This window comes from Zosterops lateralis, assembly GCF_965231275.1.
Source record: "Zosterops lateralis genome assembly, chromosome: 16".
NCBI lineage: Eukaryota > Metazoa > Chordata > Aves > Passeriformes > Zosteropidae > Zosterops > Zosterops lateralis.
The window spans coordinates 1,258,978-1,391,747 of record NC_139776.1 but is presented as its reverse complement, the minus strand read 5'-3'; the positions used below and the strand labels follow the sequence as shown (position 1 = coordinate 1,391,747).

The 132,770-nt window shown below is 47.4% G+C and overlaps 1 protein-coding gene across 1 annotated transcript; it reads left to right on the top strand.

Moving 5' to 3' along the window:
- Positions 1-15,309: 15,309 nt before the first annotated feature.
- NFATC2 (nuclear factor of activated T cells 2) lies at positions 15,310-91,751 on the top strand (the record flags this gene model as incomplete). The annotated part of the gene is made up of 10 exons (XM_083873100.1): positions 15,310-15,478; positions 23,627-24,653; positions 25,915-26,083; positions 37,710-37,912; positions 40,669-40,841; positions 51,087-51,227; positions 61,238-61,293; positions 61,749-61,875; positions 63,406-64,098; positions 90,760-91,751. 10 exons carry the CDS (start codon positions 15,310-15,312, stop codon positions 90,813-90,815), a joined length of 2,814 nt encoding a protein of 937 aa, XP_083729226.1. The 3' UTR covers positions 90,816-91,751.
- Between the last annotated feature and the right edge of the window lie 41,019 nt (positions 91,752-132,770).

The following is a 132,770-nucleotide window of genomic DNA, read 5'->3' as shown; positions in this document are numbered from 1 at the left end:
TGGGGCACACTTTGGGGACATGGGGATGTCCTGACTCAGGTACAATTTGGGGACACAGGGATGTCCTGCCTTGAGAACACTCTGGGGACACAGGGATGTCCTGCTTTAGGAGCACTTTGGGGACACAGGGATGTCCTGCCTGGGGCACACTTTGGGGACATGAGGATGTCCTGCCTTGGGAGCACTTTGGGGCACAGGGATGTCCTGACTCAGGTACACTTTGGGGGCACTTTGGGGACACAGGGATGTCCTGCCTGAGGGCACCCTTTGGGGGCACAGAGATGTCCTTCCTGGGGCACACTTTGGGGACACAGGGATTTCCTGCCTCAGGCACAATTTGGGACACAGGGATGTCCTGCCTCAGGCACATTTCGGGAACACAGGGATGTCCTGCCTGGGGCACACTCTGGGGACACAGGGATGTCCTGCCTGGGGAACACTTTGGGGACATGGGGATGTCCTGACTCAGGTACAGTTTGGGGACACAGGGATGTCCTGCCTTGGGAGCACTTTGGGGACACAGGGATGCCCTGCCTCAGGTACACTCTGGGGACACAGGGATGTGTCCCTAAAGGAGAAAACCTCTTGTGTTCCACACACGAGTGACAACCCTTCCCTGCAGCACCCAGGGCTCCTTGTCATCTCCCCCATCAGGAACACAGATTTAACAGCCCCAGCTCATCCTTCCCTCCGCTCCTGCTGCCGCTCCAGCCCTGAAGAACACAAAACCTTCAGTAAAAGCAAATCCTGCAGGAAATATCAGGTGTTAACATCCAATAAAAAGCTGAAAGGCTTGAGCCCAGCCCAGGCAGGCCTGACCTAATCAGAGGTTTGTGGAGGTGGCAGGTAAGGACTAATTACAGCCCCTGCACTCCATCACAGTCTGGCCTGTCAGCTCAGTTTAGGGCTGAGGTGCCCACGGTCACTCTGGGGGCTCCCTGCCCCTCGCCATAACTGGATGCAGTTGGCTCCCAAAGAAACGTGGCGAGTAAATCTGAGGTGCTGAAAGAAATACTGCAGCAGAAATTACACTGCGGGGAAGGTTTTATACGTGTTGGGGTGAATTAATGACCGGCTTTGGGGTTTTTTGGAAAGGGAAAAATAATAATAATAATAAAAAAAAAAACACAACAAACTTTGTGCACAAATACATAGTTTAAAATATATTCTCTTTCAAAACGCCAGCTATTTTAACAACAGTGTAAATCAGATTTTACAGACCACATATTTCAAGTATGAAGTTCATTAAATGTGTGAAATTCTAGATTAGCTGCCGGGTGTGGCCAGGGCCCCAGTAATGAATTGTAAATTCTGTTCAGGATATAATATCAGATTGCCTTGCCCTGATATGAAAGAACTAAAGCCACCTTTTCAAAACAGTCATAACCTTTCTTTATTATCTTTATTTAGTTTAGCCATCCTATGATATAATGAATGACTGCATCAGTGTTTCCATCCTGAACCTCATGCACAGATGTTTAACTTCATTCATTTGTGGGTTTATTATTATTATTATTATTATTATTATTAAACCAACTGAAATTATTGCTGTCAATCCATGCACATTTTTGCCAGCACCCTGACAGTGGGTGGTTGGCTGTCTTTAGATTCAAGAATATCACTTTAAAATACAATTCCATCTGAATCTCTGTGAAAAAAAAAAAAAAATCAATGAATTAATGATGCTGTTCTCATTCCATAAACCCTTCCAGGAGCAAGATACCAGAGGGGACAGATCCTTCCCTGTGCTGTTCAATGCAGTGACATTTGGGGACAGCTCTCAGTGGTGTCCAGCTCCCCTGGGCAGAGCAGGAGGACAGAAATCCTGGTGTTCTGTGCCCCAGGGATGGGTTCTGCAAAAAAAACCCACAACTGTGGGGTTCTGCAAAAAAAACCAACTGTGGGATTCTGCAAAAAAAACCAACTGTGGGGTGATCCAGCACTGGAGCTGCCCAGCCTGGCCTGGCTGTTCCTTCCTCTTCCTTTCCCTCCTGCACCATCCAAAGGTTCACCAGCCAGTTCTAATCCTGATATAAAATCCTGATATCTAAATCCTGATATAAGCAATAAAGGGAATTTTCCAGGTAGATGGGCCTGAAAATCCAGGGTTAAGTAGAAGAATTGGCATCTCTCACTTGTGGCTGTTGGTTGAGCAGAGTTTTCGATTGTAGATGAAAAGCAAGTTCTCATTTGGAGGAAATTGGGGCAGTTTTGGTTCCAGACCCGGAGATCTCTGTCTGGGTGGATTCTCTGCACTAAGTGCAAAATTGGACACTATGTAACTCAATCGAGTGAGTGAATATCTTATTTATAGTTTTATATATATATATATATATATATATATATATATATATATATAAAACTTATATATTATTATATATATAGTTATAGTTATATATAACTTATTATATTATTATTATAGTTATATATAACTAATATATAATATATTATACATTATATATACTATATTATATATAGTATACATATTATATAATAGATAAATATATATAAATATATATATATAATATATATAATATAGTATAGATAATATAATATATATTATAAAATATAAAATATATATTTATATATAATACATATAAAATAAATACATATTTATATATAACTGATATAACTTATATAGGGTTTTATATATAGTAATAGTTATAGATAACTTATTATTATATTATATTATATTATATTATATTATATTATACTATTATTATAGTTATATATAACTTATATATATTTATAACTATATATATATTATATATTTATATCTATATTTAGGTATATTTATATTTTTGTATATTTAATATTTTTATGTATATTTATAAGGTCAGGAGTGAGCCTGAAGAGGCCCCAGGCTGTGAGGATGCTCCAGGACTGCTCGGGAAGGGGAGGGAGGTGACAAACCCAGGACTGGGCACTGCCAGGAGGTGACAGACCCAGGACTGGGGCTCCAGGAGGTGACAAACCCAGGACTGGGGCTCCAGGATGTGACAAACCCAGGACTGGGCACTGCTGGGAGGTGACAAACCCAGGACTGGGCACTGCTGGGAGGTGACACACACAGGACTGGGGCTCCAGGAGGTGACAAACCCAGGACTGGGGCTCCAGGAGGTGACAAACCCAGGACTGGGCACTGCTGGGAGGTGACAAACCCAGGACTGGGCACTGCTGGGAGGTGACACACACAGGACTGGGGCTCCAGGAGGTGACAAACCCAGGACTGGGCACTGCTGGGAGGTGACACACACAGGACTGGGGCTCCAGGAGGTGACAAACCCAGGACTGGGGCTCCAGGATGTGACAAACACAGGACTGGGCACTGCTGGGAGGTGACAGACCCAGGACTGGGGCTCCAGGAGGTGACAAACCCAGGACTGGGGCTCCAGGATGTGACAAACACAGGACTGGGCACTGCTGGGAGGTGACAAACCCAGGACTGGGGCTCCAGGAGGTGCAGTGAGGACACATCCCGAGGGTGGGAATGGGAAGGCTCCCAGCCCCGCTCTGCAGCACCGCAGGGATGTGTGGAAGCTGCTCCCGGAGCTCACTCGAGGAGAGCACTATTTACTTTGGAAAGGCGAGCGCCTTTTGTCAAAAAATACTTATTGTTGCCGTGAGACTGAAATACCTTTGGCGAGTGGAAAACAGAGATGTCTCCATGAAGTCTCTGATGATAAAACCCAGGGAACTGCCCCCATGGCCTGAGAGCACATCCTCAGGAAGCCTTGATGCCTTATCTCCTAAAGAGCATGAGAAATAATACTAAAAAAAATAATTTTTATTGCCAAATGCCTGCATGGAGCCGGGCAGGGAGGCTCATCCTCCAGCAGGGCGAGCACAGGCCGGGATAAATTCACCTTCCAAATCCATCCCCTGAGCCAGGGAGCTGCTCGGGGTCAGGGCCAGCAGCAGCATCTCTCCCCTGTCCCCAAAGGCAGGGACATCCCAGAGGGTGCTGTGGGCACAGAGGGGCAGCTGGGCTGTTTTTTTGGGGGGTCAAGATGCAGTCCAGAAAGTGCCCCTAAAAGGCATAGGAAGTATTTTCCTAAAGAGGGAATAAATAGCTAAAAATATTAGCTATTAATAGCTCCTTACCTCCAAAAATAAAATCCCTTAGTGATACCAAAATAAGAAAGCAAAGGAAAGTCGGAGGATTTTTGGCCTTCCTTTGAAAAAAAGGAAGCTAAAAATAACTATATATATATATATAAAAAAAAAATCTCTCGTTTCTAGGGAAAGTCTCTGCCCCCGCATCCAGCCTGCACAGTTATATAAGACTTGAACTGCATCCCCTTCTCCTCCTCGGCCGCTCACAACGCGCTGGAGCCGCGGCCAGATGGAGAAAGGTTCCGTCAGGAAAGTTTAACTCAGCGGGGAAGCTGCAGCCAGCGGAGGACACGATTCTCTCGCTGAACTCTCCAAAAAAGCCTTGGAAATCTTACAGTTGTGTCATATGCTGGTTTGGGGAATGCTAGGCCAGAGGCAGCCGCCAGCCCTCTTTCACTCTTTTATTTATTTTTTTATTTTTTTTCTTCCTTTTTTTCTTGCGCTGAGTTTAATTTGGGTAGCAGGATTCAGCAGTTTTAAAGTTGGAAAAAAACTTAGTGGAAGAAGGAGATATTTTAGGAAAAGCCCGTCATGTGAACTAGCGGGAGCCGATCAAACCGAGCTATTAAAAGCAAGGCAATTGTATTTTTAAACGGTGCAGCGCAGGGCAGCCAACCTGTGTGTGCCCAGAACCGCGAGCTTTCCGTCAGGGTGGCCCATTCTCCGCTCGCTCCGGGATCCCCTTGGCACGGCCAGCTGCCCGAGGCCTCAGTTTGCCCCTTCCCAGCTCGATTTTATCTCCCAGAGCCCCGTCCTGATTGTTCTCTGTCATTCCCAGTGTGATTCCAGAGGGGGATGCTGGGGGGACTGGACAGGAGATGAGCTGGAGGGGGTGGAATTTGGGTTAATTACTTATTTCTCCCCACTAGGAATTAATTAAACTCGTTTTGCTCTCCACGCAAAGCAGCAGATTTGTGGAATCTCAGTTTCTCTTTAACTTTCTAAACAGGAATCTGGCAATTGTGCTGCTGCCAGTGGTGGGTGCGCTCAGAGGCGGCGGGGGGCTCAGGTGTGACACCTGTGCTGGGGATGTGCTCAGGTGTGACACCTGTGCTGGGGATGTGCTCAGGTGTGATACCTGTGCTGTGGATGCTGGGGGGAGCTCAGGTGTGACACCTGTGCTGGGGGGAGCTCAGGTGTGACCTCTGTGCTGGGGATGTGCTCAGGTGTGACACCTGTACTGGGGATGTGCTCAGGTGTGACACCTGTGCTGGGGGAGCTCAGGTGTGATACCTGTACTGGGGGGAGCTCAGGTGTGATACCTGTGCTGGGGATGCTGGGGGGAGCTCAGGTGTGATACCTGTGCTGGGGATGCTGGGGGGAGCTCAGGTGTGATACCTGTACTGGGGATGTGCTCAGGTGTGATACCTGTGCTGGGGGTGCTCAGGTGTGACACCTGTGCTGGGGATGCTGGGGGGGAGCTCAGGTGTGATACCTGTACTGGGGATGCTGGGGGTCTCAGGTGTCACACCTGTGCTGGGGATGTGCTCAGGTGTGATACCTGTGCTGGGGGGAGCTCAGGTGTGACACCTGTGCTGGGGTGTGAGGATGCTGGGGTCTCAGGTGTGACACTTGTTCTGGTGATATGGGGGACTCAGGTGTGACCCCTGTGCTGATGATGGGGGGGCTCAGGTGTGACATCTGTTCCTGGGGGTCTCAGTGTGACCCCTGTGCTGATGATGGGGGGGCTCAGGTGTGACCCCTGTACCTGCCGGGGGATGTGGGGCTGTGGGGTCTCAGGCGTGACCCCTGTACCTGCTGGGGATGCCAGACCCGCCTGGGTTTTGCGGGACTTCTCTCGTGCTTTCAAAGCTGCTGCGAAGGGGAAAAACCCCCAGGTACGAGCCTGAGGTTCAGGTGCAGCTTTCCAGCCCTTCCCCTCGATCCCAGGGCTCGGGCAGGATCATCCTGCAGGGACAGCGGCTCAGCCCTGCGGGGCGGGGAGGAAAAGGCTCCCGGAGAACCGAGGCTCTCCAGAGCTGCTGCTCTCCCTGGAGAGTCCTTTATATGAGTGACCTCTCCATCAGAGCTCTGTGTGAGTGCACCGAGAGCCCCAGCCTGGCCATGAGAGGAGAGAGAGGCAGATTCTCCTCTCTCACCCCAGTGAAAACCATACATTGTGAGACAGCCTGCAGTTCATGACATCCCCCGGCTTTATTTTCCTGTTTTCTTTTGCTTTATTTTCCTGTTTATACATAGGACGTGTAAACACACGCGGGTTGTCTTGGTTTCCGAGGCTTCCTTGGCTCTTTCATCCTCGCTGAAGCTCCACGTGTATCAGTGGAAATCCATGGGGTTGCTCCTCTCCTAAATCTGTCTAAAAATAGGAACAGAGAGAGGTCTGTGAAACGCCACCAAACAAAAATTCTGAATTTTTTTTTCTTTTCGTCTTTGTACGAAGAATCGAGCCGGCGGTAATTAGGAGCCAAAAGCTGTGCCAGTAACAAGATGGGTATTAATAGAGTGCTGCTGAATTTAAAAGACATAAATACAAGCCGGGGAACTTCGCTTTCCTGAATGATTTATTCAAAGGTAAAAGCAGCAGCAGCCTGAGCTCGTCTCTGCTGGGAAGAAGGAAAACTTCTGCACAGAAGCCCCCGTCGCTTTGAAAGGCTTTGCAGTTCCTGCAAGTTTTGTTTAAAAAGCACACACTGGGATTTTTAACATCATCCATATTTCTTTCTTAGCCGCTCTCTAACTTTCTGCTCAACAATTAAACGCTTGTGCTGCAGACTGAGCAAAGCCGCAGAGCTGCCTTGGCCCGGAGCTGGGAGACGTCATGGATTCCTGAGTGTGAAGTTGCAGGAAAGCCCTCAGTTTGGGAGATGGAGCCGATCCAGGGGTTTCCATGGCACTGGGATAAACAGGAGGAAACAGTGAGGGAATCCCGTTATTTTACAGCATTCAAAGACTATAAACACTCGGAGCAGGGAAGGAAGTGGCCTTTCCCTCTCTAGTAACCCTCATCTCAGAGCAGAGGACTGACTTCACTTCAGGAACACGCTCAGCCCAGTTCGGATCCCTCTTTGCACCTCCAAACACTCACTGAGGAGGCGAGCAAGAGGGGTTCCCTCTGTCCGGGCACCACTGCCTGAAGATGGTTTAAAGGAGATTTTTTTTTTTTTTAATTTTTTTTTCTACCATAGATTTTTTTTTTCTTTTTTTCCTTTTTTTTTATTTTTTTTTATTTTTTTTTTTTTTAAATTCCTGATGCAGCGAGAGACTGCCTGCAGGCTGGTACACTACCACCACATCATGAGGTCTATGGATCAAGGTAGGCTGTGCCTGCTGCCCTGTCTGGGGGCTCTGTGTGTGTCTCTGTGTGTGTCCCTTGTCGCTCCCTCCCGGGGCTGGGCAGGTCCCCCCGGGCCGGGCTCGAACCCACGGCCCCGGGGATGGGCAGGAGAGTTTTGGGGCTGGGGGCTCGATCCCACGGCCCCAGAGATGGGCAGGAGAGTTTTGGGGCCAGGGGCTCGGTCCTGCGGCCCCAGAGATGGGCAGGAGAGTTTTGGGGCCAGGGGCTCGGTCCCGCGGCCCCAGGGGATGGGCAGGAGAGTTTTGGGGCTGGGGGCTCGATCCCACGGCCCCAGGGATGGGCAGGAGAGTTTTGGGGCCAGGGGCTCGGTCCCGCGGCCCCAGGGGATGGGCAGGAGAGTTTTGGGGCTGGGGGATCGATCCCACGGCCCCAGGGATGGGCAGGAGAGTTTTGGGGCTGGGGGATCGATCCCACGGCCCCAGGGATGGGCAGGAGAGTTTTGGGGCTGGGGGATCGATCCCACGGCCCCAGGGATGGGCAGGAGAGTTTTGGGGCCGGGGGCTCGGTCCTGCGGCCCCAGAGATGGGCAGGAGAGTTTTGGGGCCAGAAGGGCTGTCAGGGATGGGATTGAGCTGCCTTTAGCTCTGCTTTGGTTTGGTTTGAAGCGATCCGGCACGGCGATACAAATGTGTCTGGAGCTCCTTTAAAGCGCAGCCAGAGGGACTGGCCCGTTCCAAGGCACCGCTGCCGGAGCCCCGCTGACCGACCCGGCTGTTCCATTAACCCCTGAGCTCCTGCCCGCCCCGGGGGCTCTGCGGGGCTGCGGCGGCTCGGGCAGGGCTGGGCCGGGGCTGGGCGGCCGCGGTGACCGGGGGATGCCCGGGGAGAGCCCGGGGGTCCCGTCGGGGTCGGTGCCCGCGGGGCGGGGGCTCGGCCGGGCCGTGCTGCCCGCGGGTTCGGGGCTGGGGGCGCCGTGCGGAGCCCCGGGAGGAGGCAAGAGTTAAAGGCGGCGAGAGGAGGAGCCAGCCCCGCTGTCAGCCCGGCCCGAGCCTCCATCCATCCATCCATCCATCCATCCATCCATCCATCCATCCATCCATCCATCCCTCCATCCATCCATCCATCCATCCATCCATCCATCCATCCATCCGTCCGTCCGTCCATCCCTCCATCCCTCCCCTCGGCAGCGCGGGTGTCCTCGCCGGGAGCAGGGACAGCCCTCGGGGGATGCTGCGCTTCCCTGGGGCATCCTCCGCTCTGCCCCGCCCGCCAAACCGGGCTGGGCAGGGCAGGGCAGGGCAGGGCAGGGCAGGGCAGGGCAGGGCAGGGCGCGGCCGTGCGGAGGCGGCGGGGCTCGGGCTCACGGAGCGGGGCTGGGGCACCTCCGCGGCCCGGGATGGGCTGGGGGCTCCGGGCACGGCTGTGCGGGGCTCTCCGGTTGCGGGAGGAGGATGCTCGGGGAGCCCTGGGCGAGGAGCAGCGAGGAGCCCGGCTGGGCTGTGACAGCGCTGCCGCTGCGGGGAGAAGGGACAGGAGGGGCAGGAGGGGCAGGAGGGGCAGGAGGGGCAGGAGGGACAGGAGGGGCAGGAGATGCAGGAGGGGCAGGAGGGGCAGGAGGGACAGAAGGTGCAGGAGGGACAGGAGGCACAAGAGGGGCAGGAGGTGCAGGAGGGACAGGAGGCACAAGAGGGGCAGGAGATGCAGGAGATGCAGGAGGGGCAGGAGGGGCAGGAGGGACAGGAGGGACAGGAGGGGCAGGAGGCACAAGAGGGGCAGGAGAGGCAGGAGGGACAGGAGGCACAAGAGGGGCAGGAGATGCAGGAGATGCAGGAGGGGCAGGAGGGGCAGGAGGGGCAGGAGGGACAGAAGGTGCAGGAGGGACAGGAGGCACAAGAGGGGCAGGAGGGGCAGGAGGAAGGGAAGGAAAGGCTTTTCCAGCAGAGCGCTCCACGCTCCGCTCCCCGCCCGCTCTGGCAGCGCCGCTCGGCCGCTGAGTCAGAGCCGGGGCCGCGGGGGCTCCGGGGGCCGGGGCTGTGCTGCAGGAACCCTCAGGAGCGGCTGGTTGTTTTCTCCTGCCCGAGAGAGCTCCCCGAGCACCTGCCAAAACACACTCGTTAACACCTACACCCAAAGGGGATCATCCGAGAGCTCCGGGGCTCGGAGAAGCCAATGGAAAGACTCTCGAGTGGTTTTATACCGCCTTAGGATCAGGCCATTGCCCTGCCTCGCGTCTCCTCGGCGTTCTCCAGACACAACTCCCCCTCTCCCGAGCGCTCCAGCTGCTCTTAGTCACTCTCACAAACAGCCCGGGGAAGTTATTTTGCCGCAGAGCAGCAAAGGCAGTGAGGAGGTTTGGTGCCCCTGTCAGTGATCTCACCTGCAGGACAGCACAGCATCGAAGCTCCGGTGGCAGCACCACAACCCCAGAGCCCTGCAGCCACAGCCCAAAATGAAAAGCACTAGTTGATTTTTTTTATTTTTAAATTCCCAGATGGAATATTTGAGACCACAGTAGCCAGTGGGGCAGTGCAATCAGTTGCATGACAGAGCCTTGAGATGCTCCAGAAAAAACATACTCCCAGAATGTATTTTTTTGCCTTATGCAAATGTTTGTTCCTGTCAGTGGTGCAGGGCTCTTCAGAGCTGTCTCTGCCCCTGACCTGCCTTTGTGTCCCAAGGCTGCTCCCAACATTTCCACAAGGAAAAAGCAGCATGAAACTACAAAGGGTTAATAATACATGGCAGTTTTGGGATCAGTCTCTGCCTTTGGGAGGATTCCTGCACCCACAACAAAGTGTTAGAGTCTTACTAATGCAGGGTGTGTAAATGATGATGTGTTAATAATTTTAAGCCTTTATCCCCTTTTATGACTGGAGCAGGCTCAGGGTGAGGAATGAAGGCTCTGCACAAACACCCTGCCAGCAAAAAGCTGCTTTGGTGGCTCTGCTCCCCTTCAGCAAGTCTCAGGCACGGCAGAGATGTCCCTCCCCAGGTGCCCCTGGGTCCCTGTGTCACCCTGGGGTGCCACAGCTGGCAATTCTCTGTCACTTCACTTTTCTCTCTGCCAGCCCGTCCTGTGGGACACCAGCCACAGTCAGCAATTGATCCCAGAGCCTTTTGTGCAGGGCAGGAATCACATTCACAGATGGGACACTGACAGAACTGGAGCACTCTCTTTTATAATATTGCAATAGATATTCTAAGTGAAATTTCATCACTCATTTTTTTTTTTTTTAAATAGCCAAGGATAATAATATCCTAGAACTTCTTTTCCACTACTGGCCCAATCTATTTTTTTAAAAAAAACTATGATATGTGCATTCCTTTGGTTTGCCCAGCAGACTTCAGAACTTAATGGGAACGTGGAGATATGAGCAATTTTTCCATTGTCCTTTCTTGCCAAACCACTTTAAGCTTAAAATTGGGGGGTAATATCTCTGACTCAACCTGACCCCAAAATTGAAAAGTAGTGTGTGTGTGCCTGTGCCTCTCAAAGAACTACCAGATATTTCTCCCTTCTCTCTCCCTCCTTTTTTTTTCTCTCTAATAACACTCCCCACACTCCAGACCAAGCAACCAGTCACTCACAGTCTGAGCTCATTTTAAAGAGCTTGGATTAAATCCATGTGCAAGTTTTAGTTGCCTGTTAAATTTCTAATGCCTGCCACATACACCATTAGAACACTTAGATTTTTTAAGACAGCATTGACTCATATTTTCTTTGGGTTTTAGCAGCTAAATAGACATGCAGCTTTCTTAATCCGCTTTTCTCTACCTCTTTTTTCTTTTAAAAAGTTTAACGTGAAGGTATGGCAGTGTTAGAGATGCAGAGTGAGTTATGCATGGTGTGGGACAAATAATAACTAGCACAGATATTTCTGAGATCAAATAGAATTTCTTCATCTCGGAGCATCCTTGCATTAGTGAAGTTACTGGTGCAGGGAATAGAGTGGGGCAGTACAAGCAGAAACTGAAAATGAGAAGTTACATTGGCAGTTGCATTTAAACACTGAGAAATATGTGAAGCACTCTCTGACTCCCAGTTTGTATTACACCAGAAGTGCTCTTTTTAGCTTTGTTTTTTGGATTCCCCGTCCCCCAGCACCTAGGTAGTCCAGTACTCACATTCTTTTAAAGTTTTATTAAAGTGCAGCCCTGCCAAAGGCCAGCACGGATCCAACTATGTGGAAAAGGACTCCTTCCATCCTGCAGTTCCCTGAAATGGCAGCACAGTGTATTTCCAGTTCTGCTCTGTGTGGAGCCTGCTGCAAGCATACGTGGCTGCAATTTTTGTTAATGCTGCCAAGGACAGGCTTTGCTTCAGTCCTTGAAACACCTTTCTGGCTCATGAAAACAGCTTGAAATTAAAAAACCCAAAGTTAATGCTGACTCCCAGACCTCAGGGTGGGTGCTGAGAGCCCAAGCAGAGCTGGGATGAGTCCCCAGGATCCTGGACACAGGAGAAATGCATGGAGGATCCTTGGAGAAAGGAGGGGTCTGATGAGAAAAAAAATTGAGATTTAGGAAACCCAAGCAGTATTTTTGGTCTTTGGTCACTGTACTCCAGCCTCTCACTCCAGCTCTAATGGAAATGAAGCTTTGGGAAGCATTTGTCACATTGTTTGGGTTTTTTCTTTGCTTTGGATGATGTTTCTGGGTGTATATACTGAGCTGAAGAGCCCACAGTCTATTCAAGTCTAGGAGCTTCCCTGCCTTTCCTTCACCACTAATTATTAACGACAGACTGTGGGCAGTATTTGTCAGTTATGTAGTTATTAACAGCTAAAACTTAAACAATTTATAATGTTTTATTTTCATTGTGGGCTCAAGAGCCTCTTTTGGGTCTAAACTCCACTGAGCCTTTGGAAGGCTCCAAAACCTACAGCTGTCATTTATCTGAGCTGGATCCTGCAGCTGCCTGCACCTTCATGCCCCTTTAATATTTAGGCCAGACCTGTATTTTGTGCATTTGTGACATTTCTGCTCAGAATAACACACAGGCAGGTTTAAACTCACATCTCTGTGCACTCAGAGAGTGTGGAAACTCCTGTTCCTGCAGGTTCTGAGCAGGGATCCTGTGGGACTGGTGTCCTCGTGTGGCCCGAGAGCTGCCGGGGGGAGCAGCAGGGACACCCTCGATTAAAGCCTGGTGGCTCTTGCTCCTTTCACATCTGCCAAGTTGTCTGCTGGGCAGAAAAACCTCGAATCCTATAAGCTGAGCTAATTCCTACGTTTCTCTAACACTTTTCTCACTGCTGTCCTGTCACCCTCGTTGCTGGCCAGAGTCAGAATTGATGATTACGTGTGCAAGCAGCAAAACCCTTTCGCATGACACGGCCCTCTTGGAAAGCAAAAGGTACATTTTCCATTGGTGGGGTATTACTAATCCTAGGAGTAGCTGAGGATAAGTCTGAAGCTTCACATGCCTAATGGATTGCAGGCGAGCTGGGAAGTAAAGGATGGGATGGAGCTTTAGCAGAAGTCGGGGTCGTCTCCCCATGCCCTGCTGCCAATCACTTGTCTCTCACTTTAAAAGGCCAATGTTTTTGTTTGTGTCATTTCGTGCTGTGGCTAATCCAACTGATGCTCTCCTGTCGTGCTCCACGCAGTGTTAGCTGTGAGGATGACAGCTCTCTTTAGTGCTAAGCCAAGATCAGCAAGTATATTTTGTTTTTCTAATGAATTTTAAATAGAAGAGCCAACGCTAAAAGGCCAGTGCTCAGCAAACAGTAAGGATCACTGGACAACAGATATCAATGATCCAATTGAATAGATGTTTAAAGAATTCAGAACAAATCAGGCCCTTGGGGACAGCCCCTGTAAATACCTCAGTGCACATTCTGTCTGCAGGCTCACCTGCCCTTTCTGACAGTCACTTTTCCCATCCCCTGGCACCTTCCAGTACCAAATTAATTCCACAAAGCCTGGTTGCAGTGTGGCTGCTGCCCTCCTGGCCTGATGCAGCCTCACAGCAGGTTTGGCTGCTCCCTGAGTGCCCTTCCAGCCCTTTGTGATGTTTCTGCTCAGCCAGAGGTGGCCCTGCTGCCACGCAGGAGCTGCAGGAGGACCAGCCACGACTGGGTTCTTCAGAAATCCAGTGAAGAACCTGACTACAAACTGTAGGGAAAGTCTGAATTCTTGTCCTCTGGACGAGCAAGGGATGGAGCAAAAGGGTGTGATGAAAAGGCAATTTGTCATTACTTGCTGGACACATTAATGAGAAAGGCAGCAGGATTTAAGCCCAACTGCAGAGATTCTGGTTCATGTGTGCTTTAAAACAGACTTTCTGTGACCTTAGACAAGTAATGTAGGGTTGGATTTGTCTTGCAGTTAATGTCGTCGTGCTGACAGGCTTAGCAAATAAAAACAAGCTGAAGTAAACACCAAAATACTTTTTTAATGATCGTGGTCCCTCTGCCTTTGCCTCCCTGCCCTGTCTACAGACTAGGAGCATTTTTCTAACTCACAGACCTGACGACAGCCATGTGCACCCTCATAAAGGGCACCACACAAGCAGGTAAGGCAGGGACCAGCCCTCTGACCACAGATGCTCTGAGCACACAAACCCAGGGTCCCCAGCTCCCCACGAGTGAAGTCACTGCTGGCTGTAGCAGCCACCCCAGGGGCAGGAGGCTGTCAGGGGGACAGTGACCAGCCCTGTGCAGGGCCAGGGGAGGGTGGCATGAATGGAGTCAATGTGGTGGAGGTGGCTGGGGGGACCTGGGGAAGCTGGCAGCAACCAGCTGTGGTCAGCAGGGAACACAGCAACTGCCCATCCTCTGAAATGCTGTTTGTGAGCCAGGCAGGAGGAGAACAGAGGCCTTGTGCACCATGGGGATGATGCTCCAGCTACGAGAGGTTGTGCTGTGCTCACAGACACCCTCCTGCTGCTGCAGCTGGTGATGGGAGCTCACAGCCTGGGATTTGTGAAGCCTGGAGCAGGCAAGGGCAGCACCGTGCTGAGGGGAGCTCGGGGTAAACCTGCAAACCTCGGCAGAGAGGGGCTGAGTGCAGGACAGCTGGTCATGCATAACGTAGGGCAAACAGCGTGGAGATGCTCAGCCAAAGGGCATCATTTCTGGAGGTTCCCCTGCTGAGACACCCCGTTATTCCCGCTGTTGGAGGTTCCCAGGCTGGGACACCCCGTTATTCCCGTTGTTGGAGGTTCCCGGGCTGGGACACTCCGTTATTCCCACTGTTGGAGGCTGCAGTGCCAGGACATCCCATTATTCCAACTGTTGGAGGTTGCAGTGCCAGGACACCCCGTTATTCCCATTGTTGGAGGTTCCCGTGCTGGGACACCTCATTATTCCCTGCTGTTGGAGGCTCCTGTGCTGGGACACCCTGTTATTCCCCACTGTCAGAGGCTCCCGGGCTGGAACACCCCATTATTCCCACTGTTGGAGGTTCCCATGCTGGGACACCCCGTTATTCCAACTGTTGGAGGTTCCCGACCCAGGACATCCTGTTATTCCCTGCTACTGGAGGCTGCAGTGCCAGGACATCCCATTATTCCAACTGTTAGAGGTTCCCGTGCCGGGACACACTGTTATTCCCGCTGTTGGAGGTTCCCATGCAGAGACATCCCGTTATTCCCGCTGTTGGAGGTTCCCGTACCGGGACACCCCGTTATTCCCGCTCTTGGAGGTTCCCATGCAGGGACACCCCGGCACCCCCGCTGTCCCCAGCCCAGGCACGGGCCCGGCTCCTCCCCGGGGGCGGCCCCGGCGCAGGTGGCTGCCAGCAGCAGGAAGCTGTCCCGCTGCCGCCCGGGCCCTGGTGCCGTGCCGTGCCGTGCCGTGCCGTGCCGCCCGGGGCTCGCATTACCCACCCAAGCCAGGGCATTTCGTGGTGTTTTCTCGCTTTATTCCCTCGGTTTTCCCCGCGCTCCGGGCGCTGGGCTGTCGCTGTCGGGGCACCGCCGCTCCCGGGCCGCCATGAGCGCCGCGGGCCCCGGGCCCGGCCCCGGCCCCGACCCCGGCCCGCAGGAGGGGGGCCCCGGGCACGGCCCCGGGCACGGCCCCGGCACGGCGCGGCCGGACAGCCCGCAGGAGGAGTTCGACTTCTCCATCCTCTTCGACTACGACTACCTGAAGGCGATGGAAGGTTGGTGAGGAGCCGCCGAGGAGCCCCCGGCAGCTCCTCGGGGCACGGCGGGCACCGCCCGGGGCTGGCCCGGCAGGCGGGGCCGGGCCGCGGCCTTTGGGGGCTGCCTGGGCGGCAGGTGCTTGCCCAGGGTCGCTGTAACCCAGCTCGGTGTCCGTGCCGGGATGGAGCGCCCGGGAGCGGCCCGGGGACATCGCTGCTGTGCCCGGGGCTGTGCAGCGGGCGGGGCTGCAGAGGGCACCGGAGGAGCTCGGCACTCTCTGCCCTCAACACTGGGGTACAGCCGGCTCTGGAGGAGTTCGGCATGGGCTCTCTCTGCCCTCAGCAGCCGCAGAGCTCTGGAGGAGCTCGGCACAGCTCGGCCCGGCAGCAATGGGGCACAGCCGGCTCTGGAGGAGCTCGGCACGGTTCAGCCCCTCAAGCAGCAATGGGGCACAGCCGGCTCTGGAAGAGCTCGACATGGCTCAGCCCGTCAGCACCGTGGCACAGCCGGCTCTGGAGGAGCTCGGCCGGGCACTCTGTGCCCTCAGCAGCAACAGAGCCGGCTCTGAAGAGCTCGGCACAGCCAGCCGGGCACTCTCTGCCCTCAGCAATGGGGCACAGCCGGCTCTGAAGAGCTCGGCACTGCTCGGCCGGGCACTCTGTGCCCTCAGCACAGCTCAGCGGCTCTGGAGGAGCTCGGCAGAGCTCAGCCCGGCACTCTGTGCCCTCAGCAATGGGGCACAGCTCTGAAGAGCTCGGCAGAGCCCAGCCCGGCACTCTGTGCTCTCAGCACAGCTCAGCGGCTCTGGAGGAGCCCAGCCCGGCACTCTGTGCTCTCAGCACAGCTCAGCGGCTCTGGAGGAGCCCAGCCCGGCACTCTGTACCCTCAGCACAGCACAGCGGCTCTGGAGGAGCCCAGCCCGGCACTCTGTGCTCTCAGCACAGCTCAGCGGCTCTGGAGGAGCCCAGCCCGGCACTCTGTGCCCTCAGCACAGCACAGCGGCTCTGGAGGAGCCCAGCCCGGCACTCTGTGCTCTCAGCACAGCTCAGCGGCTCTGGAGGAGCCCAGCCCGGCACTCTGTGCTCTCAGCACAGCTCAGCGGCTCTGGAGGCCCCAGCGCAGCCGGAGCACCGGGGCGCGCCGCCCTGGGAGCCGCTGCCGGGCCAGGGCCGGGCCTGCCGGGGGATGGCACCGGGCTGGGCACGGCTGCCTCCAGCCCGGGAACACACACCCCCGGCTTGAGTTAGAATTGAGGGGGAAAAAGAAAGATTTGCAGATTGTTCTGCTTTTCTAAGCTTGGGCTGTGACAAGTGTTCCCTGACTTTGTGAATGGTGGTTCTGTTGGTGGTACTGAACAGGGATATTTACCATAAAATATAGATTTCTGTAAACTAGACAAAGCAAAAAGAGAGGACCCAGAGGAATGATCTGTTGGGATATTGTCTCTAGGATACCTTGGTTTGGCTTCTGCACCGTGGAGAGGTGGTGTTTCCCTGGGGCACCTCAGAGATGTTGTGTTTCTCTAAAGAGGAGACCTTTGAGGCCTGAATTGTGGTGTCATTGGTGAAATGGAGAGCTAGGGCTGAGTTTTATTTTATATTTAATTTATTTGTGTCCTGTCCTTGTCTAAATGTACAGATGTGCACCAGCATTGAAGCTGAGTGAGGATGGCTCATGCCATCAGATGGACAAACCTGAATCCTCTTTCAACATTTTGTGTAGTTCAAAACATGCTACAATAAATCCACGATGGGGAGGGTTTAATGGTTCTGATGAAAATGTTGGTGAAAGCTTCAGATGCTGGTGTGTTCACATCTTTACAGTAGACAGTGCTGCTGTGAAGCCTTAAGTGGGAGGTTCTGCAGAATATAATCGTGTGTAGGTGGGTGGTAGAAAGTTTAATCTCCAAACCACATAAATGCAGAGCAGTGTGTGCTTGTTGTAGAAGTGACTTCCTTCTCGAGCCTGCTTTCTTCACTTTTGAATGACTGGAAACCATAATCAGCAATAATTTTGTTCCAAAGATGGAAATCATTAGCATTAAAAAAAAAAAAAAGAAATCCCAACCATCTATCTGAGCATTGTAATCTGGAGAACATTGTCCCTGCCTTTGAAAAGGCACCAGCTCCAGTCTGTGAGCAATCCAGGATACATCAGCAACCTTTAATGTACAAAAGATTAAAGCGTGTTTACATGAGAGCAGAAAATGCTCAAATTCTGAGCAAGGCTTTATCCACATGCTCATTGTTCATGTGCAATCCTGGCCTCATCTGAACTGCAAACGAGTCCTGTGCAGAGGAGGATTCAAAGTGGAACCAAAACCAAAGGAGTGAGCCCCAGCACTTCAGTCTGGTTCCTGCGTTTGGAGCCCTCCCAGCCTGGTCTGCTCCACCCACTGCTCATGACAAGTCCTAAAATAACAAATCTATAAGCATGCTAAAAGCGACTTTTTAAAGTAAAAAAAAACCCGGAAAAATGTGAATTTTGGGCTCCAAGATTGGGGTGAACGTTTATTCCTGATAAGCAATTTTTTTAAAAGGTTGGAATTGGGCAGTATCCATCCAAGGCTGTGTTTTAAAAGTAGGACCTATATCACAACTTGTTGTCATGGGGATGCCAGAAATATCCTTCCTGAAAGTCACTGACATTCAGTAGTGCTGGGCCAAAACATGGACTGCTATAAAAGCAACACAGAAAAGAAGGGTCAACAAAAATCCTGCAGTCAATCTTATTAATATTAGATGTTCCTCTTGAACCCAGCCATTTCCAAAAGCAGCAGTGCTGTAGAGTGTGCTTTTTTAACCTTTATTTGCCAGGCTTTAATTAGCAATCTTCTCAGGATTTGCAAACAAAAAACATCCGAACCCAGGGGCCTGTCCAGGTAAACAGGATTTGAGGAGTGTGTGCAAGGCATACGCTGCTTTCAGGTACAGGCTGTGGTTTCATTTGGCCATTGAGGATGTTTTCTGTGTCCTTTAAACACAAGAGTGTTAGATGAATTCCCTGCAGAGTTCCTCTGCCGGTGTTGGGTATGGTATCCCAAATTTTAGCTCATTTCAAACACGACAGGTGAGTTAATGAGCATTTCCAAATGAACCCCTACAAACAGGGCTCCCAGAGGAGTGAGTTCTGATACCTGCTCTGAGTTCTGATACCTGCTCCGTGTGTTCTTCCCTAACACCTGTTGTTGGCTGCTGTGAGACACAAAATACTGAAATCCATCCAGTGCTCTGCTCCAGCAGCTCCCAGCAGGTTTGTTGGGCACTCACTGTGTGATGATCTGCTGAAGAGTAAAGCTGCCACTTCATTTTTAATGTTTGAGCTCAGCCCTTCTGGGAGCTGGTCCTCTGAGGGGTGTTTTGCAAACCCAAACAAAGCCTGTGTTTAAATAAGATTCATCCTGCCCTGAGACAACACATAAGAATACAAATGGGAAAGATTATTTTCTCTAGGCTCAGGCCCTTGCTGTAGCTCATTAGACTCTTAGGCTGCATCTGGTGATAGGAATCTACAAGGTCTGTGTGTGTGTAGTGCAGGGAGCATCCATAAATATTAATATTCCTCCAAATGCTTGTTGGTATGTAGACAAGCTCCCAGGGACATTGCCACGTCTTGTAGGTGTCAAGCCCTGAATAAGTTGCCTCGTTCCTTTTTTTTTTTTTTTTTTTTCTTCTCCCAGATGCAAAGCTATTAAAAGGAAATAAAAAAAAAAATCCCTGAAAGTGCATGCAGTTGGGTCCTGGGGCTGGCTCAGGAACACAGGAGGCAGTGTTCAGCCCTGCCATAAAGAAATAAATATGCACATCTACCAGAGAATTCCAGATTTCACTCAGGAAACCGGCCCTCACTTGGAGCTTCCAAGCAGTTAGTGTAAATAACAGACAACTCAGCTTTTGAAAAATGCAAAGAAGCTCTGGGCTGGCCCCTTCAAATGACAATAAGCAAGTTAATTAAAAAAGAAAATCGACTCTTTCACTTATGCAAATAAGGGACTCCAGTTCCATCCCGGGAGCTGCAGCCAGCGGATGTGAGGTCAAACCCCAACTTGTGTCCCTGCCCTGCACAGGGCTATCTTTAGCTTTTCCTAGAGGAGGGTTTGGATAAACCCAGCGTGGAATGCAGCCGCTCGGGTGAGCCTTTATTCCCTAATTTCATGCTAATTGGCACGGTCACATTTGGCCGAGTGGCTGGCTTTGAAGTCGCTGCCTTGTTTTAAAACAGCGCAGGGTGGTCCTCACCAAGCCCTGTGTGCTCACACTGCCCTGGCCTTGGGGAACCTGGAGAGCCTTTTCCTTTTCCTTTCTGCCTTTCAGAGATGTGTGAAATAAAACAAGGGTAAACTCCTTTGAAACTGAAATCCCCTGGTCTCTTTCACCTGTGATTCAGCTCTCTCTGGGTTCTCCACTTGGAGAAGCTGCCTGCCTTCCAGAGGGTTGGTGGAGCTGCCTGCACCCTGGCCTGGCCAGGGGAGCTGCTTTGTTTATAATTTGCAGTACAGGAGCATCCAGAGCCCTCCCTCAGTCCCTGTCATCTGGGTAAAACCTGTGGACAAAAGGAGCAGTGGGAGCTGGAGGTTTGGGTGGGATCCCAGAGGGCTCAGAGTGCTCCAGGAAGAGGAGCTCAGTGACACAGGGAAGGCTCTTTGCTGACAGTAAAAGTGACTGAGAGCATGAGGAGATGCCAGTGCTGTCTGGGTGCAAAACTCTCTTTCTTTTAACCCCCTGTCAAAGCAGGAGGATCTCTTGGTACTGAATCAGAGGGTGAATCAGCAGTGAAACCTCAGGCTGGGAAATGCCTGAGTGCAGGGAGGGGGGAAGTGCTGGAGCTGAGGTCTGTGAGATTCCATCGGAAAAGCAGTGGAGAGGACAGTCCCTTGCTGGAGCACTGCAGTCTGTGTTCAGGGATGCCATATGCAGAAAGAGATGAACTCCTGAAGGTGGCACAGCCTTGGGAGCCAGGCTGTATCTCTGAGGCACCTGCACAGAGGTTTCCAAGTCGCTTCAGTCCTTGGCCAACACCTTTGCTGGGCTGATCCATCACATCCCTGCTCTCTTGTCAGGGGGTGCAGTGGGCTCTCCCTCCTCGGGGAGCCCAGCTGGAGGGTGGCAGGGCTGTCCCCTGCCATGCCCAGTGTGGCAGAGGGCCAGCAGTGTGAGCATTGCTGCCCTGAGCTCCTGCAGCCCGACCCAGACTCGCCTTGGCAGCTCAGGGAGAAGCTGGAGCGTTGCTGGGGCCATTCCTGTGTCCTGAGCTCTGTGTCCCCACTGGTCTCTCTGTAAGGGCAGAGAGATGCTGGCGAGCATCCTCTGCCCCTCACACAGGCAGGGGCTTCACTCTGTTTACAGAATCAAACTGCTGCTGGTGCTGATGCTCCTCTCCTGGGGACTGTTGGCTCTACTCTGCCCTTTCCTCGAGCAGATTCCTGACCCCTCCTGCTGAAGCAAAAAAGCAGAATTCCTGCTGATTCGCACGGAGGAGCCGTTTATTTCTGGGAGCAGCACTTGCAGCGCCCCGCATCCCTCCCCGCTGAGGTCACAGCGCTGGTTGTAGCATCCCCGGCGTTACCACGGGGACAGACCGGCGTGGGCAGGAGCGGCCGGGACAGTGATTTCATTGTGCAGCTCCGCGGGGCCGGGAGAGCTCCCCAAAGCCTCCTGACGGAGCCGAGGCGATGAGTCAGGGCTGCAGCCTCTCCCCTGGATGGCAGGCTGAGAGAGCCCTGGGCATCTCCGCTGAGAGAGTCCCGGGCAGTGCCCAGAGCAGAGCGGGGTTTGTTATTGACAAACCCTCTGTGTTACTGACGCTGTGCCATGCGGGGGAAAGTAAATATTGTTGCTGCACAGAAGCTGTGGGTGTCGGCTTGGCCCGGGGCTGTGTCCCGGTGGCAGGACAGGCTGAGGCTTGCTCTGTGTGTGTGGTGTGTGTTGTGATTCACACCTGGAGCAGGGATGCTGCGGGAGGGGTGAAAGTGCTCTGTGAAACTCAGTATTTCAGGGAGAAGCAAAGGAAGTGTAGTTGTCTGAAGCCTGGGTTTGGATGGGCTGGACTGCGGGTTTGTTATTCACCAGGCTTTTAAAATTCCACATGCACATACAAATACATTTGCTTTTCTCGTATCCCTCACCATGAACCTGCCCCCACTGACTTCACTGCTTGGCGTGTCGAGTTTTGGTTCTGTACCTGGCACAGATAATTCAGTTTAATATGTGTGCTGGGGCAGCTTTAGCTGCATGGAGAGCTGAAAGGCTCACCTGTGCCTTGAGGTGAAGCCTGGAGAGGCTTTTCTGCTCCTGCTGCTCACTGAACAGAGCCTGGCATCCAGCCTGGCATCCAGCCTGGCATCCAGCCTGGCATCCTTGGTGCTGGTTTTGCCCCCTGGCCCCAGCTGGGCTCAGGATGGTTCTCCCCAGAGCGGTGGGAGCGATGCTTTGGGCTGGGGGGGGTGTGTGTTCCTCTGCTCATTCCCCAGACGTGACGAGTTCTGTTCAAAGGGAATCTCAGCAGCAATCTCGAGGTTTGATGTGTCAGACCTGAGTGATGGGGATGACACACTGCTCCGGAGTGCCAGAGCTCTGAAATCAACGGCGCTAAAAATATGTTTTGGCTCAGAATTCCGTGACTCGTTGCTGTTTTCCTATCCCCAAAACAGCTGTGTGCTGGGATTAAAAGCCAGAGGGAACCTTGAGAAATGTGCAAACTGGACTGTGCTGTGCAGCTCCCCTCCTGTCCCAGACGTTCTGTGTGTTGGTTTGTTTGCTCGGCCCTTGGGGTTCCCCGCTAAACACAAAGGCTCAGCAGTTCCTAAAAATGAACAGAAAGCCCCTGAAAATAAGTCCAAATCTCTCTGCATGTAAAAGTTTCACTAGGAACAACTTCTGCTTTTGCAGAAAGCACCGTCAGCTCCTGCCTGGCTTTCTCTGTGATATTTTCTCATGGGAATTGCTGTCTCATGTCATGTAGGAGTTAAAGAAAGTGCTGGAACAGTAATTTAAATATTTAAATGAAACCCTCTGCTTGTGACATGCACTGATCTGTGCCCAGAGCGAGCAGATAGTGTGAATTAATCCCAAATTGTGGAGCTGTTTCAGGTATTTCCTGCTGGATACACTGAAATCCTTAAAAACATATACAAATCCTGGTAATGTTTTTTGTGTGATGACAAATATTGTTCAGCTCCCAGGCTGGGGCAGCTCCAGGGGCTGATGTCCATGGGAATACCTGCCCTGACTCTGCTCTCTGGGATGTCACTGCTATTGCACACCCTTGGGTGTGACTGGAACTGGGCTCAGCAGTGCTGCTGGGAATTCTGTGTTCCCTGCAGGCATCCCTGTGCATTTTGCAAAATGAGAATTTCTGAAAATTCAGGATTTTTGATACCAACAGAGAGAGAGGGTTCTATTGAACTTGTTATTGTGTATTTTATAATCCCTGTCTGAAAGTGTTCCTTGGGCTGCAACTGGAATGTCATTGCCCTTAACCACAGGGTTGGATTCTTTCTCCCTCCCTCTCTTTTCTAACAAATATTTGTGAATGTGTTTTCTGACTCAACATGAAACCTGTCTCCAAACCTGCTGTTGTGATACAGAGCCAAACAAATCACCACACAGAACTGACTTTCCAGTTTAAGAGTTTGAGCTCAGCTTTGGACCACGAAGCCTTTCATGGCTGGGTTTGGCTGAGTAAGGAAGGTGTTTCTCCCTTCTCCAAAAGCTGTTCCTCAACATTTGGTTTTATGCAGACCCTGTTTGGAAGTGATTTTGTGATGTGCTGGTCTCAGTCCAGCTCCCAGTTGGCAAAATGTGACCAAAGTCACCCAAGGTGTCACTAAGGGTGTCCTTGGCAGGAGGGCAGCCCTGCTGGGGACAGAGGGGCTGTCACACTGCTCACCTGTCCAGGTGATCCCTCAGGTGAGGCTCAGGCAGCAGGAGCCTGGCTGGGGGTGTTTGCAGTGCTCCTGTCCATGCTGCACCTGCCCTGAGCACTTGAGCTTCCCTGGCTCTTAATCCAGCACTTCTCACAGGCATTAACTGCAGTTAAAAAGAATTAAATAATCAGCTAATATCAGATCACAACCAGTTTATAAATATGCGTATTTTTTTTTAATCCATGATTGCTCGGCTCCTGTAACAATATTTACAGTCTTAAAGAGACCCTTCTTTTTCCAGAAGAACCGACTCCACATAAAACCAACAGCCCACCCTCTGGAGTTACATACGCTCATGATGTCTTGGACTGTGGCCTCAAGCCATGCCCCCTGCCTTTTTCTAGCCTTTCTGCAGATCCCATGGGCAGATATGGACAGCCAGATAGCATAGGGCCAACACCTACACACCCTGCCAACGCTGCAGGGGCCTCTGCTCCGAGCCCTAGGATTGAAATAACTCCATATCATGAACTGATTCATTCAGGGGGTCCCTTCCGCAGCAGAGACACAGATGTTCTTTTGGTAGAACATCAGTCAAACTCAGCCACCACTAGCCCAAGGGTTACCCTGCCTGTCCCTGGCTTTGAGGGCTACAGAGAACCACTGTGTCTGAGCCCAGCTAGTAGTGGCTCCTCTGCAAGTTTCATTTCAGAGACAAATTTATCTCCTTGCACGTCACCATGTGTTTCACCAAATAATGGTCCTAGTGATGACCCTTGTCCGCAGTTTCAAAACATCCATACTCATTATTCTCCTAGAACCTCTCCAATAATGTCACCACGAACAAGCACCACGGAGGAAGCCTGCTTGGGACGCCACTCACCATCACCCTGTCCCAACTCAAGGTCCTCGTCACCAGGTGCAAAACGGAGGTTCTCTTGCACCGAGCTCTACGGCGCTCAGCTGCCTTCCACCTCTCCCGGGCACTCACGGACCCCCTCTCCACAGCCCTCTCCTCGCCTGGCCCCGAGAGAAGACACCTCAGCAGTCACTTACACTCAGCTGGCCAGCGCTGCCCTCCCCATGGATGCCATGAGCAGCCTCCCCGCCGATCCGTCCTGCGGCGTCCCCACCAAAATCTGGAAAACCAGCCCCGACCCTCCGTCCATGTCTTCCCACAAAAACAGCATTCCGTGCCACGTCTTTCAGACTGTTGACTTCCACGGGCCTTGCGAGCAGGAGGACAGGAGAAACTCGGCCCCGGAATCCATCCTGTTGGTTCCTCCGTCCTGGACAAAGCAGTTGGTGCCTGCAATACCCATCTGCAGGTATGGAATCCTCGTGGGTGTGTTGTCTGTGTTTTTTCACAGTTTGGTGTCCTCTGTCAAGGCTGATGATCCCTAGGGAGTGTTTTCTTGCTGCACACCAGAGCTGAGTGCTCACTGGTTAATGGGAGCCTAGTCCAGTAGGATTCTGAGATGAAAAAAGTCAGGGTTTTGAAGGAACGTCACCAAAGATGTTTGTTGGTAGCACACTACACTACAAATTCAAATTTCCAAATGATTTGTCTAAATAGCAGATTGCAGACAGCCTTTGACAAAGGCTGAACACTCTGGTGCCATCCTGCTGCTCTTAAAATGGTGAGATTGCTTTTGTAAAGTCACTTAGAAATTTCCATCAAGGATGGAAACACTTTAAATAATGCCTGATTCAGAACAGAGCTCACTGCTCCAGGTCAGACTGAGCATTCAGTCCACTCCAGTGACTTAGTGTTGGTTGTTAATTTGTCAGTTGTCCCTTAGCCCAAATCTCAGCCCTGCATTGTCTGGCCGTGTGGCATCTGCCAGGACCTGGGGTGCCAAGTGTGTGGCTCTGCTCCCAGTCCCTGCTGGCGCCCTGTCAGTGCCATCCTGCTGGCACTGAGCTTGTCCCCACGCTGACGTTATCCCAGGGTGTTCCTGACCTGCTAAACACAAACTGTGAGTGAAAGAGCACAGGCTGTGACTTCCCTTGGCTTGTCAGACCGGTCCTGGCAGCAGTTTGTACTCACAGAGTAAAAGTGTGGTTTAAAATCCACTGCAGGCTTTAGTTGTGCATTGCAGTGTATTCATTTCATGTCATAAACCCTTATGTGTTTTCATAACAGGAAAACTAGTACCAGGTAAGGATATTTAGCATTTTATTGATGTGCATTTTAATATTTATGGACATCCTGATTGTTAATTTACAGAGCTGGTAGGTAATGGCAAATGGAGTTAATATTTCACAATACTTATTCTGTGATCCAAGTTGGAGACACGCAGCAGAAGCTAGATAAAAGAGGGGGATCTTTGAAAGAATGAAACTGCTACACATATTTCTGTTTAAGAAATAAGAATAAGAAACATCTTACTCTCTTCTGCAAGGAGGTGGGCACACTGAAATTGTCATCTCCTCAGCAGAGCTTGCAGTGAGCACTTCAGCACAGGAATTCACAGCAGACACCCAAATGCTTCAGTGGGGCACCGGGAGGAAGGAGGGCTCAGTGCTTTGAGAAACCACCTTTCTCAGGACCATCCCTGCTATTTTCTCTCTCTCTCTGTGTCCCAGCTTGCCCGTGCAGTCCCTGCCACCCCTGGAGTGGCCCCTGTCCAGCCAGTCTGGCTCGTACGAGCTGCGGATCGAGGTGCAGCCCAAGCCGCACCACCGCGCGCACTACGAGACCGAGGGCAGCCGTGGAGCCGTCAAGGCTCCCACCGGGGGACACCCCGTGGTCCAGGTAAGGCCTGGCCTTTTCCCCCTGTAGGAAAAGGTGGGACAAGTTCATCTCTGAAAGGCTTTCTGGGGGCTGTCCCTGAAAAAGGAGCCCCTTAAAGGGGCTGAGCTGAGGCGCAGTGAAGTGCAGGACTTGGGGGAGGGTGGTTTGGATTGGCTTCTGAAAGATCAGAGACGTGGGACAATGTGTTTGCTGCCTTTTCTGGGCTGTGTAAACCTCCTGTGATCCCCTGAGGACTGTCATGAGGTGCCTGGGAAGTCACTGCTGAACCAAGTGAGCAAAATTCAGGCTGCCCAGTGGTGGAGAGAATGAATTTGTCCCTTTGCTGACCTGAGAGGTGACTGAGCTGAACCCTTCTTCTGTTTGGAGTGTGAACAGCTTTTCCTTCACCTTTCAAAGGGTGGTATAAAATACTGGCTGAGTAGCTGCAGTGTAGCCAAGTGGGGGCACATCAGTCATTTCCCTCATTTCCCCTGTTTTCAGCCCATGTTTCCTGAAGGAAAGCCAAAGGCAGGCCGGGCTCGGGGCTGTGCTGTGTCAGTGGAGAGTGCTGGAATGATGTGTGGGAGCTGAACAGGCCAGCCACAGCTCCAGCCCTCACTAAACAAAGCTGGGCTGCATCCCACAGATGTTCCTGCCACGCTCAGGGTTTGCAGGAACCAGGAGAATGTTACATTTATGCCTAATTTCGAGCATGTGATCAATACCACTAATTTCACTGGCTTGATTTGTGCTTAACTTCAAACACATGTTCAATATTCCCCCGCAGGCTCGTCCCCTTTTAAAATCAAGCCATAAATCGGTAAATCAATGAATTTGTTTGCTTTGATGGAGCTGGACTTACATGTATGGGCTGTGTATTTGAGTGAAGGGAGCAGGGTAATATTAAACAGCAGTCACATTGGCCATACCTCAGTATAATGGAGTTTTTTTGGTTTGGGTTTGACAAGCTCAGAGCCTCCTGTGGTGTGTTTGAAGCTACCTGGATTCAGGAATGATCCCAATCAGCACTTGCTCCTTGCTCAGTTTGCTTGCAGCTGCAGTATCACTTACCTTCCCGAGGTATTCCCATCAGCAGGGTCCTTATTGCCATGAAGGAGTTTCTTGTGACATGGGGAAATGAATTTGTTTCCTTCCTGCAATCAATATCAATCAAAGAGGCATTTATATTCTCTGTTGAAGACAGGAACCAATATTGGTAGTTTTATCATAATTTGCCATCAAGCTTGAGGATCTAAAAGCATAAATTCAAATGTCCACTTGAGTTCCCCGAGCAGATGTGCCTGTGCACAGCTGTGCCTGCATCTGGGGAAAACATGGACAGTTTCTCTCTGAAGCTTTATTGTAAAGCTGGGAGTATTTGTTGGATTTGTCTTCACTTGAACATAACCAGGTTGATGTGGATGCCAAGCAATGAGATAGTTGCACCTGTATGGTTTATGACATCTCAGACTGGGGGAGTAAAATCCAAAGTTTTCCTGTCAGAAGTTATTTGGCTTCAAGGGATCTTTTTTTTTTTTCCTCTCCTCCTTTCCCCTCAGTGAAGTTTAACTTTTATATTCTTGTCAGATGCAAAGAGAGTATTTTTCTAAAACACAATCTCTTCTGAAACAAATCTGATTTTAAAAAAAGCCTTCAATTAACCCTCCACATGACTAATGACCCAGCTGTACCTGCTGGCAGAAGAGCTCTTGGCTGCTTTTCACAGCAAGCTGTTGGCATGCAATATTTATTTTTTGCCAAGTGCATTTTGCATGCAGATTTCTCCTCCTGGGTGCTCTGAAGCTACAGCCCAGCAGATCTCTCCAAGCCTTTATCTTGTGGTTTATCTTTCTTTTGCTGCTTCCTCTTCTTCACGTGTCAAGCCCCGAGAGTTTTGTGCTCAAGGCTCTGCACCAGTTGTGCACTCCAGGCATGGCAGGGGCAGAGTCTGAGCTGGAGGAGGTGGAGAGGGACATGGGCTGTGCCAGGAGCAGGGGGAGAAGCCATGGATGCCATGGAATGTTCACATTCCATCATTGCAGGGCCATAGGGAAGCACATGGAGAAACACCTCCCAGCTCAGGTGTGGGAGTCACCCTTGGGAAGAACCTACAGCTTGTGTTGACTGTGGGGACACTCAGGTTTTAGGGATGTGAGCATCCCCTGGATGTGCTGAAAACAGCCCAGGAGATCCTTTGTGGCAAGGTCAGAGCTGAAGTTTCCGTGCTCCTTCCATCCTGCAGGTCACTGAGATCACAGAGGAGGGGGAGGCGTGTTTGGTTCCCAAATCTTTTTTCCCCAAGCTGCTTATTTGTACCCAACTGCTGCAGCCAAGGCTGTGGAGGAGCCTGTCCAGCAGGAAAGGCAGTGGCTGCTCCTGTGCAGAGAATGTGTGGATGTGACTGGGACAGAGGTGGCAGTGCAAACACAAACCTGGAGTGCAGTGGCAGAGATTCAGTCTGTGACCCAGCTGTTTGCCTTGGTAAAACACCCAAATGCAGAGCAGGGCTGCAGAACCCAGTGCTCAGGTGAGGCACAGGGACCCCCAGGCCATGCACCCCTGAGTGCCAGGCTGCTCCTGGTTCTCCTCTCTAGAGCAGGAAAGCTGCACAGAGAGAGGGGCTCCTGTTCAGCACAGCCAGCCCAGCCTTCCCCCGGGTTTTAACTTTTTAAAATTGTGGTGACTTTCACTGCCTCTTTTTATTTTTCTTATTAAAAAGAAGCTGGAATGGCAGAGTTGTTAGTGGAGCTCACAGGAGCTGCTTTACAATAACAAACGTATGTTCCACTTTTCCTTTTATATTTGAATTTTGCCGTCTGTGTTTTCTTGTGGTTTCGCAGTCAAAGGAGACATTGTTTCTTAGCCTGGGCTTCCCATGGGGCTCTGAGTTTTAACTGTATGTGACTTCCAACATTCAGCTAATTCATTGGTGTGTCAGTGAAACCAGAGCCTTTGATGGAAACTCAAAACCAAATCACAGCTCGCTGGGGTGATTCTCACTCTCTCTCACACTTGGGGCCGGGCTGGAGCTGCTGCTGCTGCTGAAACCCAGGGGGGATTTGGTGCCCAGGGCACATCCCTGCAGCTGAGTTTGTCCTTTTCCCACCTTCCTGTGCAGGGAAGGGCAAGGCCAGGCTGGGCTGGACCTGCACAACATCTTTGTGCTGCTCTCATTGTGACCATCCCTTCCCTGGGCTTTGCTCTCAGCCTGTGACAAACCACCTGCAGCTTTCACACCTGATTTACCTGCAGGGCTACGGGGCTTGTTTGCACAATGGCATCGTTGTAGGGTAGGAGCCTCTTGAGCTTTGAGCTCTCAGCCGTGGATTTATTGACTGCTGTTCCCTGTGCTGCTGCAGGGGTTGATGTGCAGTGGGCAAAACAGAGATTTTGGCTGGGAAATTCTCTGCAGAACTGATGTGCCATCAAATGTCAGGGTAGGTGAGCAGCCCTCAGCTTGCAGCACGGCAATAATTCTGAGGTAGAGGTGAATAAAAAGCTGTCACTGTGAATTTTGAGCCTAATTCAGAATACCTTGCTTTTGATGGAGAGGAGTTTTGGCAGAGGAGAAGAGTTCCAGCTGGTTGGAGTGGGATGCCTGTGCTGTGCAGGTTTTGTGGCTTAGAAATACTCCAGGATGAGGCAGATACAAGATTTTAGTTATTCTTTCCTGTAGGTTCTCACTGTGCATGGAGGGGTCAGTGTGCTGAAAAGCAAAGCTGGAATTTCTGGCTGTGTGTCCCAGATGTGGGAACTTCCAGCACAGAATTCACCCCACTCAGGCTGTGCTGGAATATCTGCAGGAGGAGTTCACACAGGGTGTGCAGTGTCCTGTAAACTCACCCCAGAGCTCTCTGCTCACGGGTTTCCCTGCCCAGCTGAGCCTCCAGCTCTCCCTTCTCTCTCAGGACTGATGTCTGTGCAGTTGGAAGTGCCCCGTTCCAGGGGACGGCTCCCACCCAGGTCTCCTGTGTCATGGGGAGTGTCCTGCTCACCAGGCTCAGGGTGTTCAGGGTGTTCAGGGTGCTCAGGACTCCTCCTGCCTGCTACTGCTCAGGGAAAATTACCTGGGGTCTCTGTTTTATTCTGAGACAACTGTTGAACCCTCATGCTTCCAGCAGACCTGAGTTGTTCTCTCTAACCATGCCTCGTGCTGTGGGTTTCAGCACGACAGAAACTGGGGAGGAGAGAGGGTCCTGAGGCTTGCTATTTTTTTTTTTTTTAATTTTTTTTTTTACACAAAAGTGATTTTTGGCCAAGATATTTTCAAGATCTGTCTGACACTCAATCCATTATCCATGAGCCAAGGCCATGGTGGGTTCCGGGACCCCAAAGCCACCTTGCAGGAGGCACAATAGCACTAAGCCCTGGCAGAGGGCTCAGCTCTGGGGATTTGGAGTCAAATTGACCATTTGGGGTTGGAATTCACCTCCAGGATGCTCCTGGTGCTGCCACATCTGTCACCGTGGCTGCTGTCAAGCTTTGTGCCACCCCTGGTTTGCACAGGGGGAGCAGCTCCTGGGGGAGGATGAGCTGAGTGTGGCAGAGGAAGGTGAGGTTTTAGAACAGCCCAGCTTTGCCACCCTCAGCTCCTCTCCAGCAGGGCTGGGCTGGTTCCACAGTGCCTCTGACAGCTGGTAGGGGACCAGCTCTGCTCACTGGAGCCAGAGCCCCGTGCTGAGGAACTCCCCCAGTGTGATTTGGTCAAAATCATCACATTTTCACCCTCTGATTCCCGGTGAGTTCTGTCGTCTGGGGAGGTTTAGCTCTTTTGTTGTGAATGTGTATAAAGTGCTTTAATGACACAGTTGGTTTTCTTAGCCAGCTGTGAAAATGAGACCTGCAAATCCTCCTCCCTGTACATGTGCACTGGACAGACGCGTTTTCTTTAAAACTGTCATCTGAGATAGTCAAAGCATCCTGAAAACAGGATCAGCCTCTTCACAGGGGCAGGGAAACTGCAGCCAGAGAGGAAACAACTTGCAAGTGAGGTCACTCACTGCTGTGAGGTCACTCAGGAGCAAACTCTCCCCACTGCTTTCTCTGCTGTCTCTGTCCCAGACCTGTTTTAACCCTCTGTGAAAGCAGAAATCCCAGCAAGACACTGAGACTCTGGTTGTTATTTACTGTATTTGCAGTAAATAAAAAACAGCAGAGCAAGTGAGATTCCACCCTTGGAATTCTGACTGAACTGTCACCAAATTAAGAAACGCTTAAAACTGAGTATCATTTAAAAAAAAAAAATCATAATTTAGCGGAATCAGATGTTCAAAGGATTGTGTTCAGAGGCCTTTTCAGACAGCCTTGGTGAGGAGCAGAAGAAACAAGATTTCCTTCTGGTTTGCGTTCTTTTTGCAGTGTCCCGAGTACATTAAATTGAACAAAACCATGTGAGAGTGCGCTCGGCTTTGTTGCTCAATGTCAGCTCTAAGTGAAGCCGGCAGAGGAGCCGCCACACGATACAGTGGCTGGACGAGATCTTTGTTAAATTCCTGACAGTTATTGATATGCCACTCTCCCTGAGACAATGCAGTGACATTTTCCATCTCGGTATGAGTATTGTTGAGCAAAAAAAATCCCAACAAACCCCTTGACGCGATTGCAGTCAGCGGGTACTAATGATGGGGATTAACGATCAAATTAAAGGCTGGGGCTGCTTGTAGAAGGAAAGGGGGGACAGAAATGGGGCTGTTGGCTCAGAACATCATCCCGGGGGCAGCAGCAGAGCCGAGCAAGCCCCACTTATCTCTGGCAGAGCAGCAGGAAGGGCAGCCACAGGAGGAAGCGATTTCTCACCGCTTTGTGCTCGTTTCTCATTAAAAGCCGCTCGCTGGGCTCTGTTTTCCCGCTTGGGATGGTCGGTGTGAATTGGCCGAGCTGACCACAGGCAGCAGAGCCTCCAAGGGACAGGGCAGTGATGGACAGTCCATGTTATCCTGAGCTCAGAGACCCTGGGAGCCGAGCAGATCAAATCCTCACACCCAAAGAATCGATTCCCCACATTTATATTTCTCCTCCCGACCGCGGCTCGCGTTGTCTAGACAGGAAAGGTGCTGTAAAGATGCAGCTTTGTCCATGGCAAGGAGAAAGACCTAAATGCCCGCCAGGCAGAGCTCTGTTGGGGTGGATGGGAAATAAATTACTCCTTTTCACTCTCTAGAGCAGTCAGCCTCACCCGGGGTCTTACTGGGGCTCCTCAAAGTCACCAGTGAGGTTTGAGATCCTGCTGCTTTCGTGCTGCACGGAGGCTTTTGATGTGCAACAGCTACACCAGAAATCCCCAAGAAAATTTGGCTGTGCCACCCAGAAAAAGGCAGTGAAAAGGCAAAGCTTGCAGTGCTGCTGGGAACTGAGGTGCTGCAGCTGCTGAGTGGTGCCTGAAGTGCCAGTTTGGGGGGTTTGCAGGATGCATTCCCTGCAGCATTCCCTGCAGCATTCCCTGCAGCAGGGCACACACACCATGGGTTTCTCACTGGGCTTTGGCTCCTCATCCCCTGCAGGACCTGGGAAATCATTGCCCCTCTCTGGCCTGGCTTCTGGGTAAGAATAAAAAAGTTACCGTATTAATTCCCTATGAATCTCTCTTTTTTTCCTGCTAATAATGTAATTCTGCATAAATTATAATAGTATTTAAATTCAAGAAAGTATATCTGAGATTAAAAAGTCTAAATTTCAAAATTGCCTATGAATTAATTCCCTGTGAATCTCTTTTTCCTGCTAATAATGTAATTCTACCTAAATTATAAGAGTATTTAAATTCAAGAAAGCATATCCCAGATTGAAAGATCAAAATTTCAGTATTGCACTGAATTCCCCCTGTATAGACATGTTGTATCTCTAGGTGATCACCTACAGAATCTTTAAAGAATTTGCCTTGCTTTCTGCCTCTGCTGTCAATTTATCCCTTGATTTTAGCCCAGTTCAGCAGTGTTGCAGCTTCCCCTGTGCAGAGATTTGCTCTTTGTGCAGCAAAGGTGTTTCACAGCCCCAGCCAGGGGCACGGCCAGCCCTGGGTTTGGGTCATCCCAGCACTGGGCAGGGAATGGTTTAGAAGGGATTTAACAACTCTGGCTTGAAGTGCTGTGTTTTTAGAGCTGGAGTCTCAGTTTGTGAGGAGACCTGAGTTTGGGAACAGAGCAGGAGGAGAAGATGTTTCATGTTCCTGATGTGTTCTCCCAGTGCTGCAGTGCCAGGGCCATCCCAGGGGTTGTGTTGGGTGTGTAAATGAACAAACTCAGCACCTAAAGGCACATCTGTTTGTTTTGTGCATGCAGAATTACACTGGTGCCTCCTCAAGTGGCACTAAAATCCACTCCCTTCCCCAAATTTGGTTGGTATTGATCCATGCATGGAATGTATTGATCCATGCATGGAGTGCAGAGTGAAATTGATTTCTGCAGAGGTGAGATGATGCTTTTTAATCGTGCCACACTTTTCCATTTTGTTTAGAAACCCAATCGTGGCAGCAAAGCAAACAAGAAAAGTCTCCTTGTTTTCTGAATGATGTTATTTGTTTATCTGCCAAAGTGCTTTGCATTTCCTCAGGTCACAGACCAGCCCATGTCTGGCCGTGTTAATATTGTAAGAGTTAGGCAAAAGCAAAGTTTTAAGAAAAAATCTTTCAACTGAAAGAAATAGGATCTTAAAGTCCCAAAATAGAGTATGGAAAGGTACACATCATGTCTGGCTTCTCTTTCCCCTTGTGGCAAATGTGACTCAAAGGAGTTGGGTTTTTTCCAGCTCGATCTGTATACAGTTTGGGGGAGTTTTATTGTGAATAGGTCACCTTATAATACACAAAAATATTTCCTCCCAGAGTTCTGCATTCATAAATCTTTCTTGATCCTCTCTCCCTTGAAACTGAAATCCAGATGATTTAGTTTTCTTCATGGAAAGGAGAGTGAGAAGGAGTGAAGGCACACCTTGGTGTGGGGCTGGAAGGGCTTGGAGGGAGCAGCTCTGATGAGCAGAAGAACAACACTAAAATACAGAGATTTTAGAGCAGCTTGGTTGTTGCTAAGAGAGGAAAAAAATTAATTTCAAAGTTAAGATTTTAAAAAAGCATTTTAAATCTTCACTTCTCAAAGTTCGTTTAAGGGTCAATTTTATTCCTCCTTTTCTCCTCCAAAGAAAAAGTCAGTGATTTAAATATTAAAGCAGCTGCCTGGCGTAGTTGAGGTGAGTGTTCATTGACAGTGACAATCTTTAACAGCTCAGTTTTAAGAAGAGACATATCTCTGAGGCATGGCTTTGATATGTTCTTTCATTGTAGCTCACAATGAATTTTCTCTATAAAAAAGCAGCACAAATACTCTATCCCTGCTGAGCAGGGTGAGCATCACTGCTCCCTGGTGCAGCTAAAGAGAGAGTTTGTGTGACATGGCCAAAGCTGGGCTAAATTGCTGGTGAAGATGAGTGTAAAACTGATTTTAAAGCTCCTGGAGTGTTTCTGTGAGCTGTTCATTCGTAGCAAGTGAAAGGTAGATGGAAATACTTGTGGTAAATGATCACCTACATTGGCCCTGAAAATGTAATCAGTTAGCTCAAGGATAAACCCTTTTAAATGGGGACACTTGGCTATTTTATATGTGTTCTTTTCTCTTTCTATTAGCATTTTTTAATGCTATTCTGATTTTACAATGATGTCATCCCACAGCATTGCCATAATACCATCAATTACAAAAAACCCCCATCATTTTCTTCCACTGACCAAACAACTGATTTAAAATCTGGTTCTGTGGAGGATCAGGAGGCCTTTTACTGTGTGTTTTATGCCCCTGGGCCAGCAGATAATACAGACATTGCCATATGAACAGGGAATCAGTTCCTCTCTTCTTTAAGTCTGAATGCATTTATACAACACACACCCACAGACGTGCACGTTATTGGACAGCCAGGAACAGTTTTGTCTTGGGAACTCTCTGTACATGAGCAAACACCACTTAAAATTACTTTTAAAGGTGGCCAGTATTAAACCCTGTGTATGTGGCCAATTCTGTTACAGCTGCTACTGACTGTGCTCACTGGGGGCAGATTTTCTTTTGTAATTTATTATCTGTTCTCCTCCGTTTCAGTCTCCCACCCATAACTCTGGGATTTTGTCCTGCCAGGACAGAGGGGAGAGCAAAAGCTGCTTTTTCTGTCCCTGTAATAACCCCTCCTGTCCAAAGGATCATCTCGTTGCTGTAGCTGGATCCACAAAGAATTGCTCTGTCAGGCAGGACAATAAACACGCTCAATACTCAAAATCTGCTCTCCCCCCTCGCCCCTTGTGAAGACAGGATGGCTTTTGGTGATGCAGTGGCTTTGCACTCAAGGCCAGGAAATGCTGGATTTTGGATGTCCCGTACTTAGGGTGAGTTTCTGTGTGGCTCCCAGTGGATCTGGGCCGTGGATCAGCAGGGGCTGGTTCCTCCAGCAGTGCCTGTTCCCAGCAGATGTGTCATTCTGGCCTCTCTTGCCTTTTATCTCCCATACACTTTATCCATTTCTCAATGTGCCCATGGCTGCTGCTGAATTTATCACTTTCCTGGCCATGCTGTGTCTCCAGTACCAACCCTGGTGCTCTGAGCCCACTCCCTGCTCCTCCCCTGGCTCCCAGAGCCAGCTGAAGGTTTCCACAGAGCCTCCTGCCCCATTCCCTCCTCCCCATCTCCAGCTGAAGGTTTGTACAGATCCTCCTCTCCTGCCCCATTCCCTCCTCCCCATCTCCAGCTGAAGGTTTGTACAGATCCTCCTCTCCTGCCCCATTCCCTCCTCATCTCCAGCTGAAGGTTTGCACAGATCCTCCTGCCCCATTCCCTCCTCCCCATCTCCAGCTGAAGGTTTGTACAGATCCTCCTCTCCTGCCCCATTCCCTCCTCATCTCCAGCTGAAGGTTTGCACAGATCCTCCTGCCCCATTCCCTCCTCCCCATCTCCAGCTGAAGGTTTGCACAGATCCTCCTCTCCTGCCCCATTCCCTCCTCCCCATCTCCAGCTGAAGGTTTGCACAGATCCTCCTGCCCCATTCCCTCCTCCCCATCTCCAGCTGAAGGTTTGCACAGATCCTCCTGCCCCATTCCCTCCTCCCCATCTCCAGCTGAAGGTTTGCACAGAGCCTCCTCTCCTGCCCCATTCCCCTTCTCCCCTGGTTCCCATTTCCAGCTGAAGGCTTGCACAGATCCTCCTGCCCCATTCTCTCCTCCCCACCTCCAGAACGCTGGTGCCAATGAGGTATCAGAGGTGTCAGGGCTGTGCCTGGGCTGGGCTCTGCAGTCTGCTCTTGCACAAGCCCTGCCTAGGGCCTGGTGCCTTCAATGGAGCTATTCATGGAGCTGTTCATGCCAGGGCAGGCTGCTCGCTGGGGCCTTGGCTGGAGGGGTCTCTGGGGCACAGCCCCTGTCTTTGTGTTCCTCCAAAGTATGTGCTGGATGAGGAGTGATGGCTCTGGAGAGTGAGTGTCGCCTTACATTTGCCATGCTGCAGGAAGGCTGCCAGCCCTGCATTGATGCTGCATGTGGTCCCCTTCCAGGGGGGAATTAATCCTTCTGTGCAAGGATACCTCCTGCTGACTGGTGAAAAGAAAAAAAAAAAGGGAAAAAAAACCCTCTGGTTTGGCCATGAATACCATTAGTTTAATCTCCCTTTTCTCTGATCTTCCAGTACTATTTGCTTTGTATGGCTTCATCAAGGTTTTGTATGTGGACAGAGTAATTGAAAACAAATTTAGCATGTCTCAGACCATAAAGTTCCCTTTCAGCTCCATGCCTGGCTGTGCGGTAGATAAATGTCTGGTTCTCATTTTTGGTTATGTGAGAAATTTAGAATGGTTTGATTCGTAATTTTGGACGTTAATAAAGAAGGAGAAATTTCCTTGTCTCCTGGTCTATGGAGGCATTCTGGTTTCCCTGCAGCAAATGGTGTTTATTAAAAAAAAAAACAACAGACAGAAGAGTCTGTGTCCTTGAGGCCTAGAAACAAGATGTCTAAGGTTGACTAAGACATCCTTGTGCTTCAGTCCCAGACCCAAAGTGCCATCTTTACCTGTACAGGTGGTGTTTTAATGTAGGGTAAGAGGAATGGTTGAAGGTGAACCAGTGTTGGAATTCTGGAAACTTAGATTTTGGGATTTTGGGATATAGTAATGTGTGTGAGTCAAGGTGGAGGATTTTGGGCATTGTCTGAGTCCTTCTTCTTCTTCCTTCTCCTTCATGGGTTTGGGTGGTTTTCTGTAACTGGGTGAAAAAAGGTTCTCATTGTGGGCCTTGGGTGGTCATTATTGGGTCAGAAATATAAATAATACAGGTGTCTCCTCGTTATTGGGTAATTAGCACTTAAATAACCATGGAAAGAGTCAGAGATGCTCCATTTTACCCCATTTCTCTGCCTTGCTAGTTAGTGGTCATGGCTGGTGAATCTGTAAATAGATAAGGAATGATAAACATTCAAGTCCAATCTCAAAACCTACATTTCCTGGTATTAATCCCAATCTTGGCAAGGAAAAAAGGAAACAAAAACCTTCACAAACCAACAAGGACGAGTTTCTTAGAGCAGCGAATCAAAGCCAGATACCTCCATTTATCCCCACACATCTGCAAACCTCCTCCGCTTCCTGAAGGCATTGCAGGCCCAGAGTATGTGACAACAGATTTTTAATGCCTTTCCAGCTGCACGGGTACATGGAGAACAAACCCCTGGGGCTGCAGATCTTCATCGGCACGGCGGACGAGCGCATCCTGAAGCCCCACGCCTTCTACCAGGTCCATCGCATCACGGGCAAGACCGTCACCACCACCAGCTACGAGAAGATCATCGGCAACACCAAAGTGCTGGAGATCCCTCTGGAGCCCAAGAACAACATGAAGGCGACGTAAGTAGATTTGTTTTTGTTGGCAGAGTTGAGGCGCGTCGCTTGACGGACGCGGAAGGAGGACGGTCACGCTTTTTAGTTGGGAGATGAGAAGGAAAGAGGAAGGTTTATTTTGGGTTTAAATAGGGTTTGGACTTTGATCAGTGATTTTGACACCTCTCTGACCCCACTGGTCAAGCCAGAAGTCCATCAATTTGTCTTCCCCCCAAGAAGGAATGCGTTATTTACAAAGCATCACTCTTTGTTTATGTTACAATATGTGAGAAACTCCAGTACAGAAATGTAAAACCTCAGAAGGCTGAAAAATCAGAGTGACAGAGGCAGATTAAGTTGGTGCTGAAGTTCTTTCTCTTTGGAAAGGAGTCACTTAAAGGAATAATGATGCTCTGGAGGGACTCCCCCTTTCCAGCACGTTGGGATGATTTATGAGGGCAGAAAACACCCTTGTAAAAAGACCCTTTTTACAAAACCAGCTACGAACGCTTGGGTTAAAGCTGCTGGGAGAGTTCCCATCGCTCAGGTGACCATGCAGGCACTTCTGCTCTGTAGAGCAGTTTCTGCAGTAATTACAGGATGGTTTGGGTTAGAAGGGACCTTAAAGCTCATCCAGTGCCACCCCCTGTCACGGACAGGACCTCCACTGTCCCAGGCTGCTCCAAGCCCTGTCCAGCCTGACCTTGGACACTTCCAGGCATGGACATCCAGTGTCTCACTAATAATCCATCATCCTCACAGGCAGGATGGGTTTGCAGTGCACTCAGGAAAAGAAGACAAATTCTCAAGTCCTTGTGCTGCAGGGACACAGTGAGGAACAGGGGCAGCAGGCAGGGGAAAGTTGTGGGATGCATTTTACAACATTTAATGGAATACAAAACATCTCTTCTGAGCTCAGCCAAGTGCTCTGGCCGTGAAATCTCCTCTTGCAGTAGGTTAACAGAAGAGCAAGAACAGGCACATCTTGTCTGTATTACTCCTTCCAGTTTTATGGAGGCAGAGGGATGAAGTGGGCACCAGTCTGAAAAGTTCAGGCTTGAATGAGTGCCAGGCAGGAGAGTGATTGCTCTGCAGAGGGAAGAGCTGTATCTCCATCCTTCACAGGATCCTGACAAAATTGGCAGAGCAGTTACATTTTTAAGCCCCCCTACTTCATCACAAAATCCACATTCTTTCTTCATATTTTTTTAGAAAATATAACTCATTCCTTACAAGGAACCCTGGAATAATAAACCCCTGAACATATGCAAGGGCAAGGACCAGTGTGGGTGTAGGAAGCAGCTTGGGGCTTATACCTCCCCAAATGTGATTTTAATTCATATCAAAAGAGAAATGATGTGTTTTTAGAACAGATATCAAAATGGGCTGGCAGTGCCTGTTTAATAGCAGTGCTCACTGTCTGCTCTGAGAACTATTGCTGAGCTTGACAATAATTGTCACATTTTCCTAACACAGGCATATTTGCAAGGTTACACTGGACTCTGGAGAAGCCAACCTGTACTTACACCAAATATTAAATTACAGTGTTGATTTAAGCAATCCTAATCCTTTCATTGCTGCTCAGCCCCATCCTGCTCCCTGCACTCTCCCTTTGTGCAGGGACACAGTGAATGGGAGAATGAATTTCTGCTCTGCCAGGCTTTTCATGCCCAGGAACATGTCCCAGGGCTTTGGAGGGTGACACAGTGACCTGGGCCAGGCTGCAGAGCTCAGCTGTAGCAGTAGCAGCCACCCTGGGTGTAGCTCTGGTTCGTGCCTGAGATGTTTTAGTTTTCTGAAGTTCTTTTCCCAGGGAATTTTCTGTAAACAGGAGAAATATTTTTGTAAACTGTACCAATGTTTTCATTCCTTTCCCTAGGAGGGACTTCTTGCTGTCCCTCTGCTCTGACCAATGGGAGTGAAGAGGTTTGTCTTTGTGTCACCAATCCAATTGGTCTGTGTAAAATAGTATAAAAGGGAGACACATCTCAAAAATAAAGGAGTCATTTGTTGCCCTGATCTTTTTCAGCCTTCTGAAGTTTGCATTTTTGTAGTGGAGTTTCTCACAGATTTTCATGTAAACAAAGTGAGTTTACATTGCTCTCTGGAGGGGGGATAATTGATGGACTTTTAGTTTGACCAGTGTGGTTGGAGAGGTGGCAACCTTCATCCTCCAATCCCTGGTCATTGTCCAAAATCTATATAAATCAAGGTAGAAAAATGAACTTCCCTCTTTCTTACCCTGACTACTGACTGCATGTGTGTCCTTCATTTTGTGTCCTATAGCCACAGTCACTTTCAGCCTTCTGAAGCTCAGAGTCTGTGTCGTTCTGGTGTGAAACAGCATCATTTGTGCAAAACACAGATGGTGCCCCATTTGTGGGGGTCTTTGGGGGCCTCCACTGTCACTAGAAGGACATGAAAAGAGGGACACTCATGCAGTGTCAGAGCAAAAAAAAGAGGGACATTTATATTGGGACTTTGATTTATATAGTTTTTGGAGTTTGATCTGGGGTTGGACAATGAGGTTGACACCTCTCCAACCCCACTGGTCAAACTAGAAATCCATCAATTGTCCTTCCTCCAGAGAGGTGTGTAAACATCAATAATAGTTTTCAAAACAAGAAGGACAATTGCCGTAACATCGCTTGAAAGCCCGTGAGAAACTCCAGTACAAAAACACAAACACCAGAAGGCTGAAAAAGATCAGGGCGACACTTCACCCCTGTGCTGTGAGCAGAGGTGCTGAGGTTCTGAGGACTCTGTGTGTGTGTGTGTTGCAGCATCGACTGCGCCGGGATCCTGAAGCTGCGCAACGCCGACATCGAGCTGCGCAAGGGCGAGACCGACATCGGCCGCAAGAACACGCGCGTGCGCCTCGTCTTCCGCGTGCACATCCCCGAGCCCAGCGGCAGGATCGTGTCCCTGCAGGCCGCCTCCAACCCCATCGAGTGCTGTGAGTATCCCCCCTGGAGTGATGTGTAACAGTGTGTTGTTTTTTGGAGTGTAGCTAAAGGGTTTCTGGATCCCAGTCAGCCTCTCCAGTGTCTTGGGTTGGAATTCTGGAAGCTCAGATCTGGGGATTTTAGTATACAGCTGTCACTGTAGGACACAAAAGAAAGATTAAATACTTCAAATATTTCAGAAGGCAAAGAGCATAGAAAAAAGGCTTTATTGTCTAATTCTTACTGCCTTTTATAAGGTGTCCTGAGACTTAACACAGTTGGTGAATAGGAACGACACCTCTCTGATCCCATTGGTTAAACCGGAGAAACGGCAAAACACCACCTGCAGAAAGGTTGTTTTGGGAAAGGAGAGTTGTGTGCCAGGATTGTTTTGAGAAGAAGCTTCCTTGAAAAATTTTTCCTTGGGAAAAAGTCGGCAGCTGCCAGCAGGCTGAAATCTCTCAGCCCCAGAAATATCAGGCCCACATACAGTTATTGTTAGGATTTGGAATGACTAAAATAACAATACCTAAAAAACTCTGGTTTCTCCAGAGGGCATCGTAGCAGAGATTTATTGACAGACAGAGATTTATTGACAGACACACTCTTTTTATACAGTGTTTTGGTACAATGAGTATGGTCGATCATTTGGAACACCTCTCAACTGTTTCTTACAAGTAAACAACAAGCTAGAAAAAAATGTCTTTATTTCGAGTGAGGCACAGTCAGAACTTGTCCTCCACACACTGGCAGGTGGCTGGAGGTTTGAATTCAGAATTTGGCTTGCTCCAAGCACAGTCCTGTGTGCCAAAGGAGTAACCAGAGTCCTCTGACCTGATCTGTGGCAGGAGCACAGCTGGGATGGAGGGACAGCTTTGGTCCTGAGGCTCAGGTGTATTCTGAGAAATGTTTTTTCTGGCTGTCAGTGCCAAGGGGTGCACAGTTCAGGAGGCTGAAGCAGGGAAGGCATGGGTTGTTCTGGTTTTCCCCCGAGGGACGGAAGAAAAGTGGCAGTTTTGATTTCTGAAGCGCAAATCCCATCGGTGTGTGAGCTCAGAACCTGCACCTCCCACTCGTTGTAACTGACTGGATCCTGAGAAAGGGAGGCCTGTGATGAGGCCCCCCGTGTCACAGTCATTTCTGGAAGGGCTCTGCCCACTTTACTGGTTCCTGTGCATCCTGTGATGCTTTTTGTTGTTACATGGTGCCTCTTTGGTGGTTTGGGGATTTCACAAATATATAATGAGCAGTTTTCCTCTGTCTTTGCTGAATGAGTCACCCCTTTAGCAGAACCTACCTTGCCATAAGTCATGTGAAGAAAACCATTGAGTCTCTCATGTGTGAGTTGCATTTATGGAGATGCAGACTCAACTTAAATACAAGTGCTTGGAATGAGAGGAGCCAGTTGTGGGTGGGAAATCAAACTGGCTATTGAATTATTGATGGCAGCTTTTTAAAAAGCAGTGCAAATGAATAACCAAGGCAAGGCTGGGAGAGGGTGATGGCTGTGAATGATCTCTTGGCAGTGTTTTTGGGAAGGTACCAGCTGTCAGAGCGTTTTAGCAGCTGAGTGAAGTCTCTGGGCACTGAGATGGGGAAGGGACAGCAGTGGGAGTAGCCACCACCTCTGTCCATAGGAAATTGTCCCGTTCCTCTGTGGGAGCAGATGGCTGAAACAATAGTGGCCTCCACCCCAAACGTGTCCCTGCTGAAACAAAGGTCCATCTGCTAAAGGAAGTGCTCAGTGAGGAGCTCCTGGGTGGGGAAACTCCAGGTGTAACTCCTACACCCTGGGCAGGAAAACAGCACCAGCCCAGGCCAGGAGGAGGCTGGCCTGGATCCCACAGGGAGCCCCACAGATCATCCCCCACCTGCTCAAATTCTCCTCAGGAAAAGCAAACATGAGTAAGCCAAGCATTTCTAGAGCCCTTCCACAATGGCACCTTGTATTTGTGCCCATCACTGCATTTCAGACAGAAATCTGGGCACGGTTTGCAGAATAAATCACATTTTTTCTGAGCTCTGTGCACACACCTAATTTGCCTGTGCAGTGGCTGCTGTGGCAGAGCCTTGGTTAAGATGTTGAGGCATTTATTCTGAGATGTCTTTGCATTGATGGGTCTTAGGGGCATAAAAAAAGCCAAGAGTGGAGATACCAGTATAAGTGGCTTATTGTTAGTGGGGTTTTTAAATAATTAAAGTATTGGCTGCAGAGAAGACAGCCAAGCTCCTACAAGGAAAAAAAATGTATTCGATCCTCAAGGAAATAGAGTAAGAAAGTTTTATTTTTGGAATAGTGGATATACAGGCAGTGGATATACAAAGAGATATGTTAAGGACTGTGCTTTTCTGAACTCAAGGAAAGCAAGGGATGAAGTGGAGTAATGATCACTGCCCTTTACTCTGTGTGTGTTGCAGATTTAGCACTGGTTTTGCATTTCAGTAGCACTTCCCGATCTCAGCCCGGTTCTGGGAAGATGGTTAAAAACATCAGTGGGTTCAGGCAGCATCAGCAATGCAGCCTAAATCTCAGTGGAGTGAGATTGTCCCAGACAATGTGCACACCTTGCAGGGCTCCCAGGGAATCCCAGGTGAGCCCTCCCTGCCAAGGAGGGACACTGGGGCTGGGAGGTGTTTTCTTCTTGTCCCACCTTCTGTGCTGCTGCCATTCACTTTTTTCCCCCTCTTTGTTTTCTGCTTGGTTTGGATGTTTTTTGAGCTGTCCACTTGAGAACCCTGATCTCCTCAGCATCCCTCCTGTCTGGTAGCAGTAATGATGTTTTCCCTCTGGGAAAGCCTTGGTGAGCAGCAGCTCCAGGGTCAGGGCCCATTTCCCTTCCCCAGGGCTCCCCCTGAGCTCTGTTGCTACCAACAGAGTGCTCTCCTCCCCAGAAGCTGATCCCGAGGAAGTCCCAGCAGTGTCAGCAGATCATTAGCTGCAGTGAAGCAAGAACTGTGAAATTGCTGCTTTTCAGAGGGCTCTTTGGTTCCACCTCATCTGTGTCACATTCAGCACTCGACAGATTTTTCGGAGGGGATTTCACAGGTTCAAAGCATCATCCGGAGCGAGTTCCTCCCCAGGCAGCTGTGTGGGAGGACAGAGGGGGTGAGATGTTGTTAAATGATCACTTGTGCCTTAAAAATGCACCTCAGAGCCAGACATGCCTGCACAATTCAGCAGTTTTTTGGTGGTTTTTTTTTGTTTTTTTTTTTTTTCTGCTGTTGCCTGTTGATTCATCCTGAAGCCACTGAGGAGGCAAAGGCATTTGAAATCCCTCTGATAGTTGCAGCAGGTGTGGGAAACCACTCACTGATAGGTGTGTGCTGGAAAGGTGAGAAAAGTCCCTTCTCCTGCTGTTGGTGCACGCTGAGTCAGGGATAATTCATGATGTAAAGTGGCAGTGAGCCTCACAGGAGATGTGTGGGATGCAGAGCCCAGAGTCCTGCTTGCCCTGTCCCCTTGTCCTCCCCAGGACTCTGTGTGTCCCCATGTCCCTCAGGGCTCTGTGTGTCCCCATGTCCATCCCTGTCCCCCTGTCCCCCCCAGGGCTCTGTGTGTCCACGTGTCCATTCCTGCTGGGTCTGTCCCCCTGTCCCCCTCGGGGCTCTGTGTGTCCACATGTCCATCCCTGTCCCCTTGTCCCCCCCAGGGCTCTGTGTGTCCACGTGTCCATTCCTGCTGGGTCTGTCCCCCTGTCCCCCTCACTGCTCTGTGTGTCCACATGTCCATCCCTGTCCCCCTCAGGGCTCTGTGTGTCCCCATGTCCATCCCTGCTGGCCTGTCCACTCAGGGCTCTGTGTGTCCACATGTCCATCCCTGTCCCCTTGTCCCCCTCAGAGCTCTGTGTGTCCACATGTCCATCCCTGTCCCCCTCAGGGTCTGTGTGTCCCCATGTCCATCCCTGCTGGGTCTGTCCCCCTGTCCCCCTCACTGCTCTGTGTGTCCCCATGTCCATCCCTGTCCCCCTCACTGCTCTGTGTGTCCCCATGTCCATCCCTGTCCCCCTCAGGTTCTGTGTGTCCCCATGTCCATCCCTGTCCCCCTCACTGCTCTGTGTGTCCCCATGTCCATCCCTGTCCCCCCCAGGGCTCTGTGTGTCCCCATGTCCATCCCTGTCCCCCCCAGGGCTCTGTGTGTCCCCATGTCCATCCCTGCTGACCAGCTCAGTGCTTTGGCCATGACCCAGCTGGTGTTGGGTGAGTTCTAGTCCAGCAGGGCTGTGACAGCTGCTGGTGACATTTGCAGGTGAGAGGTGACCGAGTTCACCTGTCCCTTCAAACTCAGCCACGTGGAAAATCACCCCTGGGGAGGTTGGACACTTGCAGAGTGTTATTTTTGAGCCACAAGGATGATTTTTGTAACATCAGCTCCGTTCCTTTGCCTTTCACCAAAAGCTGGAGCTCATTCCTTGGGGAGTGGGTGGTCTCTGGTGTTACAGAGATTGTTGACTCTGGGCTGCCTCTCCAAGAGGTGGATTTGACCTCTCTGGGAGCTCAGGCTGGGTGCCCCAACATCTGCAGTTGTGTCTCCACTCCTCACCTGGAGCAGAGCAGGAGCAGGATGGAATCCAGGATAGGGGGGCAGCTTGTTCTGCTCTGTGCTGTCAGCAACCAAAAACTGCTTCATGCAAATAAATGTCTGAGTGTGAGGCTCAGGAGTGTCCTCCACTCTGCCCCAGATTTTATTCTAATAAATCCTGTTAAATCTTCCCAAAGCCTGTCACAGTTTTTGCTTTGTAGAATCCGTGTTTGCTGACCCTGAGCTGTGCTCATGAATCTCTTAAAATGCAAACTTAAATTGCACTTGGCACGAGAGAAGGAGACTAAAATCTTGTTCTTATAATAGATGTTCCAAGGTGGCAAAACAAACAAAACTTATTGCTAAAGAACCATGTGTCCATCTAGAGGAATTTAAATAGTTTCTATTATTGACCGTATTTTGTTCCATTAAATTGGGTCAAATTTCTTATTTCCCTTTAATCAATTTCCCTGGAAGTTTCCTTTATTTTTCTCTCCTTCTAGTAGATTTTCCCATAATATTAGACAATCTGAGCCTATGATTTGTGACACATTAATAACTACAGAGGAAAGAGCTAGTCATGTAGAAGAATGTTGTCTTGGCAAGGCAGCGAGTGCTTTTCCTCAGCTGGGAGTTGGAACACAGCAGCAGGCAAGAAGGAGCCCTGCTTTAATTCAGAGAGAAAAGCAGAAACAAATGGTCTCTTTGCACTTGGGAGATACCTGTTTGCAAGTTTGACCATAGCCATGATTATTATCGGAGTATCATGGTTTCCAGTTGAATTAAATGAATTTTTTTTCCCCCTTTCATTTCAACTTCAAGACGGTCACGGAGTTGGCTTCAAGAAAAAACAGAAAAACTGGTGCTTTCTCTAAAGAACATTTTCTCTCTCTTAAAGCACAGAATGTAAAAACTAAATCTGACAACATTTTGCCACTTTGAAGGTGCAACCGAAATATTTCAGCCTTTAAAATCTGAGTCAGAGCGAAGGGGTAAACTCCTGTTTACTTCTCCTTTTCTGTGCTGCTGGTGGCGAAAGCAAACCCCCAGCACAGCACAGCACAGGGAGCAGGGATTGCTGAGCAGATCCCCCTGCACCAGGGGCTGCAGGGAAATGCTGTGCATGCCCACAGAGCTGACTGACAGAGAAGTGAACCCAGGCCGTGGATTTCCTGCCATTCATCACACCCTGCCTCGGTGAGCTGGCTGCAGTTCATAGAAAGTATCACACTTGTCTGACACTGCTGCCATCGGGGCTTGTCACTCCTCCTTGGCGAGGACATCATAAATTTTCTGAGGAGGAGGAGGTGGAGAAAAGCTCTCTATTTTTGGTGCTTTTTGCTTGGATGGCTCTGCACAAATTGCTGATTAAGTCTTGCTGGCAGCAAATTAGAAACTGTTGTCAGTCACACTGCGTTCTTCTTTTCAGAGTGCTTAGACCACATTTTCAAGGTTTCCCCACGAGGGCTGGAAATTTGCTTTATTTACTTGGTTCATGAGCCTTCCACTGCCCCATACTCCTACCAGGAGGTAAATTATCCCATCCCTCCCATCAGAAATTCGTTTCTCTCTAGGTTTGCTGGTCTCTCCCTGGCTGCTGGAGATTTCCCCTGCCCTTGGTCTTCCCATCCTTTGTCTTTCCTCCCCCTGCAGAGCTCAGGATGCTTCAGGGAGGGATGGAGGGGATCAAAGTGTCCCAAATATTAATGATTTGGATAAGTGTTGAGCACAGCAGCTCTGCCCCTATCAGTCCTACCACAGGCAAATAAACCCAGTGTGACAGCAGCAATGAAATATTTTCTTTGGCTCATTGAGGTTTGCACTGAGGTGGAAGAATTAATCCTGTAACAAATTACACCTCTGCTGTTGCCTCCAGGGCTCAGGGGGGTTTTAGCAGCAGACATCCTGCTCTTCTCCAACCCAACAGGAATCAGTGGCTGCATCAAGAGCTTTTGGAGGTTTGGAAAGACGTGTCAGGGGTGGAGAGTCCCAGGTCAAAGGATTCCGGCAAGCTGGGGCTGCTCTGGGCAGGGTAAGGACAGAGTGTCCAGGGAAGGATCTGAATATTTGTCCTGCACTGAGGTGACAGTTGTGACCCCACCCCTCTTAAAAAGCCACATTTTTGGTTTGTTGGCTTGTGAGTTAATCAGAGGTAGCAGTGGCTTTGTCCTCACTGAGCTGCACCTGAGCCTCAGTCCTGCTCTTCCTGATCAGGAGGGTCTTATCACAAAGATAAAATCTCTCTGCTCATTGTCAGCAGTGGAGACAACAGAGAACCTGAGATCTGCAGTCAGTGCTGCAGGTATTGGAGTGAACGTGGGGGGGCCTCACTCCAGCAGGAGTTCAGCACAGAATTACAGAATGTCCTGGCTTGGAGGGACCTTAAAGCTCATTGTCCCCAGGACCCTCATCCATGGGCAGGGACACCTGACACTAGACCAGGTTGTTCCAGCTGAGATTGTCCCTTGTCACCTCCCAGCAGCAACACTCTAGTGACACTCTAATGGAGCTGCAACAGACTTCTCCAGGTAATCAGTTTTCTCAAAAGACCCCTTTTTTTTTGCCTAAAAACCAAATCTCTGCTGCAAGAGGAGAGGTGTGGGTGCTGTGGGCAGGTGGGGGAAGCAGGACCCACCTTTGGCTGCCTTGGCACAGTCCCTGCTGGTCAGTTGTGCATCCCCTGTGAGGTGTTCAGCCTGTTGGCCAGAGATTTTGGCCGTCATTGCCTTCTCTTTCACTATCTGCTGGCCCAGAGATTTTGGCCATCCTCACCTTCTCCTTCACTATCTGCTGGCCCAGAGATTTTGGCCATCCTCACCTTCTCCTCCACCATCTGCTGGCCCAGGGAGGGGTCTGCAGCCCTGGCAGAGGTGGTGGGTGCAGGGGAGCCTGGGTGGGCTGTGGGCAGCAGGGGCTGCTCCCTGCAGGCTGAGCTCACTGGAGGTGCTGCAGGGCTCCCAGACAGTGGCTCCCTTTCTGTCTTGTGTCACTGCACGCATTGTGTTTCTTGGCACCGCGAGCCCATGACATCTTGATTTGCAAACAGTCAAATAAAATAGAAAAATAATGTCCCCTGTTAATAGGTTGACACACTGCTTCAGGCCAAGTGTGAGTATTTCTATAGCATTTGCTTTGCTGCCTTATGTCAGTAACTGTTGCTATTGAAAGTAAACACCCCAACTGGTTAAATCAACAGTGTTTTGTTTATTCAAAGCTCATAAACTCCAGTAGCTGTAGGTCACTTTATGAAGTGCCAACCCCTGGGGGAAGAGAAGGAATAGTGTGAAATTATTGCATGCAGTGCACCCATCATGAGCCTTAGAGGAAGGGGATTTATTAGCAATTAATATTTCTTGCAGAGGAAAAAAAAATAATCCTATTGAGGCAGCTCCACACTGAACCTTGGACTTGGGGAAATGGGGAAGGGGGTGAAGCCTTCTTACACTCTTGGGTGAAAAAAAAAAAAAAAAAAAAAAAAGAGACCTTGGAAAATGAAAAGTGGCTGGGAGTTTTTATTATTAGAAAAGGATTTCAAACCACCCAAAGGGAGGAGAAGAATTCAGGTAGAAGGGGAAAAGCCTTCAGTGTGGTATCTGCATTTGGAGAGCTCAGCTGGAGCTGCTCCAAGTGGGATCATTCTGCAGCACAGGAGGTTTGACACCTCCTCTCGTCTCAGTTCTGGAGATGCCCAAAGTCATGCCAGGTGCAGCAGCTCCAAATTTAATTGAGATGAGGCAGAGTCACTTCCAGGCTAAAATTTGTCCTTCCTCGTGCCAAAAAAGCCTTGGAAACCACTGATCTGTGGGATGGCAAGTACCAAGCTCCATATTAACACAGTGAGGCTGGAAAGAGATGTAGGTTAATCTGGAATTTTGATGATTTAGGATGTTTTAGAAGTGAAATTTGGTGATTGAATAGGAATAAAGAGTGTCCAGGGCAATGCTTAAATGCTTAAATGTTTTCTTTTCACTGTTGTGGGGATGCTTTTTGATGATTGCTGTTTACTCTTAAGCCTTTGGGGTTACAGTTCTGTCTTTGTGATAAATCCAATTAGGAACTCATCAAAAATGTTAGTATTTTGGGAAAGAAATTAATCCTACAGGCACGTAAAAGAAATTATCAGCTTCTTTGAAAAGAATCTGAATCTATATTCTTAACTGGCAGTATACTAGCCCAGATGTTCTATACTTGAACAATGAGTCCTAAGGTGGTTTTAAATATATTTCAAAAATGCCTCTCAAATGGCATAAGAAAGTTACAACTCTTAAATTACTTCTGTTCTTTAATAAAAGCAAAATCTCTGTCTCGTGACTGAAGGGCTTGAGCAGAGCTAGAAAAGTTGCCATGAAAGGTTTAATGCTTTGAGTTTTTCTCACCAAAATATTCCAACATTTTCTCCAGGTGACGAGAGAATTTCGTCTTTGCGCGGATCGAGCAGAGCAGTGCCAGGTCAGGTCACAGCCTGCCTGGGTGTGAGTCAGGGCCAGCCCTGCACATCCAGGATCACATTTCCTCATCTCGGCCTCAGCAGCCAGCGCTGCTCACTGAAGACACAAGTGCTCAGGGTCTCTGTCAGGGAGAGCTCAAATCCAGCCAAGGCAGCTGGGAAAGAGATGAGCAGGATCCTCGGGAGGCCTTTGCAGTTGGGCTGGATGAGTCTGGAGGAGGTTGAGTGCAGGTCATGAACTCGCAGCTCACCAGCCCCAAGCTGCTGCCCACCTGCTCTGCTCACAGGGAAGCTCCTGATATTTTCCAGCTGTCTGTGTTGTAGGGAACAGTTCTCACATCTTCACTTTCTTCAGCTCCCGCCGCCTGATAACAAACACTTGGGATGGCTCTGCAGGGATGGTGGCCAGGGCTCTCCAAAGCCTCCCTGACCATGCAAATGGCTGTTTTAATGGCATCACAGGAAAGGAGGTGCAGAGATGGTGCTGTCCTGGTTTTCTGGCTGGGGAAGGAGAGAATAACTTGCTAAAGTCACGCTCCAAATTCATGGCCAAGAACAGTAAAGACCTTAGAAAGCCTTGATGTCCATCTGGCTCCCACCCTACCTTTCCTCCCCTTGCTTTTTACAGTCTGTGACACAGGGCCCTGCTCCTCAGATGTTCAGGCTTCTACAGAACATGTTTGGAACAGCCCTGGGCTGCAGCAGTCCTGGTGTGACCCCTCCTGATCACAGCTGGGGCTTGGTGGCTGCCCCTGCAGCCAGCCCAGGGCTCGGTGCCCACACAGGGAGATGGAGATGGAGCTGTTGTTGGCAACCCCCCTGTGCCAGGCCCTGTCCTGTGGGAGGCACTGGGATTTTGGAGAAGTGGTTCATTTTTACTTTTTTTTTCCCCTCTGAAGGAATTCAGTGTTATTCAGTGGAATCCTGTGTGCAGGTGGAATTTTTGGGCTCTGGGGCTGTGGTGTGCCTGCACTTGAAAATTTGGCCGTTGACTTGGAAACAGGCATGGGCAAGTTTCAGCTCATTCATCCAAGCTGTCCTTTCTCAAGGACAAGGAGCAGGGCCAGCACAGCTGAACCACTGCAGCCAACTCCTGAATGTTTCCAAATAAAATGCCTTGAGTAAGTTTATTTTTCCCTCTCAGGCCTAAATTTAGCGCCCTGGAGAAGCTGCTTTGGCAGTCAGCGGATGGTAACGATGACAAGATCAATCTGTGGATAGTTCTGGGAAGATTTGGAAAGTCCTGGTAAAACAGAGTTGGTTTCATTCATGTTTGCAATTTGTCCACAGCCCAAAGGTCTGCTCATGAGCTTCCAATGGTTGAGAGACAAGACATTGACAGCTGCCTGGTTTATGGAGGACAGCAGATGATCCTCACTGGACAGAATTTCACAGCAGAGTCCAAGGTGGTGTTCACAGAGAAAACATCAGGTAAGGCAGGTTTTTTCCTGACTTTCCCTAATGGGATAAGGCAAATCTGGAGTGTCAAATCTCATGATAAGATTTGTGGTCATGGTTAACTCCACTCAAGTGAGTTGTCCCAGTCAAGTTCATGCAAGTAAAACCAGGTGAGTAAAGTCAGGCTTGGGAAAATCTGTTTGTGTTGTTGTTTCACAAGAATCCAGGCACTGGGAATCAGCAGGGACGGGATTTGTTATCAAAGAAAGGAGATGAACACTACAGGTTCACTACATGTGCTTATTTAAGCTCATGTTTTGTGAATGTTACTGTAGAAATCATCACTGAAATGAGCATTTTTTATTGATGTGAACTACAGGCAAAGATTGTGTTTTCTTCCCTTTGGAAATCCGTGGAGAAAAAAACAAGCATAATGTGTCTTTTTATATAAAATTATTTTTATGCATGTAATGAGATATAATAATCCATCCCTTTTCCTTCCATGTTTTTTATTGTAAATTTTGTGTTCTCTTTGTGCTGTTAAGAAAACTTAAAAAGTTTTCTGCCAGTGAACTGAGGCAGAGGCATCTTAAGTGATATATCCAGTGACTTGCAAGGAGTTTAAGAGATTGCATTGCCCAAGTGAGCAGCATGTGCAGGATCTATGGGTAAAGCCATTGGAAAAAAAGTGAGAAGTGAGCCAAAAATGAATGTACATTCATGAACTCCTGTGCAGGATCTATGGGGTAATGCTATTGAAAAAAGTGAGAACTGAGCCAAAAATGAATGTACATTCATAAACTCCATGGGCACCAGCTGGTGACAGGGGGGAGAAAAAGCATTTTGTGTCTCCCAGCTCCTTCCCACACGCAGCAGCAGCAAGCCAGGCTGTTTCTGCAGGTAAGAAAGGCTCTGAAGACCTGTGGAGGCTCAGATGAGCCTGTGCAGTCAGAGGAATTCTTTTGGCACGCTCCGTTTCCTTTCAAGCCCATGGATTAATTCCTTCCCGCTGTGCTGCCACTGTTCCACCATGTCAGCGCCCGGGGAAGGTACATGGGAACATCTTGGCAGCCTGCAGTGCCACCTGTCCCAAGAATGTTTTGCAGCAGCTACAGGAGATGATCCATTGAGAGGAGGCAGCTCTTGATGCCATTTCGAGGAAACGTCCCAAACTCCCTGCCCCTATTTCCGTATAAAAGCAGGGAAAGCTCTGGCTGGAAGAGATGTGAGACAGTAAAAAGGGCAAAGACATTTTCCACACTAAATCTAAAGCTTTTCTTCGCTGCTGGGGAAACTGCAGGGTTTTTTTTTTTCCTCGTTTTACCTCCTGGTAGGGGAGAGACAGGACTTATCCCAGGGGCAGTGCCCAGTCTGGAGCAGGGATTTGCTTGCTAGTGTTCCATATCCTGCCTTCCCCCCCAGTCTCAGCCTGCTGGACTCTGAATAAATGATTGGCAGAAGGGGGATTTAGAGGATGGGAGGTCCAGAGTCAAATCCTTGGGCTGGATCAGAAGTCTGTGTGGTTTGCAGTGGGTTATCTGGGGGACTCTGTGGTTCTCTGTGTGTTCCATAAAGCAGCAGCACCTCTGACAGAGGAGCCCTGAAGTGCTGATCTTTAAATGCAATCTTTTAAATGAAGATTGCTTTATTTAATAGGTATGTCCTAAGGTCAGGGAGGTTAAGAAGCTGAGCTGGATATGGAGATCATGCATGGGCTGAGGGAAGCAAACTGAGAATTGCTTTGTGCCTGTCCTGTCAGAGGCTGATGAGCATCCCAGCTCTCCTGAAAATCAGCACCTTGTGCACCTGAGACTTTCAGCTTTCCTCATTCTTCACTGTAGACAAATTCTAAATATCTCTAGGATGTCTGTTTGTGTTTTCCATTGCCTGGAGCTGCAGGAGCCCGGAGCTGGTGTGGATGGAGCAGTGCCTGGCTGGGAGGAGGAGCAGCTCCTCTACCCTGCACAGCCCCTGCAGAAAGTGCTGATGAGCTGTTTGGGGCCAGGCTGAGCCACAAGCAGCACGCCGGGGGTGGATGGCAGCACAGCTCTGCCTGAGCCCAGCTGCAGCAGCAGGAGCTGAGTCTCTTCCCCAGCACCACGCTGCCCCTGTGAAACAATCACACCTCTGTCAAGGCAGGAAGATGCAGCAAGCTCGCAGGGGGAAGCTTGGTTTGCTTAGGGTTTCACTTTAACAGCTCACAAGCCTTGTCTGTGCTAGCAAGTGGTGCTGGATTTCCCACTTTTGCCACCAGTTTGAGCAGTTCTGGTAACAGCAATGCTGAGAGCAGCAGTGGAGGTAAACATCCCACAGCTTTTGGCACACGAGGCTTCTCAGAGCTCCTTGGCTTGGGTGTACAACTTTTAAGGTGAGAGTAGCAAGGCTCTTTTTTGCCCCAATAAAATCTCTGCAAGTATTTTTGTGCAGTCAGATTTTCTCCTGTTAATTATTCCACAGGCTCTGGGTGTCCCTTGGATCTGGGTGAAATAACTGCTGGGAAGAGTCAGTCACTTTACAAAGCTGAGCAAGCTGCTCTTTGGGGTCACAACTGTAAATTAGGTGCCATCCCCCAGGGGAACACTGAGAACCTCTCTCCATTTCCTCTGGATCTTGTAGACAATTCTTTACCCACCATTAGCAACGTGGAACTAACTGCTCACGTTTGTGACAAAAATACACATCTCCACCAGCAGAAATGAACAGATTTTGTCTTTTCACACAACTGCAGATACGTGTATTTTTTTTCTGTAGAAAAGAAAAAGGAGGGCAATTTTTTACCTGGAAAAGGAGGAGAATTCCCTGAGCTGTGGGGGGGATGTCACTGTGGCACTGAGTGTCCCTTGTCACGCCAACCAGCCTGGGGACAGGGCTGGGACAGTCTCAGCCTCTGCTCACGACAGGAAATGGCAGCAGGAAACGGAGTGGTGGAGCTGCAACTCACTGCTCTGAGAGGATAAAATACTTGTGTGTGTGATGCTGGTGCATAAATAGCATTAATTTTCTGAATGCTGAAGTTTATCAGCACGCAGACCTTCGAGTTCTGAGTTCTTTTTATGGTTATCTCTTGCCCAATGCAAGATCTTAAAATGTAAGAGCTGTGAGCCAGGGGAACTCATGAATTCCCTAAGCCCAGCACACAAAAGCTGAGTTTGGCTGACAGAGTTTGAATTTGGAGACGTGTAACTGAGCCCAGCTAAATTAAAGTAGGTCAGGGGAAGCAACTAGATTGGACTGTGTTGTTTTAATTTTGATCTGGAAGAGAAAGTTTGAAAAGCAGTCTTGGAGCTATCAAGGACTTGGAAGAGGGTGAAGGTCAAGGGTGTTAGTGTTTGGTTGGGGCCCAGATCTTACAGTGCAGTTAAAAAAAGAAGAGATTTGGAATTCCCCCTTTTATTTATTTTAATTGTCATGTAGTAATTTGCAAGTCAGATGTTGGTTGCATTGTGTTTACTCCCATTTGTGTACTGGTTACTGCTGCTCTGCTGTCAGTGAGAGAGGAGCTTCGTGTTTCTCGGGGAGAAAAGTGCAAATGGACTGTGATTTCCCCTGCCAAACTCTTCTGGTGGCCACATGGACACCGTGAATCATCCCCAGGACAATGTGGGTGGTGGAGGAACAACCCAAACACAACGTCCATCCTTGGAGTGTCTCCACCAGAAATCTCCAGCTTGGGCCAGGCAGGGTGAGGAGAGGAGGTGCTGCCTGTGCCCTTTGAACTGGGGCAGCTGCCAGAGCCCCCAGGTGTGGTGTCCACAGCCACAATAAATCTGTTCCAGCTCTGGAGCCCAGCAGTGGTGCTGGAACAGCCTTGGATGTGCCCTGGCTGCAGGAGAGCTCAGCCAGGGCAGGCTCAGCCTGTGCTGTTCAGTTGAACCTTTGGTCTGCACAGAGCCCAAAAATTCAAATTCATGGCCCAAAATGCCATTGGAATGTGCCAGGGGATTCCAGGAATCCTGCAGGACTCTGCACTACAGTTCACTGAGGTGGGATGGCATCAGGGCAGCTTTGGTGTGAAGAGAAGGTTGATGCTGGGTTGGTTTGGTGATAGGATCTTTGTGGGAGAGGTGGAAGGAAATTCCAGCACTCTACAGCAGTGTTTCCCCTTTTCTGCTAGACCAGTTCCTCCCTGTGCTCCAAACAGGGAGCTCAATCCCTTTTTGTAGTCTGTAGTTTCATGAATGATCCAAAAACTCCTGAGGAGTGCAGAAAATAGCAAACTAATTTACTCTGTGAACTCAATAATACAACATTAATGATGCAATTTTCTCAGGCAAATTCAAGATAAAATAGATAAAAAGCTTTAAAAAAAAAAAACAAAACTTCCAGTGTTTTTCCAGGTTCATCCAAAAGAGATGTTTGCTACTTGAACAAATGACTTTAAATATTGAATGTGAAGGTAAGAAGTGTTAACCAGGATTGGTTTTCCTGGTTCTGCTGTGCAAATTAGAAAGTTTCAGGGTAATGGGGCACCTTGTGCCTTTTCCTTGCTGCTGCAGCTGCTGAAAGGCAGCAGAGCTTTTCTCCCCAAACTGCCCCAGGTGTTATTATAATCCTGTGGGGCGATTGCCCGAGCAGGGGATTCCAGAAAAACACTGCAAAACAGGAAAAAATCTAAGGCTCACAACAGAGAAAAATGCAGGAGAGTGTGGCTGCAGAAACGGAGTTGCCATAGCTGTTAGAGACTCAGCGAGACAGGGTGGAATCCAGTGTTTTGGAAGGTTTCCCCGTATGACACAAGATTTTGGAATTTTACAGCTGGTAAATCCTTATTAGCACAGGCAGCCACTGCTGGCCTGGATTCCCTGGCTCACTGTTTACTATGGGGGCGCCTGATGGAAGTGTGCCTGCTCCTGATTATTCAGCTTAATTGTTTAGGGAGAATATTAAAAAAAAAATAATCATAATTCTTGGCATAAACAAAAGGCAGAGACAGGCTCCCATCACCTGTTGACAGAAAATTGATCATGAAGAAAGCTGGCATGGGGAGTGGAATTCCCTGTTCTCCCACTTAGTCATCGCATCCTGGTGTGACTCATTTTATTACATGGAGGTTCCCAGTGGTTTTATTTTGAGAGAAGCTTTTGTTTAATAATTTGCACACACACACACACACACAAACACACACTTATAATCTTAAAAAAAACAACAAATCTTTTCTGATGAGTTGGCAGAAGGGATCATTTGGAGGAGCTCTGGAATGAAATACTGAGAATCCTGCTTCACTGTTCAACTACTGTATTTATGTTTTATTTTAATGTGAGTTGAATTCTGCAACAATAGATGGGGAGAAATCTCCTCTAGACTTGTTCTCACAGTGCAAAATGTCAGATTTGGGGCTGGGCTGGCTGGTGGATGACTAATCCATTGCCCTTTTACCTCCCAGACCTTGCCTTGTATCTCTGTGACTCAAACTTCTGTCCTCAGTGCAGTGGAGGCACTGGCCTCTGCTCATAACAAACACAGCTCCATTTACTGCAGTGGGCACTCTTGCTGCAGAAAGAAAAAGAAATCCATGAAAATGAAGCTCAGGAATAAATTTAACAGTTTTCATTTTCATGAATTTTAAATGCATTCATGCTGTGCTTGCTGTGATGTTTGAAGATTATTTTGAAGAGCTTAGAAGGAGAGAGCTGGTCCTGAGCAACCTTGTGCTGAAATCAGAATTTGTCCCTGAATTTGTCCAGAGCAGCAGAAATTCTCAGTGAGGGTTCCCCATAAAGTTTCTGCTTCCCAGAGTGGTTTTGTCCCACTGGAAACCATTCACTGCTCTCCCTTTGTTCTCTAAAAATCCTTCTTTGTTTTCCAGACATGTCTGTCATCTACTGATAAAAGCTGACAGACATAATTGTGTTCTTCTTTTTTGGAAGATCTTCCAAGAAACAGAGCGAGTGGGGACAATTCCCTGCAGGAATTCCGGGGGGAACTGTGCAGAAATGTGCAGGCAGAGCTCTGCCCCTCTGCTCACCAGGCTCAATTTCTTTGGGGAACCAGTAACAGGTTGTTCATGAAGTAATTTGTGTAACGCTTGAGTGGAAAGCAATGTACATTTGCAGGCCTAAAAAAAATCACATGCAGGCGTGGAATCCCATCCAGAATCAGCACAATAGTATATTTAGTCTTCAGCTGCAGAGAGCTGCAAAGAACATTTCCTGAGCCTCTCAGCCCATCAGTCATGCTTGTTCAAATAAAGCAGTGAGTTTGTTTCTCTGCTAGTTACTGACCCCAAAGTCATGAGTAAGGGATCCTGAGTAATGTGTAAAGGCTGTAACTGCTTCAGAAAACCTTTAATTGGCTAATTAAAAAAAGTCCTGTGAGGGGCTGCAGAGAATCACCCCCAATGTTCCTAATGCAGAGTGACGTTTTGATTTCCCCCAGTTTGAAGCAAGACTTTTGGTATGATGGCAGTTGGAGTTAGAAAGGGTAGAATTACCTTCTTCCAACAACTCATTCATTCCCCCAAAGAGTGCTGACACAATCAGATCTCTCATCGGGGTTTAATGCTAAATCTCATAGCCCTGAAGCAGCACAAAAATCTCTATTTCCTGAACATTTCACTGACCTGTGGTGTTAAAGACTTGCCAACGAAGACAAACCATTAAATGAACAGGGAACCACAACATTAAAAATATTGCACGAGGCAGCCGTGGCTGGTGGGACCTCAGGGTCTAAATCCAAGAATATTTTATCATCTTGGGTGCAACTTGCTGCCGTTTGCAGAGGCAGGGATTGAATTCCCTGTGGTGGAGGTGAAGATTGAAGGGCACCACACACATGGACCTGGCACTGGGTTTCCTGAGTTTTCTGTCCTGTCCATTGCTGAGGCAGGTTTAATTCCATGCAATAAGCAGCTATCTGCTCTTGTAGACTTTAGATTAAATTATTAATCAAGCTGGGGTTTATTCTTCTCCGTTTCCAAGCAGGAGCTGTTTGGGCTGTTTGTTGCATGACAGAATTAATTAAGGGTTGAGCACAACCTCCTGCTCAAAGCTGGACACATTTCTGGTGCCCAAACACCACCTAAATCCAGGGAAGGACCTTTGGTGGGATGGGTTTTGTACTGGGGGCTCTGCTCCACTTAGGATTTTTAGTACATCCTTACAATAAAAAAATCTCATTTTTGTTGAGGACTTTCTCCAAACATCCGCTTTAATTTCCTCCTAAAAAAAAATAAATATTGCATTTATGCACTTTCTAAAGGTGATAAAAGTGTTGACAGCTTGGTGCAGGTTTTCTCTATTCAGAATTTCCTGAAATGATCCTGAGATTTCTCAGTTTATTCCTCCTGCTCTCCATTAGCTCCCAGGGTGTGCATAATCAAAAGTTTTCTTTTCATTACCAGCAAAAAGAATAGGTTAAAGTAGAGAGAGAGACTTCTGAATGCAGTTGTATTTTTCATTTTCCTCACAGCCTCCCTCATCCCTCTGCCAAAAGCTCCCCATAATGTGCATATCCAGAGCAGTTAAAGGAAAAGCAAATATTGATTGTCTCGAGCTAAAGCGAAGCAGTGAGACAGATGGAGCCACATCATCATATTTAAGCATAAAGGTCAGGGAGTGAACTGCAGAGTGGTTAAATTCAACAGGGCTCAAAGAGCAGGGATTGCTGCTGCTGACAGATTTGTTAAAAACCTGTTTAGCTGCCACAAATATGGAATCCATCCAAACAGAAGCATCGATCATGGTTGGAATGATAACCCCAAATACATTTATTTCTTGTTTGCCTTTTCCTATTCTTACTCTCGACCCCGCGCAGACTTTGGAGTCAGCCTGAACATCATTTGATTTTTATGCTTGGCTTCATTAGCTTTTAGTGCAATTTCAGTGGCTCAGTCAGTAAATCAAGTCCCCCGTGGTTGTGGTTTCATGTGTTCCACAGGCAGATGACTTGGAGGCCCCTTTCTACTTTAGTTTAAAACATGTTGGACCAACAAATCCTTTTGATTTCCACCTTCTTTGTGAAGTTATTGCTGTTGTATGCGCACAGACTGTTTGAATTTAGCAGCACAGAAACAAAGATGAAAACATTCTGCCTGGAGCAAAACCAGAGTGAAATGTTCCTTATTGTCAGGACATCTTCATCTGGCACTGCTGACACAGCTCTGATGTGTGTCTCTATCAGAGCTCTTACTCTATGACATATTTTCTTGTTTCCTTTTCCCTCCTCTTTTCCTTAGAGAACTCTAAAAAAAATTGTCTTTTGTTGTATTTAGGAGTGTGGGGAGGTTCCTTAACACACACTGTGATGTTTCTTTTCTCCAGTGTCACCTAGAAAAGGAATCTCCCCATTGAGCATTTACTTCATTATCAGACAGGGATTTGCTGGATTAACCCCCCAATATTTTGGCTTCCCCTCTTTCCCTGTTTCTGTCTCAGCAGCAGCAAGGACTTGGCTGCATTACCAGGGGTATAGATTGAATTTAGCACTGGCCAAAGTGGGTGTTAAATGACATGAAATAAAGGAATATTTCCTTTGCAGCAGTCCCTGGGGATGTGCTGGCTCCAGTGCCACAGCTTTGCCCCAGCAGCCACGGCAGAAAACACAACTGGCTCACAGGAGGGAACTTCACACCTCAAAAAAGAGAGAGGAAACTCAGAGTTGTTCAGTGTTCCCTCCTTGCAGCAGGAGCAGCTGGAAGCTCCTGATGGAGCCGCACTTCCAACTGCTCCTTGGCTGTCTCATTGCCCAGGGAGGGCTGGGGTGAGGGAGGGAGAGAGGGAGGGATGTGAGCTGTGAGCTCCTGAAAAGCTGCCTGTGCCCACAGGGTGTGAGCAGAGGTGTCCCAGATATGGGGTGCTGGACAGGTGAAGGTTCTGTCCCAAGGGCTGGGGCACACAGGGACCCCAGAGGTGTGAGCAGAGGTGTCCCAGGTGTGAGTTGCTGGCCAGGTGATGTTCTGTCCCACTCAGGGACCCCAGGGCTGTGAGCAGAGGTGTCCCAGGTGTGGGGTGCTGGCCAGGTGAGGTTCTGTCCCACTCAGGGACCCCAGGGCAGTGTTCTGTCCCCAGGGCTGTGACCAGAGGTATCCCAGGTGTGGGGTCCTGGCCAGGTGAGGTTCTGTCCCACTCAGGAACCCCAGGGCTGTGTCCTGTCCCCACAGGCCAGCTGGGGAAGAGCTGCCTGGAGAGCCCAGCACATCTGTCAGCTCATTGTCTGGGCTCAGCGCAGAACAAAGAGCACAACGACAGAAAAAAAAAAATAAATGCAAAATGCATTTAAAAATACTCTTTCATTTCCCTTTTTGCCAGAAGCAGAAGTGCTTAAATAACAGAGGACAAAAGCAGCTCTTGCAGAACTTCCAAGAGTTGGGAAAAATAAAAAGCCTTGTGAGAGGGATTGGGTTTGGGAGATTCTCCCCCTCATCCTGCCCAGTGTGGGGAGCCCCCAGAGGAGGCAGAGCTGCTCCCCCTGAAGCAGAGAGCAGCATTTCTCCTGGCTGCACCATTCCCAGTCCATCAGATCCTTGGGCCAGTTGAAAAGAAAGCTTTCAGAAAGATATGAAGCAATTTTTTTTCCCCCCATCAGTGCTTTTCTTCTGCAAATTGCTTGGCTGAAAGGCTCAATGGAATATGAAAATCAAAGGGGTAAAGATTAAAATCTTTAAAAAAAATAAATTAAAAATAAGGAAAGCATTGCAAAAAAAAAAATAGTTTCTAAAAGGCCTAGGAAAAAGAAGATTTTGCACCTGTGTTAAATGTTTCATTCCTCAGGTTGGCTAATTTCTACATAAACATTGAATTTTAATATGTATGTGAGCTCTTTCCTGGTGAGAGGAGTGTTCAGTGATGTGTTTAAATGAAATCATTTTGGTTGGGACTGGGGAAGGTGCTTGAAATTAAGTCTATTTGGAGAGCTTTGCTAACTTAATGCCCTTGATCTTTTCAGAATGAAATCCTTTCCAAAGCCCTAAAGTAAATCACAATTCTCCAAGATTTGTCTCTGTCTTTTCTTTTTGTTTTTTAATCTGTCTTTTTTGTTTGTTTTTTAATAAATGTATGATTTTAAAAAAAGCTCACAGTGAGGTTAATGGTATGATATTCTTCCAGATGGGCAGCAGATCTGGGAAATGGAGGCCACGGTGGACAAAGACAAGAGCCAGCCTGTGAGTATCCAAACTCTGGGTGTCCTCTCCTGCAGCAAGTTGTGTTCAAGGGGGAGCTCCCAAAGAGCGTCTCAGCAGCAGAAAAAGCAGCAATGCCAAAGGATAATTGAGTTATTGTGACAGAAATAAGGAATTCTGCAGTGCCCACTCCTTTATCGAGCACTGTGGGATTAGCAGTGCTTCTGCATTTGTCATTATTCTGAGTGTTTTATTTGTAGCTGAGATTTCTCTCCCCAAGTTCAGGACAGCACCAAGTGCAGGAGGGACAAAGTCCATAAAAACCAACCCACCAGTACCAAAAATCTTCTGGGTTTTCCCCATCTGCCCCTTTTTCCTCTTCATAGGGATGAGCTGGGAGATTCCTCTTGTCATGCCTGGAGGTGTAACAGGGGGATCTGCACACAAACCCCCTGCTCAGCCTCAGGGGTGACTCCTTGTCCCCTGTGTTGTTTCAGAGCATGCTTTTTGTGGAGATACCCGAGTACAGGAACAAGCACATCCGCACAGCCGTCAAGGTCAACTTTTATGTCATCAATGGCAAAAGAAAAAGGAGCCAACCCCAGCACTTCACCTATCACCCAGGTAATCCTCAGGTGCACAGCCACTTGTTGCTTCATTTCACGAGCAGGATTTGATTTTCTGCTCTGTTTTTCTCTTGGAGGATCTAAATGTTTGCTAATTTAATTCAGCTCAGCTCTCAGAAGCTGCTTGCTTGAAAAGATTTAAATGATGCTCAGAGATGCATTTCTGTGATTTCTGAGCAGGGATTTCCCTCGGTTTGAGGTGTCAGTTCTGTGTTATCTGTGCCCCCTTCACTTGGTGGAGGTTTGCCAAGAGGCTCAGTGGGAACAGGCTCAGTCTGGGGCATGATGTGACCCTCTGAAATCCATGAGTGTTGCCTCCTCTGACGTGTCCAGCAATAAGAAAACATCAGATCTGGGAAAGGGCTCGGGATGGAGGAAGGCAGGCAATATATATCCTTCAGAATGAGGCTGGTTGTGAAAAATATGGTGTTTTCTGATGTTCTTCCCCTGGGGGATTGCTGAGCCATGTCACAATAAATGCAACAGGATTACTAATGAGATTCCCAGAATTTCTCAGCTTTGGCTGGGAGAAAAATATTGTGAGAAAATCAGAGTATTGTGTTTGTGGAAAGCAGAAAGCATAAAATAACAGCACCAGATTCTATTCAAGCTTCAAATGATATCTTAATTTGACTTGTCTCTAAGGAGATGCAAACATTCATTCAGATCCTTGTTTTGGTCTCCTCCAGCCTGAAAATCCCTGGTCCTCTCCCTGAATTTATGAACTCTGTAGGGTATCACCAATGTGAGGGGTTTGTACAGTTGCTAAATTGTGCTGCTCTGGAATAGGATTGAGAATCTCAATACAATCCCTAAAATAGAGCACTGAAGAGAAGGAATCTTTACTTCCAAAAAGGAATTTTGCATGACCACTGTATGGTTTCCATTGTTTGGTGTTTCTGTGTTGAGTTTTGGGGATGATTTGACCAAAAAAAATCACTGGGATTGTAGAGGATCATCATTTACCCCACCAGGATTCACACAATTCTTATTAAATGATGGTTTTTTGAATGATGGTGTCAGACAGGTCTTCAGCACTGAGGAGACTTTGTGCAGCAGAGACAAAAGTTCTAAAATATTTCAGCTCTGCCTTTGGTCACTTGTTAAATGCTGGACAGAAAGATGGGGAGTTGTTTATGTCCTGGGATTTCTATTGATTCAGCCTCCTTTGAGATAGAAATACTGCATGAAACACCTGTCTGTGACTTCTTATTTTGTCTGTGTTCCAGAATGGACCTTATATAAATTAAAACAGGAGCTGAAGTGTTGAATTTTTAAATTTTAGCAATTTATGGTTCATTAGTACGTTTAAGGTTTTTGAAGAACCTCTCAGCACAGAGTGCTTTAAAGAATCTTTCCCGTGGTTGCATGTGGGGTTGATTTATTAGATTCAATGCTTGTGACATATGAATTTACACACACAAAAATCTTGTAAAAGCCTTAAATCTCTTATTGCTTCAAGGAAAAAAAACCTCTCTGTTTCTCCTCCGCCCGTTACGAATAACATCCTTTGCATGCTTTATTCTAGTACCATCAATCAAAACAGAGCCCATTGATGACTATGATCCAGCCCTAATCTGCAATCCAGTGCACAGTGCTCTGGGGACAGTAACACAGCCTTACTATTCACAGCACACAATGGCCACCGAGTCCCCTTCCTGCCTGGTGGCCACCATGGCTCCTTGCCAGCAGCTGCGCTCAGGCCTCTCCTCTCCCGACTCGCGGTACCACCAGCAGAACCCGGCTGTGATTTACCAAAGGAGCAAAAGCCTGAGCCCCAGCCAGCTGGGCTACCAGCAGCCCAGCCTGATGGCCACCCCAGTTGCCATTGCAGATGCTCACAGGTCGGTTCTGGTGCACGCTGGCTCTCCAGCTCAGACCTCAGCCGTGCTCCATCCCTCCCCGGGCCACCAGCAATCTTCTCCTGTCATCCACTACTCTCCAACCAACCAACAGCTGAGGTGTGGAAGCCACCAGGAGTTCCAGCACATCATGTGCTGTGAGAATTTCACCTCCAACGTGGCGAGGTCCAGCCAGCCCCAGGCCAGCCAAGCTCAGAGGCTCAGCCCCAGCTCGTACCCCACCGTCATCCAGCAGCAGGCGGCCCCCGGGCAGCGCCCGGCCAAGAACGGCCCACCAGGGAGTGACCAGAAGGACGTGCTGCCGGCCGGAGTGACCATCAAGCAGGAGCAGAACCTGGACCAGGCCTACCTGGATGATGGTAAGTGCTGTGCCCCTCTCACGGGGTGGTTTGTTGGAGGGAGGGGGAAAAGTTCTCAGTCGCGGCGTTCCTCGGCGTGGCCCCTCTGATGGGTGTGACATTTGCTGTGATTCAGGCTGAATTTGGGTCTCTAATTGACATTTTCTGTGCATTCAGGCAGGATTTGGGTCCCTAACTGACATTTTCTGTGATTCAGGCTGGATTTGGATCTCTAATTGACATTTCCTGTCCATTCAGGCTGGATTTGGGTCTCTAATTGACATTTTCTGTCCGTTCAGGCCAGGTTTAGGTCTCTGATTAGGTGCATTTTTGGTAGATGGCAAAGCACTTTGTCCACTCACCCAAAGTGAGGAATAAGCCCAATACCCAAAGCAGAGGAACCCTCTGCTCACTCTGTGCCAGGTTGAGGCTGGTCCCATTTTGTTCCCCCTTTACCAAAGGTTCCATTGCCAGTTTGGAAAATGGCGGATCTGAAACGAAACATCTTTAATTATTTTATTACTTTTTTTTTTTAATTCATATCAGGGCAAAGTCCACTTCGTGAAATGCCCTTGTACATTTTGTACCCAAAAAAAAAACCAAAAAAAAGAAAGCCCATTGAGCAATCTATCAAGGCCTGTAATGAATGGGGTAGTGCTGCAGGCAAAACCATTGCAGATGTTCTAGATGAACAGTGGGACATTGATAAGTGAAACAATGCTGTTCCTTTGTTGTGAGCCAGCTGATTTAGCCTTTAGGAATGAACATAAGTTAGAGTAAAGCTTTTTTTTGAACATATCCTGCTTTTTCTTAGGTAGGCAGCTATTGGCAATCTGCTTGATTGGTTCTTTTATTAAAAAGCATCTTTTCTGGCAGGAGGAAATCAATGCCAAATGAATAGTGCAGCTGGACACGGCAATCACAGAGAGCAGCAGCAAAAACCCAACATTGATTTTAGTGGGAGCAGAGAGAGGCTGCTGGAAATGCTGCTGCAAATACAGGATGTTCTCGTGCAGGAAGTGCAGAGCTGATTGTCACGGATGGGAGTTTTGCTCTCCTCTCAGTGCAGGCAATTCCAGCCTTGATCTCCTGCCTGTGCACCAGGATGTGCTCTAAGCACCCATTAATTTGGGATTTTCACTGCACTCACCTGCAGTTGGGAAACTGTGCCTGTCAAAGTTTTGCTTTTTTCAGCCCAGGTGCTGTGGATGGTGTGCAGCCTTCACTGCTGGGTTTGTGGGCAGAGTTTGGATGGTTTCCGCTGTTAACTTTGTTTGCAGAGTGGTTGGTGCAGCTTTGGTGCCATCACAGTAAAAATCTGGAGGGTTTTTACTGCTTCCCTTCTCTGAGCAGGAGATTTAGGAGTTTTAAATTTAACTTGGGAAGATTCACTTTCCATTCAGGGAATTGGGCAGGATAACAAAGCAAGAGGATCTTTCTGACAGGAGAACTGAACATTTATTTAGGGTAATTTTAATACGAGAAGCTGAGAGATTCTTCCAACATTTCTAAAAATACTTGGTACACACCTTGTAAAATAAAGAAAAAAATAAAGAATCTTGAAGTAAAAGCTAACTTCAAAGTCAAGCCATAGTCCACTTAAAAGAACTCCCAAGATGGGCTGCAAAGTTAATTTCTCTGAGTTTTACAGCACAGCTCACCAAAAATACTTTCAACCTCCCTGCTAAGAGCAGCCTTTAGAACAGCAGCAGCTGATAATGAAATCCCAGGCTTGTCCTTGGCAGCCTGGATCATCCTGAATTGATTTCAGCTAGAGATTAGTTTATCAACCATGGCACCCAAATCAGGCCAGGCAGGATGGGGCACATTCAGCCTCTCTACTGACCTCAGTGAATTTACATCAGCTGCAAGTGTGACTTGGAGAATTGGGATTTTCTTTAGGGCTTTGCAAAAGCATTTCATTCTGAAATTGAAAAATTGAAAAGCCACATTGTTTGCTGCTGGGGAAAAGTGACTCAGAACATAACAAAAGCCATGTTTTTCCTGACTAGAAAGTTTGGGTTTGTGCTTTATGGTATTAAAAGAAAGCAAACCCAAAGGATTATGGAGGCTTTGCCCTTAAATCCCTTTTATCCAGAAAGCTCTTGTGAGATAAAGTGAGCTGTGAGGTCTTGCTGTGATTTTCACGGACAGACACAGAGCTGGTGCTTCCCAGACAGGCTTGGCACGAGCCAGGAGCTGCTGCTGCTGCTGCCCAGGCTCTTGGGCAATCACTGCTGGTGTCTCTCACTTCCCTCTGCTCTTCCTCCCTTCCCACATCTTCCTCCTCCTTTTGCCTTGTTCTCCTTTCTCCACATTTCTGCTGACAGTCCAGCTTTCGTCCCTCTGCTCCTGTGGCCTCCTTGCCCTGCCATGGTGAACACACAGCCTTGGTGTTCTGGGCTTTGTTTCTATTCTGAGCTTTGCCACAAACTCCTGGAGTGACCTGGACGTGCCCCAGGCTGGTGGTTCCTCGTTCCTGGAGCCTCTCAGAGAGTGCCTGGGCTGTCCTGGGAGTGACCAGAGCCCAGCATCCCCCACTGTTATTTCTCTTCACCCCTCTCAGCTCCCTGAAGGCTCTGCTGGCAGGATTCCTCATTATTTTATTCTCTTCCCTCTTGTCCTGAGCCCATCCACAGACAGCCCAGAGGATTCTGCCTTTAGGGGCATATTTTAGGTGATTTGTAGTTGTTCTCATCCTGTTTCCATGCAGAGTTAAGTAGCAAGCCAGGGCAGAGGGGAAATGTTCCTGTTTCCTGGCATTTGAAATGGGGGTGAATTTGAATCCCACAAACGGGCTGGGGTTCAGTTTCAAGCAACAATTTGCATGTGAAAAAGCCACACTCTGTTGTATAAATACATCATTTCTCCTTCCTGAGACCCTGCTTTGGTTTTGCTCAGAGCCTTCACTGCTCCACAGGGCACAAAATACTGAGAGCTCAGCACATTGAACCTGTCCACCCCTGCCTGGAAAGGACCAGAGCTGTTCCCCCTGTGCAGGAGATTCCAGGCCCGTGGGCTCTGCAGGTTCAGTGCAGCCAAAGCAGCCTGCAGTCCTTTGTTACCAGAGGACAGGAAAAGAAGGACACTCACTCAACAAATTGAGAAGTGAGAAAAAGAAGAAAGTTTATTATGAGATTTTGACTTATAGACAAAAAGACAAAAAGTCTATAGACTTACAGATTTAAGACAAAGAGACGAAAAGTGTTTGGAATTTGATCAAAGATTGGAGGACAAGGTGAACACCTCTCTGACCACACTGGTCAACCCAAAAGTCCATCGATTTGTCCTTCCCCTAATAAGGAATGTATTCATTCCCTAATAATTAGGGAATGTCCATTCTCTAATAAGGAATGTATTATTTACCAAACAAACATTCATTCCCTAATAATTAGGGAATATTAGGGAATGTCCATTCTCTATCTAATAAGGAATGTTTTATTTACCAAACATCACTCTTTATTTATTTTTACAAACGTGAAAAAGGTCCAGTAGAAATGTGAAAACACCAGAAAGCTGAAAAAAATCAGGGCAACAACACAAGGCAGGTGCTGGCAAGGATTTACCACCTTCTCAGGTGGGTTTTGGTGTGTGCCAGGAGTGCTTTGTGCCCAGCTGGTTCCCTCCCCAGCCCCTTGGTGACAATTTCAGCTGGTTTTTTGCAGATGTGCAGACCTTGCTTTTTTGCAGGAGACATTGGCCCCTGTTCTCCTCTTGCAGCCTCAGAGAGGAGATGCCCAGCCCAGGCTGTGGTGCAGCTTCCCAGGCAGAATTAGCAAACAGAGTTCCAGGAAGGCAAACTCCACTCCCCAGGCACAGGGGGTGGATTTGGATGTGCACCCATCAGGGACTGATGCAAGTTCAGCATTGCCACACATCGCACATACTCCTCCAGATTTCTCTGTAAAATCTGTAGCTTTTTGATATCAAATACTCTGAAGATTCCCCAGAGGAAGGGACTGTTGATGAAAAATTGACAGGCAAACCTCTGTTACCCACCTCTGCCTCAGAGATTCATTGCTGGAATTGCTTTGGGAGCGACTCAGGGATTACCCTGAGTGTCAGGAGAGCCTTGGGGATGCTTCAGGTGTCCAGGCATTGATCAGCCTCAAATGCAAGTGAAAGCCATGAGGTGACAGAGTTTCAGCTCATTTCAGCCTCATTTTAATATCATTCATAACCCAAACCGCCCATGGTGGTAAACGTTACTCAACCAACCACATAAACATATTGACAAATAGAATGTATTTCCTCCAGCACCCTCAGAGCACTGAGATTAACTCTTTAAAGCACAAAGTGCAGTTTTTGCAGCACTGGCTGCAATCCCCTGCTGGGGCAGGACCCAGAGCACTGACTGTGCTCCTCCTGCAGAGCCACAGGGTTCCTGTGCAGCTGAATGAGCCAATTTCCCCTCCTGGGACACAGACACGAGCCCCAGTTCCCTGCACAGATCCTGGCTTGAGTGCAGCTTGAGTGTTCTCAGCTTGCCTGCCTTAGATCCAGATCTTCTTTCCAAAGAAAAACGGTTGTCATTATTCAAATAGTAACTGTCTGACCACATCTGACGCTCCCAAGTGTCTGCTGCATCCAGCAGCTCTAGATTATTTTTGGTGCACAGTAATTGTCTTTTGGGGAGGAGGAGAGCGAGGCAGATGATGAGCAGTGGTTTATCAGGCTGCTGATCAGCAGAGATGTTTTAGAGTGAGCTCAGGTATTTCGCAGAAAGCCTGAGACACGTCAGGTATTTCTTTAGAAAGCGGCTGTGCAGGATGTGCAGTGTGGTCCCTGCACTTCAGATCCCCTCCCTGACAAGCTGCGTGTTCATTTGTGCAGCTCTGCTCATCCAGCAGCACTCAGAGTGTGTTACATCCCCACATTTCCTTTGTGTGTTCTTTCATTCAACACCGAGAAAACCACTCAGTCTGTCCCCACGGTACCATGAGAGGAAATTCAAATCCCTTCTCTCTGAAGGAAAAGAAGGAAACTTTCTTTTCTGTTCTCCTTGGGCAGGGAGGACCTGCAGGACTCTGTCAGAGCTCAGAGTGCTGCTCCAGGACTGAGCTCCTTGCTGCTGGGCAGTGCTGGGGCTGTGACTCGATGCTGGCACATCCTGAGCATCCTGCTGGCCTTTCCCAGGCTGGAGAGGTGACACTGAGCCCTGGCAGCTCCTGCTGGTTGGGGGATCCAGGGGGAAACCCTCTGGAGCTGCTGGGCAGGGCAGGTCCTGCCTGGCTGCAGAGAAGCTGCTTTTCTCTCTAAAAACTTGGAGAGTGTTGATGTCCTGAGCCCATCCACAGACAGCCCAGAGGATTCTGCCTTTAGGGGCATATTTTAGGTGATTTATAGTTATTCTCATCCTGTGTCCATGCAGAGTTAAGTAGCAAGCCAGGGCAGAGGGGAAATGTTCCTGTTTCCTGGCATTTGAAATGGGGGTGAATTTGAATCCCACAAACGGGCTGGGGTTCAGTTTCCAGCAACAATTTGCATGTGAAAAAGCCACGCTCTGTTTTTAATTAGAGCTACTTTTCATAGAAGGTGTGGTCACTTCTGCTCAGGCAGAGGTTGACTAAGAGTGAAGCCTGTATGTTCTCCAAAACATCTTGCTCCAACACTCCAGCAAATCTATGTATTCATCAGGCTCATTCCTGAAGCTCTGACTCACATTATTGCAGATTTTCTGTTCTCTGCTGGGACCTTGCAGCACTCCCTTGGTACAGTGCAGCTTTATTTTTGGATCAGTGCTCTTGTGGGTTTGTGTTGTGTCAGGATCTCCATGCCACTGTCCTGGGTCTGGCTTTTCTAGAGGCAATATAAAAAGAGAACAAAAACGTGGTTCTGCTCCCAAAAAGCCTGGAGTCTGTTGGGAGGAAGTAGAAAGATCAGTCTATTAGGAGGAAGGTCTGGGTTGAGTCTGAGTTTGGACTTTCAGCAAAGTATTTAACTTCCCTGGATTTCAGTTTGCCATTATTCAAAAGTACCTTTTCCTCCCTTCTTGGATAATTAATTTGTGTTAGCAACACACACTCATGAAAAAAAAAAAAAAAAAAACCCTGCACTTGCATACCTGAATAAGAATTAAATATTTTTATTGTTATAAGCAGGCTCCATCTGATCTTCTTCTTCACCTCCAAAAAACAATTCACTGTTAAAAAGTTCAGACAACTCCAGCCCCATTTGAGAACTGCCCTTTCCCCAGCAGCATTTCTGCCTCAAAGCATCGTGCAAAGCCAAACAAAGCGAGAGGAAGAAAAACCCATACATCCCAAATCAGCAGCAGAGGAAGGAAGAAAATGAATCGAGTGATTAAAACCATCGTTCCACTGGCACCTCTTTGTTCTGGAGCTCAGGAATCTTTAATTGGTGCAGCGAGTGCCCACAGGCGAGTTGTGTCACAAAGAGTTTCCTGTGAGGAACATGCAGAGCCCATTAGGAGCCAGAGCTGCATCAGGGGCACTGCTGCCTCCTCCATGGGCAGGATCCCACCAGGACCTGCTGCCCCAAGTCCCCAAACCCCAATTCCAAGGATTTGAGGTGCCCCCTTGGCTGTTATCAGCTGGAGGCTCTCGGTTTTCGGGAGGCAACAGGCAAATTTTCAATGGTAGTTTTGAAATACTGGCAAAGAGTTAGTTGAAAAAAAAAAAAAAAAAGAACTTGTTCGTGCAGTTGGGAATTGAAAGCTTCTAAACCACAATAAAGTCCTTTCCCAGACTTGCTGTCCATTTACTCCAAGCTCATGGCATTCCTTAGACAGTCTGAATCACAGGCAGCAGACAGCTCTCACAAAGGGGACCATAGACACCCATCTGTTGGGAGGCATCTGCCAAAACAGACCATACATTTACTTTTATTCCTTCAATCCACTTTCAGTTTAAAGGGATAATAACAATAACATTTTTCACTCCAGTGCGGAGAAATGGTAATGAATTAAAATGATCCCACTGCAGGAAGAGGCAGACAGGCTTGTCCCCAGCTCACACAGATGGCTGGAGCAGGATCTGAGATTTTGAGGGACTTTTTTCCAGCTGAGGCAAAAATTCAGTGATAAAACTGACTTTCCTGGGGAATCCCAGACTCCCAGGTGCTCCCAGGTGTGCAGGAGCTGGTTGTGCTGTAGGTGGACTGGCAGAGCTCCTGTCTCCTTTCTCTGCCTTCCAACAGGTTCACTCTTTTCCTGCTGGATCTGGCAGAGAATTGCAGGTGCTTTGCAGCAGTGAGCATTGATGGCTGGCACTGGGCTCTGCCAGAAACATCCTCCTGTCTTGGGGACAATTCTGGGGACAGACTTGTGTGAGCAAGGGCAGGGTGTGAGGAAAAGGGATCTGGGAGTGACCCTTCACACAGAAATTCTTCCAGTGCAGTCAAAATCATAAAATCATAAGAGTTTGGACAACAGGTTTGTAAAATGGGGACTTTGGTGATGATGTGCAATTAGATGTGCAACAGATTATTAAAATGGGGACTTTGGTGATGATGTGCAATTAGATGTGCAACAGGTTTGTAAAATGGGGACTTTGGTGATGATGTGCAATTAGATGTGCAACAGATTATTAAAATGGGGACTTTGGTGATGATGTGCAGCTAGAAAATGGTTTGTAACAAAACTGTGCAAAGCAGGAAAAGGGGATTAACTCATTTTAGTGCTAAATTCTCCATTTTGTGTCGAAGCAGAGGAGTGTTCTCTGGGAAACCTCGAGCAGGGCTTGTTTTACCCTCCAGCAGCTCACCACAGAGCTGGGCTGGTTAAGGTGGTTGGGGTGTTTTTTTATTTTATTTTGCTAGCACAGCTCTTATGGTACAAATCCTCATAGAGACACAGCTCTGCTGGTGTGAAATCCTGGAATCAGCAGAGCTCAGGACAAGCCAGGGAACCTCCAGCAGCTCTTCCACTGAAGGGATTTTTATTGGGATGGCTGTGCACGGGCAGGGGGTTTGTCCCTGCTCAGCTGGAGTGGCTGATAGAATAAATATGAATATAAGAGGAAATAAAAGGGATTTTTATATGGCAATAATTGCATGAGCTCAGCTTTCTTGGCTTGTTGGCCACCTCAAAATGAATCCAAATAATTCCCAGCAGAGATGATGCACTGGGCTGGGTTCATCTCTGGGACCTGCAGCAAGGTGTGTGTTCACCCCCACAAACAGGGAGAGTGATAAAATCCTTTTAACTCCCCTTCAAAATGAGCATGATGTAATTGAATATTAATTAATCAGTGAACTAATTCACATCCACATGGCAGCTCCAGGCTTTCATTAATTCTTTGCAATTTTATTGCAGTTCTTGGACTATTAATAGCAATTTAAATGTCCTTGTGCAGGTGACTTTTCTTACTGATCTTTTCAGGTCCGATCCAAGAAAAAAAAACAAAAAACAACCCAAAATGCTAAAAATACAAACCTGGATATTTTTGGGCTTTCGAAATTCAGACAGACAAAAATGATGTAACTTTTGGGGGCGGGAGGTTTTGATTGCATGATTTAAAAACCAGTCTCATGATGGTTGGAGGGCTGAGTCATGAACCCTGAACTCCTGGGTTTGGCACAGCCTCACTTGGTCCAAATTGGGTTAATTTTAGGAATGTGCAAAGGTGGGGAAAAGGTCTTTTCTCCCCTTAAAACTCAATTTAATAATTGGGAGGGTTCAGCTCCTCCTGCAATGGCAACTCGAGTCTTTTTTTTTTGAGCTGCACTTTGAAATGTTGGGAGCAGCTGCTCGGAAAAGTTTGGAAAACATCTGCACATTTTTTTTTTTTTTTTAACTGTTGTGAAATAAAAATGTGCCTGGCGAGAAGAGCCATCTTAAAGATCTACAGCCTTTTTATGGTGCAAACTGAAAGGCAGTTATAAAGTCTTCTACTTTATAACTTAAAATTTTTCTACTGCAGAAAAATGGCTGGATTTTTAGAGTTACTGGCACAAACAGAACTTTTTCAGCTCAGGTCAGGTCCTGCCAGGGAGGAAGGATGGTTGATGGGGGATTTTTTGTCTGTACAGACCTCTTGTCTCACAAAGATGAAAACCTAGAATTGATTAGCTTGAAATCCATTTTTTTTTCCCTATTATTTAGGAATAACAGTAATTATTTATTAGTAATTATTACTTATAAATTAGTAATTATTTAATTATGATTTACTATACATATAGAAATATAACAATTTGTAAACAGTGTTTATTGATAAACCTCTGGAGTAACAGTAGTTATTTAGGAGTAACAGCAATTATTTATTAGTAATTATTATTTATAAATTAGTAATTATTTAATTATAATTTACTCTACATATAGAAATATAACAATAATTTGTAAACAGTGTTTATTGATAAACCTCTGGAGTAACAATAATTATTTAGGAGTAACAGTAATTATTTATTAGTAATTATTACTTATAAATTACTAATTTTTTAATTATAATTAACTATACATATGGAAATATAACAATAATTTGTAATCAATGTTTATTGATAAACCTCTGGAGTAACAGTAATTATTTAGGAGTAACAGTAATTATTTATTAGTAATTATCACTTATAAATTAGTAATTATTTAATTATAATTAGCTATACACATGGAAATATAACAATGATTTGTAAACAGTGTTTATTGATAAACCTCTGGAGTAACAGTAATTATTTAGGAGTAACAGTAATTATTTATTAGTAATTATTACTTATAAATTAGTAATTTTTAAATTATAATTTACTATACATATGGAAATATAACAATAATTTGTAAACAGTGTTTATTGATAAACCTCTGGAGTAACAGTAATTATTTATTAGTAATTATCACTTATAAATTAGTAATTATTTAATTATAATTAACTATACATATGGAAATATAACAATAATTTGTAATCAATGTTTATTGATAAACCTCTGGAGTAACAGTAATTATTTAGGAATAACAGTAATTATTTATTAGTAATTATTACTTATAAATTAGTAATTTTTAAATTATAATTAACTATACATATGGAAATATAACAATAATTTGTAATCAATGTTTATTGATAAACCTCTGGAGTAACAGTAATTATTTATTAGTAATTATAATTTATAAATTAGTAATTATTTAATTATAATTTACTGGGAATTTCACAGATGGCTCCTCACTATCTGAGGGGTCTGCACAAAAATCCAAAATCCAAGTTTTCCCAGTTTTGCAGCCATTCGTGTCCTCCAGTGTGTGTGCACATCTCCAGGGGATGCTGCAGTCTGTTAGGAATTGAAATCCTGATTTCTATAAATTTGCATGACTGAAAACTTGGTCTGGAGTTGGATTTAACCAATGTCAGGTATAAAAGAGTTAAATCTTCAGCTGAGGATCAAAGGGATTCACCATGAGCAGCTCTTACTGACCCAGTGACAAACAAGGCTGACACTCCCCATCTCCTTACAGATTCTCCTAATCCACACAGTTCCTGTTTTAATCAAGCCACGTCCTTTTGTGGATTTTTAATTTGGAAACTTTGCACTCCAAAATATAAACTGACCTCTGCCTTCAGCTGAGCAAACACTGCTTCTTCAGAGTGAGGTTGCAATCAAAACTAGATGTAGTGAGAAAAGGATTATTGAGTTTTGCCCGTGGATTTTGGAATTGGGGGATTGTTGGATGGGGAGGAGTTCTTCCACCTGGGTAATTGTCAGGTGTGGAAGGTCAGAAAGGGGCTGTTCCTTGCTCCTGGTGTTGGTTTGTGCACAAAATTCTGTGCTCTGCACATCCTCAGAGCCTGAGATTCTGCCCAGGCTGTGGGGTGATGTCCCTGCAGGGTCCTGCTGTCACTCACTGGTGACTTTGCTCTGACTCTCTGCAAGGAGTGACTTGGGCCAGCACAAAGCAAAAGCAGCAGTAAATTAGAAAAGTGTGAGTTTGCAATGATTCCCTGTGATCAGCTCTGCCAGGGGGAGTCTAGTCAAAGATTCCCAAATTGTGGTATGGTTTGGTTTGGTTTGGTTTTCTTAATGATGAATGACTTCATCAGCCATGAATGAATGGAGTCAAATGTAGGACAAATAGTGAGACGCATGGATGACTCCTGTGACATTTGCAGTGTCTCGATGGGTGCTGGTTTATTTAGGTGGTTTCTAAGCTTCTCTGGAAAGAGTGAGAATGACTCAAAGAATGGGGAACCACTTCATAAGTCTGGGGGTCAATGGTGAAAGTATTGTGACAGTAAATTGTGACAGTTCAACCTCCCTGGGCTCAGCATCTGTCATTATGAGCAACACAGGGTCAGTTCTTTGGTGAGATCTGAGCTCCAGGAGACTCCACAGCCACAGGGCCAGAGCTCTGGGTGATGGACAATCAGACATTTGTGGTCAGGAACCTCCCAGTGCTGGGTCTTCATCTAAAGCCACTTGTGGGCTTCCAGCTGTGCCCAGTTGTGCAGCAGAGTGTCCCCGTGCTTCTGCTGGAGTGTTTCTGCTCACCAGTGCAGGAACCTGTGCTTGGGACTCAGGGAAGTGCCCCAGCTCAGCTCACTGCAGGTTAAATTATTGTAATTCTGTATAAATTGATGTTTGCAAAGGCTGGAAATAGTCTGGACACAGCAGGCATTGGGCAGATCTAGGTTTAAATCAGACTGAGGCAAATACGAGGGGAACTTTTAGCAGCTGCATTTTTAAATTGTAATTTAGAGTTGTGTGTCTTTCTTCCTTAAAATTGCATTACATTTTCTCTTATCTGATTTCTTCTGCACCCTTGTTCATTTGCTTTGAGTGGGGTGCTGTCTCCTTCCTGCAGACCCAAGACTCCAGCAGGCAGACCCTGATTTTCAGCTGGGTGGGCTGAGTTACATGAGGGCTCATCTGAGTTCATCCTGCAGCTTCATACTCTCAAATAACTTAGTGGTGGTTTGAGATACTTTTCCCTTTTTAAAAAATGCCATTGATTTTTATACAAATTTTTCTTCAGGACAATTTTGATAGGCTTTTATTAAAACACAACACTAGTGTCTGTTTCAGAAATTAGCATCTCTGGTCCTTTGTTTTGTGCTTGGTTACAGTTTTTAGCTCTTCAAAACGAATGCAAATTTTAGATCAAGATTATGACTTCAGATAATTTCAGGCTGTTCAGATAACAGTGTTATTTTCGATGCAGGTCTAAATTCTCCTCCATTCTTGTCATGCAGGAACTCACCTCTGCTTTCAGGACCAGTGTCTGTGCAGGGGCTGGAAGGAGCCTCTCCCACAGGGACAATTCCAGTGCCAGTCCCTGGGGCAGATAATCTACCCTTTAATCCCGGTGAGAGTGCAGGAATTCCTTGATTCCAGCAGTTTGTGTGACCAGAACAAGCCATTCCTTTCCCCCTGAGCCAAGCACACGGTGCTGGCTGGGCTTTGTGGCAGGACGAAGGGTTGGCACAGGGCATCCCCTCAATGCCATGGGGCAGAGCCTCTCTCCCTCCTCCCCACACCACACTCAGATTCTCCCTTAGCTGGGGAGTCCCTGTCTGCAGCAAACAGGCAAAAAAATGCTCTGGCAGAGAGCAATAAGCGAGGGAATGAATTTTCTTGTCTTTCGAAAAGAGCGCGGCCATCCCACGCGGACAGAGGGGATTTGTTGTGATAGCAAAACAAGTTCTATGGAAACCATTGTGAGCCCCGAGCGAGGCTGCCCAGGAGAGTTGGGGAAAGCCTCTTTTGTTTGTTGTGCTTGGCATGGCTCTGCTCTGGATGAAGATGCTTTAATTTTGCGGGGAGACCCAAGAGAGCATTCCTCTTTTTCCATACCAGAAAAGCCTTCCAAGCTGGCATAAGCCTCCCCTCTTTCCAGCTGCTCCTTTCCAAACACACTGTGCCTCCTAAAGATAGTCTTTTACAGTGGCTGGGGCTGGTGGAAAACATGAAGCCTTGCATGGATTAGCACAGGAATTCATTTGGGCTGACGAATTGGGTTTCCCTCTATAAACAGCAGTAGTGTTTTCATCTTCTGGACAGCACAGGCAGCTTCACGTCCTCCTGCTCCTCGCCCAGCCCTCTGCCTGTGTCCAGCCCAGCTGAGAGCACAGCAAGGCTTCTTGTGGGGGATGGAAAACTGCACATGTTCAACGAGGTGTTTGCAGCTATCTCCCCTCTCAGACAGGATTTTTCCAACCCTTAGAAGAGGTGGTGTGGGGTTATTTTGTTGGTTGTTATTTTTTTTTTCCCTCTCCGGTTTATTTTTCTTTCCAGGTAAAAGGGAAATTAAAGTAGTCCCTTCTCCCTGGTTTAGTGACCTTCCCAGCAGCCCACACCATGTATTTTTTTTTCTGTTTTGTTTAATTTTAAGTACAGTGTGCTTAGAGCATCTGCAGGAGTTGGGGATTCTCTAGAGAGGATTTTGTCCCCCTTTTTCCCCTGCACAGCATCACTGCCTCCAGGGCACCCCCAGCACTGCTCCAAATGCACTTTCTTATCACTTAGACCTCCTTTTGTAGCTTATTTAGTAAATATAATGATGAGGGATTGTTAATCACCCCTCGTTGTTCCTGTGGTTGCTCAGGAGGGGAAAGATGTGAAGGCCAATTTTGTGATCAGGCTGCATTCAGTGGTGGTTTGTATTTACCTGGCTGGATCAGGCTGCATTCAGTGGTGGTTTGTATTTACCTGACTGGTCAGTGGTGGATGGTTTTATCCATGTCCCTGAGGAACTGAGCATGGAATTGGAGCTGCTGTGGATAAAAATGGGGGATTTGGTATTCAGCTGTCAAATGGAAGAACAGTTCAGGCAGTAAAGCTCTGGCCCTTAACTTTGCCTAATAATGTTTTCACATCTATAACCCACACCCAGTTAAAAATTTGTTTCTTGGAAATAAGTCTCAGCAAGCCCCCACCTCCTCATAGCCCTGCAGTCTCCCCTGCCCTTTCAAGGCACTCTGGTGCAGCCTGTCCCCTTTCTAAATCACAGACAGCATTGACTCTTCCCATCACAAAAAGGAATTTCAAGAAACCAACTGCAAAAAAAGCAGAAAACCAGCAAGTGGGCAGCAGTGCCGTAAGGGTTTGCAGTTTATTGATGAGTGAATATTTGTGCAGTCTCCAGAGCACCCTGGTGTGATTTCAGGGGAGTTTAGCCCCATCCCCATCAGAGTGAGGAGGGGGCTGCCCAAGGAGGAGCCCCAGGGTGTTCTCAGGACAGGTTTTCATATCTGAGTCCTCACTGACTGCCAGGGGTTTGCAGCTGGAGCATCAGCCACACCAGGCAAACAAACCCCAGCAGATTTCCCAAAGGCACAACAGCTGGCTGCAGAGGACATTCTGGAATTAAGGAAAAGAAAAGACCAAAGCAGTCGCTGTCTGGTCTCTTCCCATGCTGGGAGGAAAAAAAAACAACTAGGGGTGATCCTGGGCACCTGGAAATGAGAAAGGGGGAGTCCCCAGAGGGGACAGTCACAGGAATTGCCTCTCCTCATGGCCAGAAAGCTCCAGCCCTGTCTCTGCCCAGGGTCACCCCTCCCTCAGCCAGGCTGAGCAGTGACCAAACCCTCTGGAGACTCTGCTGGCTGTCTGCACTCACCATGGTGATTTCCAGCCCAGAGATAAACTCAGTGTGATTATTTTCAGCGTGGATTAGTCACACTGAGGGGTTGCTCACAGGGCTGTTGAGGGGACCCCAAGGAAAGCCCCGTGTGTGACCCCAGTGTGACCCAGGGCACTCTCCCAGCTCCCCAACAGGATGTTGGCTGCTGACTTGGCCCTGAGACATCACCCAGCTCTGCTTCAGGGGCTCTCCCAAAGCCTCTGGTTGTTGTCAGTTCACAACAGGGGAAGTTTTCAGTTCTGTGCTGCTCCTTGTGCCCTCTCCCAGCACTCACTGGAGCATAAACTTGTTCTGAGGTTACCAAGGCTTAACCACCCACTCCAACTGAGGAGCAGAAACACAGAGCAGCCTCTGGCACAGTCTGGTTTTTCTCATCTCTTGCAAGTTTAGGCGTCTTGATGTGGCATTTTTGCAGTACCTGGGATATTCCCTCCCCTGCCCCAGGCCTGTTTTGCTGCCCCTGGGCTCGGTGATGCCAGCAGGGAGCTCAGTGTGGTTGGAATTGTGGTGTGTGCTCCCTGCCAGGCCCCCTGCAGTGCCAGGGGACACCCAGGGGTGACGTGTGCCTGTCCCTGCCTGTGTTTGATGTTTGAGCTGTGGCTGGGTGTCTGATCCCAGTGATTCACTGGAGACTGAGCACCAAATCCCTTTAGGAGGTTCCACTGCACTGTGAGTGTGAGCTGGGGCATTTCACTCCTGTGGGCTTCTTCCAGCTCTGCTCACAGACCCTCCTGAGCACCCACCCTCCTTCCAGTCCTGCTCACAGATATTCCCTCCTTCCAGCTCTGCTCACAGATATTCCCTCCTTCCAGCTCTGCTCACAGATATTCCCTCCTTCCAGCCCTGCTCACAGATATTCCCTCCTTCCAGCTCTGCTCACAGACCTGTTGGACACCCACCCTCCTTCCAGCCCTGCTCACAGACATTCCCTCCTTCCAGCCCTGTTTACAGACCCTTCTGAGCACCCAACCTCCTTCCAGCCCTGCTCACACACATTCTGAGCACCCACCCTCCTTCCAGCCCTGCTCCCAGACCCTTCTGGGCACCCACCCTCCTTCCAGCCCTGCTCACAGATATTCTGGGCACCCACCCTCCTTCCAGCCCTGCTCACAGATATTCCCTCCTTCCAGCCCTGCTCCCAGACCCTTCTGGGCACCCACCCTCCTTCCAGCCCTGCTCCCAGATATTCCCTCCTTCCAGCCCTGCTCCCAGACCCTTCTGGGCACCCACCCTCCTTCCAGCCCTGCTCACAGATATTCTGGGCACCCTCCCTCCTTCCAGCCCTGCTCACAGACAATCTGGGGCTCTGCCCTTCACCCTTGCTGCTGCTGGGTGTTCCAGCTGCCCGTGGCTGGTTCCCCCACCACAGGACAAACAGTTTTCCCACTGAGGCCACGTTCCCTGCCAGCTGCTGCCGAATGTGTGCAGTGCTCCCGATGAGATCATGTCAAACGTAAGCAAGTTTTATCTTTATTTTAGGCAGGAGGGTGTTTTTATCGTGCTGTGGTTCCAAAGCCACCGCTGTGGGGTTGGAATTCTCCCAGGAAGTGGAATGGTTAAATGCGAAGTAATGGGTTCAAGATGAGCCCCAGACACAGAGCTGTGAGCTGGCCCTGCAGGATTGTGTTTAAAGGAGAACGTGGTCACACAGCTGGTGAGAGCTTGGGAGGGATGAGATGGATTTGCCAGGTATCCCAGATCCTGCAGTGCCCCCGGGACACTGCCCTGAGCACAGGGTTTACTCCTGCCTGAGGATGCACACAGACCTCACAGCTGCAAAACTGGGGATGGCTCATCACTGAATCCCGGGCAGGATTCCCTGGGGCAGCCTCTCTCTTTGGGTGGTGGCTCCTTCCTACATCTTGATCTGGAGCTGGGATATCTGAAATAATTGAGGGGAGATCTGGAAATAATTGAGGGCTGATTTCTGGACAAATGTAGGTTATTGCTGCTGTGGTGAGGCTGGGAATTGCCCAAGCTCAGCAGTATGGGCTGCACTTGAGCTAAAGGTGACCCTCCACTGGACATGGAGGAGCTCATTCTCTCATTCCATTTCTGATAACTGCTAACCCTTCTTTCCTCTTTCCTCTCATCCTTTATTCTTTCCTTTCACCTTCTCCTCATACCGAGAACAAAAGTTTTCTCACTCATGCCGTTGATTCAGACTGAAAGTTTGAAGTCTTGGGATGATGCAGATAACATTTTTCTTGCTCTCTCAGGCTGTTTGCTGTTCCTGAGGCAAGATGTAAAACCAGTTACAGGATCTGCTCCCTGTGGTGTTTTGCACTCCTTTTTCCAGTTATCCTTGTCTCTTGTAATCAGCTCTGTCTCGTGATCTCTGATTTATACAAATACCCCACAGGATCATATAGTATTTTTATTAGTCCATTATTTTATGGTAGAAACCCCAGCACTCTGTTGTGGCAGATGCTGCTTTGACTCCAAAGTTTTTTTAAAAAAGCAGTTTCCCTCTCAAAGGAGTTGCAGTGGAAGTGCAGAATAAGAGCAAACAGCTGGATGTGGGCAGACACACAGTATCTTGTATGTGGCACCTCCTTGACATTATTAGATGTGAATTGTAACACTCTGTCAGTAACCAGTGAAATATTTAACGCTCTGGATGATTTCCAGCTGAGTGGAGCAGTGAGTGCAGCCCCCAAGTGCTGGACTCCTCCTGCCAGGACTTGCAGAGCTCTGCCCATCTCTGCCATGGAGACAATTCCCAAAGAGGGGGAAGAATCTTCCCCCAAATATTCATTTGTGGAAGGATGTTGAGGTCTAATGGAGAAATAATCTGTGTGTTAACTGGATTTTGTGTGTTCCCCTGCTCAGCGTGGTGCCTGTGGCCCACAGTCCTGCTGGAAATGAAGCACAAAAACCTTGTGCAGGCTGGGTTGGGGCTGTTGGTGAAGCAGAGGAATTGAGATCTGCATGTCTGGGCCACAGGGGAGCTGGGTTTGCTTGGCAGAATCACTCACAGGCCATTTGTGCATCTTAGGACAGGAGTTTTCTGCTGTTTTCCCCGGAGCAGCTGGCTCAGAATTCAGTTCAGACATGTCAGGAGGTTTGTGGAGAGGATGGGGCTCTGCAGGAGTCCACAGCCCCTCCAGAGGGGACGTTGCAGAGTGAAGACACAGCACAAGATAAAGATGCCAGAGAATCAGAGCCAGTGAATAGTTTTGTGGATTAATAGACATAAGCACTAGAGCTCCAGGGAGGGAAATAGATTCCATTATTGACTGTTCATCCCCTGCAAAACTGCCTAAAGGGGAGGCTAATATGGTTTGTTTTCCCTTAATTAAATATTTGTTAAATGGTTTGTTTCCCCTCAATTAAATATTTGTTCTGGGTGTTCCTTTGTGACAGAAATGAAGAAGCAGCAGCGTTGCCTATCTGGTCCTTTCAGCTAATCCTGAACGTGCTGTGACTGTTCTTCTGTCCTCCCCCCCCCCCAGTTATTTCCTGTAAAAAAAAAACTTTCTTGCATCCATTCTCTTTCCTCTTTTTGAATCACTTTGCTGAGTGACTCACCCTGCCCCAGTAAATGGGTTAACTCCAGGAGAAGCTGCACAGTGACATGTGGATAAAGAGAGTTTGCTGCTCCTGTGCTTCCCCTGCAGTTGTTGCTGTTTCAGAGGTGTCGTGGTATCCAATACCAATTTCATCAGTTTTTAAACCATGAGGTGCTGCTGGAGGGGAAAGTCATCACCAGCCTCCTTTGCTTGTGCTGGTTTTGATCTAAAAGAAATATATCTTAAGACCCAGTGGCACTGCTTATCTCAGCAGCTCTGGGTCAAGTCCAAAAGGTCCAAATGTACAATAAACCAGAGCACATTTCACTTTTTGCTGTGCTCTGCACCAGCAGCAGAGTCAAATCAAGAGTTAGCAGTGACAAAATCAGGATTCTTGCCTTGTGTTTCTTAAGCTTCAGTCCATCAGCCCAATATTTCTGTACAGGCTCAGCCAAGTAATGTGGTTTATAAAATCAACTCCATCCCTTTTCTGCTATAAGTTTTTGTGTGTATTTATTTATTATGTGCTCATTCTGCTCGGAATATTTTACTTGGTCTCGTTGCATGTAAACTAAAGCTAAATACAAACTTCATCTTTTCTCAGTAACTCACTAACTATGGACTGGAGAGAGCCAACTCCATGACTCAAACACGTGGCCCTTCCCAAACTGCAGCCAAAACTCTCTGGCAAAACCCGCTGCAGAATGGAAGTCAGATCTAAATATATGTGAGCAGAAAGAAAGTCAGTTAAAAAAAGACTTTGTTATGGAAAGCTACTACAAACCAAATCCACGGTGGCCTGGAGTTCCTCATCACACCCAGGGCTGATCTAGTTTTCCACTTTCAAGGTACTTTTCCCAAAGCAGCAGCTGACACTGGTGGAGGAGCTGCACACACAGCCAGCTCAGCTCCTTGCAGCCCCTTTTCTGCCTCCTGTGGGGTGGCTGAGCAGACTTTGGGGTTTTATCTGATAAAGCACAGGATATTTATCACCATCCTAGCAGACAATAATGCGAGAGGTTTTGTTTAATGCTTATGTAGTTCTTTCTGCGTTTTTGATGCTCAGAGCCAGCCCTTGCTCAGGTAATAAACCTGGGAAGGGTGTGGGCAGTGCCTGGCCCCTGGTGCCCCCTGAACACCATCCCTGGGTTTGCTCTAAATGCCTACAGAGCTCTGGGCTGGGCAGAAAAAGAGTTCAAAGAATGAGATTTACACAGAAACCCCCCAGTTTGGTGGGGTGCCTCTCCCGGCTCTGCTCCAAGCGTGTGACACAACCCCTCTAAGCTCAGCTCAGGGAGTCTGAGCTCAGCCTGAGCTGCAGAAAAGCTCCAGGGTTTGCCCAAAGGCATTTGCTGGAGCCTGGTGGGGCAGGAGGAAAAGGGCATGAAATTGTTCCTGGAGGTGCCTTTTCCTCCTGCAGTCCATGTGTGGGCAGGGTCTGCACCTGTCCTGGAATCATCTGAGGAGAAAAGTGATGACTGAACACTGAAATCCATGGAGCAAACAGGAAATCAAACTCTGGAGCAGAAATTGCTCTTTGTCTTGCTGATGCAGCCCAGGATGGAAGCCCAGCTCATGTGTGTGTGTGTGTGTCCTGCAGATATCACACAAAACCCACGTCCTGGGTCATGGAAAAATGCCTGGAAAAATTAACTCCTTGATTGCCAGGACATTCAAACGGGGATCAAATGGATTCAATAACTGGCAGCACCACAAATGGCACCTTCAGCCTTAGAATTCTTCCCTCCAGCTCACTCTGGGCAGCCTCTGGCAGCTGTTTCTGCAGGAAAACGTGTCCTTTGTGCTGGAATTCTGCTGCTCCCTGGCCCAGCTCAGCACCTCGTGGTGCTTTGGGATCTAAAGGCTCTCAAATCCTTCCTCAGGACTTTAAAACACCCCTGCAGGGACTCCTGGGAGTGTTTGCTCCATCCCTGCAGGCAGTGGGGTGGATGTGCTGCAGGATGTAGCTCAACATCCTCTCAGGATTTTCTCTCTTAGCTGAGCAGGGATTATTTGAGTTCCATCAGTGTGACCTCACAGATTCTGTAGATTTTTCAGCCCAGGGCAGGTCTCTAACAGGTCTGGTCCTTCAGGGATGCTTTGGCCAGGGCAGGATGGGGACAGAGCCCTGCAATCCCCTCATTCCCCTTTAGGTCACTCTTTTCTCTGCCAATTTTGGGGATCTTTATTCTTTAGTGTCTGTTGATCTTTTCTGGCAGTGCAGTGACAATAATGAAAGTGCTCAGAGAATCCTGAGCGTTTTCTGAGGTGGTGTCACAGACAGATTTGTGTTTTGAGTACTTCCTTCCTGCTAGTTTTGATCTACAGGGCACTGAATTTTTTTTTATTTTTTTTTTTTTTAGCAGAAATGCTATCTTTATTTTTTGCTCTTTTTCTTGCAGACACACCCTGCTTCCTGTTAAACATTTTGGGTAGGACAGTACCAAAGATATCAATTGTTTGATTTATTTTTTTTTTTTTTTTGCACCTCACTCTGGCCCTGCACTGAAATATAAGGGAAGGACATTTAAATGTCATGAATGCAATCCAGATCCTGTAAATCCAGAGCAGCTCAGATATTGATTTCAGTCGGGATGGGCTTTAGCCAAAAATATGCATTTTATTTCAATTCTGGTTTCCATCAGATATCTGTATTATGTTGCAAAATTCATGGAAAGGTGCCAATGGGTTTGGAGTCTATTGATACTCCTACAGCAAAAATGCACCCTGGGACTTGAGCTGCCACTTAATTTGGGGTCAACAACCCCTTCCCAGAGTTTATTTAATTAGTGGAGAAGACCTGATTGCTGTTGGGCTGGAGGGTGTTGAGGAGGTTCACAGTTCACACAAACTCTGTGGGTTTCAGGACAAAAAAAAGCTGCAGGGAGCTTTTTTTTAATCTCCTTTTTAATCTTAATTTTAATTTTAATCTTAATTTTAAATTTTAAAATCTCCTGGCATTATCTCAGTGAGGAGCAAACCCTGGTTTTGCTGTGTGATTAAACCTTTACATCTCACTGATTAAAAATCTCAATTTTCCAGGAAAAAAAAAAAAAAAAAAAAAAAAAAGCCTTGAATTGCTGTTAATTTCTAAAACAACCCCACATTCTCTCAGTGCTTTTCCCCAGCACAGTTTGTTGGGCTTGAGCTCCTTGTGCCCCCAAATTGGGATTTCCCAGTGGAGGAGTCGCTGAGCTCTCTGTGCAAAAAGCTGATTTTCCAGGATGCAGAACATAAAATAAGCTGTGTACTGAGTGGGAGGTTCCAGGCTGGGATACGTGGCTGCACAATCCTTGGGAGCCAAGGAAAATACTCCTTTTCTATATATAGTCACCTGAAATCCAGCAGCAAAGGCAACTTCAGAGTCTTGCACTCAAAATTTGGTTTTTAAGAAGCGTTTTTTTTGCTCCTTAATATTGTAAATTCTTTTTTTATTTTTAATTTCTACGTGGTGTTTTGCAGGAGTGCCAAATGCTTTCACTGTGAATTCAAAAGAAATATAAAAAAATTAGGAAATTAAAAAAAAAAAAGGCAGAAAATATTCAATAATTCACCTTATTTGTGTTTGAAGCAAAGACTGTAATTTTCATAATTTCTTTGCCCAGATCTTTCTTGTTCTGTACAATTAAAGCAAAATCTGATTTTCAGAGCCACTGAGGTTGGATCTCTCAATTCAAGGGACTGGCTTTGGATCTGCCATAAATTATTTATTTGGGATTTATTTGGGCACTGGGGTGAGGATAGAAGTGAATTTTGCAAAAGGCAAAATCCTGACTCCCAGGGATTCCCCTGTGCCTCTGGAGCCTCAGATCAAATAATCAGATTTTCATGTTTTGTCAGTTTTTGAATATTCATTTTTAGACAATACCAGTTGAGAAAAGAGGGGAAAAAAAAAAAAAAAAAAAAAAGTAAAATCTAGTGGTGGATCTGAGCAAAGAGCAAGGTCAGTGGTTAAATTCTGCCTTATGTGTTGTCTGTGCTGAAATGTCCTTTTGTTAAATGAAGCCACCCAATGAAAGAGTAGCTGGCAGCTCTAACACTTGGCCGTGCAACACGGGTCAAAGGTTACCTTTTTTTTTCTCAAAAATGGTTTTGCAAATCTTTTTCAGAGCTGATAGATACACACCTTAGCTGGATACAAAACATTATATGAAAAAGAATGACTGTGATCTTTGATCCAAGCAATCAAAAAGAAAGGTAATTGGTATTTTTCTGCCTTTTCTCCAGCTGTGTGTTTCTCTTGACCTTTATTTATTTATTAATTTTTTTTTCCAATTTAAAAAAAGTCATGCCCCCTTTTTATTTGGCGTAGAGGGTTTAGAATATTTAATTTTATTTATTTATTTTTTTTTTCCCTGATTCTTTTTCTTCCCCATTAGTGAGGTAGCTGGGGCCTGGTGGGCAGGGAAGGAGAGGTGGGGCTGTGCATGCTGGGCTCTGAAAAATCCCATCCTGAGCAGGGCAGGGCCATGTTTGAGGCCACTCTGCAAAACCAGGATCAGCTTTTCTCCAGCAGGTCCTGCCCAGGGGTTTTGCTTTGCATGTCAGAAATTCCTCTTGGGCACGGCAGGATGGGGAATAGTGCAGGGAGGAGCCTCTGGGGTGAGCTGTGCCTGCTCTGAGGAGCCTCTCAGTGCTGTGGGATTGTCCCCAGAGTGTCACTGTCACCTGTGGGGCTGTGGGACACCCATGACATCCCTGTAACCCAGAGGGGTCTGTGGGATTGTCCCCAGAGTGTCACTGCCACCTGTTGGGCTGTAGAACATCCATGACATCCCTGTTATCAGGGGGATCTGTGGGATTGTCCCCAAAGGGTCACTGCAACGTGGGGCTGTGGAACACCCAGGACATCCCTGTTATCCACAGAAATCTGTGGGATTGTCCCCAAAGGGTCACTGCCACAGGTGGGGTTGTAGAACACCCATGAGATCCCTTTTATCAGGGGAGTCTGTGGGATTGTCCCCAGAGTGTCACTGCCATGTGTAGGACTGTGGAACACCCACGACATCCCTGTTATCAGGGGGATCCGTGGGATTGTCCCCAGAGTGTCACTGTCACCTGTGGGGCTGTGGGACACCCATGACATCCCTGTTATCCACAGAAATCTGTGGGATTGTCCCCAGAGGGTCACTGCCTCCTATAGGGCTGTGGAACACCCATGACATCCCTGTTGTCAGGGGGATCTGTGGGGTGACACAGGTGCAGAGGGGTGTGACTGTGGCACCCCCACAGGGTGACATTGCCACCCAAGGGGCTCCCTTTGTCCCTGTCCTGCAGGGACACAGCCCAGAGTCCCCCATGGCAGCACAGCCATATTTCCAGCTGAGAGGACAGGAGGGAGCCTGGGCTGTCTGTGGGGCTGGAGAGGAGCTCTCTGCCCCCATAACCTCAGGTCACCTCCCTGGTGACCCTCCCTGGCCACCCCCAGGGCTCTGTCCCTCTGCTGCCACTGCGGGATGTGACACAGGACAGGCTGGAGGTGCCCAGCCTTGGCCTGGATGGCTGATGGCAGCTGTCATTTCAATATCTTTTTTTTTTTTAAATTGAATCTTTCATTATCTTTGCAGATGTGCTTGTGGCCTCGTTTAATCAGCTCACTCTCATTAACCGTATCAATAGTGGTTTGCTCCAGAGCAACCAGTGCCAGGCACCTTAAACAACAAAGTTTTATTTATTAATCACATCATCTCCAGCTCCTCTCAGCTAGAAATGAGCAAATAATGACAGCTGATGCTTGAGATAGATTTTAACCACACTACCAAAAAGATTAGCTGGGACTTCAGAGGAGCAGGTTCAGCACAGTGCTCTGGGCTCCTTCTGAGCTCAGTTTGGTGATTTTGTTCAAAATTTGTTTGGTGAAACCCAGATCTCTTGGATTACACCTGGGTCTGGGTCCACGTGCTCCCAGCTCTGGAGCAGATCCCCAAAGATGTGGGATTTCACCAGCCTTGGGCTGGAGGTGATTTCAAACTTGGGGATGGATCCATGCCTTGGGACCCATTCCTGTTAATTTACATTCCTGTTAATTAATTTACATTCCTGTTAATTTACAGATTGATTGGGATTAGGGACTCTGATTGTAGATTTTAATGCTGGGACATGCACTGACACACGTCAGTGATGTAGGATCACACTGATATTAGTTCTGTAGGATCATCACACTGACACTCATTAGTGATGTAGGATCATCACTGACACACATTTGTGATTTAGGATCACACTGACACTCATCAGTGATTTAGGATCGCACTGACACCCATCAGTGATGCAGGATCACACTGACACCCATCAGTGATGCCCAGTTTAACCTGTACCTATCACTCCTCTCCAGCACCTGGATTTGGGTGGAATTCAGGGTGACTATGGCCAGTTCTTGTCCTTCAAGTTCTTACAAAAAACCCCAAATTTCCCCTTGGAGGAGCTGTCAGGGCACAGCCCTGGGTGTGCCTGTCCATGGGGTTAACACCCCAGACTGTTCCCTGCAGTTTTCCCCTGCTCAGGCTGCAGCCCCCCATCACCTCAGCCCACAGAAGCCACTGCTGACCTCAGGGGAGGGAAAGTGAAGTTTGCAGGCTGAGTCAGCACTTCACCACAGCATCAACCTGCCCTGAGCTGGCCCCAAACACAGAACAGCCAAATCTGGACCCCTCCAGGGCTCCTCAGTGAGCTCCATGTAAAGATCTGCTCACATTTCACTCAATATTTAACCCTTCCTCCATACAGATGACAGTTGGCTCTGATATTTCCATGACTCTGTTAGATAACAAGAACAGATAAAACTCATCTGTGGTATTTTTGGCAGCCTGAACAAACGTGTTGACAAATAAAACCTCTCCTGCAGCCTCAGCCCACTCGTTTCTCAAAAGGAAATGACCCTCCAGGAGTGGGTGCCCACTTTTTTCACCTCGCTGCTATTTTTAGCTGAGGCTGTGCAGAGTTTCCATTGAAGAGCTGCTCCTGTCATTTCCTGGGCAGAGGCTGCAGGAAGCTCTGAGTGAGCTCTGAGAGTGGACCAACCTCCCCTCCCTCTGGCTGCTGCCTTGCACTGCACAGCATCACTCTCAACACCCCAAATCTTCTTGGTTTGCCAAAATTCACCCCAAAGCCAGCAGCAGGAAGGATGCTGGGCTGCAGGAGAGGGCAGCAGTTCTGCTTTTCTTGCCCAAATCATCTCCAGGAGGCACCAGGCAGGTTCAAATCAGGCATTTCCCGGCTGGAATTGGGAAGAGTTGAGCTCTGGGCTGTTACTGGTGGGATTTTTGGAGTTCCTGGAGTACAGCACCTCCCACATCCAGTAGCAACAACTCTGGAAAAACACAGATTTTATTTTCTCAGGGACAAATCCCAGCATGCAGAGAGAAGAGGAAGGACATTTCAAACCACGAATCATAACTATTAAAAACTCATTCATGTGTTCCCCTTCCCAGAGAGTTGCCAGAGCGAGGGCACCAGGTTTTATAGGTAGGAGGAAGCAGTAAAATACTGTGTTAATTAATATTATTTTAATGAATATTTGTCATAAACATCTATTAGAAGTGGGATAGAATATAGAGGAGTGTTACAGCTGCAGAGCTGAGGATTAATCAGTCTTGGGTGAGGGCTTGGTTTGGTTTGAGTTAGTCCCTGTTTCAGCCCTTAAATATCAACAGGGAGAAATCATTTAGATCTGGGGTCTGAAACATTGAAAATTTACTTTTTTGGTTTGAAGGCAAATTTGTCAGAGTGACTGAACAGTTTCCCCACCGTGATGAACACAGCACTGAGGGGCTGCAGCTGAAATGGAGCCCCAAAAAAGGCAGTTCTGGAGTTTTGTATCAAAATGCTCATGGTTTAGGTCTCTCCTAATCAAAGTGCAGAGATTTCTGCACTCAAATTCTGGGGAGCATCTAAATTCTAGACACAGAATTGTTGTTCCAGGAGGTGCCAGAGGTGCTTTAGGCAAGTGAGTGTGCAGAGTTGCCAGGAGACATTGGCTGTTGTGAATAAAGTGATGTTGTTGTGACTTTTGAACAGACAGCAAAGTTCTTCAGTGTCTTCTCTTGAGCTTTATTAACTGTCCCAGCCCCTCACAGTTCCCTGGTGCAAGTTGTTTGTGCTCCAGTCTGCAAATAAATGATATTAAAGATGTAAAGCAGGTAGAGTTTAGAGTGGGATTAAAAAACACCAAACATAAACCACCCAAATGCAAACGTTCTCACCTGAATTGCAGTCTCTGTGTTTTCATCACTGTATTTCCTCCAAACTTGGCTTTTTTTATCTCTTTAAAATATATTTTTTTTTCTTTCAGCCTAGTGAAAATGTTCAAAAGCTTAGATACCTAGAGATGTTCCTTTCTTTTCCTCCCTGGGCTCAGGGCAGTGTCTGTGACAGAGGGAATGTGTGTGTGAGGGCTGTGGCAGGTTTGCTGCAGCCTCTCTGTGTTTTAATGCACAAAAATCACATTTAATCCAATAAAACCCCCTCTCTCCACTCCTTCCCCCTTGCCTTCCAAAAATGTCAGATCTGTGCACATAGGGCTATTTAGATTTTAACAAAATGAGTTATGAATGCAGAGGGGATGTTTGCAGCTCCACTGCCCGAGGATTGCTTTTACTTTTTACTCCTGGTGATGTTGGAAGTGCTTTAATGTTTCCTCCTCTCTCTTTTATTTCCCAGTTAACGAAATTATCAGGAAGGAATTTTCTGGACTCCCTGCCAGAAGTCAGACATAGAAGAAGAAGATTTGTGAGACAACTTTTACCGAATCCTTCCACAAAGTGACCTCTTAGATCCTTCCAGTGCCCCTGCAACCTCTGGCTTCCTTTGCAGTTCATCTCCAGGAGTGCAAGGAACAATGAATTGGCACCAAGTGACAGCCTTGGCTGAGCAGCTCGCCCACCTCTGTCTGTAAACAGCACAGAGGACACCCTTCCTTTCATCCAGAGACCACATTGTTCTCCTGGAGCAGAGCATCTGTCTGAGGAAACACTTCAAACCTGCTGCAAACCATCTGTCCGTCCGTCCGTCCGTCTGTCCATCGAGGCGGGAGCTCCGAGCCCGGGGTGGACACTGGGGGGGTGGGAAAGGGGAACAAAGAGTAATATATATATATATTCCATGGAAGAATAAACACCATCATCCTGCAGGTCACTAGCAAGGATTTGCCCTCCAGCTTTCCAAGCCCTCCTGAGAAATGTTATTTTTTTTTTTTTTTGTAGGAAAACTGAGGCAGCCCAAGCTCGCTCAGCCTTCATCCAGTCTGGGGGTCAAAAAGGCAGTTTTTGCTCTGAGCATTGGGGTTGGTGTTTCAAACAGGAGATGTCAGCTGAACCCAGGAGGTTTTTTTTCATTATTTTTCTCCTCAGACTGGATAGGAATTTGAAGGAGAGGGATTCTCATAACCAACCAGTGAAAAGAGCAATAATTCCAATGCCTGTCCCAAGGGAAAATAAACCCAGGTAAAAAAAAAACCCAGAGATTAATATATAGGAGTCACAGCAAATCCAAAGATTTTATGGTTGATCCTTAGTAGTATTTAGGCAGTGTGTGAACACATCTTAGATATTTTCTCTCTAACAAATCGTTGCTGTTTCTTTTTCATGTAGAACCTGCTCTTGGCTCATTACTTGTCTTATTTAGTAGGAACATTTACTCACCCAAAGCTGCAGAGGAAAATAATAATTGCATCTTACAGAAGCCATACATTCCAGAGAAAATATACACTTATTTATATTCACCTGGCCTCTTTAGCTTTGCAAAACCAGCAGCAATTCCTGGAAAGGTGAAATTTCCAGGGGAGTTAATATTCTGTTATATTTTTCTTTGTGTGTTAAAATATCCTGTCCTGACTCCTGCTTAGCACATTCCAGGTAACCACTGCCACCTGCAGTTGTACAGCTACAATTTAAGGATATTTAGGGGAGTCTGGGCCTCCTCAGTGGGATAAAAAAAGTTTCCTGAGTGGGTAATCAGTGTACAGTAAAAGATAATATTTTAGGAATTATGTAGTAATCTTTTCCTGGCTTTATAAATAAGGAATTGCTGATGTTTTCAGGGATGCAGGGGCTGAGCTCTGCTCTAGAAAGCACAATGAAATGATCCAGTTTTCAGTTGTGTCACAGTGAACTTTGCAGAATGCTCACAGGAGGAATTAGGGGGTGGGAAAGCAGCAGAGCAGCCTCAAAATTGGTTCCCCAATTTATCAATCAAGGAAGATTTTGCACAATCCCTGTGCAGAGCAGGTGCTTGGTCCAACAAAAATCTCCTCAGCACAATCAGGAAGAGTTTTATTTTCTGCCACTAAAAAACTGGTGCTTAAAATCTGCAAGGTCTTGGGGTTTAGGGTTTAGGGAGACAGAAGGATTGGGTTCTTCAGAGCACCTGAAGGGCTCAGCTGAAATTTGGCTCTTAAAGAGAAATGTGAATTTCCCAAGAGCAGCTGTGGGGTCCAGGTTTAACCCAGAGCAGAGCAGAGCTCTGCCCATCCCAGCCTGGCATTAATGGCACAGCCTGGCTGCTCCTTCTGCTTTGGGACATTCAAATCTTTCCCCCAGAAAATAAATTCCCTGTGTCCCAAACCCCTGGGCTGCCTCACCCTGAGGTGCCATGGCCAAACCTCAGCCTGGACCTGCAGGGCTGAAAACAACTTTTATTTAATTGATTTAATTGCTGACTTTGACAGGAACAGAACTGAGGCCCCAGCCTTGCTGGAGAGGGGAATTCCTGTCAGACAGCAGGGCTCTGACTGCCTCACACGCCTCCCAAAGCTGCTTTGGATTGTTGGGAACTGTCCCAGGGCCAGAATCTGACACATATTTTAAGGAGTTTTCAGTGCAGTCTGGTGAATTAGACAATTCTGACATATTTTAAAGGCCAAAAGTTGCCTGTCAGGAGTTCTTTGCTGTAGCTGAGTAAAAGAACAGACCAAATGCATCTCCCAGTTTCACACTTGGATGTATCGAAGGTTTTTCCATGATCCAACCTGTAAAGTATAGGAGAAATTTAAAAAATAACCCAAAACCCATCCACAGAAAGAAAAAAAATCCTCAAATTACTGGCAGAACCTTCTCCCTTGCTGGATTTTAAATAGAAGCTCAGAGAAGCCCAGGAAGGTCTTTTCAGATGTTGCTGCTGCTCTGGTGATTGTCTGCAGCAACTCCTCATCAATTTAAGAAAATAATTATTTTCATATTTATTTTTAGATAATATCAGTTTAGAAAAAGGGGGGGATGGAATAAAATCTAGTGCTGGATCTGAGCAAAGACAAAAGTCAGTGTTAAATTCAGCCTTCAGGATTGTGGATGCTGAAATGTCCTTTTAATAAATGAAGCCCCCAAAAAAGAAGGAGCAGCTGAAACTTTGGATTTGGACTTGGAGCTGTTCAGTAATGAACCTCTGCAACCAAAATACACGAGATTCCCACTGTGCTTGTATGTTCTTCAGGCTGGACAGGGGGAGAGAGGGTTGGGCTTTGATTTGCTGGATTTATTTTTGGGGAGTCAGAATTTTTCAGTTTGGGGTTTTTTTTGGTTGGGGTGTTTCTTGAGATGTTTTTGGTGTTTTGGGTTTTTTTGGTGTTTTTTTGTTTGGTTGTTTGTTTGGTTTTTTTGGGTTTTGTTTTTTTTTTAGGGTGTTTTTTTGTGTGTTTTTTTTTTTTTTTTTTAGTTTTTTGGGTCTGATTTTTTTTATTTGGAATTTTTCTTTTGGGGAAGGGTTTTTTTAATGTGCTACAGGTGCTCTAGCCATGCTTGCATCCCTCCCTCATTTTTCATGCACAGGTATTATCTGTGCACATATAACAGTGTACAATGTCATTTATATAATACACCCACACTGAGAGGGACCGTCCACAAGGGCTGGCAGTGACAGGACAAGGGGGGAATGGCTTCAAACTGACAGAGAGAAGCTTTAAATCAGAAATTCAGATTAAAAATCCTCCCTGGGAGGGTGAGGAGGGGCTGGGATGGAATTCCCAGAGAAGCTGTGGCTGTTCTGGATCCCTGGAAATGCCCCAGGAGAGGTTTGGAGCAGCCTGGGCCAGTGAAAATGTCCCTGAAATGGCATGAAAAGTGTCCCTGCCCATGTTTGAGGTCCCTGCCCATGTTTGAGGTCCCTGCCCATGTTGGAGGTCCCTGCTCTCTGTGGGTGCATTATTTTATCCATGTTTAGAAATAAATCCTGTACACAGCTGGGTCCCTCCTTGAGCAGCTCAGCCTGGAGGCTTCACCCCACATTTTCTGTATTTTAGGGGTTCAGCCACAGCTGCAGGAGCTCAGGCTGTGCTGCCCCACCTGCTTTTCCCTGCAGCTCTAGTTAAATAACTCAGCTTCGACCAACTTTGTATTTATTTCTGGAGAAAAGGAGCATCCTCAGCCGTAGCATTGTTGTCTCTTTAAAAAGGAAACTGGTATGTTAAAATGATATAGCCTGGCTGAAGAACTTCAATATATACAGCACTAAATTATTTCCTGTCCTTGCTGAGCTGTGTTTTTCCAGTATTAGCATTGCTGTTACTCAATACAACTTCCTCTCTGTCCAAACACGAGCTGAAAACCTTGGAAAGAGTTAAACGCATTTTGTGAGCAATTTGTTCTCACTTTATCTGGAAGAGAGCCATATTTGCACATGAGGAAATTCTCTCTTTCCTCAGTTATCTGAATGTTTCACCACAGTGCCTTCCTGCCATTGTACCAAAGGCCTTACAAATATCTTGTCTGCAGGGTGAACAACTCTTAATGCATTTTCCATCAAAGCTGCACCATGTGGAGTTCATGGGGCACGTTGGAACTCAAAAGTTCATCTCTTTTTTATTATTTGTCCTGTCTCTGTGTGTGTGTTGTGTGTGTGTGTTTTTTTTTTTTTTTTTAAATTTCCATTTTTCCATCCGAGCTTTGGCTGCAAATACAGGATGAGCTTCTATAAACTTCTGCATCAAATATAAGTAGAATAAAAACCATCCTTCATGATATGTAAACAGTCTGAGAGTGGAATGGGAGTGGGCAGAGATCAGGAAGATTTTTAATTTTAATGTTTTTTTTTTTTTTGGTCAGTTATGAGTGTTGGAAGTGGGGTTTGCCAGGAGAGGAATTGCTTGTGAAGATACTTGCAATGAAATGCAAAGTCCTGGTTTTGTTTTTCTCCATGAGAATGAGCAAAATGTCAGCTCTGAGCAAACAGCAGTGGAGTGAAAGTGTCTCACGTATGTTGTTTTTACTGGGAGAAAGAATGTAGGAGAGTCATGGGTTTTGCACTTGCTTTATTTGTATCCATGTAAATATGTATCCCTCCGTTCTCCCCGTAGGAATACAGCATTTCCTGAATGTAGAGGATTTCCAAAACCAGCATTATGTTATTCTCCATTGTATAAAAAAAAAAAAACAAACTGCTGCTTCATAACATATCTAAACCAGTTCTCAAAGTAGCTAGCATGGGGTTTTTTTGTTGTTTTTTTTTTTTTAAAATGTATTTTGTAATCCGTATCTTTGCAACAAAAGTGACTTTTGTGCTTTTTTTTTTTTTTTGTCTGACCAAATATGCAACAACTTTTGGATTACGGTTTGTATTTATAAAGGATCAGTTTTCATTTGCTGAATGCCTTTACTTGTCTATGCAATTGTTGTTGAATTGTTGTTGTCCTAAAAAAAAAAAAGAAAAAAATATGTATTTGATAAATATCCCAAAGACTTCAAAGACAGCTTTAAAAACGCTGGAGAAATATGGTTCTAAATATTTCAATCTGACTTTCCCCCCTGCATTTCTTTCCAAATTGCTACTTAATGGGGAACAATGATCTGCCAGATGGGGCTCAAAAAAAAAAACGACTGTCTTAATTTCAAGCCTTAAACTGATTCAGATCCTCATCTTTTTTTTTTTTTTTTTTTTTTTTGCACCACTTTAAAAATCATCTGATGTTCCAGTTTAGCTGCAGTTCTGAGTGTTTGTTGTTTATGTTCCTGTGCAATAGGAGGAGATGCCACTGCTGGGTCTCGCTGGGGTGAATTGTCAGATTCTCCAAAAATCAGCTCTTTTTTCCCCCCTCATCATTTACATTGCAGTGGTTTCTCTGCCATCATCACACCTGGAAGGTTGGAATTCTTTATTCATCTCAGTTCAGAAGGAATAATCCACCTTTTGGAATGTTTGACATCAGATTGTCGAATATATTGTTTAATATCTGCTGCACACAGCTGATTGCAGCCTCTCGAACCACCACAGTGTCCAACCCACTCTGGTCTGTTTAAGGTTTCTTTGGCCATTTTTATTGTTCCAGGGGTATAAAAATATCAATTAATCCCTGCACTAATTGCAGGGAATCTCACCTGAAGGTGCTGCCAAAGGTGATTTTGAATGCAAAGAGTTACCTGAGGGGGTTGAGTTTCCTTCTGTAGCTCATCAAATGGCAACCTTGGGCAGAAAGTTCCAGAAGGAGCGTCAGAAATGAATATTTGAGTGTCAGAAATGAATATTTGAGTGTCAGAAATGAATAAATGTTTGTCAAACCCAGCTGTGCTGGTGGCACCTGGGCACAGAGGATCTGAGCAGTGCTGGCACTCCCGTTTTTTGTCTCAGTTTGTGATTATGAAGTGATTTCTCCCCCAAAACCTGCCCTGGATTGTTCAGGTAAAGCCGTATTTTAACAGACAACACAAGTGAGCACTTGTCACTCACACCATCCTAACAGATGTCTTTTGAAAAATCAAATTGCTTCTGCAAAAAAGCCAACTCTCACCATTGAAAAAGGGGTTTATGCCGTTCACATTCCTGCAACAACGTTGTTAACCTCCAATGTAATGATTTTTTTTAATTTTTTTTTTTTTTTTTTTTGCTATCTGTAAAGTATTTTTATATATTGCCTGTACTATGGTAGATTAGCAATAAATGAAAGGGCATCATCTGCTGCAAGAGTGTTTGGTCTGTTCTTAAACACCTTTGATAAATGAGTGTCAGGGGGCTGATGATATTCATATTTTCTTCTTGTCGCCCTCTTAAATGCTCAGGGATGGGTTGTGCAGAAGGATTGCAGAGTATGGAGCATTAATTAGATTAATGAGGTCATTAATGAGCTGCCCAGGTCCCCCTTGGGTCAGGATCCCACCCAGGTGCTGTGCATGGGACTGAGTCACTCTGAGACTTCTTCATTTCCTCTTGCTCCCTGTTTTCCCTCTTTTAATTTTCTATTCCCACCACCCCAACAAAGAGCCCCAAACAATCCACACCAACAGGTCCTGCAGAGCCTCAATCTTCAAAAATTCCCATTTATGTAAATGTCCTTCTGCATCAGTAGGTGCTTTTTTAGAGACTGGGGATGGACTCCATTTCCCTTTTTTTTTTTTTTTTTTATTTTATTTTATTTTTTTATTTTTTTTTAATCTAGATCTTAATTCTGCATTTCTCTGCTGGAGACACTAAAAGAGCCATTTTCCTACTGCTGTGCTGGAGGTTTGCCCAGAGCCCATTATGGCCCAGCGAGAGTCGAGTTTATACAGCCTTCAATTAAAGACATTTACCTTAACAAAATCAATATTATCCTTCGCATTTAAACCCAGAGAATTCAAACCATATCCCCCCCTCTCATGCCTTTGTTGGAGCAAGTGCTTTGCCTTCCTTATTCACAAAAGCCTCAGAGCTGGGGCCATGTGGAAGTTCTTAACTCCCAAACCCTGTACAAAGGCTTGGGAGCCCCATGAACCAGACGGGCCTCGCCAAGAAAGAAGCTGTTCCTGGCTGGGAGAGAACATTTTATGATGAGCAAATATATGGCACACAGGATTTCAGCTCCATTCAGCAAACAGGAGAGTTTAAGTGACTTAAACTGGAAATTCCACACGAGGACTCAAACACCTGAGCTGCTCCTCTGGCTTTAATTTATGTCGTGGGGCTGAATTAAAGGGCTACAACAGGACCCCGGATTTTTTGTCTTAACGGGAAATTTCCTGGATTTTGTGGACTTAAGTTGCTCTTTTGTAACTCTTGAGTGTAGCTGACTTTTCCCCCCAGTTTTCAGGGTAGCAGCGAGGAAGGAAAAAATCCCAGTTCCTAATGAACATCTGTGTCTGGTGTGAGCCCTCGCGTGCTCCGCTGGGTAAATACCCCATTTACAGCTTCTGCTTCTTCCTCCGAAACACAAATGTGATTTGGGGGATTGAAGGAGCTGAATCTCATCTTCAGAGGGGATTCTTTTCTCTGTACATCATCACTGGCTTGCTCAGGTGGCCACGCTCAAGGGGCTGCACAGGAGAGAGGAGCTGCCACCCAACCCCATCCTCATCCTCCCTGTGCCTTGTCTGTGCTGGCTGTTCCTCTCAACTCAGCCTCTTGTGCTGGAAAGGGGCTTGAATTAATTTTATTTTAGCTCAATGGAGCTGCTCCAAGGGAGCTGCACAGGGAATAGGAGCTGCCACCCAACCCCATCCTCATCCTCCCTGTCCTGGTCCCTTATCTGGACTGGCTGCTCCTCTAAACTCAGCACCTTGTGCTGGAGAGGGGCTTGAACTAATTTTATTTGGGGGAGGCAAAGCCACGGCAGACGATTTGAGCTCCTACTGACCCCAAGGGCGAAACTGCACAGAAAACTGCTGAGCTTGTGGGGAATCACTAACCCTGAAATCCTGGGGGAGGAGGTGGCAGAGGCTGCAGGAGCTGCCCACAAAGGCACCTCTTGATCCCACAGCCCAAACTCCATCCAAATCCAGGAGGGCACTGAAATAAAACCGTTCTCTGCTGCTCAGACACACACACAGGCACGGGAGGATGGATTTCCTCGGGTGCTGCAGCGCGGGGTGGCACTGCCATCTGCAGGGAGCTTGGGCACAGCCCAGGGAGAGAGCCCGGGGAGCAGGGGTGGCCTGACCATGGCAAACCCCAAACTGGCCATGGCAAACTCCACACTGGCCATGGAAAACCCCTGGGGCACAACTGGAACTGGCCATGGCAACCTCAGCAATGCCCATGGCAAACCCCAGGGGAGCAGGAGTGGCCTGGCCATGGCAAACCCCTGGGGCACAGCTGGAACTGGCCAAGGCAAACCCGGGGGCACAGCTGGAACTGACCATGGCCATGGCAAACCTGGGGGGCACAGGGGTGCCCTGGCCATGGCAAACCCCTGAGAGAACAGCTGGCACTGGCCATGGCAAACCCCAAACTGGCCATGGCAAACCCCTGAGAGAACAGCTGGCACTGGCCATGGCAAACCTCAGGGACACAGCTGGAACTGGCCATGGCAAACCCCAAACTGGCCATGGCAAACCCCGGGGCACAGCTGGCACTGGCCATGGCAAACCCCGGGGCACAGCTGGCACTGGCCATGGCAAACCCCAGGGGCACAGCTGGAACTGGCCATGGCAAACCCCAAACTGGCCATGGCAAACCCCTGAGAGAACAGCTGGCACTGGCCAGGAGCCTCCCTGTGCCCTGCTCACCTTGTTTCAAGCCTTGCTCCTTCCCCTGTCCCCTTCCTCCTGCCCATCCCTGTGCAATCTGAGCTCTCCCTGCCCAGAGCCCATCCCTGAGCTGCACAGACACAGCTGTCAGTGTGTGACCCTCCCTGGAGGTGCTGCACATCAGCACACACAGCCTCACCCCCTGGGAGGGTTTTCCCAAGTTTTTTTTCCTCACTCAGCTGTTCAAAGACAAAAGGGGGAATAAGGAGAGGAGCTCATCCCACCAAGTGTATTTCTTGGTTGCTGAGAGACTTGGGCTCTCCCTAATGAATAAACACAGCCCAGTTAATTTTGTTTATGAAAACAGACTCATTGTGATGGCAAAAAGGATGAGTCAGTGCCCGGGGTGAGGGGAGAGAGCAGCAGCTGGAGACACTCACCCAGGAGCAACGCCTCGGAAAGCAGAGCAGCTTTTCTCCCCCAGTGTAGAAATTTCTGTGGATGGCAGGGCCAAGGAACTCTGCAGAGATGAGATGTTCTAGAAACAGGTGGCTTTGATATTCCAAGGGTGGCGGGTAAAGAGGGCTTTGCCTTCAGCCACCAGCAAAGCCTTAAAGAGAGAATGGGGAGAGAGAGAGAGAAGAGAGCTCAGGGGTAAAAATGGGGCAGGAGCAGGGGAAAAACGTGGGGAGAAAACAGGAGCAAGTGAGGTGAGAGAGAGGAGAGGGGATGGGCCAAGAAGGTAAGAGAGCCAGGAGAAGAGAGATCATCTTGTTCCAATCCATTCTATCTCTTTTTGTGTTGAATATTCTAATTTACAGTGACCAACCGGCATGAGAAAACCTACAAAACCTACAAACTTTGCCTGCAGCCTATAAGAACTACTACATCACCATGTCATTTTATATTCTAAACTCTATAGACTCCTTTCTTATGTACTTTTTCCCTGATGCCTCTGCAGGTTGGAAAGGCAACATTCTTGTCTTTTGTTTTCCTCTTTTCAGGGTCTGAACTGCTCCTGTGGGGTCTGAAGCTGTTCCTGTGGGTTCCTGTGGTTTCCTGGCCTGGTGAAGGTCCTGAGGCTCCCCATGAGCAGGTGCAGCAGGAGCTTTATTTCCTTTTTACAGATTTTTCTGTCTAAGGAATGTCTCACCATCGCATCCACCTCCCAAATCCCCTCTCCCAAAGGTGACTGCAGTGTCCAGAACCCCAGAGGAGCCCTGAGGTGTCCCTGGCACATCTCCCTGTGCTCCCCAGGGACCCCCAGCCCTTCCTCCCCCATGGGCTGTTCCCTGCCCAGCCCCAGGGACCGTCAGGGATCTGCAGGAGGGAGAAGATCCTGAATGAGGAGCCCCCGAGCCAAGTGTGGCTGGACAGAGCCCCTTTGTGTGCTGGGGGTGACACACAGAGCTCTGGTCAAACACCAGGGTCAGACACCAGCCCAACGCTTTTCCTTCCTTCCTTCCTTAAAAAAAATCTAAAAAAGGAACCAATTTTTGGAAAGCAGAGCACGAAAGGCGGAAAGAGATTTCAATTAAAAACTTTAAAATTTTCGATGGAGAGCCTTAAAAAGCTAAAAATTGCTCATGTCACATTGCTGATGCCACCACAGGGGCCAGGCCAAGCTCTCCCAGCTCCATGAAAATGTCCCACAAAGACTGGAACAAGCAGAGCTGCAAAATTCTGTGTATTCCACAGGAGCCTGCAGGTCCCAACTCTGATGGCAAAAACACAATGGAGCAGAAGGGAATGAGGGATTTTAGCTTGTCCAATATTAAAGGCACTTTTATTTTTTGCCCCACAGCAGAAAGAGGAGTGAGCTTTGCTCTACAAGCACGCAGTGATTGTTTTCAGACTTTAAACCAGTTCTCTGAGAGGCCAAAGCAGTGCCTGTCACAGCTGCTGGCAGGGCAAGGCTGGGGCTCATGGGTTGTCATCACAATCTGCACCTTCAGCCAGAAAATCCACCAGCTATGGGAAGTAGAAAACGACAGTTGTGGAATAATAATAATTTAAAAAAAAAAAAAAAAAAAAAAAAAAAAAAAAAAAAAAAAAAGTGGAAGTTCAGCAGACTAGAAAGTCACAATTATCCACAGTAAAATGGAGTAAAACTCCAAAACCAAACCCAGTAAAACTCCCAAAACAAAAACCAGCAAAACTCCAAAACCAGTAAAACTCCAAAACCAGTAAAACTCCAAAATCAAAAACCGGTAAAACTCCAAAACCAGTAAAATTCCAAAAACCAAAAGCAGTAAAACTCCAAAACCAGTAAAACTCCAAAACCAGTAAATCTCCAAAAAACAAACCAGTAAAACTCCAAAACCAAAACCAGTAAAACTCCAAAACCAAATCAAATAAAACTCCAAAAACAAACCCAGTAAAACTCCAAAACCCCCTGGATTCCAGGAGTCCCAAGGACAGGGTGGGTTCAGGGTGTATAAAACACACCCCAAGTGACCACACTGATTTTCACCCTGATTTTGCACCAATTCCCATTAAAGGCAGGTACAAAGCCCCAGGTGTGAGCAATTCTCAGCTGAAGGAACTGTGTGCTCCAATTAAAGATTTATTTTCAAACTGTGTTAAATATCAAATGGAGCTCTGGATAAATAAAGGGCAGCAAGAATTATCAGAAATATTTCTGTGGGCTGTGTGAGTTCCAGGCCAGTGTAATTCACTGAGACACTGCCTTGAGAGAGTGAAAACTGTGATCCAAGAGCTTCTGCTGCTCCTCTTTTTTGGTACCAGACTTGTCCCCTAAAGCCTGAGCTGGTTGAATCACACATGGATCCTTTTCCAGCTCCTTTGAAGTCCCTGATTAAACAGTGATTTTTTTCCCTGGATCTCCAGTACAAAATTCCTCATCTGCACAAACGGGAGAGGATGTGACACCAGCCCCAACAAAGGGCCAGAAGTTTCATATAAAATCTGTGATAATTTCTCCTCTGGTTCTCACAGGAGGAAAAGTTTTTGTGTTCCCTGGTTGGAGAGGATGGAGCAGAGGCAGCTCCATCTCCAGGAGCATCTCTGGTATCACAAGGATCACTGGATTTCCCATTTTCCCATTTCCCATTTTGCCCCTGCTGCAAGAAGCTCTTGCTCCTTCTTAACTTACAGATAATACTACAAATAAATAATAGTGAATAATCATTTCCCCCTAAGATCCATGTGAAATATTCCATATCCAAAATTACTGATAATTCATGGGGGAAAAAAAAAAAAAAAAGTATTAAAAACTAATTCCATGGTACCGAATTTGGCTCAAACCAACCCCTTGAAAACAAACAAAAAAATAAACAAAAAAAAAAATCTCTCTCTGAGCACTGCAGATGAGTTGGCTTTTTCCCCAGGCAGCCCTGATTGGAAATCAGAGGCAGATGTGAGGAGCAGAGCAGCACTTCCAGCTTTGCCTGGTGCTGCCAACACCCCCCAAAACCCCTGGGCAGGATGGGCAGGGCTGGACCCTGGGGCTGGTGTGGCAATTCCATGGCCAGAGCCCTCCTGCTGCTGGCCCTGCTCACCCTGACACAGCCCTGGGGCTCACAGGGGAGAGCTGAGCCTCCTCACATCCCTGAGGAACTGGAATTTATCCTGCCCTGTCCATGAGGATGAGGAGCTGCTCAGGGCAGAGGGGCTCCATCAGCCAGAGAAGTGCAAGAGGAGGCTGAGCAGCTTTAAAACTCCTCTAAAAGAGAGCTGGAGAAGAAAGAGAGGGTGTGATGATAAAAGGGGTTTTGTGCTGTGCTGTGCTGTGCTGTGCTGTGCTGTGCTGTGCTGTGCTGTGCTGGCAGAGGAGCAGGGCTGATGAAGTGATGAGTCAGTTCCCTGTCCAGCATGAACAGCCCTCAGCATCCTCGTCCAAAGCAGCCTCTGTTTGGGGTCCCTGGCCCCAGCACCATCCCTGGGACAAGGATCTGGCTTCTCTCAAACTCTCTCTTCTTTAGGGGGAAGAGAAAACCACCCCAGCAGCAGCACAAAGGGTTCCAGGGCCCAGGGGCTGCCTCTGGGCAGGAGGGAACAGTTTGTGTCAAAAGCCATCCCATGTCAATGATCCTATTTACAGCACTGACTCCAGCCCACTCTGGCTTGACCCAGCCAGAAATATTAGGATTGAATATTGAAAATCAGATCCACTTCCACATGCAGAACTGAACTTTGCAGGATTCTTTTTTTTTTTTTTTCTTTCTTTTTTTTCTTTTTTTTCCTTTTTTTTCTTTTTTATTTTTGGAAGATTTTAGCACTGGGAGCACTCCCCTGCACTCCCAAACACTGGAAACCTGCAGTGCCTGTCACACCAATGACACTTTATCTCTTGGCCAAAGATGTGCAAAATGAGACCTGACTCAAATTTTGCTGCTCATCAACAGCAGTAAAAATTCCCCCCTTTGAAGTGTCCCACAAAAACAGAGTGAGGAGGTGACCCTCTCCCTCAATCAGTTCTCTCTGGACAGTGAAAATTTGGAATATCTCTGCAATACTGGGCAGCAGAGTGTGAGCCTGTAATAATAACAGAGAGCCTCAGGAGCATCAATTTTACTCATTTTGTCCTTTTCTCTATAACAAAACAGATTTGGATCAGGCAGGGGCTGTTTCAGCACCAGAACCTGGATAAATACCCCCCACCCACCTCCAGGGGCTTTGGCTGGCTCAGTTATTAGGAGGTTTTGGAGGGAATTGTACCAAGGATGAGACAAAAGATACCAGAAGAGGCTCCTTCCCCAGGACCTTTGTGTTTATTCTTTAAAATTTCAGAGGGGAAAGAGACAGAACCCAGATAGATGGACCACAGCCAGTGAGGTCAGAGAAGGAAGGAAAGGTGACTTTATCTAGTGAGGGAGTCCAGGGGGTCAGGATGGAGAAACAATTCCCCCAGAGAATTACAACAAGGACCCAAACCAACATTACACCAGCACCAGTGTCCCATCCCGAGCTCAGAGGGGACACAGAGAGCTGGATGCTCCTCCAGGACATCTGCAGTGAGTTACAGCCTCCTCACAGAACTGCTGGCTAACATTAATACAAGTCTTTAATTAGCACTTCATTTGGAGCTGGTGGAGCAGCTCGCAGCTCCCGCTGGGGCCAGGGGTGGTTTTTTCAGGGGTGATGGCAGGAGGGCAGAGCAAACACAGCTCAGAGGGGTCAGAGTCACAAATGTGCTGTGGGATGGGACATCCCCTCCCTGCCTGTCCCCTCTGGGTGTCCCAGCCCCAGGGAGGGAGGTTGTTCTTATTCCTGAGGTTCAGGGAGCTGATCTCATCCATCCATCCCCAGCCCAGCCCTGCCCAGCTCTGCTGATCCTGGGGAAGCCCCGATGATTCAGACACTGCTGTGAGTCACCCTCCATCCCTCCATCCCTCCTTCCATCCCTCCCTCCCTCCCTGGGAGAGGCTGAGGAGCTGCTGGCAGAGCCCAGCTCCATTTGGGCTGTGCAGAGTCCCCATCCCAGCAGGAATTTCTCATCCCACATCCCTGGGACGCCCAAACCCCACCTGCTAAAAACATCCTCTCCAGTAACACTCAGTGCAGCTTTCCCGTGGTTCTGTTGGTTCCTCAAGGGCTGGGAGATCCCAGTGCCCACATTGGCCTAAATATTCCCCCTTGGAAGGGGAGGCAAAGCCTCAAGTGTGAGTTTCTTGCCAAGGTTGTGTTGGAGTCCAGGGCATCCCTCTGGAAGGTCACAGACCTCGGTAGAGAGACCTGGGACCCAAAAATGAGGGTCTGGGGTCTGCCCAGGGGGGTCTGGGGTCTGTGCAGGGGGGTCTGGGGTCTGTCCAGGGGGTCTGGGGTCTGTCCAGGGGGGTCTGGGGTCTGTCCAGGGGGGTTTGCCTGGCACAGAGCCCAGGAGGACACAGGCTTGGATTTTGGTCCATGAGAAAAACTTCCAACACAGAGAAGAATTGCAAGTCACAAATGTGTGACAGACAGTGGTGGAGTTATCACTGTGTGGAAGATTTTGTAGTTTTGGGATTTTTAGAATGGAGGTACAAGGGGACATGATGGAGATTTTAGGGCGGTGCCCTGGGTTCTTCTCCTTCTCCCTTGGCCTCCATTGTCTGCAGTGACGTGGGCACAAGGGAGTTTCAGTGGATTGGGGCAGAGTAGAGATGACCCTGTTAGTGCAGGTGATGGACATTGGTATGGAATGGTCAATAATAACCACATAATTATCTGTATAAAGGCAGAGTGACCTCCCATCACAGGGCAGTCCCATCATGTCCGAGCTGCTGTGAACACCTTGGGGGACACAGAGAATTGTAAGATCAGAATTAACAAACAACACGAGAAACCAAGAAAACCAAGACCTTGAGACTCCACATCATTCTCGTGCTCAGCACAGACACAGAGACACAGAGTCAGACAGCAAACCCCAAATCCTTCAGAGGTCAAGAGGGAAAATCACTCCCTCGAGCCCACACGAACCACCAGCTTTGGAATCTCGGGTGATTTCAATCCCCAAATCCAGCTGCTCCTGGAGCACCTACAAATAGCACAAGAAAATAAAAAAAATTCCCTTGGAGCATGTGGTGAACGCAGTGTAACATTATCAGGATAAATCTCCAGCAGACAGAGGGAGCAGCTGTGGGTTTGTGGGGTTTTATCCCCATCTATCTGCCCGGGTATGTGGAGATCTATAAATACAGATATTTGTGTGTATATGTGATAAAAAAAATGTTCCTTGGCAGAGCCTAAAACTGCTGTTAAAGCCCACATGGGCTGTGGGGAACACACACATAAAATCCTGATTGGTATTTTTCTGGTTTATGAGCAGTTCCCATTCTGTGGCCTTATCCTGTGTAATCTCTTTGCAAGAGCTCTCCCCTCCACAAGTAATCTTATTTTTCACATTTAATTCTGTTATAGTTATTTCTTTTAAGTGACACAGTCCACCAGAGTGTGGCCATTATCATCCAAATGACACAGCTCAGGGACAATCAGGGCTGCTGCTGTTTGATGTGAGACACTCACACATCACTAAATTTAAATGTTAAAGGCAACACAAATCTCTGGAACAGATTTCTGAGTTCCAAAATCCCATCCTGTCAGTCTAGGCCCTTGTAAATAGTCTCTACCCATCTTTTTTGTGGGCACTGAGTTGGGTCCCCCCAGAGCTTCTCTCCAGGTTGAACAATCCCAATTCTCCAGGACAGCTCTCCCAGGGTATCCCTGAAAATTGAATTTTGGTTGCATTTGACAAAATGCAGCTGCAGGAGGTGCTTGTGCTGCTCTTTGCAGTGACTGGGATTCGTGTCTGCCACAGCAAGAGCAGCTGGAAATGCTGAATTTGCTTTTAACATGAGCTAATTCACACATGGCTCAGGGCTCAGGGGCTGGGGCTGAGCCTTGGCAGCTGCACTGGCGCTCTGAGCACCCCTGGGTGCTCCCCTGAACTGCAGGACATGGGAGAGGCAGCACATGGAGCCTTTTCTGGGGGAAAAAAAGATGAACAGAAGGATCTGGTGGGGAGGAAACTGATTTTCGTTGTCCCAAGGAGCAGGAACAGGACGTAAGGAGGAGACAGGAAAGATCCTGAGCTGGGATTTTGCTGGCTCCCCTTCTCCTCTCTGCATCTTCCCTGGAAGTTTTCCTGGTGGCACAAAGTGCTTCATGTGCATCTTGTTTACTTCTGGCCTGGATGGCTTCCTTTGGAGCCAGCCCAGCCCCTGTTGGGAACATCAGATAAATCTGGATTCGTTTGAAAGTCCCTCTTGGAAGAGGCAGGGCTGTCCTTGTCAACATGTCAGATTAGGAATGCTCCATTTGGTTTAATGGGGCTGGCTTTTGGTTCAATCCAAAAGACTCTATAAACTCCCATTGTAATTTATGCTCCAAAGCTCACAGCCTTCAGAACTCAGATTCCCCCCTCCTTTTTTTTTTTTTTTTTTTTTTTTTTTTGAGTTTGGAGGTAGTGGTTTCCTGTCTAAGTTGTGTTCCTCTGCTGGACACCAGATTAATTGTATCCACCAGATAAAATTTATTCTGGTATAAGGAAGGGCTTTTATCAGTCTGAAAACAAAACTTTTTTCAGTCTGAAAACAATACAATTATCATGATCTGCAACGTTTTAAAATTTAAAAATTGGCATTTAAATTAACACTTAAAAATGCATCAAAGAATGAAGGGACAGAATATTACAGAAGGACACCTGAAATCACTGCAGGATCCAGTGGGATCAGATTTATTCCTCCTAACAAAGAATTCTCAGCTGTTACTGGCAAATTATTTCAGACACAATGGAACAGCAACTTCTGAAAAGCATCTGTGTTGTTATTTTGCTCTTCTCTTACTTTATCTCCATTCCTAAAGGAGATAAACAGCAAAAGGCATTTTTTACATCAGGAACTTGTAGAGTTCTCCAAGACAGGCAAAGTGTTCTAAGCCCTGGATGGATCAGAAAGGCCCTGGGATGGATTTTTGGGAGGACGGATAAATGCTGAGCTGGCACTGGGGACATCTGGGTTTAAATCCCATCTCTGGCACCTCCAGCATCTGGCACCCACACATCCATTGTGTGCCTTTGAATGAGGAGCTCCCTGCCCTTCCCAGCCCTTGGGACGGGGATAATGACACTTCCTCACGCTCCCCTTTGCTCTGTCTGATCCACTTGGGTGAAAAATCCATCAGCTCCCAGCCTGTCCCCCCACAGCCCTGGACAGCCAGCCTGGGGCTCGGGGTTTGGCCAACAGAAAATGCTTTTGGAGATGGATCAACCCTTTTGGAGTAGCCCAGATGCTGGAAGGGATCTCATTCTACTCCCATGGACAGATCCACTGGATGGGGCTGCTCCAAGCCCTGTCCAGCCTGGCCTTGGACACTTCCAGGGATGGGCAGAAACGATGCTGAGAACACTCAGCACCTCGAGGAAAACACAAAACATTCCCCCCAGTCCCCCAGAGCTGGCACAAATAAAGCTGTCAGACATTTTTTTTATATTTCTCAGCTATTTAAAATGGGAATATTTATCATTCTTGCAAACCAGAGCCTAATTAGAGCCGTAAATTATTGCTCCAGTGGAGAGCAGAGCAGCAGTTTGTGTTCTGCAGCTCAAGGAGCCCCAGTTATCCCTGGTGTGTCCCTGGATGAGGCACAACACACCTTTCACCTCATACAAAGCATTAAGGGCCAATATCACCCTGATTTTTAGCCTTCTGATGATTTTTTTTACATATTTCTTCTGGAGTTTCTAAAAACAAAGTAAATTGCTTTCCTATTTCTCTGTGATAAACTTCTGAATTGACCACTGGGGTCAGAGAGGTGTTGCTTCTGTCCTCCAATGCTTAATCAAATTCTAAATCCTATTTAAACCCCAAATCATAATAAACTGCCCCTTCTTTCCTCACTTCAACCTGACCAGTGAGTGTGTGGTTCTTTTGTGTCCCAGACAGTGACAGGCCAACCCCAAATTTCCAAGTTGGATGGCTTAAATACATCTTTTATTCCCAAAAAGGCTTTAGGAGAGGATGCCCATCTGCGCTCAATGAGAGTCCTTTGACACTGAGAAACCAACCAGGAATTGGAAAAGCAGGAGAAGTTTTCTTCTTCCTCTTCTTCTTCCTCTTCCTCTTCTTCTTCTTCCTCCTCCTCCTCTTCTTCTTCTTCTTCTTCTTCTTCTTCTTCTTCTTCTTCTTCTTCTTCTTCTTCTTCTTCTTCTCCTCCTCCTCCTCCTCCTCCTTCTCCTCCTTCTCCTCCTTCTCCTTCCTCCAGGGAAAACTCCCCTTGGTCCATAAAAGTTTAATTTTAATTGTAACTTGTGCCTCTGTGAGCTCCTGCCTTCTCTCCCTGATCCATCCAAAGCATTCCAAGACAGCTTTCAACTAATAATTTTAAGCTGCTGGGTTTTTTTTAAAAGCTTTTAAATCGAATTTCAGGTTTCATTCAAAAGGAGTTTCACACCAGCTGGAAGTGGAACCAGGTGTCCTGTATGGAACAGATGCTTCCCAGCGTTTTTAAACTAATAAAAAATAGAAAAGCTGCTGTTCTGGAGGGATCCTGATGCACAGGATGGATTGAACATTTGTCTATCAGCTCTCCCCTCCAGGAGCAGACTTTATAGACTTTATAGAGCAAAATAAACCCGGCACATAAAAGTCAACATTTACCGAGAAAGCCTTTTAAAAGAGCAAATGCAAAACAGCTTTAAATCTGTTCTTCACCTCTGATGTTCCTGGCTGTTGATATAGATCATGACTTTTAGTTGTCATTTAAATAACTTCAGTCAATTCCCTTTAAATGTTCCCTTTTCCCTGGAGCAAACAGGGCAGCAGCTGCCTCTGTGCCGGGCTGGAGGAGCTCTCTGATAGAAATTATAATTCTATAACTTACTTATGTTTCTCCACAGCTCGGGAAGAGGAAAAGGAGGTGCAGAAAATGCCATTTTCTCTTGCAGCCACGAGAGGGGAGCCTTTTCCTTCTCTAACTCAGGGAAAGCCTCTCAAAGTGCCCGGCACATGGAAAATATCAGGAGAGGGAATCAACTCCTCTTTGGTATCGTTTTCAAAGTCGGCAAATCCATCCATGCAGTCAATTAAAAACAACCCAGCCAGCTCATAACCACAGTAATTATTTATGTGTGTGAGCTGAGGACTCTTTGTCCCAGGGCAAAAATACGAATTTCTGGAGGAGCCCTGGGTGCTTCTCCTCCCTCACACCAGGGGTTGATCCCCTGGGGGATAGGGATCCCCTCAAAGGCCACTGAGCCCCCAGTGGCACCTCAGTGACAAGGGACAGCCTTGCTGCAGGCTGGCAGCTCGTTAATTAATGAATTAATTAATGGGCTCGAATGTCATGTCTGTTATTAAAGCTCAGCAGTGAATGGTGCACGTCGTTCATTACCTGGGGGTGAGATTTGCACCTTGGCTTGGGTTTGCTCTTGCTGGGGGTTGAAGAGTCAGGGCCAGATGTGCAGCCAGCAGGGCCAGATGTGCAGCCAGCAGGGCCAGATGTGCAGCCAGCAGGTGAGAGAAAGCCCTGGAGCAGAGCTGCATTGGCCACCAGCACAGGGACACCCAGAGCTGAGCCCCAGCAGGGCTGGAGGAAAATATTTCCCTGCAGGAAAATAAATCCCTGTCCTGGAGCCCAGGAAGGGGCTGAGGAGGGGCTGTTGCAGGAATTAACCAGCAAATCTGTATCCCTGGTTTCATCCCTGAGGTGTTTCTGTTTTCTGAAATTCCTTTCCCAGGGCATTTTCTGTCAAAAGGAGAAATGTTTTTGTGGCTGTACCTTTGTCATTCATTCCTTTCCCCAGGAGGGACTTCTCCTTGCTGTCCCTCTGCTCTGCCCAATGGGAGTGAAGAGGTTTGTCTTTGTGTCACCAATCCAATTGGTCTGTGTGAAATGGGATAAAAGGGAGACACAGCCCAGAAATAAAGGAGTCATTTTCAGCCTCCTGAAGTTCAGAGTCTGTGTCGTTGTGGTGTAAAACGGCATCACAAATCCCTGTCCTGGAGTCCAGGAAGGGGCTGTTCCTGTGGGCATTAACCCATTAACCACCAAACCCCCGGCGCTCAGGGCGGGGCTGGGGTGGCTCAGGACAGGAGGTGGGAGCCAAAGGAGTTGATGTCCCACCGCAAACCCAGGGCTCTCTCTGCCCCCCTGCCCTCTCTCCCCAGGCTGTGCTCTCAGCTGCGCTGTCACCACAACACTCACTGTTTTATCCTGTTTGACCTGTGATTTATCCCGGTTTTACCTTTGGAAATGCAGGAGGGGATTGTGCACAGAGCAGGGACTGAGATTTCATGGACAAGCAGAAAGCTGAACCCCCAACAGCTGCTCACACACATTGAGCACTCACCACTCTATTCCATTTTTCCTCAAGACACTCAGTGCTATTTATTTGAGCAGATACCCAGGCCAGCAGCTGCTGTGGCAGAATCTCCCTAATTCACCTCTTTGGGTCCATTTAATGTATTTAAATTTCCAGAAAAACTTGAGTAAACACTGAAAACTTGATTTTTTTTCTCTCCTACCCAACCTCAGAACTTCATTTTGTACAAATACCAACGAGCAAAGCAGCTCTTCTTTGGTCACCTCAAGAAATAAAAATCCCATTAATGCTGTTGGTTTGTCACTTTTACTATCCGGTCACAAATCCTTGTTTACAACAACATTTCACTGTATTCACCAGTTCTGCCTGCAGCTCTTAACTGGAACCAGGCACAAAATATCTCCAAACACTTTGGCACTGGCAGAGGTTTGTGGGGTGGGAGAATCTGCCCACCCTGGGAGAGAAACAAAGGAAATCTGATTAATATCCATTTCTGCAGGGAGGCAGAGGGTTCTGTTTCTTTGGGTTTAGCCATTAATCTGCTTTTATTACTTTCATTAGTATTGTCATCCATGCTCCTGCTACTTTGTGCTCCACCAAGTTAATTAATGCTAAAGATTAAAACTCAGCTGCCTAAAAACATCCTACCAGGATTCAAGCTGGGGAAAAAAAATCAAAAAAAAAAAAAAAAAAAAAAAAACACACAAAACCCAGAATTCTAGAAATAAAGTTTTATGAAAGAACCAGCTCTGAAAGAACTTATAGAGTAACTTTCTTGGATTTTAGGGGCTGATCTTCAGCAAGGTCTGGGATTTCAGCTCGTTCTGAGGCAGACCAGGAAAAAAACGAATTAAAACCAGCAAATCTCCTTTTCTGCTTAAAAAAAAAAAAAAAAAAAAAAAAAAACTCCAAAACTGTTTCAATAACATTCCTCTTTGTGATGGACTTCTGGTCTGACCAGTGGGGTCAGAGAGGTGTCAGCCTCATCGTCCAATCCCTGACCAAACTCCAGAAGCTCTCTAAGTCAAAATCCCAAATTAACTTCCTTCTTTTTCCTTCTCACAACCCAACAATGTGAGTGTGGTTCTCTTTGTGTCCATCACACCTCCCCACCCTCCCAGGGGACAATTCCTTCCCAATTTCTGCCCCAAAACCCCCTCTCTCTGTCAGATTTCAGCCATTCCCCTGGTCCTGTTCCCTGAGTTTTCCATTCCAGGCACGTTGGAGGGGCCGGGAGCTGCGGGTGGACTCTGGCAGAGAGGTCTCTTCATCAGGAGAAGAGGGATATGGAACTCTCAGAGTACTTAACTCCAATTAACTGATTAGCTGGAGGTAAAATCCGAGCAAACACGAGGCTGTTTGGTGTCTGGAAGTCAGAGACTGCCAGCTGTCTCTGTTTGGAACGCACAGAGCTCATGTTGGTGTTGGGTTTGGGGTGGCTGAGGAGGAGCTCCCCTGCTCTGGAGCGTGGCCAGGGAAGAGCTGCACAAAATCCCATCAGGTCTGTGCTGCCAAATCCTCACCTGGGGGTGCCCTGGGTGCCTCAGGGGGGCACAGACACCAGGAAAAGGAAAATGTGGGGACAGGGATGGAAAGGGATGACTCTGGCAGGAAATTGTTGGCAATAAAAAACAACAGCAGCTCCTTGCTCAGAGTGAGGCTTTTCATCCCTGACAGCTCTACATGCTGTTCCCAATTATTACAGGTATTTTCAGGAGTAGGACAATTTCACAGCTCAGGGGATAATCTGCCTGTCACAGTTCCAGCAGCAGAGCCACGGGCACAGCCCCAGCCTGGCATTGCATCCCTTTGGGGTGGGACCCCCAGCCCCCCCTGGGGGCACCCTGGTCTGCTGGGCTGCTCCTGGCTGAGGTTTTCCTCCTCTCCCTCCTTTTTTCCTTCCTTTCTTGCTGTTCCTCAGGGCTGAATGATCTCTGAGGTCTTTCCCAAGCGATGTGTGGAGCCACCAGTGGGTTTGGGGTGAGCCCTCACCTGCCCTGGGAGGGAGGAAGGAGCTGGGGGTCCCCAGGAGGGACAGTGGGGACAGGGCTGGCAGAAAGGGGCAGGGACGGCAGCAGGGACTGTCACCTCCTGCTCAGGACCCCAGGGAGCTCTGCTCTCACACTCAGCACCACACCAGAGCAGCATTTTGAGCAGAGGGCACACTCAGAGCTCTCCAAGGAGATTCCATTCCCCTTTCCTTCCCCTGTGCTCTGTGTCCTGCAGGAAGTTCTCAGCTGTTCTGATTAAACCCCCAAACTCCCCATGTCTGCACCAGCAGCCAGGCCTTGGCTGAGGCTGGGACTGTCAATTCTCATTCCTGCATTTTTCTATTAAATTTACTGCCTCGTTTCACTCTTTACCTCGTGTGACATCTGTGCTTTTCTTCCCCAGTGTTCTTTTAACAGCAAACTATCGATCCAAACGGAGGCAATAAATCGTTTTCAAAGAACATGTTCCTGTTTAAGATCAAATCAGAACCCTCAGCCAAGTTAATTGTCCTAAAAGGTGTGCTCGGGATCAGTGGAGAAAAGTTTCTTTATTGGATCAGACTCTGATCACAGATTTAATGAAACTCGCACAGTGAGACAGAACAAATCTGGCCTTTAAGATTTACAGTTCCCCAATAAATCTCAGCAATTAGTTTTTAAATAGCAGCAGCAATATGGGCACTATTACTTACTGTGAAACATTTAGCATAGGACAGTTTTTCCTATAAAAATAACTTTTCAACTTTGATGGACAAAGACATTAATAAAATACTAAAAATATCTCCCTCTGGAGAATATAAATGTTATTCATCCCAAGCCATCCTGTGTCCAAACCATGTCCATGTGCTTCAGAGTTATTTATACATATAAATATATATATATAAATATATTTATATATAAAAATATATATATATTTATATATATATATTTTATATATATAAATATATATTTATATTATATAATATATATTATATATAATATATATGCATAATATAGAAATATATTAATAATATATATAATATATTATAATATATTATATATATTTTATATAATATATAATATATATTATATATAAATATATAAATAATTATATATATAGAATATATATAATATATATTATATATATTATATATATATTTTTATATATATTATATATTATATATAAATATATAAAATATATATTATATATAATATATATTTATATGTATATAATGTATATATAATATATATTATATATAATATAACATATATATTTATATATGGGATATATTTATATATTTATATTTTTTTTTTTTTTTATATGGGATCAACATGTATTTAAACTTGGGAGCTGTGGGGTTGTGGGATCAATTTGTAATTAATTTAAACCTGACAGGTGTGGGTTTGTGGGATCTGTGTGTATTTAAACCTGGGAGCTGTGGGTTATTTAAACCTGGACTTTGTCTCCACCAGGTACTGATGGTTTGGAGGTTTGGATGATGGTTTGTGATGGTTTGGAGGAAGGAGACATCCCCCTGTGTGTCCCAGCTGGAATAAACCACACCTGCCTTACAATTTCTGACTGTAAACTTATTCTGCTCTTCAGTCCAAACACCTTTCTTTTCTATCTGAAGGAGACAGAGGGTGGAGGGTGTTCTGAGCAAATATTTCCTCTCCCCTGGCACATCCTGGCACTGACACAGGGAGGGATTCAGGAGCTCCTTTTCCCTCTCCACACCCACCCCGAGGTGCCTGAATTACCAAACCTCCCATTTGTTATAAATTTCTCCCTCCTGCTCTCCCTGTAGTGCACAGGAGCACTTTAATGTGTGCCATCCTTAAATGTCAGTGTAATGGGAGGCAGATGAGTCTTTTATGGCAGCAATTTTTCTTTAGGTTTTTTTTTTTTTTTTTTTTCCTGCTAAAACTACGCGGGAATAATAAAACAGGATTGAGGTGGTGGGAAGTGAGGTTTAGATCAGACAGATTATCACAATAACTCTGCCTTCAGCCACATCAGTGCCAGGAGGAACCAGGTTCCCTCCAGAGTGCTCTGATGGAAACTGGACTGAACTGAAGGAAAATTCCTCATTAGTGTTGTCCAGCCCTTCTGCTGATCAGGTTTTTGTTCTGGAGTCAATTTTGGGTTGGTGGAGCTGCCTGAGCTCCCCTGGGCACTGCACAGGACCCCAGGCCCAGGCAGCTCCACATCCCAGGGCTGCAGCACTGGGGAGGAAAAGCTGGTTTTATTCCCTTCCTCCTCCTCCTCCTACCTCACTCACAGAATTTTGTAGAAGGAGCCAGGGATGATAATGAGCATTTGGAAGTTAAATAATTTGTGGATGTGACTGTGTTCTGAAGGCTCTGTTTGCAGAGAGGCAGAAAAAGCAATGTCTCTGTGTGCAGAGGGAGTCAAACCTTGCCACACTTCCCAAAAATCTCTTCAGAAAACCCTGGAAATGCCAGACAGGCTCCAGTTTGGGAAGGCCACAGACTCAAGACATATTCCTGTTACAGCTGCTAAAAGATGGAGATCTCTGGAATCGACTGATTCCAACTCCCTCCTGCACGAGTGGATAAAATCGATTTTCTTTTCACCCTTTTGAAAACAAGTTTTCAAACATTTATCACACTGCGATTCACCTGAATCACAGTCAAGCCTTGAGGTGTTTCTCCTGCCAGACTTTAAAACAAAATTCTGAGGAAGTCAGTAATATTCTAAGTAAGAAGTAATTCTGAGTAGCACTAAAAGGAAAAAACCTACACAAGTAGTAGGGGAAAATAAAAAGAAAATAACCTTTCAGCAGGTTGGATGGTGATTTGTGAGATAACCTGGGCTGTTTTTCTTCTGTCTGGATTGAGGATCCTCTGGTGGAGTGTTGGAGTCCAGGGGATCCCTCTGGAAGGTCACAGACCTCGGTAGAGAGACCTGGGGCCCAGGGGATTTCTGGGCACAGACAACCCAGAGATGCACCAGCCCAGCCTAAACTTACATTTAGAAAGGAAAGCAGCACTAAAACCCCTCAAAACTCAGTTTTACCAGTTGAGATCCTGATGATTTCACTTCACCAAGAACTTCCATCAGCACCAAGAACCAGAGGACAGAGAATCCAGGGGGTTTCTGGGCACAGACAACCCAGAGATGCACCAGCCCAGCCTAAATTTATATTTAGAAAGGAAAGCAACACTAAAACCCCTCAAAACCCAAATATTTCCACTCCTTCTGCCTCTGCTGAAATAACTTCAGATCTCAGCAGAGAATGGGGATAAAAATGGGAAATTATCTCCTCGAAAACAACCCAGACTCTCCCTTGAATTTTGTTTGACTCTCAGGACTGAAAATGAAATCAGATGGTGACATAAAACCTTTGGGCAAATGGAGATGTGAGATCAGAGCTGGAGGGTTTGGCAGTTCTGCCCCATCCTGTGGGAGAGCAGCAGGGGGCTGTGGAACCCCAATTTTGGGGCAGAAACCTCCAATTTTGTGTCAGGAACCCCCAATTTTGTATCAGGAACCCCCAATTTTGTGGCAGGAACCTCCAGTTTTGTGTCAGGAATCCCCAATTTTGAACCAGGAACCCCCAATTTTGTATCAGGAACCCCCAGTTTTGAGGCAGAAACTCCCAATTTTGTGGCAGGAACCCCCAAAATTTGTGGCAGGAACAAGCTGTGCCCATTTACCCCCAACAAAACGTGCCCACCCAGCCCAGGGGTGACTCCATGAGGAGGGACCCCTCTGACTGTGCCATGTTTAATATCCAATAATTCCATTTCATGCAAGAGATGGGAACAAACCCTAATGGGCACTTTGGAACCACAACATCAGTGAGATTGAAAAGGAAACTCTGCTGGTTGAGTTGGTCTGTGGATTCAATTCAATCCAATCTGATGCAATTCCACCCGAGCAGCTTCTCCTGGGGGTAACCGAGGTGGAAAACTGTAATTGGGGTGTTTTCATGCACTTTTAAAACTTTATTGGTGCAACTGGAGGAGCCTTTCCCTGCCAGAAAACCCCCCAAGGGGTTTGGGATGGAGTGGCCACGAGGGGTCCTGCTCAACCCAAAATGTTCCTGCACCTCCCTGAGCTCAAAAATGTGACAGAAATGCAAATGCAAACACGCACACTGGGCTGGGTGTAACAGAGATGCTCAGGCTAAATTTAGGGAATGCAAATCTCCCTCTGATTCATCCTGCCCGAGGAGTGCCAGTGCAGGGATAAATCAGTGAGTTGGCTCAGGCCACAGCAGCTCTGGGTGAGCCCAAACACTGACTGTGCCCAGCCACAGCAGCTGGGTGAGCGCCCTGGGGGGACAAAGCTGAATTCCTGGTGAATTCCTGAATTCCTGGTGGGTTCTGTGTCCAGCCAGACCTTCCCTGTGTTGGTGGCACCACTCTGGAACTGTCCCCAGGGCACAGCCCGATGAGCCAGCCAGGCTGTGCCCTGCTGGGATAAAACTGATTTTCTGATGAATTCCTGAATTCCTGATGAATTCCTGAATTCCTGCAGGGTTCTGTGTCCAGCCAGACCGTGCCCTGGGTGCGGGGACAAAACTGAATACCTGATGAATTCCTGAATTTCTGATGAATTCCTGAATTCCTGGTGGATTCTGTGTCCAGCCAGACCTTCCCTAGGGGGTCAAAGCTGAATTTCTGTTTAATTCCTGAATTCCTGGTGGATTCTGTGTCCAGCCAGACCTTCCCTGGGTTGGTGGCATCACTCTGGAGGTGTCCCCAGGCCACAGCAGCTGGATGAGCACCCTGAGCCAGCCAGGCTGTGCCCTGGGGGGGACAAAGCTGAATTTCTGATGAATTCCTGAATTCCTGGTGAATTCCTGAATTCCTGGTGGGTTCTGTGTCCAGCCAGACCTTCCCTGGGTTGGTGGCATCACTCTGGAAGTGTCCCCAGGGCACAGCAGCTGGATGAGCATCCTGAGCCAGCCAGGCTGTGCCCTGGGAGGGGACAAAGCTGAAATTCTGATTAATTCCTGAGGGATTCCTGAATTTCTGATGAATTCCTGAATTCCTGGTGGGTCCTGTGTCCAGCCAGACCCTCCCTGGGTTGGTGGCACCACTCTGGAGGTGTCCCCAGGGCAGCACAGAGAGGCAGAACCAGCCCTGTTTGCACCTGCAGGGAGGCTGAAAACACTCCCAAAAAATATTGGATGCACATCCCACCTAGAGCTCTTCTGGGAGAGCAAAACTCTGACTGGGGAAATAAACCCCTGATTGTTTGCACAGATAAATATCTGCATTTTCACCTGCTGGACAGGTGGAGCAGAAGAGCTGGAGTTGAGCACTTTGGGAGCTGATGTGTTCCCTTAAACCATCCACTTTTCCAGTTTTATTTATTTTAAAATCATTAAAAATTGGCCAATTTATTAGACAATTTTTTTTTTCCCAGAAAGTGACCCCTGGTTGTTTTCTGGTGGAGAAAACTGAAAAACTGAGCAGGCTGTGGGGGCTGAGGGGCAGAGCCCTGGGGGTTAATTAATTCAGAGGATGCTCTGAAGGCTCAGCAGTCACTCCCAGAACTCACTCCCTCCCAAATCCTGCTCTGGCAGGTGGAGAGAACAGCCTTACTCAGCTCCCTGTTCAGCTCCTTGACTCATCATCACTCCCTATTTTCCTGACAAAAGCAGCTTTTCCTCCTTCTGAGCCAACCCGGGGAGTGGATCCCCTGCAGCAGCTCCTGCAGGAGGGAAAAAAAAAAAAAAAAAAAAAAAAAAAAAAAAAAAAAAAAAAAAAAAAACAACAAACCCACCCAGATGGAAAATAAAGAAATTCCCCTTGTTTCATCTGAGACTTGATTTTTCCCTTTTTCCCTCCTCATTAGAGAGGTCCCCTATAGACCAGCACCAGCCCATCCCAAATGCACAAATGCCATTGCTCTGAAAACTCCCATAATCGCATTTTGTGGACAAACATGAGTCATGAACAGAATTCCGAGAGGAGAAAAGGCTTTGGAATTAATCCACGTAATCAGGGCATTGGAATTCTGCAATAACTCACTTTGGCATTTGGCTGATGGAGATAAAGGGGCACAAAGAGTCTGAGTGGCCCTTGGGCTGTGGGGAAATTATGGGAGGAGGGAAATAAACCATTACTGAGGGTCAGCTGGACACCATCCAGGGATCTGAGGGCAGGGAGAGGTGGAGGAAGCAGAGGGAAAAAGGAATCCCTTTTGTTTTCCCCCCCAAGAAAATGTTTGAACCTGGAGCATCCAGCCCCGGGGGCTGCGGGTGGTGACACTGAGGAACCCAAATTTGTGCCCCTGTAATTTTCCTGACATTTGTCTGAGCAAAGCCCGGGGTCTGCAGGATGGGAACGATGGGGAGCTGTAAATGCTGGGAGCACAACCCCAGAGCTGCAGGGAATGGGGCAGGGATCTGAAATTCAGGATTCAGACACTTTGCAGTGTTGCTCTGACAGAAAACACTCATCTATCCATCCATCCATCCCTCCATCCATCTATCTATCCATCCATCCATCCATCCATCCATCCATCCATCCCTCATCCCTCCATCCATCCATCCATCCATCCATCCATCCATCTATCCATCCATCCATCCATCCATCCCTCCATCCATCCATCCCTCCATCCATCCATCCCTCCATCCATCCCTCCATCCATCCATCCCTCCATCCATCCCTCCATCCATCCATCCCTCCATCCATCCATCCATCCCTCCATCCCTCCATCCATCCATCCATCCATCCATCCATCCATCCCTCCATCCATCCATCCATCCCTCCATCCATCCATCCATCCCTCCATCCATCCATCCCTCCATCCATCCATCCATCCCTCCATCCATCCATCCCTCCATCCATCCATCCCTCCATCCATCCATCCCTCCATCCATCCATCCATCCCTCCATCCATCCCTCCATCTATCCATCCATCCATCCCTCATCCATCCATCCATCCATCCATCCATCCATCCCTCCATCCATCCCTCCATCCATCCATCCCTCCATCCATCCATCCCTCCATCCATCCATCCATCCATCCATCCATCCATCCATCCATCCATCCCTCCATCCATCCCTCCATCCTTCCATCCATCCCTCCATCCATCCATCCATCCATCCCTCCATCCTTCCATCCATCCATCCATCCCTCCATCCATCCATCCCTCCATCCATCCATCCATCCATCCATCCCTCCATCCATCCATCCATCCATCCATCCCTCCATCCATCCATCCCTCCATCCATCCATCCCTCCATCCATCCATCCATCCATCCATCCCTCCATCCTTCCATCCATCCATCCATCCCTCCATCCATCCATCCCTCCATCCATCCATCCCTCCATCCATCCATCCATCCATCCATCCCTCCATCCATCCATCCCTCCATCCATCCATCCATCCATCCCTCCATCCTTCCATCCATCCCTCCATGGCCTCTCATCCATCACTCCTGACTCCCAGAAAACATCCAAGGGAGCTCACCCCAATCCCCACCGCACCCCACAGAAACAGGTCACCACTTTTCTGTCAGATCATACCCAAAAGGCATTATCCATGTATTTATTTCCATTTGGTTTATAGCCCTCATCACCATAGTAACTCATCCTCCTGTCAGGGCTGCACGGTGTCCCCCTGCACTCGGGAGAGGTAAAATCTACTTTTCCCTTCTCTGCACTCGAGGTTTTTACACCACTTTTCACAGGTGATTTTGGGAGTCCTGCCTTGCCAAATTCTGGTGCCTGATGAATACCTGGGGCTGGGGCAGGGAGAGGAAACTCCCCCAGCAGAGCATCAGAACTGAAGCTGCACAGAAAAGAGCATTGATAATCCTGGCAGTCAGTTCCCTCTTGTGCCAAATCGACTGCTCTGAATATTGAATTCTTTTCTGATAATTGAACTTTTTAAAAAATATATTAAAAATAATAATAATAATAATAAAAGGCAAGATAGAGAACACGAGTCCACAAAGAGGCTGCAGGCACCACTGGCTCTATATAATCACCGAGAGCTGCAGCGCCGTGAATATATTTCTGATTATGTTTCGGTTTCTTCATTATTAAAAACGAGCTGTGGTTGATTCATGGTTTTGCTGCAATCAGCTGAAAACCCAATTCCCAGCCCAGCACAAAGCCCTGCTGAGGCAGCCGGAGAGGGAGAAAAACCACAGCTGAATTCCCAGGGCGCTCCTCCTTCCCTGGGGGGGCAAAACAGCTCATTTGTTTGGGAATTATTCGACAAAACTTTGTGCAGAGGAAAATCTGGGCTGCTCCAGGGAGCTGGATTTTTCCTTCCCAAGGTAGTTGGGCATGGCCCAGCATCTCTGATCCATCCCTGGTGGGAGCAGCTTTTGGTGGGCAGAACTACCAATGGTTCTGCCACCACCCTGCAGGGCCAAACCCTCCCCTGTTCTGCTTCTCTCTCCTTTCTCAAACCAGCCCTGTTGTCACCAGCTCCCCAATTTCCATCCCAAACACCGAGGGGGGTCAGCAGAGTGGTTTGTGCTGTGCCAGACACAGGGCAGGAGCAGCAGGAGCAATAATGGTTTGTCACTCTCTTCCCTCCCTTCCCTCCCTCCGACCTGGCACTTGGCTCTGGGATTGCCCACGCACAGAGGCAGGAAATTACTGCCATTTCCCCGGAATATTAGACAATTTATCCCTGCTTGTACCTCGGGTGGGTCCTGCCCACACAATCACAGCCCCAGGGGTGGCGGGGAAGTTGTAAAAGGGAGCGTGGAGAGAATCCACAAAATCATTACGGCAGCTCCGTGTTCTGTCACTAATTAGAGGCAATTTGCATCTCCTACATGGGGACAGTGATGACAAAACATGGCTCAGAGTGGGGAAGAGGGATTTGAGCATCACTTCGAGCTCAGGATGCAGCAGAGGAAAAAGGGAAAATATGGGAAAATATGGGAAAATATGGGAAAATATGGGAAAATATGGGAAAATATGGGAAAATATGGGAAAAAGGGAAGGGAAGGGAAGGGAAGGGAAGGGAAGGGAAGGGAAGGGAAGGGAAGGGAAGGGAAGGGAAGGGAAGGGAAGGGAAGGGAAGGGAAGGGAAGGGAAGGGAAGGGAAGGGAAGGGAAGGGAAGGGAAGGGAAGGGAAGGGAAGGGAAGGGAAGGGAAGGGAAGGGAAGGGAAGGGAAGGGAAGGGAAGGGAAGGGAAAGGAAAGGGAAGGAAAGGAAAGGAAAGGGAAGGGAAGGGAAGGAAAGGAAAGGAAAGGAAAGGAAAGGAAAGGAAAGGAAAGGAAAGGAAAGGAAAGGAAAGGAAAGGAAAGGAAAGGAAAGGAAAGGAAAGGAAAGGAAAGGAAAGGAAAGGAAAGGAAAGGAAAGGAAAGGAAAGGAAAGGAAAGGAAAGGAAAGGAAAGGAAAGGAAAGGAAAGGAAAGGAAAGGAAAGGAAAGGAAAGGAAAGGAAAGGAAAGGAAAGGAACAGAGCCCCACTTCATGGCCCTGTCCTTCTTTGGAGCTTGTCAGGGAAGTCTCATCTCCATTGGCAACATCACAATCGTCTCCACAGCAACAAATGTGATGCTGCAGATCGCTGAAATGTCTATTTTTGAAAAGGTAGGAGGAAAAAACACAAATGTGGAGCATGTAGGGGTTGAGCAGCCACACAAGCCTAATGACTATAATGGGAGGTGCACGAAAATACCGGGAGAGGAGCTGAGCAAAATCACCCTCTGAAAATTCCTGCCTGGACCCCTCTAAACATCTCAGAGGGAAAAGATAACAAAGATGTCCCAGAGGCAGCAAATTCCCTGGTTTCCTGCTGGGTGTCCCCAGTCCCAGAGAGGGAGGAAAGGGCAGGAGAGGAGCTGGTAATCCTGTGTGACCCTCTGGGTGAGAGGAACCAGCTCAGCAAAAGGCAAAAACCAGCTTAAAGTGCAATTACTCCTGAGGAAAAGGAGATTAAAACACAAAGGAGATTAAAGTGAGAGGGAATTTGTTTTCCAGGTCTGATCTAGACGCAGCCAAAGGCTGTGAGCAGCACTGCCCTGAGGCTCCTTCAGCTGCTGCTAAAACTTGGAGGAAGTTTCTGCTGTGGTTTGTGCCATCCGAGGTTAAAAAACGCCTCCAGGTTTAACAGTTCCTGGAAATGTTCCTGACATTTTGGACAGAACCTTAAAGAGCTCCTCAAATGCGAGGAGGTGTGTGAATCCAGAATGGCTTTGACAGAGATTTGTGCTAAAACCTTCCTGCTCAGGTCAGGGCTCTGAGATCCCAGAGTTCCTGGCAGTGGGACATTGGAGAGGAGAGACAAAACCCTTCTCTCCATCCTCATTCCAAACAGGAGCTGCCAGGGGCTTGGATGGGCTGTGATATAATTAATTCTTCATTTCTGAGCTTTGACAGAGATTTGTGCTGAACCTCCCTGCTCAGGCCAGGGCTCTGAGATCCCATCACTCCCTGGCAGTGGAACATTGGAAAGGAAAGACAAGACCCTTCTCTCCATCCTTGCTCCAAACAGGAGCTGCCAGGCCCATGGATGGGTTGTGATATAATTAATTCTTCATTTCTCAGCCAATTCTCTTGAAAAGCCATTTCCTCACAAGATGCAGGACTTGCCCCACAAAGGGGGAGGTGGGTTCTCTGCTCCTCCAGTGCTCCCCTCTGACATTCCAGGGCTGGGAATTCCAGGATTCTGCAGCTCCAGGAATTTGGACAACAGGGTGGGGTCAGTGTTGGGGTCTGTGCAGGGCCAGGGTGGGGTCAGTGTTGGGGTCTGTGCAGGGCCAGGGTGGGGTCACTGACCCCTGGGGGTCCCTTCCAGCAGGACATTCTGTGATTCTGGATATTTACCAAAGACCCCAAATGGAAAATGAGAGAAAGAACAGACAAACCATCAGAGCTGTGATACCTCCAAACCCCCTCCAGCCACCCCTGCTGCTCCCTGCCTTTGGGAACTGCAAATTGTAACCAAATCTATGCAAAACGAGAGCCCTGAGAAGATGAAAAAGCTGCCTTTAAACTTCATCTAGGAAGTGCAGGGCAGTAAATATTTTTAATTGGAGCTGTGAGTTATGTTTTATGCTGCTGTGGCTGTGCCCTGCTCTGGTTTGAGATCAATAGTTTATCAACTGGAGCTGCCTGATGGTTTCCACTGAAGCCACACTAACAAGGAGCAGGATATGAGAGCACCATAAATAGTGGAGAATAAATGGGAAATACTTTTCTCTCCACAAATAATATATCTTTCTTCAAAATGAGTCTCTCCGCTCTGGCGTGACAACAGGGTTTGATTGCCTTCAGTCTACTTGGGGAAAAAAAAAAAAAAAAAAAAAAAAAAAAAACTCAGAAAATGCCAATTTCTCAAAAAAAACAGAGTAATGGATCAGGGTTTGAGATGGGATTATCTGGAAATATTTTAGAGCAGAGAATTTAGGGGTTGTGCTGTGTCTGCTGTGCTGCCCAGGGGTGTCTGACACACACCCAGAGTTCTTTTCCCCCCGGATCAGCCCAGAGGGAAGATGTCCTTTGGGAAAATGCCCTTTGTAGAGCAGTTGGGTCTCCCTCAAAGCTTTCCAAGGCTTCACCCTCACCTCCTGGAAAACCTGCAAACACCAAATGGGCTCACCCCCTCAGTCAGCCCAGGGTGCAAAGGGATTCTCCCTTCCTACAACAGAGATCTACATTTTACATTTACATTTAGGGATCTGCATCCCATTATTTAATCTCTGATTTTTTTGTATTGATAACAGAACATCAGCGTGCACAAGTGCAAACCTGCAAACACCAAGGTGGGCTCAGCCCAGGGTGCAAAGGGATTCTCCCTTCCCAAAACAGAGATCTACATTTTACATTTATATTTACATTTAGGTCCATAATTTAGACATCTGCATCCCTTCCCAGGGACATTATTTAATCTCTGATTTTTTTTTGTATTGATAACAGAACATCAGCGCGCACAAGTGCAATTAATATTTTATTATTTTCTTGTCTCATAAAATACAGAAATTGAAATCAAATTGAAATCCCTGCACCCAGAGGTGTGCAGCACATCCTGGAAAACCTGCAAACACCAAGGTGGGCTCAGCCCAGGGTGCAAAGGGATTCTCCCTTCCTACAACAGAGATCTACATTTTACATTTACATTTAGGTCTGTAATTTAGAGATCTGCATCCCTTCCCAGGGACATCATTTAATCTCTGATTTTTTTTTGTATTGATAACAGAACATCAGCGCGCACAAATGCAATTAATATTTTATTATTTTCCCGTCTCATAAAATATAGAAATTGAAATCACCGAGGAATTGGAGGAAGGAAAGGAGGATTATGTTTGAGCAGCCACATAATGTGGTTTGCATCATGTAATGGGATGTGTTTAATGCAGTTTTACACAGCAGCCTTTCATCATTTACATTTGCCTCTGGCTTAATAAACTGTGCCATGCTGCTGAGGTTTGTTACAGTGGGATGTGAATGTTTCCCAGGCAGCATCCCCATGAATCACACCTGGAACATGGAAACTGGCAATCTGAATTCTCATCCATCACTTCCACACTTCCCAGCCCTCAGGTTTGGGATTTTATTGAGGATTGTGCCAAGGGCTTCAATGACAATGGTCAGGCAGTGCTGGAACTCTGGAGGGTGAAAATATCAAGTTTTCTGTGTTAAAAGGCACTGACTCTCAAGCAAACATTGCATTTGAGGCCTTGGAACAGGCTCCCAAAATTGAGGGACAGCACTGGGGTTGTGGGTGTGGAGTCTGAATGGAATTGTGTGATCTTATAGGGTGAAAAATTTAGATTTAAGATTTTAGTGTATAGTAATGTATGGGGCAGTATGGAGGATTTAGGGCATTGTCTGAGTCCTTCCTCTTCACCTTCTTCATGGGTTTAGGTTGTTTTCTGTAATTGGTTAATAAAGTCTGCATTGCACACTTCAAGTTTGGGTTTAAAGTATTTTTATTATATATTATTATATATATATTATATAATAAAGTATACTTTTATATATACTTTTATTATATATTATAATATATATATTATATAATAAAGTATACTTTAATATATGCTTTTATTATATATTATAATATATATTATTATATATATTATATAATAAAGTATACTTTTATATATGCTTTTATTATATATTATAATATATATATTATATAATAAAGTATACTTTCATATATACTTTTATTATATATTATAATATATATATTATATAATAAAGTATACTTATTATTGGGTTTAAAGTAAAAATAATTTAGGTGGCATTTGACAACTGGACAGATTGTCCTTGAAAAGACCTTGTAGAGATAGAGAAGGACTCCACTTCACCTCTGTTCTCTAATTTGCCAGTTAGAGCTCATGATTTATGAGACATAGATGAGTTAACAAACATTTGAGTCCAAACACAAAACTGTGACTCCCGTGAATTAATCCCGACTCTAACACGAAAAAGAAAAGATAAGAAACCACCAAGGCAGGAGAGCAGAGTGGGAACTGCTGGGAGATTCTTTGGGTGGAGGAGTCACCAGGCTGGGGAGGCCACAGGGCTCTGACTTCTGCCTTGGGGTCACTGAAACCTGTAAATGCTCCTCTCTACAAATAATTAAATCAAATGGGGTCACCTGGGAGCTGTGCAGGAGCTCAGGGGTTTGAGCAGCATCTCAGGGGGTTTAAAGGGACACCAATGGCTTTGTGCTCACCTGAAAGCTGTGCAGGAGCTCTATGGGACCCCCAAGCAACATCTCAGGAGGTTTAAAGGAACATTGGTGATTTTGGGGTCACCTGGAAGTTGTGCAGGAGCTCTGTAGGACCCCTGAGCAGCATCTCAGGGGGTTTAAAGGGATGTTGGTGGCTTTGGGGTTACCTGGGAGCTGTGCAGGTGCCCCGTGGGAGCCCTGAGCAGCTTTTCTGGGGGTTTAAAGGGATGTTGGTGGCTTTGGGGTCACCTGGAAGCTGTGCAGGAGCTCTGTGGGACCCCTGAATAACATCCCAGGGGGTTTAAAGGAACATTGGTAACTTTGGGGTCACTGGAAGCTGTGCAGGAGCTCTGTGGGAGCCCTGAGCAGCATCTCAGGGGGTTTAAAGGGACACCAATGGCTTTGGACTCACCTGGAAGCTGTGCAGGACCCCTGAGCAGCAGCTCAGGGGGTTTAAAGTAACATTGGTGATTTTGGGGTCACCTGGAAGCTGTGCAGGAGCTCTATGGGACCCCTGAATAACATCCCAGGGGGGTTAAATGGCTTTGGGGTCACCTGGAAGCTGTGCAGGAGCCCTGAGGAGCATCCCAGGGGGTTTAAAGGGACATTGGTGGCTCTGGGGTCACCTGGAAGCTGTGCAGGAGCTCTGTGGGACCCCTGAGGATCATCTCAGGGCTCAGCCACAAACCCCACACAGGCAGAGCTGCTGCAGCAGGGGAACAGGACCCTGCGCTGCCCAGAGCACGCAGTGACAGCCAGAAATGAAGACAGATGCCTGGAAAAACTCTGCTTTCCACCATAAACACGAAGCCAAGAGCGTTCAGGGAGTATTAGGTTTAGTAGCCAATAAAACAAGAATAAACTTTATGGGGATTTCTTTAAAAATCACCTTTCACGGGAGTTTTTTTATGCAGGCAGAGTTTGTGATGTGCAGAGGTTCCCTTTAAGAGGCTGCAAGCGCAGAGATCTCTGATCTCTTTCATCTTTTTTCATTAAAAACCAGCGGCCGTGCAGGGGCTGCAAGTTCTCCGAGATTTTATTAAATTGGGCAACGCCAGAGGAGAAATAACAAATAATGTTCACAAGGATGAAGTTGTGCTCTCATTACCAACTTCACACTCCCCTCTCCACGCTGGCTTTTCCTTCTGCCCCTCTGGCACTTTCTGCTCATTTTGATGTTCTTAGTTCTTAATTTAAATCTAAATGCAGAGTAATCTTTGTTGTGCCATATCACATATAAATCTTGTTTGGGAGTTGTTTGGTTTTGTTGGTTTTTTTTTTTAATAGGCATGCAATTTCATAAAATTCCACCTAAAATGTCCTTGGTAGTTAAATAACAGAGTTCCAAAGTCAGCATAATGGGAGCAAAACAGGGTGAGAGAGGGGGGAGAGAAGAAAAAAAAAGGAAATTAAAGAGGTAATAAAAGAGATTTTCAGATGAGATTTGGAATCAAAAGAAGTGCCAGGAAGGTATTTCATGGAAGGGAACTACCCCATGGGTTAGACACTGCAGAGGGGAAGAAATCTCACAGCAGAGCTGAGAAGTGCAGGCAAATAATCCTGAGATCTACAGAAAATCAGCAGGGCCAGGAGGGGTTTGGGGATGAAAGAAGTGCCCAGAAAAGGCTGTGGCTGCATCCCTGGGGCTTGGGGAGTGTGTGCAGAGAGGTTTGAGCCCTCAGTTGGGCACCAAAACTCACAGGGCAGGTGTAAGGACATCCATGGAGGGCAGGGAGAGGGAACTCTGCAGAGCTGAGATATTCTAGAAACTCGTGGATTTATTGCAGGGTTGTGGGTAAAAAGGGCTTTGCCTTCAGCCACCAGCCTGGGCTGGAGGGAACCCCAAAGAGAGAGGGAGAGAGAGGGGGTGAGGTGAGGGAGGTAAAGGAGCTGAGAGGGGTAAGAGAGGTAAGAGAGAGAGTGAGGACCTTGTTCCAATCCATTCCATCTCCTTTTGTGTTGAATATTCTAATTTACAGTGACCAACCGGCGCCAGATACAAACCCTACAGCCTTTGCCTGCAGCCCATGAGAACTGCTCTATCACCACATCATCCTGTATTCTAAACTCTAAAGAGACTTTTCTTATCCACCTTTTCCCTGATGCCTTGGCAGGGTGGAGAGGGGCTGCACCCTTGGGGCCTTTTGTTTTCTGTCCTTCCACCCATCTCCAGCTCATCCCCGTCTTCCTGCCTGCCATGATCACATCTCAGAGCTGAATTTCATTTCTATTTCACTCACAGGTTTTACATCTCCAGTATTTCCTACCAGACAATCACATCCACAAGCCCTTCCTGTCCCAACAGGGAAAGTCCTTGGATAGAACTAAATCTCCATCCAGGGCGTTCTGGGTTTGGGGATTTAGGACAGGAGGAGTTTAATTCAGACCCTGAGCACTCCTGGCCGAGGGAAGGAAAGCCAAAAATGGCAGCAAAACATAAAATGTGCCTTTGGTGTGAGCACCCCCTGAAGGAGGTGACCCTCAGCAATCTCAGGGATGGTCCCCGCTCACAGCAAAGCTCATTTCATCCCAAATAACCCCAGAAACAAACCCCAGAAACAAACCCCATTTCATCCCAAATAACCCCAGAAACAAACCCCATTCCATCCCAAATAATCCCAGAAACAAACCCCATTCCATCCCAAATAATCCCAGAAACAAACCCCATCTGCAGGATCAGCACAGGCAGGGAGGAGCCCAGGGAAATGATGGCACTTGTGCAACACTCCTGCAATCACTGCAGCCATCCCTGAGCCCCTTCATCAAAAACTCATCGAGAAAACAGAGTTGATGAAATCAAAAATCAAAGAAATATTGCCTGAAGAACTCTTGAGATGGGCTTGGAGATTATTTTTTTTTTTTTTGCAGCGTTATTAAAAATGTTAAAAATGATGGGCAAGTCCTGATCAGCTTCTAATAATATCAGGTATAATAATAACCTGATAATAATTATAAATAATTATTCTAATAATATCAGGTATAATAATGTGGGTTTAGTCCTTACAAAAAAGGACTTTTCAGCACTTGTAAGACTAAATATAAATTAAATAGAAGAAATATTAATTAAATAGAAGAAAATGGACACTGGCCCCACACAGAGCAGAATCCTCCTGGGAACAAACTTTTCTTACAGAGTTTGATGAATTTTCTGCTTCCAGGTTTGTCTGTGGTAAGAGAATCTCTCCAGTTTGGGTTTACAGGATTCAGGATTTACAGAGAAATGTGGAAATAATTAAAGTATGGGGGGGGAAAAAAAGCTACTCGTGTTTTAATTTCATGCTCAGGTTCATTCAGAGTTTAAGATGAAGGGATGAGTCACCAGTTCTTATTTTATTCAACCCCAGCCCCTGGAGAGTGTTGGATTACAGGAGTCACAGCCTGTGCTCTGGCAAGGACCACTCCGGCATTTTCCTGATCCCTTGTCTTGGAGATTTAACCCAAAATGCAGCAGCCCCAGGCAGAGGCTCAGCCCCTGCCCCACTCACACCCTGCCCAAAAGATGGGCTCCAGGGGCTCCCAGCTGTGTCTGGGCCAGGCAGGGCAGAGCAGGGCTGCCCCCAGAGCTCTGCCTTTGGGGTTTTTGGGGGTGACAGACCCCAGGGAGCACCTCCAGCCTCTCCTGATGGGAATTAAAGAGCTGCTCGTCTCCCTCAGCAGCCCCTGCCCCTGCCCTGGTGCCACAGGGGGAAGGGGAAACTGCTGGGGGATGTTTGTGACAGGATTAAACACAAACTCCTGAACTTCAGAGAGGGACTTTTCCTAAAATCCACATTTTTCTGATAAAAGCACTTGTAAATGAGCAGGGGCTTGGCTGTGCTCACAGGTTTTGGTCAGAGGCTTTGGCCTTTCCCCTGCAGCTGCATCAGAGCCATTCCCAGTGCTGGGAACAGGGACGGGCTCTGCTCCTGGGCAGAGACTCCTGCGAGCCTCATCTCTTGTCCTTCCACCTCTTTTCCTTCCACATCTTGTCCTTCCACCTCTTTTCCTTCCACCTCTTTTCTTTCCATCTCTTTTCCTTCCCCCTCTTTTCCTTCCACCTCTTTTCCTTTCATTTCTCCTTCCACTTCTTTCCCTTTCTCCCCTTTTCCTTACACCTCTTTTCCTTTCACCCCCTTTCCTTTCACTTCTTCTCCTTCCACTTCTTTTCCTTCCACCTGTTGTCCTTCCCCCTCTTTTTCCTTCCACCTCTTTTTCCTCCATCTCTTTCCTTCCACCTCTTTTCCTTTCCTTCACTTCTTCAAAAGATTGTTTTTGAAATGCAGCACAACCTGGGATGAGAAAGCAGGAGAACAAAGCCAAAATCCACCTCAGCACAAAACCAAACCTTCTTCAGTACTTTTATAGCCCAGCTGGAGCCTATGACTGTCCTGCAGGGATGTGACACTGGTTTTAAACCCCTGCCCTCCACAAACACCCCCCTGATGGTGCTTCCACCTCTCTGACCTCTTCAGACTTCCAGAGCCCTTTTATTCCTTATGTTTCAGTAATTAAACATTCTACGTGGCGTGGACTCCGTGCTTGGTTTGTGTCCAGCTCTGGTTAAAGGAGGAATGGTCTGACTCAGTGCCTTGGCCAAGTCACTCCGTCCTCACAGTGAAATGAAGGTTTAAAAATCACAGCCTGTTCAGTCCAGGCTTTTAACCAAGTGAGGGGAAGCAGAAGAACAGAAAAAAATAAAAATAAAAATAAAATAAAATTAAAAAAAAAAATAAATAAAAAAGAAGCTGAAGAAGAATAAGAGGTATTAAAAAAAAGAACAAGAAATTAACCACTTTGAGGGTAATTTGTGGTGGCTTCAGTGAGGACTTGTGCTCTCTGTTGTGTTCCCACATCTTTTGAAGCTCCTGTTGAATAAGAATTCTAAATAACCCCTTTCTGTTGAATAAGAATTCTAAATAACCCCGAGCAGGAGTTCAGCCCTCTCAGCCCACATGGAAACTGGCAATTGCACAGCTGCAGACAGGGGGAAAAAAACCTTTAAAAAACGGCACATCCACCTCAACAACAGCTCTGCCTTTCCAGGGGCTGTTTGCAAGGGTTGATCCCACAGGGACACGGCCAGGGAATGCCCAGGGAGAGATCAAAACCTGCAGGGATCACCAGGAAGGATCAAAACCTGCAGGAATCATCACTGGGAGGGATCAAAACCTGCAGGGATGACTGAGAAGGATCAAAACCTGCAGGGATTATCATTGGGAGGGATCAAAACCTGCAGGGATCACTGGGAAGGGATCAAAGCCTGCAGGGATCATCACTGGGGAGAGATCACTGGGATCACCACTGGGAAGGCATCAAAACCTGCAGGGATCACCAGGAAGGGATCAAAACCTGCAGGGATTATCACTGAGAAGGATCACTGGAAGGGATCACTAGGAAGGGATCATCACTGGGAGGGGATCATCTCCTGGATGGATCATCACCTGGAGGGATCATCTGGAGGGACCACCAGGATGGGATCACTGGGATGGGATTTTAACCAGGAAGCATCACTGGGAGGGATCACATGGAGGGATAACATGGAGGGATCATCACTGGGAAGGGATCAAAACCTGCAGAGATCATCACCAGGAAGGAATCACTGGGAAGGGATCAAATGGAGGGATCACCAGGAGGGATCATCTCCTGGAGGCAATATCACCTGGAGGGATCATTGGGATGGGATCACTGGGAGGAGTCACCATCGGGATGGGATCACTGGGATGGGATTATCACTGGGAAAGGATTAAAACCTGCAGGGATCACTGGGAAGGGATCACCAGGAGGGATCACCAGGAGGGATCACTGGGAAGGATCACCAGGAGGGATCACTGGGAGGGGTCACAGGAAGGGATCACCAGGAAGGGATCATCACCTGGAGGGATCATCTCCTGGAGGGATCATCACTGGGAATGGATCATTGTGAAGGGATCATCTCTTGGAGGGATCACCTAGAGGGATCACTGGGAT